Here is a 103314-nt window from a genome sequence, read left to right as displayed (position 1 = left end):
TACATTTTAGTTTTACTCCTAATAGACTATACACGCCTAGAATGATTGTATTCTTCAATGAATTTGCAATCTGCTTTCTTTTCTCATTTTCCTGCGGTGGTGTTTTGCGCCACCACCACCACCTCTGTATTTAATTTATATTAGGTGAATGCCCACTGGGGGCTAGTCAGGTGGTCTTTTTGCCTTACCAGTGTACTCATCTTTAGAGACACAGAATACAATACTATACATAAGAGCTTTACCTTTGTGCAAGCCCATACTGTTTTTTTTTTTTGTTATTTTTTCATCATTATTCTTACTTCATGTATCTTTTTATCCTTTCTTGCCATTATTTCTGTGATGTGTTGTTAACCAATCTGAGCTACATCCTGTGCACAAAAATGTGCTGTAAATACAACACACTAAGTCATGCATGGTTACATCTCTATCTAATTACCAAAGCCTGGCCTGGTAACTCAATTCCTTTAGTTGAGGTCTTGAGGGATGGTTTCACCTTCCTTCATAAAGGAAGAAGTGCGGTTCATGAAGGTGAACTGGGAGTAATTGAACTGCGTATTGCTATAAAACTCCAAGCCATCTGAGGTGTTCGTATTACCACAGAATCTGGCACAATGGCAGTTCATTCCTGTATTGCGGATAGGTGAGTGACATAAATATTTTCACAGATGTTCAATAAGAAATCAATCATCTTCTCTCTCTGCTAAATTAGAAAGTCAATTAATTGTGCCTTCCCACTCTGTATAGTTTAAACTTAAGTACTTTATATCTTTGTTTTATTATTGATGCAGTTGATTTCATGGTGTATGTTTTTTGACTTTTTGTTAATTGAATTTGTTATATCACTTTCAGTGTCAGACCCTTCGCACTCTTACCTTTAACATTAATATGAACTCCCTCAGTGAAGCTGTATTTGAACGGGGGACTATAATAATATTCTTCAATCTTGAAGTAATACACCCCCTGATTCTCAAGTCTGATCCTGTCCAGCTGTGTGGTGCAGTTCCTCAGTTGCAGGTCACCAATGATGGCGACCTTCAGGCCACTCCAGTTTTCTAGTGACTGGCTCTCCTTGAAGACATCCACCCCAAACCAGTAATGGTTCATTCTCCAGATGCCAACTAGATAAGAGTGTCTTTGAGGCGAGGTGAAGGTACAAGGGATCACCAGACAGGAGCCAGTCAGAGCTTGGATCTCTGAAGGCATTTTGGCATGGTACACCTGACCAAGTGAACCTGCATATCAAGAGAAACAAGCTGGAATTCAATGTTAGACTGAAAAAGGAGCTCTACCATTTTGTAACTGTCTTGATGGAACACTGAAGACAAAATCACTGAGAAGATGTGTCATGTAAAGAAACAAGAACATCTGTCCACTCAGAAGGTCCCGTTTTCTGCTTGGCTGGGCTTGGAAAGTGAAAGCAGGGGCATGTGAAACATGAAGTAGGATGAACTTGAACTTAAAGGCTTCTCATTAGTGAAATTATAACCAGGGAAAAAATCATATGCAGTGATCACACATAAGATTGTTAAACCAAAAGTCCTATGTCTGGCAGCATTGGGTGTAAGGATATGAAACAACCTTGGAAGGGGCGCCATTCCCACTCACGCACACACCCACATTCACTCAAGGGAAATTCAGAATTGTTCATCGTTAGGACATGAGAGGAAATCAAGAGCAGGCCTAAGAAATCTCACTACGGCGTCTTGTTCAACAATGGGGCAATCCTGCAGCGGAGCGTCCATGTTCATTTGACCTTGGCTTCAACTAGACAAAGAGCAGAGAGATGTACAGAGTGAGTTTAAATTACCCATGAACCATTGCAAGGGTCCAGGATAAAAATAATAATAACAAAAAAAACACTTTGTGATTCTCATTAGTTATTAAGGGAAAGGCTACTTAGATAGTAAGGAATCTTCAGCATTTGTTTGTGTTTGCTCTCTAATGCGCGGCCCTCTGCTCTACTGGTTTTGACTTCACTTGACTTTTGCAGTTTCTTTTATTTCCTTACCCATTTCATTCTTCATTTCATTCTAGTCCTTTGGGACGAGCAGATCCTGTGCTCATTACCGTCACTTACAGTCCTTTTAATGCAGCAGTCCAAGAGTGGTGTTTGGGGGTGGCAAGTGGGGCAACCACCCTACGCCCCGCGCCTAAATGTGTCCCATTTCAGCGGATTTGTCAAGTTATATTCTCCAGTTATATTTTAATAAAGTTTGCATGTTATCTTGCAAAAATTTAGCTGAATACTGTAATGAGAAAATCCGGTGTATGTTAACATCCATCCATCCATTTTCCAACGCGCTGAATCCGAACACAGGGTCACAGGGGTCTGCTGGAGCCAATCCCAGCCAACACAGGGCACAAGGCAGGAACCAATCCCGGGCAGGGTGCCAAACCACCACAACACACCCACACACCAAGCACACACTAGGACCAATTTAGAATCGCCAATCCACCTAACCTGCATGTCTTTGGACTGTGGGAGGAATCCGGAGCGCCCGGAGGAAACCCACGCAGACACGGGGAGAACATGCAAACTCCACGCAGGGAGGACCCGGGAAGCGAACCCAGACGGGTCTCCTTACTGCGAGGCTATGTCAACATTATTTGTATTAAATTCGCACGCAAGTTTATACAGTCCACACATACCGGTAACAGCGTTGGATGTAACCGGCCCTTCATGGGGTTGGTCAGCCCTAGCAGCAGGCCCCTACGGCCACCTCTGCAGCAGTCTATCAAACCAAACCAAGCCCTGCCCCTCGCAGTTTAGGCCTGAGGGGGTCCATGGCGTAATGTTTTAGGGCAGTTTATCGCATGTCATTTTATTCAGTGTATAGTGTTTTGTGATGAGATTTTCATTTCTGTGGTTTACAATTTATTTTGTCTTGAGCTGAAAAAGTTTAAATTGGTCACATGGTGCTGTTTGGAGTGTCGTATAAATAACAAAAAAATAGTCGTATCATTGACATCTTCAGATGCTATAAATATGGTGGCATTCATATTCTCCGTGACAAACCTCCAAAGACTTAGCCATAGCTATCTTTCAATTCGAGTAGGCCCTCGTCTTAGGTTTTATGAAATCCTTTTGTTCGTTCCTCATACTTTTTGATTTTACAGTTCTGACCTCTGGCCAGTTTTCAGCCTCAATTCTGGTGTGGGTTTGACGTCTCCTTATTTGTTTTCCTTCTCTCAAGAATTCCGACACACTGTCTTATAACACATTTGTGTTTGATCGCGTTGTTTGGCCTTAATTAAGCAAGTTGTTATTTTCCAGTTTTCTTGCTGTGGTGTCACTCCATGAATTTCTTTATAATGGTTACTAGCTGTGCTACCTGTCTAAGACGGTTTGAAATGTAATTAATGTTTGCAGGGCACCACGCAATCTATATGTCTGTGTTATGTGCCATTTTGTGTTAAAGTGTTAGTGTTTGTGACACACCATCTATTGGAATGACAAGCAAAGACTTCATTACTAAAACTTTTTGTGATGAGCCATAAGTTGCAGTGACAGAGACACAGTAACACACAGACTCTTTACTAAGATGGATAAGGAACATACAAGTAAGACTCTCACTGTGCTCTGTACTAGTACTGCTACAACAAAACTGAATTTGCTACACTATTATTTAGCGTTTTTCATTTTTATTTGTGAGATTTTAAGTCATCTTTGCTTTTCACCTGCTTTTCCCAGGTGTTCTGGTCATTTAAGTTGTTCTTAAATGGTGGCTCTGACCTTGGGTATTTGTGACTTTTCATCATTCAGTGTTATTTGCACTCACGTCTACTCTATTTGTTAACTGTCATTATTAGGATGGAATTAAACGGACAAACAGCATACAACAAAAGGACTAAAGAGAGTCAAGCATTGTAACCTGCAGAACAAATTCAAATACATCTAAATATCTTACGAATATAAATATCCCACCACTGTGGTTTACCCAATGCAAAATAAGAGAAGAGAAATAAAAAAGGAGATCAGTTAGAAAGAAAATGATTGTGAAAAACCGGCAGCCACAGGAGACCCCCGGACTGAACTTGAGAGACACCGAGCCGAGTGATGAGTGTCCATTTGTCTTACACTCACCGCTGTCTCTGAGATTTCTGTTAACACTAATATTTAACAGTACAGGATATTTATGTGCTTCTATGTGTAACTCCATTTCATTTGTTTCATTTTTAACACAAGCAGCCTTAAGCCAAATGTTTCTAAGGTCAGAGGGTGACTCTAAATTGGCCCAATATCAGGGAATACGGGTGTGCATGCACGTCCCATGCAATGTGGTGCTCTATGTTGCTACAATTTTCTCCAGGGAACCCTTAACTGGAATAAGCCAATCCAGAAAATGAACAGCCATGTTCATGCTTGTTGTGTCTTTGCTTGTCCATTCCTTCACACGAGAGTATTTCTGGGTCAGTAAGTCAATACTGCATGTCCGCTACCTCCGTCTCTGTCACTACATACATTCTGGGTGTGCATTATTCACATTGCCAAGGGCTAGCAGCACAGGTCCTCGTCCTTGCCCTACGTGGCTCTTTGGAATGAGTTGACACCTCCATAACACACAACTCAAGATTCAGCACACAACATGCATGCATTCCTTTGCAGGCCATCATCTCCATTCAGAAATGGCAGCTCTTCTACAGATTTTCATACATGCCACACTACGGTAACCAGGAACTTGAAATACCCACTTGCACAGATTTGGGAATTGAGGGCCACACTGGCAGCACTGGGCACATGGTGTAAAGCGCCCCTAGGTGGGTCACTAGCCAATCGTAGGGTCCACTCACACAGGAATGAGCCAAAGTTACACATGAATAGAAAGTGGGAAGACACCCAAGGCTTGCTATGAAAATAAAAATATAGTAAAAGGGAATAAAGAGCTGGTACTTACAGTAAAAAAGGCTGAACAGTAGGATTAGAAACCCAGTGAGCGACATGGGATCAGTTTACAGCCTGTAAAGTCAGAGCGAGCAGATTAATGAGAGCAGCAGAATACGTTGAATTATTTTGGTTAGTGAAGAGAATATCAGATTACCAAGAAAAATAAAATGCTATTAGGACTTCTGCTTTTTCTACCAATAATAAAAATACCACCGGGCTGAAGTAATCTGATAAAGCATTCATGTTAGAGTTTAATTTTCATCTCGTTATTTATACAAGAAATGTTTGCATTAAAATGAATGACTGCTCAACGTTTAACATCAGCATTAACTCCAGTTACATTCCTGATTGTTCAATAGCTAATTACAGTATGTAACGAAGATTAAAGTGTGAAGGGCAACACAAGAGAACACAACCGCGGTTCGACTTTCATACCTCGTCTGTCCGTCTCTGTCAGAAAGTCTTTAACGTGATGGTGGATCAGCCCCTCTAGTTTCAGTCAGGGATTTCTCCAAGTTTGTAGTTGCAGATTAACTGAAGATTTGTGAATTTCTTTTGCTAGATGAGTTTCAAAATTCCCAGAGGTTTGTGGATTTCTTCATCGAGTTTTGATCAAGAATCCAATGTTGGTTTGGGGGCTTTTCTTCCTCTAGTTTGTTTCCAGTATTGCTTGATTTGCGCCTTGTAATTTTGGTCCAGGATTTTCAGCAGTGTGTAGATTTCTCCCTGTTGTTTGGTTTCAATCATATAAGAAATGTTTAGATTTCTTCTTCATATTCTTTGATTGTAGAATTACCAGAAGTCAATCTATTGAAGTTTTACATTTCTCAGAGGTCTGTAGGTCCCTGCCTGTGGTCTAGTTTCAGATTTACTGGAGATGTGCAGATTTGTCCTTATCGTTTGAGTTTGTACTTCCCAGAGTTTTGTGAATTTCCCCTTCTGGTGTGATTTTGGAATTCCTGCAGATGTGTGTGTGTGTGTGTTGCTCCTTTTACTTTTGTTCCAGAATTTTTAGAGGATTGTGGAATTGCTCATCTAGCTTAGCCTCTGATTATGTGAGGTGTGTTGGTTTGTCCTTCTTCTTTGCTCCTGGTTTTCAGACAGAGACACATGAACATATCCTTCCAGCTTTCTTCTGGAGTTTTTGCAGAGGTGTCAATCTCTCCTTCTCGGTTATTTCCCAAATTCACACATGTATGTGGTTTTGTTCCTCTAGTCTGGTTCCAGCTTCACCGGAGATCTTCAGATGTCTCCCTGTGTGTTGTGTTATAAATGGACAAGAGGACAGAACTCCATTATGGCTCATGTACTTTGATGAAGTTCTCAGAATTCTCACCAACATTTGTGTGCTCTTCTCTTCATTGGTGTGTAGTTTTTGATGTATTCTTTCCTCTGTAAACTCCTGGTCGTCTGTCACACAAGGTAATATGCTGTGGCAGAAGACGGCTGTCACATTGAATGGCGTAATGCGACGACTGTCATTTAAATGGAAAGAAGGAGAGAGTGGAGGGCAGTGTGATGAGACAAAGGGCTGAGATGAGGAAGCAGATGCTCTGAGACTCCTTTAATCTGCAGATCGCACTTTCAGTTCTCTTTTTCGACACTTGCTAACAAAGTGTGAAGTGAGTTTCCCCCCAGACATTCTTTCCACATCATTTCTCTGTACACCTGTGCGTCTTTTTCTAGAGGTTGATCTTTTTTTAAGGTTCTTCATATTTCAGATGTCTTCACTTTCTTTAAAAATGAGACTTTAACTTTTTAGTTAATTTACACTTGAAAAAGAGCAAAGAAACACTATAAATGATAAATAACTAAGAACTTCATACGGAAACATGATTCTGTACTTCGTGTAATTAACAAATATTTTTGTAGACCTTTCATTCTGACAGATCCTTAGCTTTAATGTTTTCCACAGGCATTTACCAGAGTGAGCGTTTCTTCATTCTAGTCATTGATCGAGATACCTGAATCAGTATGGCTGTGTGTAATGTATGGTGAGATTTTGTAGGATGGCTGCTGGTTAAAGCTCCTGCCTCACAGCTCCAGGAGATTGCATTTTAATTCCATCTGTGCCAGTTCCAGTCCAACAAAACGAAACTCTCAGACTGAGGCCTAGAAGGTCAGTTTTGGTTTCATCAGATCATAGACTGTCATTCCACTTCCATTCCACAGTCTTATTATTTTCAGATTTTCTCCTCTGTATCAAACTTCACCCTGGATGTGTTCTTTTGTAAATCTATGGCTTTTGTTTTGCTACACACATATTTATAAAACCTCTGGTAATTGGCATATCCACAGTTTCAACTCCTTATGGACTTCCAAAGACATCTCAGTAGGCTTCCTGACTATTGTCCTTTGGCTCTTCTCAACTCATGGAATTCTCCAAGGTTACCCCTCCCCAATGTTTGCTCTTACATCTATGTACAGCACTTTTGAAAACCCCAAGAGAGAATCTTTGATCTGAAAGTCATGCAAGACTTGTGTCAAACCCCATGTTGATGTACGACACAAGTGAAACCCGCTCTCTTCACTTTGATCTGACATTTATGTACATCCATGTGATTATATGTATAGCAATGCCCTTCAAGACTACCTGGTTTGGGTAAGCATCATGCAAACAATTTGTGATGGCACTGAGGGTGTCACCCATACTGATCACTCACCTCTCAGGGCACACATAGTCAGTCATTCAGTGACTTGCGTTGGTGTTTGTGCCAGCCAATCCAGCACCATAAGCTTTCATGACAGTGTCCCCCTCAAATGTCATGAGTTACAATGGCTTCAAAGGCGTTGCTACCTTGTAAATTTTCATAACTGTTTTCTTTACAAAACCCTTTCAGCTTGATATCCCAGTGTTGGACAGCAGAGTCACGAGTGTATTCAATCAGAACATGAGGAAGCAACCATAACTGGACACAGTCAGCTCATTAGGGGACGTTTAAGATCAAAGAGTTACGCTCAAACTTATTAGTGAAGTGGTAGCCAGAGGAGAAAAATAACTTGACATGATACGACACTGTGGCTTATAAGCTTTTAATGCACAAGTGCTCATCTTACATAACGTACATAAATAAATACATTTTAGGAACTTAACATACAAAAGATGTAAGACACATTAATTAAAACTAAAGCCAGAAAAGTCTTTTCATGTTTTAAAAACATAAAATAATAATAAATTAAATATAACTAAGCAAAACTAGTGAGCTTTCAGATGAATGTCAATGGAAGGTGATGCTGACACACATACCCAGGGAACACTTCATGGTTTATGATCAAGTAAGAACCAAGTGAAGAGTGCGGGTGGAACACAATTCTTAACTTCCTCTCCATCTCTGCCTCTAGAATAATGAAGGACCACTGACATCACTTCCACCCCCCCTCCCAGAAGTCCATTCTCTTCTGGTCCTTCCACTGCATAATGAAGATGGACCCAAGAAGTCACTTTTGAACCAGCTTTAGGAAAGGATGGACTTCTGCTATAGCTGAGAAGTTTCTGGGCTCATTTCACCAAAGTCTCAGTCTTGAAAGGTTACTCGTCAGTTCTGTCTGCCTTCCATTAAACGGGATTTTCCAAAACAGGACCCCAATTCCCTTACCTAATCTTAATTGTTTTTCTTTTCTTTCTAACTTTCTCTTTATTACTGTAAAATCTCTCTATATATAAAATCCAACGTCTGTCTGTCTGTCTGCTTTTCACGAGAGAACTACTTAATGGATTTAGATCGGGGTTTTCTCTGTAATTTCCTTGAATATTCCGGCTGATTTTGCGACTTCTCTCATTGCGCTAAGTATCACAGTTCGATTGCGGTACCGATTTATTTCCGCAAATCCGAGAGAGACGCTGTGGGCCGAGAGCAGGGGACACAAGCCAGCCTTGGGGAGTCCCTTACCTCTGCTTAGCTAGCAAATGAGACCTACTTCACGAATTTAGATCAGATTTTTTTCTATCACTTGCTTGAACATTTCAGTTGATTTTGCAACTTCTTTCATCACTTTAAGAGTCCTAGCTCGCTTGCAGGAGTGATATAGTCGCACTAAATGGAGACAGAGGCTGAGGGCCGAGGAGAGGGGACTGCGTGACGTCAGGAGTGGGGAGCCAGGCGAGGCCCAACTCACTGTCCTGTTTCACTACTACACGGGCGGAGCCACGGTGGACAGCTATCCTCATATACCTGTATAATGCACACAACTTTTACTCATGTTAGTTCACTAAAAAAGGGAGTGTGCATTATAGACGAGACATAATTTTAAAGCAATAGTTTCTCACATGAATCAGTGCACTGTCGTTGTGTGTTAGCTGTCTCTGGCAGCGGTTGTGTGGTGAACGGGTGAAGGGCTATTTTCTGAAAAGTGCACAAAGCAATGGATTCACATATGAATCAACATAAAAGGTCTGTTGCTGGTTCTGTGGCCACTCTCATTGCGTGTTTGCCATATCTGGGTGGTGTCGGTGGATGGGCAGCAGCAGCTGAGGTTGAAGTGTGACACAATCTGGTTTGTACCTCTTGTCATTGTAAGTGGCAGTCCTCCCAGGCGAACTTGCCATAGGCGCATCACCTACCAATCAGCTGATGCTGCTATCGCACTTTTGTCTTTGATCTCAATCTCCGAATCACGCACACCAAAATCGGAGTCTGACATGTCAGTATCCAATTCAAAATAATAAAAAATATAAAAAACGTCATCCACGCAGTATGCTGCTTTGCACATTCGATTCTCTCTAGCCAGATGTCGATGACATTTTTGCCATCGTTTGCTCATCACTACTCACGCACACAGAGATTAGACGTCACAAGTCAACCAGTCTAACACTCCTCCAATCAAAGAGAGTCTACCTTTATTGTAACGGCGAGTTTTTTCAACTTTTGCAGCTGATTATCACCCCCATCCCTCCTGTCAACAAATGTCGACATCCACCCTAAAATCTTGAAAAATGAAGGCTGCGCGTTATATGTGAGATTTTGTTTTTCACCAGAAAATTTTGGGCTAAATCAGCATGTGCATTCTACACGTGTGTGCATTATATGTGAGATTTTACAGTACCTTGTAACGCACTTTGAGCTACATTGTTGTATGAAAATCCATCCATCCATCCATCCATCCAGCATTCAACTCGCTATATCCTAACTACAGGGTCACGGGGGTCTGCTGGAGCCAATCCCAGCCAACACAGGGCACAAGGCAGGAAACAAACCCTGGGCAGGGTGCCAGCCCACCGCAGTTGTATGGAAATGTGCGATGGAAATTGTTGTTGTTGTTTCTGACCATCCCTTTGCTTGTAATGGTCTACTTGTTAGTGTAAAATGCAACAAGGGTCAGCTTTAAGTGTATAACATAAGTGAAATAATCTAATGAATCAGAAAGTATGGACAAATAGAAGGCATTCCCTGACGTCCATCTCTTTGGAAGATCACTCCATCTCCCCTCAAGATGGACGTAAAATAGCTGAAGATCCCACTGAAGACCTTTAAGTCAAATGTACAAAGGTAAGTCAACGATTACGCACACTTTTGTGATAGGTTTGTTTTGGTTGGCTGTGTAGCTTTCCTGAGCAGATGTGGAAACACAGTGTGTCTGTGATCTTGATCAGTCAGTTTGTACAAAGGGTCACTCTGCTCTCTGTTTCCACCAAAGGCAGAGCAGTAAGCAGAAATCCTCCTTTTATGAACTTAAGGTATGCTTAAGTCTTCAATATGAAGACAGTGTTTTACCATGGTGGAGTGTTTGTGAATGGATTAAGAAGCTCAGAAATGGCCAGACAAACATTAAGCATGAAGAAAGAGCGGTACACTTGTTCACATCCACTACCAACGACAAGATTGAGCAAGTCCATACCGAGATTCTGATGAACCAACAAAGATAATTATTGACTTGACTTCATATTTTCCTATGGGCTTCCTTCAGCTGATCATGTGTGGATGAGAGTGATAGCTTCCTTTAAAGGCAGGTTTATAGTTTAAGTTTATTTAGTGCCATAATTTCTTGTCTTAATGCCTCAAATGTGATTACAGGGGAGAGTATACATCTACCGTAGTATGGCTGGAGGTCTACAAGAATACTCTCCATGGAGCCTGGGTGCCCTGCTGGACACAATGGACAATGGGAGGAGTACATAGGAGTTCAGACATTTTGTGTTTCAATTAAGAAGACTCTTGATGGCCAAATATGTGGGATGTTCAGCTTTAACATTTGTTGTTGGTTGCCATATTTGGTGTTAAGTAACTGATTTTAAAACATTATTCTAAACTTACACTGCAGAGCTTCTCCATTGTGTTTAACGTTTAACAGTAGCGTATATGATATCGTTGTTTGAACGGTTTGTGGATGTGTTACAATACACATCATCACTCTCTTGTTTCTGTTTCTTTTTCTTTTTAGTGAAGTTAATAGAAGTGTAAAGAACGCCATGTTCTTCAGGGCTGGCAAGTTCAATTTCAGTCCTTCCTGCTCCTCTTTGGTCAGTCTCTGTACAGGAATTCTGGAAATAAAAAGATGTTAGAGAAAAATTATACCAAAAATGGGATTTGTCAAAAAAAGTCAACTAAAATGTTCTCTGTCTAGCAGCTGGAAGAAGATAGCACAGCAATTGAGGTGTTTCACTGAATTTGGCATTTGATACGAAAACTGCTGATTGTTTATGAACATACTGTGCCAACATGGAGTGGAATATCCGTCACACGATCTACAGTCGCATTTCTTAAGGTTCAGTCTGTGATCCACAGAAAATGGACGGATGCAAACATTAAAACTTTACAACAATCTAAACGTGAACAGGCCATTCAGCCCAACAAAGCTCACCAGTCCTGTCCACTTAATTCTAAAATAACATCAAGTCGAGTTTTGAAGGTCCATAAAGTCCTGCAGTCTACCACACCACTTGGTCACTTACTCCATTGTGTCTATGTGAAGAAAAACTTAAACAATAAAACTAAACTTCAATGAATGCAAAGCAAATATTAAATGTCCTGGAAATGATACGTAGAAAAGTCCTGCTATGACAAAAGTAACTTTACAGAACTTCTATTTGGGCAGACCCAAAAAAGCCTGCAGTCGTGAAATTCCTAAAGCTGCAACAATTGCCTGATCTTCAAAACTCAGCCCAAAATTGATCATTTTTTAAATTAATTATTAATAATGAGTTTGTAATGATGGCTGTGAAAATCTCATGTTGTCATGAAGGTGAGAGATAAGAAAGTTTGTGATGTAATGGGCTTAAGTGGGGGCAAACAGTGAACAACAGCAAGAAATATTACAACGTTTGCCAAAACCGATCTTGTGTTGCTTACTCAGTTATCCAGTTGTACGCTCACAATGTTCAAAATGCGTGAATTTTTTGTTGAAATGTTATTAAATGAACACTTCCAGAAAATCAGAGTAGCACCTAAACGAGAAGTGCGCTCAGAAGCTCTTGAAATAAAGACCTTCCTCTCCCCCTCATTCATTGGTCAAATCAGAAACTCAGGCTCACTGGAACGTTCTTCACTTTTCTGCAGTTTTTATTTAACAACATTTTAGCAAAATCTGCAAGCACTTTGGATGTTGTTAGCAAAGAACTGAATAGCTGACAATGCTGTTGTGCCATCCATAAAGCAGGTTAATCGGAATTGTACGGCCCATTGGATGAACGAATCAAAAGCCATAGCTGGGAAAACAGTCCCAGTAACGTCTGTTAGTGGAATCTAAACCAGGACTTAAAATGAAAAGCAGACAAGGGGCCAGACACCAGTAGGCTCATGAGTATAAAGAATTTTATTTCGACATATGTCGGTGTGTGCAGAAGACGAAATGGACAAAAGTGCTTGTGAAGCCTCCAGAAATAAGTCAGGAAGCAGATCCGAGTCCCAATGGCCTCCCCAGAAGTGGTCCTACTCTGCTGGTTGGCTTCAGCGTACACCAAATGGGGCTTTGGCTTCAAAAGATCCAAAAACAGATGCATTTGTAGTAACACCCCACAAGGGAGAGGATTACCGCCTACCTTGACTTGTGAATTAAATGGCAAAAAAAAGAGGAATTGTCAAAAAAAATTATTAACAAAAGTGAAAGGAAAAATAAATAGATAGGGAAAGCACAACCATCTATTAATATCTCTTTTTGAGAAGTTACAAAGAAATGTTCACTTAATGGTGAATTCACAGTTTTTTCTCAGATAAAAACTACGCTGATTATATGATGAAAAACTGGAAAGGTTTGAATGAGTTGAATTTGCTATTTACATTTTAACTTAAGGGGCGGCACGGTGGCGCAGTGGTAGCGCTGCTGCCTTGCAGTAAGGAGACATGAGTTCGCTTCCCGGGTCCTCCCTGCGTGGAGTCCTCATGTTCTCCCCGTGTCTGCGTGGGTTTCCTCCCACAGTCCAAAGACATGCAGGTTAGGTGGATTGACGATTCTAAATTGGGCTTGGTGTGTTTGTGTGTGTCCTGCGGTGGGTTGGCACCCTGCCCAGGATTGGTTCCTGCCTTGTGCCCTGTGTTGACTGGGATTGGCTCCAGCAGACCCTGTGACCCTGTGTTTGGATTCAGCGGGTTGTAAAATGGATGGATGGATTTGAACTTAAATTATTAAGGGACACATATTGGTTATTTTGCACAACGCTGCCCTCTGGTGGTGCTGTGTCCCACCACCACACCTTTAATGCTGAGATGCCACTGCTTCTGATTTAAGGTCTTCAGGAGTTTATACTTCCAAATTATTGCAAACAAATATAAAAGCAGACATCTGTCTATATCATTAAACCATAACCCTAAAACGCAGGAGACCAGTTTGGCCTTCTTTATCCAGAATTTCTGAATATTGCAGAGGTTAGCAACACTTACTGAGTGTACCTGAAGAAGTTGAGCGTTTTCTGAAAGTGACCTTAAATAATGAAGGCTCACCAATGACCAAGCGCTGACTACAAAAGGGGGAGTGAAGACGTGAGTTGAAGTGACCCCCGTGGTGTTACGATATTAATGAAAATGAATCCCCTTAAACTGGGCAGCAGGTCTGCTGGTTCTGCTCTTCTTCATTTCACTGTCGCTCTTCCTAACTCCTTTAAACACTCAAATTTAAAGAATGTTATAAACAGACTGCTGAAGTGTGAAACTGACCAGTGCCAATATAATGACATGATTTATTATGATGACACAATTTATAGTAGGAAAACTACATTGATACTGGTGATATTCTTTTAATAAGAAAGATGAAAGATGAAAAAGGAGTGTTTGTTGTTATAACAGGAGTAGCAGTCAGAGTCGGGGTGTCCTGTGTAACGAGGGCAGCAAAATCGGGACTTGCAGCGCGGCCTGGCAGTTAAGGCTTTGGACTTCAAACCCTGAGGCTGTGGGTTTAAGGTCTGCTACTGACAGCACTGTGTGACTCTGAGGAAGTCACTTCAGCTACAATCGAGACGATTGTACCTCAAATGATGTAAGGTGCCGAATTAATAATAATAATATGCTGGACTACATAATAATTATAATAATAATAGTGATGCAGTACATCAGCAATCTTCAGTGCCATGAGAGACAAGAATGTATTACAATAGGCAGATACACTGATAAACAGATGTGAAAGGCACTCTATAATAAACAGACACAACCTCAGTTATATGACAGATGCAGAAAGAACTTCATCTGTACCCTGTAAATAAAAGCATAAGCCTATTGAGCGTCCCATTGCTTCTTTGCCAGTCATTCAAAAATGGCTGAACTGATTTTCATGAAATGTTGAATGTGTGTTGCCTTTGGTCCAACAAAAAATACTGTCTGTTTGTCAAAGGGTTATAATGGGGCAGGGGTGCAACCTGATGTGGGCACTACAATCCCCAGCAGGCAGAGCAGCAGGAGTGTGTGGGACTGATGGGAGGACGGCTTCAGGGCACGGAGCAAACGCATCCAAAAGCAAAAGTACGTACAGCACTTCATTCTGAACTAAACCGGCTAACAATTTCATGGTCTCGCGGGATTGCAGCTTCTGTCTGAGGGTACATCTCTTTGTGTCATCGTGGGTTATGTTTAGCCATGCTGAATTTCTAAAAAAATAGTTTTCTCTATTAATATATATCTGGGTAATGGCTATTAGTAATAGATAGATAGATAGATAGATAGATAGATAGATAGATAGATAGATAGATAGATAGATAGATAGATAGATAGATAGATAGATAGATAGATAGATAGATAGATAGATAGATAGATAGATAGATAGATAGATAGATAGATAGATAGATAGATAGATAGATAGATAGATAGATAGATAGATAGATGTGAAAAGCACTGTAAAGTGCTGGTGATCCCGAGGGTGAGCCACTCTACTTGATGCCCAGTATGCCCACTTAAGATACCATCAGTGATTTTTGAGTTTCTTCTCTTTGTTCTTTGTGTGGTGTGCTTTCCCTTGCATGTTTTATGTATAATATCCAATACAACTCGGAGTCCTGCCACGTGCAAAAGTTTGCTGACGACACTGCTATCGTGGGCTGCATCAGGAGTGGGCAGGAGGAGGAGTATAGAAACCTCATCAAGGACTTTGTTAAATGGTGCGACTTAAACCACCTACAACTGAACACCAGCAAAACCAAGGAACTGGTGGTGGATTTTAGGAGACCAGGCCTCTCATGGACCCTGTGATCATCAGAGGTGACTGTGTGCAGAGGGTGCAGACCTATAAATACCTGGGAGTGCAGCTGGACGATAAATTGGACTGGACTGCCAATACTGATTCTCTGTGCAAGAAAGGACAGAGCCGCCTGTACTTCCTTAGAAGACTGGCATCCTTCAACATCTGCAGTAAGATGCTGCAGATGTTCTATCAGACGGTTGTGGCGAGTGCCCTCTTCTACGCAGTGGTGTGCTGGGGAGGCAGCATTAAGAAGAAGGATGCCTCACGCCTGGACAAACTGGTGAGGAAGGCAGGCTCTATTGTTGGCATAGAGCTGGACGGTTTGACATCCGTAGCAGAGCAATGGGCACTCAGCAGGCTCCTGTCAATTATGGAGAATCCACTACATCCATTAAACAGTATCATCTCCAGACAGAGGAGCAGTTTCAGCGACAGACTGCTGTCACTGTCCTGCTCCACTGACAGACTGAGAAGATCATTCCTCCCCCAAACTATGCGACTCTTCAATTCCACCAGAGGGGGTAAACGTTGAACATTATTCAAGTTATTGTCTGTTTTTTACCTGCATTTTTTATTACTCTTTAATTTAATATTTTTTGCTGCTGGAGTATGTGAATTTCCCCCTGGGATTAATAAAGTATCTATCTATCTATCTATCTATCTATCTATCTATCTATCTATCTATCTATCTATCTATCTATCTATCTATCTATCTATCTATCTATCTATCTATCTATCTATCTATCTAATAAATAATTTGATGTTATTCAGGTCCTGCGGTGGGTTGGCACCCTGCCTAGGACTGGTTCCTGCCTTGTGCCCTGTGTTGGCTGGGATTGGCTCCAGCAGACCCCCGTGACCGTGTTTGGATTCAGTGGGTTGGAAAATGGATGGATGGATGGATGGATGTTATTAATTTGTTCTCCTTGTCACTCTTTGGGGTACAAAGAGCCTCCATGATGGTGTCTTCACATTTCACAAAGCAGTGTCTTTAGTTAACTTCAGAGTATTTAAACACAGCTAAGGCTCACATTGTCGTCTCTAATGGAGGCTGATTATTATGAAGCACTCATACCTGTTGGCTCCCATCTGGTTCTTCTTGTCCTTGTTTGGCTCTCTTGTTCATTTTTACTTTCCTATAAAATATAAAAAATTAAATAATTTAATTAATTAATTAATTAATTAATTAAAAATTAGAAAAAAGAAAAGAAAAAAGCCTTTAAATTTTGGCAAGAGTTATTAAACATGTCCAAGGAAAAAGGAAGAAAACACTAAAGTCATTGAATATCACATATGAATCATAACTTAATTAATTTGTATAAAATGCAGACCACCTCCTATAGCAGACTAACGCTTCCACCAAGTGCATGTTGGGATAGCTTGTGGCCAGTGTAAACGTTGATTTTTATAGTGCCTCTCCATACACAGCACATCACCCCCCCCCCCCTTTGGCTTTAGACCGCCCTGCTTTACAGTAAACGTCGACTGGAGGAAGTGGCTGTGAAACTGAAGGACACACTTGAGCCATCTCAGCAGATCTGTGATATTTTGAAGCACTTGTGACATGAGCTCAGTGTAACGCCATTTTCCAGGAACAGACATTTTAATAGTACAGTAGTCATCTTTTTTTAGGGTTGATGTTTTGCTGACAGCTTGTCAAAGTCCACGTCTGTGGTTTGGCTTATTAAAATGGACCTGAACAGAGAAGCTAAATTGCAGGTCACACTTACTTGTTAAAACACCAGACCAGGAGAAGAAGCAGCAGCAGAGCCGACCCGAGGCCGAGACTCACGAGATGAACAGTGGAGAAAGGTGCAGCTGAAGGGACGAACAAGAATCAAGCGTTAAACAAGGCATTCACTTTAAGACATGAAACACCAAACCTCTGGACTCCCACTATGTCTTTAAGGGGTCTTCTGAACTTTCAAAGTCAGCTTCTTCATTTGGGGCCTGATCAGACCAAAGCCTGTAGTTAGTGCTTGGAGAGGCAAACTAATGAGGTGCCAGCCTCTTCTGGGTGGGCCAGTGAAGGTCCTGGCCTGTGTCTGTGGGTCTTTTTGCCAGTTATAACATAACACACTTATCTTGACCCAATTAAGCTCAAGAATAACATAAACCTTTGGGATGCTGGTAGTTACACACTCGGCCTGAGCAGCACTTATCTATAGAATTTGAACATTCTCCTCACGTGTAAGTGGATGTTTCTTCAATTTCTTCTCCTAATTGGCTTTGTATGAGTTAGTGTGATGGATTAACGGCCCATCCAGGGTTACCTCCACTGTGCCCTCTACACTTCAGGATTCACAGCAAGTCCCTGTGGCCCTGACCTGAAGTGGTTGATTAGAAGATGGATTAGTGAGCTGCTGGGTACACAACAGGGTAGTGAATAACAGCCAACTCATTTATCTGTAAAAACAGTGGATTTTGCTGTTGGGGTTCATTGATCTTTCAATAATCCTCACTTATAATCCCACTGTTTCTATATAATTCAGTAGCAGGAGCCACATCAGCATTGTCTTCTCTTTTTATTGTTCATCCAAAGTGGAGGTAGGATCTGCACCTTTACGAGAGGAGATGTACTGTGGACTGGCCAATTGCAAGAGCAGGAAGTTGTGTTAAAGAAACAGAAAGTCCTGAGCAGAATAGGGGTCTTCAAACTCAGAGGACCTCAGCAGTTACAGGAAGAGAGAGACTTATTGGGCTGAAGGGTATACGACCCACCATCATGGAGGCCTGTCCAGCACCAGAGGGGGTCCACCAGCGCTGGACTGTTTACTTGTTGTGGTGAGACAAGCTAGGAAGGAGTAACCTGAACGAGTGGGCTGCTTGCAGGCTGTGGAAGAGTCAATAGGAGCCAACTGTGTGTTTTATTTTCTCCATCTTCTATGCTGTGTTTAACTGAACTTTCACATCATCAGTATGAATATTGGTCTGGACTGGTAACTGTCACTCGTGTTGTTCACGGTGTGTCATGATCGTCCTGTGTTTGTGGGCTGTACATGCGTGTGTTAATGTCATATTTTGTGTCTTTGTATATGTGGGGTCTTGTTATAATTTGGGAAGGGCAACCCAGGAGAGCAGTTAGTAAGACCCCCTTATCATAAGAAACAGTCAGCCGCAAGTACCTGCAGACCTGATCCGACCGATTTAACAGCGCAGTCAGATGCTGGCACACTGAAAACATCCATGGACAGAGGAGCCCCATACGCCAGCCATGCCAGGAGTAAATAACAAGTCATGTTGATGTCACAAGGTGCTCCAAAGTATGGGAAGAAGTTAGCTGAGCAGTGAAAGCACCGGCTCTTTCCAACTCTAAAGGCCCCATTCCCATATTGCCTGCATCTGTAATGGACTTTTAATTGAAATCTGTGGTTGCGCGAGGACATGAGGTGACGCTAACATCTCATTCTGCTTGTCAGTCTCTTCCTCACACTCCTGTGTCCTTTTCCACTCAACTTCTGTCCTATTGAGGTGATGGCGTAGAGGTGTAATGTCAGCAATTTGCAGGTGAAACTTCTGACACCACCAACCCCAGTGATATACTGTCATGATTCAATTCTTTGTTGTTAAATTACAATTTTTATTGCTTTGTTTCACAACGTCTTGTACTCCATGTTGGGTCCTCAAACACCATCATGTTGATAGGTCCACCTCTGGTGTGTTTCTAGGTCCGAGGCCCCTGAGGTCACGTCCTGTAATTACCGACACTACAGATAAACAGGACGACTTTGAGTTCATTTCCTTATTCGATCTGCAGATACCAAAACCTTATTTACTCTCATCTTGTGTGTTACTTTCAGTTTTGATTCTTTTTGTTCTTTCGACTTTGATTTCTTGTTCTCATTTTGAGGTTTGGTTTCATTTTATCGACTTTTTATTTGCTTTGTTGTGTTTTTTTTTACGCACATCTTCTGGTCGAGATGTAAAGCTGATGTGTCAGTGTGCTAGATGAACATCCTCTCGTATTTACTACGCTGGAAACTGTGACTCATGCTTTATGAAGCTCTGTTACATACACAGCTTTTTAAAAAGGTCATAATTACGAGAGTGGGGCTGTACCTACACTTTACTTCGATGGTCACTGCTGTCGAGTTCTCCGCTCCGTATTCGTTCTTCGCCTCACAGTAGTAAAACACACCATCACTGGGGGTCACATTTGCGATGGTCAGACTTTGCCCAGATCCTCTCCTGGTCACAGATGATTGGCTCACTTGATACCAGCTGTAGCTGCCGGGGGGGTTTGCATCAGAGCTGCAGCTCAGAGTCACAGCGCCCCCCTCTGGTATGTTGTCAACAGTATGACCTGTGATTGTCACATGTGTTGGAGGGTCTGAACAAAATAAATAACAACATTCAGAAAATTAACTGGCAAGTAGTGAAGACTATGCAGTATGAAGCCTTTGAAGTTTTGGTCTTCACTTTCTTAAAAATTAAAATAAGTCATTTACTGCTTTTTTTTAATGATTTTTGTGAAATTCATTTTAAAGATATTAAATCACACAGAAGCTGATGGAGTGAGTTTGTCTGAACTGTGAATTAAAGCACACTTACATTGCACATTGACAGTCACGGCAGTCGAGTTCTCCCCTCCATGTTGGTTCTTCGCCTCACAGTAGTAGAGCCCACCATCACCGAGGGTCACTTTTGTGATGGTCAGCTCCTGTCCAGAGCCTCTCCTGGTCACAGATGATCCCCTCTGATGATACCAGCTGTAGCTGCTGGGGGGGTTTGCATTGGAGGTGCAGCTCAGAGTCACAGCGCCCCCCTCTGGTATGTTGTGAACAGGATGACCAGATATGGAGGTGTTTCTTGGAGAATCTGAAGGACAAAAAGACAACCACATGGTAAGAATTTCCACTTCTACACACTAAGGACTGTGCAGCCTTTTAAATTTTGATCTCCGCACTGTTCAAAATGATAAGACGTCCACAAAATCATTTACTGTTTTTATTTCAGGTGATTTTTGAGCAAATCATTTAAAAAATATAAACATACACAGAAGCTGATGGAGTCCGTTTGTCTGAACTGTGAACTAAAACACACCTACATTGGACATTGAGGGTCACTGCTGTCGAGTTTTTCCCTCCATGTTGGTTCTTCATCTCACAGTAGTAGAGCCCACCATCACTGAGGGTCACTTTTCTGATGGTCAGCTCCTGTCCAGATGCTCTCCTGGTCATAGACGATCCTCTCTGATGATACCACCCGTAGCTGCTGGGGGGGTTTGCATTGGAGGTGCAGCTCAGAGTCACAGCGCCCCCCTCTGGTATGTTCTGGATAAGAAGGCCTGTAATTATGGTGTTTTTTGGAGAATCTGAAACAAAAAAATATTCTAATATCAGCCATCAACGTGAAGAGGATTTTCATTTGTAACCACTGAAAGGTTTTCTTCAGGTTGCTTTTTCAACATGTGCTCTACTTGTTGTTAAAGGTGACCATATAATTGTAGGTTATCATCAGGATCACAGACTATAGGAACGTCTGTGTGGACACAGTGGTACCCACAAAGATGGTGCATTGCTTTTCAAACATCAAACCCTAAATTACTAAGGAGCTAAACGTTCTCCTGAATAAGTAGAAGACAAACTGTGTGACAAAGAGGCTCTGAAGAACACCCAGCAATTACTGAAGAAAAAGCTGAGTGAAGGAAAGGAAGCTTACAATGAAAAATTAGGAACAAAATAACAGGAAGATGTCTGGAGTGGACCTGGCAGAATTATTGGACTCAGGTGCTAGAAGGGGATGTGGACAAAGCTAATACCCTGAGCCCATTTTCTTAAAAGATCTCACTGCCACTTTCTTCCAATGATCAGCTCCTTCCACAGCATCTCTACTACATCAGCAACTCCTACCATGTCAACTGGAATGGCCAGTGACAAGTCCACCTCTGACCATCAGCATGGGCTCTCCATAACTGAAGACCAAGTGAGGAGAACACTGAGGAGGCTTCAGAGATGGAGTCAATCCTCAGGTTTTTAAAGACTGTGCTGACCAACTTTGTGGTGTCCTCTGTCACCTGTCATAATCTGTCCTTGAGGCTTCAGAAAGTACCACTTCTATGGAAAACATCCTGCATTGCACTTATTGCCAGGAAGGCAGGCACCTCTTCACCTATTGACAAGTGGCACTTATATTTCACCTCATGAAGACTTTGAGAGTCTGGTCCTGGTAATATAGGAGTCCTCTTGTGGTAGATCACCTGGACCCACTGCAGTTTGTGTATTGAGCAAAGACTGGAGTGGAGGATGCAGTGATCTGTCTACTCCTAAAGGCGTATTCTCACCTGGACAAAGCCAGCAGCACTGTGAGGATTCTGTTTTTTGATGTCTCCAGTGGTTTCAACACCCCTATTAAGAGGTCATCCCTGAGATATGCAGGTGGATGAGCCCCTGGTGTCCTGAGGATGAACTATCTGTCGGGCAGACTTATAACAGCAGGCCGTGACATTTGCAGAAATTCTCAGATGATTCTGCACTAATGGGGGATATTGATAATTGGGGTGAGACAAAGAAGGTGAATCAGAGGAAGAACTTTGAGAATTGTCTGCAGCTTAACATCAGCAAAACCAAGGATGGTTGTGGTCTTCCACTGCACTAAACAGCCTTTATGCCCACTCACTATTCTAGGATTGAATGTAGAGGTGGTCCACTTCTACAAATAATTGGGGGTCTGCATCAATGACTGGTTGGATTGGTCTCAAAATACAGAGGAACTACAGAAGACAAAGCAGAGCAGGCTCTACTTCAAGAGCAGACTGCACTCCTTTAATGTGAGAAGTGACATCCTTTACAAATCCTACAACTCTGTAATGGCCAGTGTGACTTTCTACGCTGTGGCTTCATTGTCTGGTGACATCACTTCAGGAGAGGCCCACCGAATGAGCAGGCTCAGTAAAAGGGCAGACTCAGTTATTAGACACACTGTGGACCTGCTGGAGGTAGTGATGGTGACAATGAAGACAAACTGAGTGCCAAGATGAACATCACAACAACACTGAGCACCTTCAGCCAAACAATCATTCAGCAGAAGTGTGTCAGGAAGCACTGTGGGCTCATTATACCAGTGCCTGTATAGCGCCTTACTGGGCCGGGGACTGCAATGCCTGAGGTTTTCTTTTTTCAGTTTTCTTTCTTTTTAATTATTGTCATTTATATTTATTCATTTAGTGAGACTCTGTTAAAAGCTAAATAAAGTTCCCTTTATCCAGGTATTCATTTTCAAATGAAATTTCACAATGCAGTAACAGTATATGTTAGGAGATATTTTCTTGCTGTGAACTGTTCATATAAGAAGCAGTGAGATGTAAGTGAACTGTGGACTTTTATATACAAATTTGATTCGTTAGTCTCAGTGTGTGGAGTAGACCAACCAATAACTGTAATAATTATAATAATTACTAAGCACTGCTCGTCCTTAATAACACATAATTCAAAGGAGCTACACTAAAAGAAAAAGAAAATCAACTAGATAAATGTCCAATAAAAACAGAAAGAAAGACCTTAACATCCATGTTGCCCATTTAATTATCACCTATTTGGCCTCTTATCTGTATAAAGAAGGCCGCTGTGTATACTGAGTAGAGCACAGTGACAGATCATCTCATCCTGCAGGGGGCACCACTGAGTCACACCATTTATTTGCTCCCAATTGGGTGACACACATGTGACTTTACTGTCTCCGCTGCTGAGTCTGACTGAGACCAGAAGAACAAGAAGAGCCACACAGGAGGAGCCATCAGAGGTCAAACTTGAGGCCAAAGAGGAAAGGAGAGGAAACACACGCCACTGGGCCTCAGTCTGACCTGTGAGAGCACACACAGTAATGGAAGGATGATTTGATAAGAAAGAAAGAAAGAAAGAAAGAAAGAAAGAAAGAAAGAAAGAAAGAAAGAAAGAAAGAAAGATGTCTTACTAATTTGCACATCAGAACTGTTTCAGCCATTGGAGTTTGTGGTTTCAATTCTCATCATTGTTTCCATTTTCATCCTTTCTGATAAGCAGACACCGTTACATGAAAAGTGACTTACAAGTGACATTCAGAGTGACCGTGTTGGTCCAGCGTTGTCCTCGGCTGCTCGCTGTGCAGGTGACCGTCTTGCTGTGGTGGACGTGTGACGCAGTAAAACGCAGGACAGAAGTGACTTTGGCTCCCTTTTCCCCCTTGGACTCCTCAGTTTTTGCCCCATTCAGTGTGTCACTCCAGGTCAGAACTGGGGGGTCACTGGGACAAGAAGATGGGGCAGAGCAGGTCAGACTGGTGGCTGTGCCCTCCACTACTGGGACAACTGGAGTGATCAGTGGCTTATCTGAAAAATGGAGACAACCGTAAAATAAAAGAAGAAGAAAGAGTTGCTGGTCCTTTAGTGCCTTTAGTGAGTGTGTGTGAGCTGAGAAATGAATGACGAGGTGACATGTGACATAAGCAGACATGTTGGAGGAGATCAGACTGAGCTGTTAAGGTACTGTCATCATTAAGATTTAAAGGACATGAGTGACAAACCTCCCTCTTACCTGTGACTTTAATGCTAACAGCGTTTTTATTAAATGTTTTTTTTAACTTTCCTTCAGTCCTAAAGTAATACGTCCCTTCTTGCTGAGGTCCAACTCTGTCCAGCTGTGTGCTGCAGTTTCTCACATTCACATCACCGATTGTCACCCTGACATTTTTCCAGGTGTCACTTGAAGTGTCTTTTCTGAACACCTCATTTCCTTTCCATGGATCGTTACTTATCCACACTCCAATCTGATTTGTACAACATTGATGGTCTTCTTTAAATGAACACGGAATGAAGACACAGGAGCCATCCAGAGCTTCAATATCCCTGGGCAGTGAAATCGAGGGGTCTTCACAAAGTGCAGCTGAAAAATGAAAACACAAATTGATGGCAGATTAAAGAAATGCAACCCTAACCCTGACATCCACCATCAGGCCTTTCCACCCCAATCCACTCCTTCTGGTTCAGAATTAGAAACTCAGATTACTTAAAATTGTAAATCAGTAGAAAGAAATAAAAGAAATATTCAGAATCTGCATGTAAAATAAATGGACGTGCGTGTGATTCTCTACACGTCTCTGTGTCGTTTCTCGATGTTCGTTCACTTGACTTGTCGTTTCAGTGACGACACAAGTGGACCAAAGCGTCTGCAGGCACTCAGGAGTTCAGATCAGCTCAGCTGACTTCAACGTAAAACATTCTGATGGACCCCCAGAAATGAATCAGGATGAACTTGAGGGATTTACTTTTCTCTTCAAGTTCATCTTTTGTTTTTGTGAAGTTAATGGCAGACGCTTGGCCCATCCTGACTGTTTCGGTCCCCACAGCCAATCCCTAAGTGACTCTGAGTGGGCCTGTAGTTGTGGTGCCCATCAATGGACGTATCAGCTGGCAGTTCTTGCCTTTGCGCCAGCAGCTCTCAACCCCAGATGTTAAAGCAGCTGCTCTGCCAAGCGGGTAGAAGGTGAATGGCAGCAGAGTCCCCAGTGACACTCAGACTGACTGCCAGTAATGACACAGCAGTGCCCCCTAGTGGCCCCCACATTACACACACAAACACTGGCCACATGAATTAAGAACTGGTGGCCTTTCTATTTTATTGGCAGTTTCTCCTTAGATGTGACAAGTGACCCCAGTTGCAGTGTCACCTCAGTCACTTCCTTTATCAGTCAGGACGCCCATGTGACTTTATTCTACACCTTCAAGTGTAGTGTCTTGAATTGTGGAGTGTTGTCACAAGTTGAGTTCAAGGCTTGCAGCTCTAAATAAAATGAAATGAAGGTACGGCCAACTACCAGCTAAGGGAATGGTCACCAGTCCGGCTGGTCAGTGGCTTCACTGTCAAGAGTTTAAGTGACTGGGGTCTTCTTTAAAAACCTCTCAATTTAGATGTCAGTGAAGTCTGATAGTCTGACTGTGAAGAGCCGCTGACAGTCCTGATGGGGGTATAAAGGCCAGCAGAGTCAGTGTGGTCCACCTAATGACCATGACGACTGGGCCAAAGGCGGGCAGAGGTGTCATCAGCTCAGTCAGAGATGCAAAACTTTACAACAAAATGAATGACAAAGGTTAAAGGGGCTGAAGTATACAGAGAAGGGGAGAAGGCGCTATAAAAACAGACAAAGCTCTGTGGTGGGCAGCACGTGGACTCTGCACTGGTGTCACTTTCTGACCGCCATTCTGTTTCACTTCTCCTGACTTCCAGTCCTTTCTCCTGCTCCCCCTTTGCTCAGGTACATAAGATCTTTGCACCACAGTCCTGGGTTTCTATTTACTGCTGACTTTAAACTGGTCTGACTGTGCACTCTGATGGTCTGCCATCTTGACCAGGGCTGAAGTCACATGACCCTCTGACAGGTAAAAGCAGACAAAGCAATTGGATGGATGGAGGAATCTCATCTTTAGCAAAGTGTTTCATGATGAAGCCTTGCTTGATTATAATGTTTGAATCTGCAGATATTTTTTCTTTTCATTTCTTTTTTCTTATCCATAATCTTAACGATTGAAATAACAGTCACAGTGGTGTGGATGTTGAAGTTGAGGAAGATCAACAGGAGTGTGAGGGTTAAGTGAGGAGGTCTGACCTTGTAGAAGCCGTAACATCAGAAGTCCAACGACGACTACTCCGGCCATCTTGTCACTTTCTGAAGATGACCTTGTGCAGATAAGGGGGCTTCAGGACATCTGTGTCACCAGCTGCCCTATGGAAACAGAAAGTGGAGGAGAGACATGAGAGGAGACCTTCATTCCAATTTAACTTGACATTGTCCTCTGCAAATCCAAATTCATTAAAACTCTAATCCTGGCACTTTAACGTCACTTTAGTGAGTTGTGTGATTCCTCGCAGAGCCATTTCATGCTGTGAAGTGTTCTGTGAATATGAAGTTGGCTCTTGGGGCTTTGAGAAGTTTTTAATAAGCAGATACAGCAAAACTCTTTAATGTACAGTAAGATACCAGCAGACTAAGAAAAGCTGAACTTAGTCCATGTTGAAGTGTGCAGTGTGAGTCTTTTAAATCAGGAAGACACTACTTATACTTCATAAACCTTTTCTGTGTCTTCATGATCATTTATGGACCTGCTACTCATCGAAATAATTTTCAGATGTTTCTGGAATTTTCATGTATATGTTATTCTTTTGGGAAGCAAAAATGGTTTCCTGATATCATCACACTGAAGACCATCTTAGCACCTTTATTTTTAAGGGCCTCCTAGTGTTCAGGTCAACGCAGAAAGTGGACGGCAATGGAGTCCAAAATAACAGAAATGTGAGGTTTATTCTAAAACTACTTGGGAGAAAGAATACAAAATATCAAGTGAAGTGACACAGAGAGAGCACTGGAAGTTCTTTAGCCCCTCTAGAACTTGATAGGCAGCACATTGACCACCCTGTCGGATGAGGCAGCCCCCCTGTAGATTTACTTTGATCGACTTTTAGTTATATGTTTACAATACAAATTGGGCGAGAAAAATGAGAAAGACGCCATATAAGTAGAAAGATGGAGTCAAACAATTATCACAAACCTGAGCAGAGCACAAAGACAAACTGAAAGAGGCTATGAGTGAGATATTATACCGTGACTTTATCTTTTAGGTTTTATTTCATTTGTTATGTATGTTTGAGTTAAATGGTTTTCAAATATCTAATCTCCACAGACGTAAGGATGAAATAAAGCGGGCGTCACTGAGACACAGCGGCAGACACAATGAGCTGACGTGGAGCAGTAAATCTGGGCCAGGGCTGCAAACGACTCTTCAGATGACTCTTTACAAATCTTAGATTATCTAATATTTGAAATGACAATTTCATTGAGTCTCAGAAACACAAATATAAGACATGACTGCAGAAAACAATAAGGTGACAGCAGACACTAAGGAGCCACAATTAAATGCCTGAATTAATCATAAAGTAAGAAAAGTAAAAGATGAGGACGGCAAGCGTTTGACGTTACCTCAGTGCTGAGCACGCAGTTCACCACTCAGCTCTGTTCCTCAGCTTCTCATCTTAATGGTAGAAAAGAGAAGAGGTGGTGTTTTAATTTGAGCCCATGTCCTCTATGAGACCACCAGTGGCTTTGCTTCTCTTTTTGTGTGAAGCCAGAAAGTCATTTCCTGTATTAACTAAAATGGGTGTAGTTTGGTGTGAAGGACATTTGTGGCCCCTGACTTCCTAATTCAAGTAGCACAAGTGGGATAATTCAGTCTTTTGTGATGGTTAAAGCCAAAATGAACATTTATAAATGAAAAAGCCACAGTTTGTCGTGTCAGAGTCTGTAGGCGGCCATGAAGTTCAATCAACATTTAGTCCATCAGAGTGGTCTGCACATTCAACAGGCTTTACATTCACACACAGTCCAGCATTGTCATGTACCACAGACATATTTATTACTGATTCTTCTTTTTATTATTATTATTACTACATTGCTTTTCATTTTTATTGCTCATTCTTGCCTTTGTTTTCATCATTTTCTTCTATCAGTTTGTGTTTTTTGGGCTCTACCAGGAGCATTGATGATAAACTCCTTTGTTCTCTGATAGCCTTGAGCTCCTAGTTAAGCCCTGATTGCTTTATTATATTCATATTATTATTATAATCAATGTGGCTTAATGAAAACACTGGGCATGCAGGAGCAAAAAAGGAGAAGGACAAGAAAGAAAGAAAGAAAGAAAGAAAGAAAGAAAGAAAGAAAGAAAGAAAGAAAGAAAGAAAGAAAGAAAGAAAGCCTTCTTTTGTATCTCACCATTAGACACAAGTGGTCTGCTGTTTCCTTCCTCTTGTGGTTTAAATGTCAGTCTTCCCCTTTTTTGTGAGCTTACTGACAGTCTTCTACATTTCTGTTCGCTAATTTCTTTCATTTCTCAGCCCCTGTGTGCCCACTGAGGGTGAAGAGACGTTCTCAGCTCTTCACAGGGGGCTCTGATGGTCCATTCGTGTCTGATGAACATCGTGAAGTGGATCAGCACCAAGACCTTCACAACAAGGGCTGTCAGACCGCAGAGCAGCTGAAGAAGGACACTGAAGGCAGAAAGGAGGACAAAGGAGGACACGTTGACAGTTTCACTCATGGCGTCTCCTCACAGACTTTGGTGGCTTAGAGTAGAGTTATTCCCCCTTGGAGGGAGATGCCCATGTTGTATTGAAGAGCCTGGAATTTCACTCAGATTGAGATGCCCACCTTGTTTCAAAGACCAGCGGAGCCCCCCCTTGCAAGTTCATTTACCCAAAAATCCCCATATTGTATTGAAAAAAATCCCCCTTAGAGATTCAAGCACCAGGAAATTTTATTGCAGGTACTCAAGTCCATTTAATAAATCAGTGCAAAAGCTGCAATGCCTGCTGGGTAGAGGACATGAGGCCTCCTCCTCCCTTTGTCTGACGTCTTTAGGAATCTCATGTGAGTAACAAGATGGCTGACCACTCATTTTAGTGAACGTGTCCAGGCAAACCCCGTCATGCCCATATTCTCTTTTATTTTTTCATCCTTTCACAGGGTTTCAAAAGATCATTTTCAGATAAAAATTAAAGAAGCTTCACTTGGTTTTTTGTTTTACTTTTCTGGTCAGTACTGTTTGTGTTTTTCTGTCATTTTTCTGACGTTCGCTGACCAAGCCCTCCTCAGACTTTCGTTATCTCACAGTACTTTATCCTGTTTGATCTCAATAGGAAGTTAATATCCAGCTCTGTGTAGGGTGCAACATAATAATAAAGTTGTAATGAATAAACAAAGTGCTTCAAACACACAAATATAAAGATGGTGCAAAGTCAATAACTGAAGTAAAAAACAAACAGAGGTGACAAGTAAGATGGTCTTAGGGTCAGACACGGCCACACAGCCCTGGCACCTGCTGGCTTTCTGCCTTCCTTCTGCCATCCCAGTGGTGTCTCCTCAGCTTCTCTGCCCTCAGGTATCGGTGGCTCTGCCTGTTGTTCTGTCGCCCCCTAGTGGCTGGCCCAGCAATTCTTTACTTCAGTGTCTATCAGTGTAGTGGTCTCTCTAACCTGGGCGCTGCCCACTCATCTGGGCTCTAATTGTGGTGCCCCTTCACACTACTTTTCCAAAAGCTAAAAGCAGTGCAAGAGCAACCACAGGTCTACACTGAAAAAAAAGATTTGCATTACTTCATGTGATTTTTATAATTTTTTTGATACTGAATTAAGAAATGAAAAACATTTTTCTACTTCGCATAACATATTTTCAAAAGGCACATTTTTCTGCTGTCAGTTTTATATTTTTTAAAGTCTTCACTCTATAATTACATAAATATTAATATTTCATTTTATTGATAATTTGTTTGAATGTTATTATTTTCTAATATTCAAATCGATGTTTAAAGTAAAGACACTCCTTTTGATAATAAAGTCAGAATGTGAACACGGTGATCAATCCTCACAGCAGGTGGCAGCTTGTGAAGCCGTGAGATGCCAGGGGTCTTCTGTGTGGGGGACAGCAGAGCCAGGAGGTGACGTTCAGTTCAGAAGGAACAGCCAGCTGGAGGAAATCTCAGTAGATCAAGCATGATGGTATGGGAAAGGCACTATATCAATAAAATTTATTATTATTATTATTATCCAGATAGAGTAGCGAGCTTCTACCACAGCTTCATATTCAGCTTGGTTTAATGAAGTGGTTATTCAAAGCTGGAGTTTGATTTATGGATTTGTGCTGATAATTCCTGGGTTTGTCTGAAGTTAAATTGAAAGTGGACATTTCTGCTGGACTTCATGTTAAAAAACTGACTGATGTAGAATTTAAAGGTGCGATGACGGACCCGGAGTGAGAGGCGTGGAGGTCATTCAAAAAAGTAATTTCTGAGTTTTTAGGTAAAAAAAGATTCAAATTATAAAGAACTTGCGAAAAAAAATCTTAGGTTTAAGGAATTGGATGACAACATGAATCTCAAAGTTCAATTTTTGGATTTGCATTCAGAACTTGTACTCATGAAGTCCAGAACAATATTCTAGATAGCAAGAAAAAAACAAAAGGACCAAAAAGAGGAGAACAACATCTTATAAGAAAGACAGAAAAGAGACTTGACAAAAGCAAGAGGATTATCCATCCATCCATCCATCCATTTGCCAACCTGCTGAATCCGAACACAGGGTCACGGGGGTCTGCTGGAGCCAATCCCAGCCAACACAGGGCACAAGGCAGGAAACAATCCTGGGCAGGGTGCCAACCCACCGCAGGACACTCACCCACACACCACGCACACACTAGGGCCAATTTTAGAATCGCCAATCCACCTAACCTGCATGTCTTTGGACTGTGGGAGGAAACCGGAGCGCCCGGAGGAAACCCACGCAGACACGGGGAGAACATGCAAACTCCACGCAGGGAGGACCCGGGAATCGAACCCAGGTCCCCAGATCTCCCAACTGCGAGGCAGCAGCGCTACCCACTGCGCCACCGTGCCGCCCCAAGAGGATTATAACATTTACAAAGGAGAAAAGCAGAAGGGGAGAAAAATACGCAGAAAGTGTCCAACACTGGCACAACAGCAAGGTGATGGGAGAACCAAGGCTAATGGTGGTCCTGTCCCCATAAACATTCACATGTTGGCTTGAAGCGTTTATTCAAGATGATTCACAACATCTGAGGTACAACTGCTTACTTTCTTTGTGTTTTGCTTTGACCTTGTCATGGCCACATCATGGTGTCAGTGGTGGGATTTGAACTCACAACCTCAGACTTTGAAGTCCAAAATCTTAACTACACAACACACTGCCTGACCTCACTCAGCATTTGTGGGATTGAGGACAAATTAAAATATATATATATATATATATATATCTATATACAGTACATCCACTCCAAAACACGAAGCTGAGTCTCAGTACTTTAGCAACAGCAGCTTTATTCAGCTTGGCACAGGAACAGCGTGGTTATTTATTGCAGTGGGCTCTGCCACCCTCCTATACACAGACAGGCAGGTCATGGTCAGCTCAGTGCCCAAGTCATACTTTTCCCTGTATTTATTATGTTCCTTACATCACCCATTGAGGACAGACACTTACAGCGTCATCTCCATAGGCTCATTGTTGTTTCCGCTGCGCTATGCTGCTAAGGCTCCTCGGCAATGGACAAGCAGTCTTCTACAGATGCAGCAGTCGCACTTCAGTGTGTCATTCTGTTGGGGGCTCCTAAAAGAGTTCAGAAATTGGAACAAATCAAATTCTCACTTAGAATATCTGTTCAAAACATTTTTTTAAACCTGGCAGAACCTAATAAATTACATTTTAGAATAAGCTTTTATATTGGGGGATAAAGACTCCTTTCTCTCTTTACTACTGTTAACAGTTTTGCTCTGGTTGTTGGCCTTTCTCTCTTTCTCACAGGTGGGGATTGATTTGATATAACCTCACAATATACATACATATGTATATATATATATATATATATATATATATATATATATATATAGTGGACAACATTGAGAGGATGGAGGGCAAAAACTGGGTGAGCCACTGCTACCATCCTAAAGTGTGGGCACTGCAGTAGATGGGCACCCCAGCCAGGGTTGGTTTCCACCTTGAACACAATATGGTTGAAATACACTCTGGCTGACATTAATAAAATATATACCATAAATAAGAGTCTTTTGTAAACAGATGGGTGGATCTTCACAGTCACAAAGCAGACTTTGCAGACGTTGACTGAGAATGAAATATTTCCATAATGCTTCAGTATTCAAGTGCAGAACCCATAACTAAAGGCATAGCTACTGTTAAAAATAGCCATCACACCAAAGCCTAAATCACAGAGAACTACACAGAGGCGCTCACACAATGAGTGTTCATTACCATCGTCCATTTGTCATTGAGACATGTCAAATGTTTAACTGTAGTGACATAAACTGAAACTGATGAAGTCACAATAGTGGCAGGGCAGCATTAACAGGTAAAAAGAAGCAAATGGTGAAAATGGGGTCATCATGTAGAACATAATCAGTTGATTAAAATATCTGCTGAATTTAAAAGAAAATACTTAATCCATTTTAAGGAAGTTAAAACAATGAAAAATAATATACAATAAATAAATAAAGAGTCGTACAAATGTAAAAGGAGGCCAGCTCTTTCATATACAGTAGTTTAATTACAATAAAACGTTGTGACTAATTTGTTCTTCTCCCTGGCCGTAATGTGACAGATGAGACCTCTGGAGGGCACTGACCTCCCTCGACATGCACTTAACACTGCAGGGCGCTATATAACACAGCACCACGTTAGTCTTCTTAATCCTTTGGGTCTGTTGTTGGACAGTCCCACCTCAACTGCTAGCACACTAGTGACCACTAATCCTTATATTTATTGCACACATTCTAAAATAAGCCTTTCTCGTTTGAATAAATAGGTTCATTTTTGCCAACATAAATCTTTATTTTCATGATATCAGTCAATAAATTGTTAATGCTCAGTCATGGAATAAAAAATGAACCTCAGTTTCAAATCTGCAGTCACTCTTAAGATCTTTTGCTTTGGACTCCTTCAGGGTCCTTCTTGTTGATTGCTTCATACTCTGATGTCTCGTCTCTTTTGTTCAGTTTCTCATAAGTAGATTCTTGGAGCTAAAAAGAGCAAACACATGGAATCAGGTGGGCATATCACGAGTAGATTTTCTTCAGAGGTTGACTTTTTTCTCTTTTACGCAGTAATTATTTGAGATATCCAAGTGTTCTTGGTGACATGTCACAGGATTGTCACTACCAGCCTGGAGTGTGTGGCCCCGATGACGAGTTCTCGCCTTTGACCCAACTGCTGCCCAGTTAAATGACACATCACTGATCAGCTCAATGAGAAGATGGAAGTTAGAAAGTGTAGGCTTGGCATAACATGGAGGAGCGACTTACATCACTGAGAGTTTTTTATTTAGTTGTTTATTATTATTGACTTTATCAAAGAGTTTATTTTTGATTATTAAATGTTTTGTAACATGTTTAAAATATATTAGTGATAACAGTAAATGTAATCCCCTATATTATTAGAATATGTATTAAAGAGCCCTTTACAATGTGGCACTGAGCACTGCAACAGACGAGACGGGCACACATTCACACACGCAGAGACCACGCAGGCTGGACAGGCCCTCAGACAGCCCACCGCATTTGTTATTTAACATTCGACCAGTCAGCTTCTCCACACATTCAGAGTTCCCTGTTGTCAGGGGTCTTCACGCTCTTCATCCAGACTGGACGTGAGGGTTATGCTGTATCTGAGCAGGCGATGAGTACATGTCAAGGGCGGATAAGGCAGGTCCACAAAGATCAATGCCATACTGAATATGGGACGACCAACAGATGAAAGAGAAGTTCTCAGCATTATAGAGATGGTCCTTCCCATCCTGTCAGCACAAACATCACACCTGTATGACCTCCTACATAAAGAAGACAGATCTGTATGGAGAGCGAAACATGACCTCACAACAGGCAACACACAGCAACTGTGGCTGAAATATTGTTAAACTGATCCTTGTGTTCTTTAAAACTCAGTGCACATCATTAACACAAAACGCCGTTCACAAGGGTTTGAGGTTTTCAATTGAAGACAGGGCATGTTGACCAATGAATGAGATGGAGAGGCGGGTCTTCACTTCAAACATGAGCATAATGTGTTCTTTGTGTGTCTGCGAGTTCATCAAACACTTGCCTGTTACTTGGTGACTAATTGCAAATGTTAAACCTGACTCAACTTTTTCTCTTTCTCATGGTGAAATTAATTGTTTAAGACGCTTTCCATTTTATCCACATACTCTGAAAATCAATTCTCGTTTGTTGCTCACATCTGATGTTGACTTCCTTTTTCCTATCTCTAGTGGTTAAAAAATAACTCAGAGAATTCAGGCAGCCCTGGGTTATTCAACTCGTAGCTTTGAGTTTGTCGGGTGTCCATGCGGAAAATCATATTTTCCATCTCCCCCATAGCCCGTGAGCACAGCTTTCCTGTCAGAAGGGGCAGGGATAGCTGGACAAGTTAAGCATAATGGCAGCTCCTAAGCGAATGCTCTGTGGGGAGTCTGGTGTGCAGAAAAAACTTTTGTCAAAATCTGCGCCTCCATGACTGTAGAACACTGACCTGAGTGCATGGCCTCCTGTGAGCCTTGGGCAGGACCTCAGCTTTGGGAAAGTGCAGCAGACAGCAAGTGAGTGGAGTGAAGCTGAGCCGGCAGCCTGACAAGCATGTGAAGAACGTGCAGACTTTGGGCGAAGCAGTCAGTCACGTGTGAAGCTGCAGAACATCAGAGCGACACTGCGGAGCGACCAAAGAAGTAGACAGCGGCTTCAGCCGCAAAGGAACCAAAGGTCAGTTTAAGGGCCCACTGCCACCAACATCATCAAAGTTGGTTCCACCGAGGGGTCTTTACAATGTGCAGAATGTAGAAGATGAAGTGACCTCTCTCAAGCTAAATCTGAAACGATAAACTAATCGGTAATGGAAGTCGCTGAGAATGTTTGTCTGTTTTAGGATAAACGAGTTTGAAAAGTCACTGGTGCTTTCAGTGGAAGTTTTTCAAATTTCAGAAATGTAAATATTGTGCTCGACATATCCAAAGGAAAACATAAGTGAGCTTTTAAATGTCCTTGAAGAATAAGCACACCAAACTTCAACAAGGTCTTTCCACCGGAAGTTGAGGTGTTTCATGTGGACAGACAGACAGACAGACATGGCGGTAACAGTAGGTGCTTTTGCATTGTTTGTGAGCAGTACAAAAATAAACGTGTTACGGTAATAAATGTAATCATTCCGTGTTAAAACAGAGACGCTGCTCACCCATCGTAAGGCCCATTCACACTGGCCAGCTTAACGTCACCACCGATCCTGATCTCCATGTCTGCACGGTGTGAGGGAGAAAAGCAGAGTGCAGACATAAATGAGGTAAGAATCAGGGGGAGGACATGCAGACTTCATGCAGATGATGACTGCAGCCGCATATAAGCCCTGGGCCCTGAAACTCTGAGGTGGTGGTGCCAAACATCAAGCCTTCTGTATTTAATCAAATTAAAAAGAGACATTTGAATGTAATAAGTTAATCGCCTCACCTTCAGCGCGTCGTATTCTGAAGAGCGGCTCGTTTGGTCAAGTCTCAGGTAGACATCCTTGTCTTCAGCGTGTGACTCCATCTGTAAAACATGACCAGGGCCGAGTCATTCGTTATTATATTAATCAGTACAACCTAATAAATAATAAATGAAATCACTCAGGCGCTCACCTTTTTCATTCTGTGGACACAAACGACACAAAAGAAAAGGAGACAAAAGGTCAAATGTTAGGTCATGTGACACTGTGACAGTGCTAACACTACATACTGACGTGATTAGTGAACTCAATACTTTAAATGAAATCAAAGGGGACTTCCAGCTCCGTCACTAATCTCTCATTAACATTATACTTCATTAGGGCATATAGGAAAAATAACATGATTTGAAATGTAAGTGGCCATCTGCTGACCTCGAAAGCTAATGAAGGTGAACAAAGCAAAGTATAATTTAATTTAAAGAGGCCGTCAAGAAAGAGGCATGAGAATCTCCAATCGTCGAGGATCACATTTTATCATCAACTACTTCCAATTATTCAGCAAATTGTAACAACTGGAGCTAAAATGGGATTCATAATGTAAAGTGCTAAACAGAATTTGAATTAAAATTGATAAAAATGGGGGTGCATTTAATTAAAATAAATGAAAAATAATTAAATAATCCTAAACAAAATGTACAATTATAGTTGGTCTTGTCTTGTGTTCTTTTGCACATTAATATCCAGTAGGACTTGAATTATGAGACCCCTTTAGGTGTTCGATGGCAGACAAGTCTACAGTGAGGTGGACTTCTGGACTGATGGGAAGCTTCACACCTTGGATATTCTCGTTGACTGATATTCGATAAACAGGCTGAGCTGTAAGATGTTTTTTGTTTTCATTAAATGACATCAAATTCCAGGCTCCTGTCCATTTTACCTTTTTCTGTAGTAAAAGAGCAGAAGGAGGAGCAAAACCACGAGGATGAACGTGAAGACCAGACCACCAATAAGAGCAGAAACAAGAAGATGAGGGTATTGAGGTGCTGGAGATTGAGAAAAGGAAGTCAGAGTCAGATGTGAACAATAAACAGGAATTGATATTTCTGTAGATAAAATGGAATGCACCTAAAAAGATTAATTTCACCCTGAAAAAAGAAAAAGCCGTGTCAAGTTTAACATTTGTAATTAATCAACGAGTAACAGGCGTGTATTTGATGAACTCTCAGACACACAAAGAACACGTTATGCTCATGTTTGAAGTGAAGACCCACCTCTCCATCTCATTCATTGGTCAACAGCCCTGTCTTCAATTGAGAACCTCAAACCCGACTTTTCTTGTTAATGATGTGCACCGATGTTTAATGAACATAAGTATGAATTTCACAATATTTTAGTGACAAATGCATGTGTGTTGCCTGTTGTGAGCGAATGACTGGATAACAGACTTGTGGGTTAAGCAGCACGAGTTAGGGGAGATTTTAGGTTTTCTTCAACCCCACGGACCTTTTTCAGATTGTTTGCCATTGTACAGCATTGCTCACCATTAGCTTCAATTATATCAAGAAAGTTTTAATTTCTGCTCTCCATGAAAATATGAGATTAAAAATGTTCCTTTGGTCATCACAACCAAACACATGGAGTAAGTAACGACACCACCAACCCCAGTAATATACTGTCATGATTCGATTCTTTGTTGCTAAATTACAATTTTTATTGCTATGTTTCACAACGTCTTGTACTCCATGTTGGGTCCTCAAACACCATCATGTTGATAGGTCCACCTCTGGTGTGTTTCTAGGTCCGAGGCCCCTGAGGTCACGTCCTGTAATTACCGACACTACAGATAACAGGACGCCTTGGAGTTCATTTCCTTATTCGATCTGCAGATACCAAAACCTTATTTACTCTCATCTTGTGTGTTACTTTCAGTTTTGATTCTTTTTGTTCTTTCGACTTTGATTCCTTGTTCTCATTTTGAGGTTTGGTTTCATTTTGTTATCGTCTTTTTATTTGCTTTGTTGTGTTTTTTTTTACGCACATCTTCTGATCGAGATGTAAAGCTGATGTGTCAGTGTGCTGGATGAACATCCTCTCGTATTTACTACGCTGGAAACTGTGACTCGTGCTTTATGAAGCTCTGTTACATACATAGCTTTTTAAAAAGGTCATAATTACGAGAGTGGGGCTGTACCTACACTTTACTTCGATGGTCACTGCTGTCGAGTTCTCCGCTCCGTATTCGTTCTTCGCCTCACAGTAGTAAAACACACCATCACTGGGGGTCACATTTGCGATGGTCAGACTCTGCCCAGATCCTCTCCTGGTCACAGATGATTGGCTCACTTGATACCAGCTGTAGCTGCCGGGGGGGTTTGCATCAGAGTTGCAGCTCAGAGTCACAGCGCCCCCCTCTAGTATGTTGTCAACAGTATGACCTGTGATTGTCACATGTGTTGGAGGGTCTGAACAAAATAAATAACAACATTCAGAAAATTAACTGGCAAGTAGTGAAGACTATGCAGTATGAAGCCTTTGAAGTTTTGGTCTTCACTTTCTTAAAAATTAAAATAAGTCATTTACTGCTTTTTTTTAATGATTTTTGTGAAATTCATTTTAAAGATATTAAATCACACAGAAGCTGATGGAGTGAGTTTGTCTGAACTGTGAATTAAAACACACTTACATTGCACATTGACAGTCACAGCAGTCGAGTTCTCCCCTCCATGTTGGTTCTTCGCCTCACAGTAGTAGAGCCCACCATCACCGAGGGTCACTTTTGTGATGGTCAGCTCCTGTCCAGAGCCTCTCCTGGTCACAGACGATCCCCTCTGATGATACCAGCTGTAGCTGCTGGGCGGGTTTGCATTGGAGGTGCAGCTCAGAGTCACAGCGCCCCCCTCTGGTATGTTGTGAACAGGGTGACCAGTTATGGAGGTGTTTCTTGGAGAATCTGAAGGACAAAAAGACAACCACATGGTAAGAATTTCCACTTCTACACACTAAGGACTGTGCAGCCTTTTAAATTTTGATCTCCGCACTGTTCAAAATGATAAGACGTCCACAAAATCATTTACTGTTTTTATTTCAGGTGATTTTTGAGCAAATCATTTAAAAAAATATAAACATACACAGAAGCTGATGGAGTCCGTTTGTCTGAACTGTGAACTAAAACACACCTACATTCCACATTGAGGGTCATTGCTGTCGAGTTCTTCCCTCCATGTTGGTTCTTCGCCTCACAGTAGTAGAGCCCACCATCACTGAGGTTCACTGTTCTGATGGTCAGCTCCTGTCCAGATGCTCTCCTGGTCATAGACGATCCTCTCTGATGATACCAGCTGTAGCTGCTGGGGGGGTTTGCATTGGAGGTGCAGCTCAGAGTCACAGCGCCCCCCTCTGGTATGTTCTGGATAAGAAGGCCTGTAATTATGGTGTTTTTTGGAGAATCTGAAACAAAAAAATATTCTAATATCAGCCATCAACATGAAGAGGATTTTCATTTGTAACCACTGAAAGGTTTTCTTCAGGTTGCTTTTTCAACATGTGCTCTACTTGTTGTTAAAAGTGACAATATAATTGTAGGTTATCATCAGGATCACAGACTATAGGAACGTCTGTGTGGACACAGTGGTACTCACAAAGATGGCGCATTGCTTTCCAAACATCAAACCCTAAATTACTAAGGAGCTAAACGTTCTCCTGAATAAGTAGAAGACAAACTGTGTGACAAAGAGGCTCTGAAGAACACCCAGCAATTACTGAAGAAAAAGCTGAGTGAAGGAAAGGAAGCTTACAATGAAAAATTAGGAACAAAATAACAGGAAGATGTCTGGAGTGGACCTGGCAGAATTACTGGACTCAGGTGTTAGAAGGGGATGTGGACAAAGCTAAAACCCTGAGCCCATTTTCTTAAAAGATCTCACTGCCACCTTTTTCCAATGATCAGCTCCTTCCACAGCATCTCTACTACATCAGCAACTCCTACCATGTCAACTGGAATGACCAGTGACAAGTCCACCTCTGACCATCAGCATGGGCTCTCCAAAACTGAAGACCAAGTGAGGAGAACACTGAGGAGGCTTCAGAGATGGAGTCAATCCTCAGGTTTTTAAAGCCTGTGCTGACCAGCTTTGTGGTGTCCTCTGTCACCTGTCACAATCTGTCCTTGAGGCTTCAGAAAGTACCACTTCTATGGAAAACATCCTGCATTGCTCTTAGGCAGGCGCCACTTCACCTATTGACAAGTGGCACTTATATTTAACCTCATGAAGACTTTGAGAGTCTGGTCCTGGTAATATAGGAGTCCTCTTGTGGTAGATCACCTGGACCCACTGCAGTTTGTGTATTGAGCAAAGACTGGAGTGGAGGATGCAGTGATCTGTCCACTCCTAAAGGCGTATTCTCACCTGGACAAAGCCGGCAGCACTGTGAGGATTCTGTTTTTTGATGTCTCCAGTGGCTTCAACACCCCTATTAAGGGGTCATCCCTGAGATATGCAGGTGGATGAGCCCCTGGTGTCCTGAGGATGAACTATCTGTAGGGCAGACTTCAGTTGGTGAGACTCAAGGACTGTGTGAGCACCACCAGGAACAGGCCTGTCTGCTGCTCTCTTCACTCTGCACACCTCAGACCACAAATATAACAGCAGGCCGTGACATTTGCAGAAATTCTCAGATGATTCTGCACTAATGGGGGATATTGATAATTGGGGTGAGACAAAGAAGGTGAATCACAGGGAGAACTTTGAGAATTGTCTGCAACTTAACATCAGCAAAACCAAGGATGGTTGTGGTCTTTCGCTGCACTAACCAGCCTTTATGCCCACTCACTATTTTAGGATTGAATGTAGAGGTGGTCCACTTCTACAAATAATTGGGGGTCTGCATCAATGACTGGTTGGATTGGTCTCAAAATACAGAGGAACTACAGAAGACAAAGCAGAGCAGGCGCTACTTCAAGAGCAGACTGCACTCCTTTAATGTGAGAAGTGACATCCTTTACAAATCCTACAACTCTGTAATGGCCAGTGTGACTTTCTATGCTGTGGCTTCATTGTCTGGTGACATCACTTCAGGAGAGGCCCACCGAATGAGCAGGCTCAGTAAAAGGGCAGACTCAGTTATTAGATAGATAGATAGATAGATAGATAGATAGATAGATAGATAGATAGATAGATAGATAGATAGATAGATAGATAGATACTTTATTAATCCCAATGGGAAATTCACAATTAGACACACTGTGGACCTGCTGGAGGTAGTGACGGTGACAATGAAGACAAACTGAGTGCCAAGATGAACATCACAACAACACTGAGCGCCTTCAGCCAAACAATCATTCAGCAGAAGTGTGTCAGGAAACACTGTGGGCTCATTATACCACCACCTGTATAGCGCCTTACTGGGCCGGGGACTGCAATGCCTGAGGTTTTCTTTTTTCAGTTTTCTTTCTTTTTAATTATTGTCATTTATATTTATTCATTTAGTGAGACTCTGTTAAAAGCTAAATAAAGTTCCCTTTATCCAGGTATTCATTTTCAAATGAAATTTCACAATGCAGTAACAGTATATGTTAGGAGATATTTTCTTGCTGTGAACTGTTCATATAAGAAGCAGTGAGATGTAAGTGAACTGTGGACTTTTATATACAAATTTGATTCGTTAGTCTCAGTGTGTGGAGTAGACCAACCAATAACTGTAGTAATTATAATAATAATTACTGAGCACTGCTCGTCCTTAATAACACATAATTCAAAGGAGCTACACTAAAAGAAAAAGAAAATCAACTAGATAAATGTCCAATAAAAACAGAAAGAAAGACCTTAACATCCATGTTGCCCATTTAATTATCACCTATTTGGCCTCTTATCTGTATAAAGAAGGCTGGTGTGTATACTGAGTAGAGCACAGTGACAGATCATCTCATCCTGCAGGGGGCACCACTGAGTCACACCGTTTATTTGCTCCCAATTGTGTGACACACATGTGACTTTACTGTCTCCGCTGCTGAGTCTGACTGAGACCAGAAGAACAAGAAGAGCCACACAGGAGGAGCCATCAGAGGTCAAACTTGAGGCCAAAGAGGAAAGAAGAGGAAACACAAACCACTGGGCCTCAGTCTGACCTGTGAGAGCACACACAGTAATGGAAGGATGATTTGATAAGAAAGAAAGAAAGAAAGAAAGAAAGAAAGAAAGAAAGAAAGAAAGAAAGAAAGAAAGAAAGAAAGATGTCTTACTAATTTGCACATCAGAACTGTTTCAGCCATTGGAGTTTGTGGTTTCAATTCTCATCATTGTTTCCATTTTCATCCTTTCTGATAAGCAGACACCATTACATGAAAAGTGACTTACAAGTGACATTCAGAGTGACCGTGTTGGTCCAGTGTTGTCCTCGGCTGCTCGCTGTGCAGGTGACCATCTTGTTGTGGTGGACGTGTGACGCAGTAAAACGCAGGACAGAAGAGACTTTGGCTCCATTTTCCCACATGGACTCTTCAGTTTTTGCCCCATTCAGTGTGTCACTCCAAGTCAGAACGGGGGGGTCACTGGGACAAGAAGATGGGGCAGAGCAGGTCAGACTGGTGGCTGTGCCCTCCACTACTGGGACAACTGGAGTGATCAGTGGCTTATCTGAAAAATGGAGACAACTGTAAAATTAAAGAAGAAGAAAGAGTTGCTGGTCCTTTAGTGACTTTAGTGAGTGTGTGTGAGCTGAGAAATGAATGACGAGGTGACATGTGACATAAGTAGACATGTTGGAGGAGATCAGACTGAGCTGTTAAGGTACTGTCATCATTAAGATTTAAAGGACATGAGTGACAAACCTCCCTCTTACCTGTGACTTTAATGCTAACAGCGTTTTTATTAAATGTATTTTTTAACTTTCCTTCAGTCCTAAAGTAATACGTCCCTTCTTGCTGAGGTCCAACTCTGTCCAGCTGTGTGCTGCAGTTTCTCACATTCACATCACCGATTGTCACCCTGACATTTTTCCAGGTGTCACTTGAAGTGCCTTTTCTGAACACCTCTTTTCCTTTCCATGCATCGTCACTTATCCACACTCCAATCTGATTTGTACAACATTGATGGTCTCCTTTAAATGAACACGTAATGAAGACACAGGAGCCGTCCAGAGCTTCAATATCCCTGGGCAGTGAAATCGAGGGGTCTTCACAAAGTGCAGCTGAAAAATGAAAACACAAATTGATGGCAGATTAAAGAAATGCAACCCTAACCCTGACATCCACCATCAGGCCTTTCCACCCCAATCCGCTCCGTCTGGTTCAGAATTACAAACTCAGATTACTTAAAATTGTAAAACAGCAGGAAGAAAGAGAAAAAATATTCAGCATCTGTATATGAAATAAATGGTCGTGATAATTGAATGAAGTGTGTGATTCTCTACTCGTCTCTGTGTCGTTTCTCGATGTTCGTTCACTTGACTTGTCGTTTCAGTGACTGCACAAGTGGACCAAAGCGTCTGCAGGCACTCAGGAGTTCAGATCAGCTCAGCTGACTTCAACGTAAAACATTCTGATGGACCTCCAGAAATGAATCAGGATGAACTTGAAGGATTTACTTTTCTCTTCAAGTTCATCTTTTGTTTTTGTGAAGTTAATGGCAGACGCTTGGCCCATCCTGACTGTTTCAGTCCCCACAGCCAATCCCTAAGTGACTCTGAGTGGGCCTGTAGTTGTGGTGCCCATCAATGGACGTATCAGCTGGCAGTTCTTGCCTTTGCGCCAGCAGCTCTCAACCCCTGATGTTAAAGCAGGTGCTCTGCCAAGCGGGTGGAATGTGAATGGCAGCAGAGTCCCCAGTGACACTCAGACTGACTGCCAGTTACAACACAGCGGTGCCCCCTAGTGGCCCCCACATTACACACACAAATACTGGGCCACATGAATTAAGAACTGGTGGCCTTTCTATTTTATTGGCAGTTTCTCCTTAGATGTGACAAGTGACCCCAGTTGCAGTGTCACCTCAGTCACTTCCTTTATCAGTCAGGATGCCCATGTGACTTTATTCTACACCTTCAAGTGTAGTGTCTTGAATTGTGGAGTGTTGTCACAAGTTGAGTTCAAGGCTTGCAGCTCTAAATAAAATGAAATGAAGGTACGGCCAACTACCAGCTAAGGGAATGGTCACCAGTCCAGCTGGTCAGTGGCTTCACTATCAAGAGTTTAAGTGACTGGGGTCTTCTTTAAAAACCTCTCAATTTAGATGTCAGTGAAGTCTGATAGTCTGACTGTGAAGAGCCGCTGACAGTCCTGATGGGAGTATAAAGGCCAGCAGAGTCAGTGTGGTCCACCTAATGACCATGACAACTGGGCCAAAGGTGGGATGAGGTGTCATCAGCTCAGTCAGAGGTGCAAAACTTTACAACAAAATGAATGACAAAGGTTAAAGAGGCTGAAGTATACAGAGAAGGAGAGGAGGCGCTATAAAAACAGACAGAGCTCTGTGGTGGGCAGCATGTGGACTCTGCACTGGTGTCACTTTCTGACCGCCATTCTGTTTCACTTTTCCTGACTTCCAGTCCTTTCTCCTGCTCCCCCTGTGCTCAGGTACATAAGATCTTTGCACCACAGTCCTGCTTTTCTGTTTACTGCTGACTTTAAACTGGTCTGACTGTGCACTCTGATGGTCTGCCATCTTGACCAGGGCTGAAGTCACATGACCCTCTGACAGGTAAAAGCAGACAAAGCAATTGGATGGATGGAGGAATCTCATCTTTAGCAAAGTGTTTCATGATGAAGCCTTGCTTGATTATAATGTTTGAATCTGCAGATATTTTTTCTTTTCATTTCTTTTCTTATCCATAATCTTAACGACTGAAATAACAGTCACAGTGGTGTGGATGTTGAAGTTGAGGAAGATCAACAGGAGTGTGAGCTTTAAGTGAGGAGGTCTGACCTTGTAGAAGCCGTAACATCAGAAGTCCAGCGACGACTACTCCGGCCATCTTGTCACTTTCTGAAGATGACCTTGTGCAGATAAGGGGGCTTCAGGACATCTGTGTCACCAGCTGCCCTATGGAAACAGAAAGTGGAGGAGAAACATGAGAGGAGACCTTCATTCCAATTTAACTTGACATTGTCCTCTGCAAATCCAAATTCATCAAAACTCTAATCCTGGCACTTTAACGTCACTTTAGTGAGTTGTGTGATTCCTCGCAGAGCCATTTCATGCTGTGAAGTGTTCTGTGAATATGAAGTTGGCTCTTGGGGCTTTGAGAAGTTTTTAATAAGCAGATACAGCAAAACTCTTTAATGTACAGTAAGATACTAGCAGACCAAGAAAAGCTGAACTTAGTCCATGTTGAAGTGTGCAGTGTGAGTCTTTTAAATCAGGAAGACACTACTTATACTTCATAAACCTTTTCTGTGTCTTCATGATCATTTATGGACCTGCTACTCATTGAAATAATTTACAGATCTTTCTGGAATTTTCATGTGGATGTTATTCTTTTGGGAAGCAAAAATGGTTTCCTGATGGCATCACACTGAAGACCACCTTAGCACCTTTATTTTTAAGGGCCTCCTAGTGTTCAGGTCAACGCAGAAAGTGGACGGCAATGGAGTCCAAAATAACAGAAATGTGAGGTTTATTCTAAAACTACTTGGGAGAAAGAATACAAAATATCAAGTGAAGTGACACAGAGAGAGCACTGGAAGTTCTTTAGCTCCTCTAGAACTTGATAGGCAGCACATTGACCACCCTGTCGGATGAGGCAGCCCCCCTGTAGATTTACTTTGATCGACTTTTAGTTATATGTTTACAATACAAATTGGGCGAGAAAAATGAGAAAGACACCATATAAGTAGAAAGATGGAGTCAAACAATTATCACAAACCTGAGCAGAGCACAAAGACAAACTCAAAGAGGCTGTGAGTGAGATATTATACTGTGACTTTATCTTTTAGGTTTTATTTCATTTGTTATGTATGTTTGAGTTAAATGTGGTTTTCAAATATCTAATCTCCACAGACGTAAGGATGAAATAAAGCGGGCGTCACTGAGACACAGCGGCACAAACAATGAGCTGACGTGGAGCAGTAAATCTGGGCCAGGGCTGCAAACGACTCTTCAGATGACTCTTTACAAATCGGTGCTTTATCTAATATTTGAAATGATAATTTCATTGAGTCTCAGAAACACAAATATAAAACATGACTGCAGAAAACAATAAGGTGACAGCAGACACTAAGGAGCCACAATTAAAGGCCTGAATTAATCATAAAGTAAGAAAAGTGAAAGATGAGGACGGCGAGCGTTTGACGTTACCTCAGTGCTGAGCACGCAGTTCACCACTCAGCTCTGTTCCTCAGCTTCTCATTTTAATGGTAGAAAAGAGAAGAGGTGATGTTTTAATTTGAGCCCATGTCCTCTGTGAGACCACCAGTGGCTTTGCTTCTCTTTTTGTGTGAAGCCAGAAAGTCATTTCCTGTATTAACTAAAATGGGTGTAGTTTGGTGTGAAGGACGTTTGTGGCCTCTGACTTCCTAATTCAAGTAGCACAAGTGGGATAATTCACAATCTTTTGTGATGGTTAAAGCCAAAATGAACATTTATAAATGAAACAGCCACAGTTTGTCATGTCAGAGTCTGTAGGCGGCCATGAAGTTCAATCAACATTCAGTCCATCAGAGTGGTCTGCACATTCAACAGGCTTTACATTCACACACAGTCCAGCATTGTCATGTACCACAGACATATTTATTACTGATTATTATTATTATTATTATTATTATTATTATTACATTGCTTTTCATTTTTATTGCTCATTCTTGCCTTTGTTTTCATCATTTTCTTCTATCAGTTTGTGTTTTTTGGGCTCTACCAGGAGCATTGATGATAAACTCCTTTGTTCTCTGATAGCCTTGAGCGCCTAGTTAAGACCTGATTGCTTTATTATATTAATATTATTATTGTAATCAATGTGGCTTAATGAAAACACTGGGCATGCAGGAGCACAAAAGGAGAAGGACAAGAAAGAAAGAAAGAAAGAAAGAAAGAAAGAAAGAAAGAAAGAAAGAAAGAAAGAAAGAAAGAAGACTTTCTTTTTTATTTGTACCACTAGACACAAGTCACCTGCCATTTTCCTTATTCTTATGATTTTTTGACTGGTCCTTTGATCAGTTTGTAAAAGTTACTAATGAGAAAGTGCCATCTGCTTTCTGAGCCACACCAGCTGTGTGTCTGCATGTATCTGCAAAATACATAAAAAGAACAGAAGTTTATTCTCTGCTAAATATAAAAACCTCTTCCTACCCTTGGAGTCATTTTTAAATTCTAGGATTTCTCTTTACTAATTTCAGTCTTCCCCTTTTTCTGTTATCTTTCTGACAGTCTTCTACATTTCTCTTTGCTGATTCTTCTTGTTTCTCTGCCCCTGTGTGCCCGCTGAGGGTGAACAGACATTGTCAGTTGCTCACAGGTGGCTCTGATGGTCCATTCGTGTCTGATGAACATCACGAAGAAGATCAGCACCAAGGCCTTCACGACTAGGGCTGCCAGACAGCAGAGTAGCTGAAGGAGGACACTGAAGACAGGAAAGGAGGACAAAGGAGGACGCGTTGACAGTTTCACTCATGGGGTCCCCTAACAGACTTTGGTGGTTTAGGGTAGAGTTATTCCCCCTTGGAGGGATATGCCCATATTGTATTGAAGAGCTTGGAATATCACTCAGACTGAGATGCCCACCTTGTTTTGAAGCCAGGGGAGCCCCCCCTTGCAAGTTCAATAGTGCAGAAATCCCCATATTGTATTGAAAAGATCCCCCTTAGAGATTTGAGCACCAGGAAATTTTATTGTACTCAAGCCCATTTAACAAATCAGTGGACAAGGTGCAATGGCTGCCAGACTGAGGACACGGGGCCTCCTCCCTATGCCTGACATCTGGCGGCCATCTTTAGGACTCTCATGTGAGCAACAAAATGGCTGACCAGTCATTTTAGTGAATGTGTCCAGGCAAACCCCGTCATGCCTGTATTCTCTTTTATTTTTCTGTCCTTTCATAGGGTTTCATAGGTTAATTTTCAGACAAAAATAAAAGGAGCTACACCATTTTTTTTGTTTTACTTTTCTGGTCAGTACTATTTGTGTTTTCTTTCATTTTCCAGATGTTTGCTGACTAAGCCCTCTTCGGACTCTTGTTATCTGACAGTACTTTATCTTCTTCAGTTAACTTTGTGAGCTGGAATGTTAAAGGTCTCAATCATGAATTAAAGAGAAAGAAAGTATTCTCTCACCTGACAGGTCTAAACACTAAAATAGTATTTTTACAGGAGACTCGCTTATTAAGCAAGGATCAGTTTTGGCTGCACAGAGACTGGACTGGCCAAATATTCCATTCCAGCTTTACAAAGAAAACTAGAGGTAGTAGGAATTCTTATACATACAGCAGTCTCATTTGTAGCATCAGATGTAGTATATGATAATGAAGGGACATATGTGATCGTCATGGGTAATTTATTTAACTGTAAAGTGATTTTGATAAATATCTATGCACCCAATGTGGATAACAGAGACTTCATCCAAAACATATTTGCATCCATTCCCAAATGTGAACACTCATAAAATTATAATGGCTGGGGACTTTAATTGTGTTTTAAATCCAGAACTAGATAGGTCTCCTGCCACAGGGGCGATGACGTTTAATACTGTAAAGACAATTACTCAGTTTGTAACTGATCATAACTTATCAGACCCTTTTGAGATTTCTAAACCCAAACTCAAGAGCATATTCCTTCTACTCACCAGTTCATCACTGCTACTCAAGAATTGATTATTTCTTTATAGATAACAATTTCTTGTCTATGATTAAATCTTGTAAGTACAATGCTATTGTTATCTCTCACCACGCCCCTTTGATCATGGTGGTCAAATCACTGTGCCCCACATACTCCTCTCACAGCTGGCATCTTAATTCACTTCTATTAACAGATGTGAACTGTACAGAATTTCAATCCAAGCAAATTGATTTTTTTAGACAAATACATCCTTAGAGGTCTCTGCAGGAATACTCTGGAAAACTGTGAAGGCTTCCTTAAGAGGACAGATTATTTCATATCATTACCACAAAAATAAATCGGAAACCAAGAAGACCTCAGAGCTAATCAGTGAAATTACCAGAATAGATCAAGAACATGCCAGGTTTCGAAATGAGGTACTTCATAGGAAAAGGCAGAACTCAACCTCTTAACAACTAAAGAAACAGAACAACTCATTTTAAAATCAAGACATCATTACTGTGAACACAGAGAGAAAGCTAATAAGATTTTAGCTGAACAAATCCACAAGCAGGAAGTTCACAATGCAATCCCACCAATCGCCAACACAGACGGAGACAAAATCATTGACCATAAAAATATAATACACACATTTAGAGATTACTACAAGTCCTTATACTCTACTCAGTTTAAAGAAGACCAGACACAATCTAATGTGTTTTTGGATACATTACAGATGCCACAAATAGATACTTTCAGTGGAGAGGAATTGTATAAACCTCTGGCACTATCAGAATTACTAGATGCTATAAACTCAATTCAAACTGGGAAAGCAGCAGGCCCTGATAGCTACCCTGCCGAATTTTATACAAATTCTCAACTCAGCTAGCTCCCCTTTTATTAGCATCATTTACAGAAGCTACAGACAATAAAATTCTACCTCAAACTTTGCACCAAGCATTAATTACTGTCTTTCCTAAGTAAAATAAAGACTTATTACAACGTGCATCATACAGACCAATCTCACTTCTGAATAATGATGTTAAAACACTCTCCAAAGTCCTAGCTAGAAAGTTATTGAGAAAGTGCTTCCTTCGGTAATATCACAAGACCAAACTGGATTTATTAAAGGCAGACACTTAGCTTCCGATCTTTGACACCTGTTTAATGTAATATATTCACCCGCAGTCTAACACCCCGGAGATATTATCGTTGGATGCAGAAAAAGCATTCGATATGGTTGAATGGAACTACCTTTTCACTACATTGGAGAAATTTGGGTTTGGCCCAAACATTTGTGAGTGGCACAAACTACTGTATACCAGACCAGAGGCTCCAGTTTATATTAACAAAATTAATTCAGACTACTTTAAACTAGAACATTGTAACAGACAAGGATTGAGCCACTGTCAGTTCATTGTCAAAATGCTTAAGAGATAAAGGGGATTATCAGAGAAGGACTGGAACAGAATCTTTCTCTCTATATGCAGATGACATGGTACTGTATATATCTGATCCACAAAATTCTGTGCCTGCAGTCCTAACAGCACTAACAGAATTTCAAAAGATTTCTGGTCTCAGAATTAATTTGAATAAAAGTGTGCTATTTCCAGTGAACTCTCAAGCACACAATATTAGATAAGACACCTTCCCTTTTATCATCGCAGATCAGTTTAAATACCTAGGGGTAAACATCACAAGTAAACATAAAGATCTTTAACAACAACATTTTGCTGTCTGCATGGAAAAACATTGTCAAGATGAATATCCTTCCTAAGCTTCTTGTTGTATTTCAAAGCATTCCAATACACATCAATAAGAATTTAAGAAGTTAGACTCAACCATAACCTCATTTATTTGGAATACAAACATCCACATACCCAAAGGGCGACCCTACAAAGACCTAAGGCAGAAGGTGGCATGGCTCTACCTAACTTTCAATTTTATTACTGGGGGGCAAACATACAAGATATAAAATCCTGGACATGGACACAAAAGGATGAACACAGACACAAGCTTGGTCCACAATGGAAATAAAATCCTGCAGTACTTCTTTATATTCCTTGCTTTGTACCCCAGTAAGTACAAGTCATCATCAATATACTAACAAACCAATGGTGCTTCACTCACTGATAATATGGAATCAATGTAAGAAGCACTCCAAGACAGAGAAGCTTTTATCTGTGGCTCCTCTACATGACAACCACCTTTTTCCACACTCTCACACATACGCAGTTTTTAATGACTGGAAAACATCTGGGATTAAATCACTTAGAGATCTGTGTATTTACAACATTTTTGCATCCTATGAACAATTACACTCCAAATCTAACTTTTCAGCAACACATTTCCTTCACTACCTTCAAATCAGAAACTTTGCTAAACAAAACCTGTCCAATTTCCTTCACTTCCCTCTTACCTCTATGCCAGAAAAAATACTGATCAGTCTTGAGGACTCAAGCAGCACTTCTATAATATATAAAACATTTAAAAGTCCCTCCCTTTCAAAGATCCCAGAGTACAGTGGGAAAAGGAACTTCACTCAACATCTCAGAAAAGGAGTGGAAGACAGCAATGCACAGAATTTACTCGAGCTCCATATGCGCAAAGCATACAATGATTCAACGCAAAATTATATATTGAGCACATCTGTCTCGTTTAAAATGGTCCAAAATGTTTCCAGGCCGAGATCCAACCTGTGAACGTTGCAATCGAGCTCCAGCCTCACTGGGCCACATGTGTTGGGCCTGCACCAAATAAACATTATTCTGGAGCAAAATCTTTAAATGCCAGCCTTGGTGTCCCAATCCTTCCTAAACCATTAACAGCTGTGTCTGGTGGGCTCACAGAGGGGCTTAAAGTAGAGAAGGACAAACAAACTGTCATGGCCTTCACTTCACTATTAGCACACAGACTTGTCTCACTCAACTAGAAGAATCCTAACTCAGCTCTGTTAAGTCAGCGGGTAATTGATGTCATATACTGTTAGAAATTGGAAAAAATCAAGTTTTCACTTAGAGGATCTGTGCAAAACCTTTTTACAACCTGGCAGGATCTGATCAATAACATTTTAGACTAAGCCTTTAAATTGAGGAAGCGAATTCTCTACCCTTTTTTATTTTATTTTATTTATTTATTTATTATTAAAGTCTTACTCTGTTGGCCTAGCTCTATTTCTCATCGGTGGGGGCTGATTTGATTCAAACCTAGCTTTGTAAAATTTGACTTGCTTGTATGGAATGTTATTTGATTTTAGTAAACTGAATAAAATGATAAAAAAAAAAAAAAAAATCCGTGCAATGGCTGCTGGGTAGAGGACATGAGGCCTCCTCCTCCCATTGCCTGGAATCTTTAGGACTCTCATATGAGTTATAAGATGGCTGACCAGTCATTTTAGTGAACGTGTCCTGTCATGAGCGTATTCTCTTTTATTTTTTCTTCCTTTCACAGAGTTTCAACATTACTTTTAAATGAAAATAAAAGGAGCTACCTTGTTGTTTTACTTTTTTGTTCAGTACTATTTGTGTTTTTCTGTCATTTTTCTGATGTTTGCTGACCAAGCCCACCTCGGACTCCCATTATCTGACTGTACTTTATCCTGTTTGATAGCAGCAGGAACTTAATAGCCAGCTCTGTGTAGGGTGCAACATAATAATAAGTTGTAAAGAACAAACAAAGTGCTTCAAACACACAAATATAAAGATGGTGCAAAGTCAATAACTGAAATAAAAAACAAACAGAGGTGACAAGTAAGATGATCTTCTGCCATCCCAGTGGTGTCTCCTCAGCTTCTCTGCCCTCAGGTATCGGTGGCTCTGCCTGTTGCTCTGTCGCCCCCTAGTGGCTGGCCTAGCAATTCTTTACTTCAGTATCGGTCAGTGTAGTGGTCTCTCTAACCTGGGCGCTGCCCACTCAATGGGTTCTGATTGTGGTGCCCCTTCACACTACTTTTCGAAAAGCTAAACGTAGTTTGAGAGCAATCACAGTGGATTACTTCATGTGACTGTCATAAATTGTTTGGCACTGAATTAAGAAATGAAAAACATTTTCCTCCTTCCCATAACATATTTTCATAAGACACATTTTAACTGTCAATTTTACACTATACTTCACACTATAATTACATAAATATCAATATTTTATTTTAATGATCATTTGTTTGAATGTATTGTTTTCTAATATGCAAATCGATGTTTAAAATAAAGACACTCCTTTTGATAATAAAGTCAGAATGTGGTTGGAACTGAACACGGTGATGAGTCCTCACAGCAGGTGGCAGCTTGTGAAGCCGTGAGACGCCAGGGGTCTTCTGTGTGGGGGACAGCAGAACCAGGAAGTGACGTTCAGTTCAGAGGTAATGGCCAGCTAGAAGAAAACTCAACAGATCAAGCATGATGGCGTGGGAAAGGTGCTATATCAATAAAATGCATTATTATTATTATTATTATTATTATTATTATTATTATTATTATTATTATTATTATACAGATAGAGTAGTGATCTTCTACCACAGCTTCATATTCAGCTTGGTTTAATGAAGTGGTTATTTAAAGCTGGAGTCTATTTTATGGATTTGTGCTGATAATTCCTGGGTTTGTCTGAAGCTAAATTGAAAGTGGACATTTCTGCTGGACTTGATGTTAGAAAACTGATATCTGATGTAGAATTTGTGTGATGACGGACCCGGAATGAGAGGCTTGGAAGTCATTCAGAAAAGTAATTTCTGAGTTTTTAGGTAACAAAAAAGATTCAAATTATAAAGAAACTGTGACAAAAAATATCAGGTTAAAGGAATTGGATGACAACATGAGTCTCAAAGTTCAATTTTTGGATTTGCATTTAGAACTTGTAGTCGTGAAGTCCACAATAATATTCTGAACATACAAGTTTTTTCATATTATAATAAGCACTGCCACATAGTGGTCACTTCAACCTTGAAGAGATGTCACTTGAGCCCAAAATGATACAAATGCAAAGTTTAGTTAAAAATGATACTCAACTGAATCAGGAGCAATGTGAGTTTTCTGTGCATTAAGTGAACTGACACCAACAGAATTAACCCTTCTCCCTCATGGACCTTCTCCTTCTCTGTCAGATGGTCTGGCGTTTCTGCTCTTACACTTTCCATATTGTTTGACGGCCTTCTCACTTTCCTCCTGTCCTCTTTTTCACTGCCCAGGCCTCTGGTTTCACTTTAGCTCTTCCATTTAGTCGTTGCTGAAGGTGTTTATTCTTCACTTACCGATGTCCTGCCCTTTAATCCTTCATCTCTGGCTCACATATGTTGAGGCCTGATGCTCAGCTTTTCAGTTCCTGTCTCACTGCCTCAGGTGGCCTCCAGGACCACTTTACCTTTCAGTCCTCATCACTCTTTAAAGAACCAGGGTTTCCATTTCCCATTTCTGGAGAGCTTTGTTGGGCTGAACAGCCTGTTCTCGTCTAGATTGTTCTAATGTTTCAGTGTCATGTGCTGTCCTCTTTCCTACAGTATTATGGTCCCAACTGTCACACAGAGAGCAGCCAGGCTGTCTCTACCTTGGCTGGAGGATTTTTGCTTCTGCTCCTGCTAGCCTTCAAGGTCCTCACTTTGAGAAAAGTCTGCATTTTGCTTTCTCTCTTTTCAAATATGTGACCTCGTGCTCATGTCCATCTTTCACAAAATGTTTTAACCTCCTGCCATTCCTTTATGGCTTCACCTTCCATCTTCAGAAGAGTCACTTGACTACACCAAGTGCTGCAGTGTTGATGTCTCATTTTGCACGTTTCCTACCAGGTTGCAATTCTCTCCCTTATGAGTCCCTGCCTGTATAAATTGAAAATCATTATAAAGTAAGCAGATATATATCAGGAAGACACCATTTAATACAGGCAGACAGACTGATGGATAGATAGATAGGAAAGGCACTATAGAATAAATAGATAAATAGATATGAAAGGCAATATATAATAGATAGATAGATAAGTGTGAAAGGAGCTATATAATAGATAGATAGATAGAAAGATAATAAAGGCACTATATACTAGATAGATAGATAGATAGATAGATAGATAGATAGATAGATAGATAGATAGATAGATAGATAGATAGATAGATAGATGAAAGATAGATAGATAGATAACAGACAGACAGACACTATATACTAGATAGATAGATAGATAGATAGATAGATAGATAGATAGATAGATAGATAGATAGATAGATAGATAGATAGATAGATAGACACACACACACACACTATGGTCTGAACACACACCAGAATGACTAAACAGGAAGAAAATTAAAAAGAAAAGTCCTGGCTTTGCAGTCCCAGTAAGGCGCTATACAGGTGTACTGCTGTTAGTAAACAGGACCCCCCAGTTGCTCTTTATTATCGTGTTTTCGTGTTTTTTTGCCGCACTAGTTGTGTGCTCCTTATATTTTTGCCGCTTTGCGTTGAGCCCAAGGGGGTGGGGCCTCCTGGTGTTGTAGCTGTGACTCCGCCCCCAGGGCCTTAGAAGCCCACAGAAGCCAAAGGGTGACGGTTGTTATTTTATTAGTTAGTATTTCTGTTTTTCAACTTTCTCTTGTTATTGGCTGTGGCCTGTGTAAGTGACGATTTGTGATTGTTGTGTTTGTTTGGAATATCGATTTGTTCCTTCGTTGTAGACTGTTTTCAGCATAGCTTATCTTGCACTTTTCTTTGTTAAAAATACACACACTGGCTTGTATTCTTTGTTTCCTAAATCTTCACTTGACAGTGCAGAATCTGAGTCACCAACGATAAGCCAGGACAATTTCTTTTGATGACAGCAACAGTCGGTATTTGATGGCTTGGAGTCCAAAAGCAGTTCCACATATGCCCACTAGAGGGAAACATCACTGTCAAACCCCGGCTAGTAATTAAGGCAAACTCAGAATCTGCATAAAATAAAAGATTTATTTTCCACGAAAAATGCTCTGTAATACACGATGCTTCAAAGAACACAAAAGGCATAATGGAGTTTCATGAAACTCACAGCATAGCAAGCAAGCAGAGTGACAATATAAAATCCAATGACGTAATCAAAAGGAGCAAAGCAGAAGGTTAAAAATATCCAGAATTATTCAAAAGCACAAGAACAGAAAAAACACAAAGAAACTCATTGACTTCATAACACATTCAAAGTGAACAGCCAAGAACTGTGGGAAACCCAGCGGATTTATGGCAGTCCCTCCCAGTGACTGGCAGGTGACCCCAGTTGTTGGGGAACCACCCACAAAACAGATGGAACATAAACAAGACAAAGAAAATACAGCAGATAATAAACAAAAGAAGCATTAACATAAGTAATTGGTTCAAAACTTAACATTAAAGGGCATCAAACAAGGATTTGAATTTGAAAATGCTGCGCTGCGAACGGAACGACCTCAGTAGATATTGCAGTCTTTGCTGCCATCTAGTGGATCAAATCAAACAAGACACTTTTAGGTGAGTTTTGTCCACATTTCAGCCTTCAAACTCTTATATTTAGACTTTTTGTCAACTCCCACTGTTACCTGACAGACTGTTGCACTTTATCTTATAGTGGAGGAGAATAAATGATAATATATCACTGTTTCATAATGGCAACAAGCACACTGATCAGCTGACCTTGTCATCCCCATCTTCTTTCCTCGCTAAAAGTACTCCTCTGAATTTCCAGTTCAGTCACAGACTTGCTGTTTTACCTTGAAAGTGTTCACAAATGGGACTATAGTGGTAGACAAGTTAGTCCTGGGAACGTCTCCATTATCAGCTGTGGTTTACCTGGACGCGCCACAGTACTGACCTATGTGCCATTCCCTCATCACACGTGTCCTTATCAAGGGCTGGCTACCTTAACCTTCACTCTGCAATACACTAATCATGGCCGCGGCTGCTGACCTCAGTTACCTTCACTGTAAGGACTGAACCTTGGAGAGCCTTAGCCGGGCCAGGAGGCTTTACCAGAGCTCGGCTCCTGCTGCTAACATAAAAATATGCAAATTAAACATTTCCAGTCATATTGGAGGAGCTGTGAACCGCACAAATTTTTATATCCCCATTACGCCATTGTTAACAGACTGGGGAACCTCATCTACTTGGTGTTGATGGTGTAGAAGAGAAGGCTTGAAAAATGCTGTTCAATAAAACCAAACCCTAGCGCAAAAATGCTTATTTCTGATTCTAACTTTATCATTTTAATTAATAAATGGCCTTAGAAAGTGTGGCATTAAGTCAGAATGAATTTCATTATTTCATATACTGTTATTCACAAAAATGTCAAGCATATTGTTGAAAATTATTGAATTAAAAACCAAAAATAAATGAAACGGAGGCACTTTAGTGAAACAAACACAAGAAGTTTGACAAGCAAGAGGTGGCCGCTCAGCTTATGTGCCGTCTGCTTCGTTGGCTAACTCGCCCAAAGTCTCATCCTGGTGGTCTTTATTAAAAGTCATCAGGGTTTTCAGTTGAGTTCCTTGACTCACTCGGTGGTTTGTTTCGACTCTTTATGTGAAGCAGAGCCCCCCAAGGTCCATCTTGAGTGCTTATTGCTTTATTTTCCACCAAAGTCACATTTTCTCAGTCCATCTTCCTGCGATTATGGTGGGCTAATCTCCAGCCTGGCATCTCTGAAATGGCTTCAGCCTCAAGTGCGATGTCCTGGCCTGGTGTTATGTATGGAAGAGAGAAGAGGAGCAAAGGAGACTCAGTGGGGGCCAAACGTGTCTTTCATGACAGACAGGCGTAGTGTGGCGGTCCATTCTCTTGTCTACGGCAGCGTTTCATAGATTGAAGATAACTTTGTTCCATTTAAGTCTTCATAATTATTTTCATCTTGAAATATCTGTTTAAAAAGAATAAGAGCAATAATGCACTTGTTCACTGTAACACGCCCCACATCAAGCTGCCACCATTATAAGTCACCTCTGCTACGTCCCACAGAGACCAAAACTGAACACAGCACTCCGGGTGAGGCCTCACTACTGTGTTATGAAGCTTCAGCACAACTGACCTCTGACTCGGAATATTATCATTTACACGTCTTTTTATAATTAATAAACTCAAACCTAAATGTACCGTATATACTCACATTTAAGTTCTCCCACAGATACAGTAAGTCGGGCCTTGATTTTATCGTATAGTTTCAGGTATTTTATAATGTCGGTCGTATAAGTCGAATGCAGAAGACTCCCGCTATTGGTCCAAGAGACTACGATATGCTAATGCCTGCCCACCTGAGAGAGTAACCACGGGGCACACGGCCTTTGTTTTCTACGTATTGTGCCTAAGTCACCACACGGTGATGACCACACGGTGATACCCGCACTATTCTGAAGCGACGTTCGCACTGTTTTGTGTGTTTTTTGTATCTCACACCCTCATACTCTTTTATCGTAAGAGAGATGGAGCATTCGATCAGAAAAAAATATGAAGCTGGTTTTAAATTAAACGTTGTTGAAGTGGTGAAAGAAATTGGAAACTACGCTGCTGCAACAAAATTCAATGTGACTGAGAAAACTGGTGAGAGATTGGAGGAGACAAGAAGATGAAAAACAAAATAATAAGTGTTATATTGTTGAACGGGCACATAAGTCGGGGTCTGATTTTATGATCAATTTACTTATAAACGAGTGTATACGGTAAATGAAACCTTGAAGATTTACAGGACCATAAGCCATGCAGCACCAAATCTTGTCATCCACATGAAGCCCACCTGCGGGTTTGTGGCCACCGCACGGCGTTGTCTGCTGCAGACCTTGTTGTTGGTGTAGACGGGCTGAGGGGTCCTCTCTTCTTGTTTCTTCGGCTGCTTTTTCTGGAAAATAAAACAGGCTGCTTTTCATGTCCTGTTTCCTTTCTATGATTTAGAAGACATAAATGCATCGCGACTTACCTTGTATTGCCTTGAGGACACCAACAGCATGAAGAGGAAGAAAGACAAAGAAAAAAAAAAAAAAAGAAGTTAGAGACAGCGATGGGCTGGGAATTCAAAAAGCTGATGTTCACTGAGCATGAAGGCTCGCCAGGGCCATCACGACTAAAGCTCTCTCACTCTCTTTATTTCAAATGAATTTCTTATCCCTTGATTACACTGAAAATAATCTGAGAACGAGAGAGTGTGCTTTTTGGGAAACGCGTCTCTTCTATTGTGTTCCGCTCAGCCAGTTGTTCCTCTTCAGGTCAGGTCCTTTCATTCTTACGCTGTGCACTTCCCATTCCAAGTACAACACAAAAGCACACACGCGCATTTACAGGAACAAATACCCACCTTCACGTTTCATCTGATGAAGTCCTTGGGGTTGTCAACATGAAAATAAATGAATAATACGCAAAGTGAATGGGGATAAGGAATTGCTTTACACAATGCTGGCACACTTAATGCCAAATAATGAATTTAGTGAGTATTTTAGATGGTTGAGTGGCGTTTACTTTACTCATAGATCAAGCTCTTCTATTGATTTACATGGACAGGAGGGAGACAGACAGACAGACAGACAGACAGACAGACAGACAGACAGACAGACAGGGAGGGAGGGAGCCACCTTCCTGGCTTTTGAGGTAAGCAGTTCCACTTTGGGACGAGAGGGGGCGCTGATGCTAAAGGCATTCATGAATCACTGAAGAGAGACACTTAGCCCCGCCCTCTGTCCACAAAAAGACTCCGCCCCAATCTGGCTGGCACCAGTGCTATAAATGCCAGGCGACCAGAGAGCCAGGTGTCAGACCTTGACCAGCGAAAGAGCAGGACTGTGTATCTGAAACCTAAGCCATGCAAACTGCAGACTGAACGGGGCTAACCAGGGACAGTTAATTTTGAATTGTTCTGCTGCCCGTTAAGATTACATGGGGTGACCAGGCTGGCGCCACAACTTTTAGCCTGCCTACGACACTTTGTACCATAGAGAAGACAGCATATGACAGATAGATATAAAAGGCAGTACATGTTGGACAGATGAGTAGATAGTAAAGGCGCTATATCATAGATATTTTCAACTCCCACCTTGTCAACGTATAGACGAGGATACTTGTGAGCGCTGCTATCAGGATGGCTTCAATTCCAATGATGATGTATGGAGCTGGCGCTGCAGACACACAGGACGGAGCAGAGGTTAGGAGTCCGCGCTGACACAGCACATTGCTGCACCCCCCACACGACGAACCCCATGCGTCTAATCTTAAAATGTCTCTGCTATTGGAAATGACGAGACACGATTATATTATTATGTCTTAAAAGACTTACTGTCGTTAATGGGGAGACAATCCACCTCCAGAGTGACAGCTGAGGAGTTCTCTTTGCCCAAATAATTGCTCCCCTGGCAGAAGAAGACCCCTCGGGCCTGCAGAGTCACCGCTGGCAAGGTCAGATTCTGCTCAGAGCCTAACGTGGAGACGGTGGTCCCGTTCACTTTATACCAGGTGTAGTTGCTGGCCGGGTTTGCCCTGGAGGTGCAGGTCAGTGTCACAGACATGGCCAGCAGTATTTTACCAGAAGGATTAATTGAAGCCGTGGTGCCCCTTGGATGATCTAAAAGGAACAAAAAGTTCACGTTTTTACACTTAAAGACATTCTAAAAGCATGAACGTATTTTATGTCTTTATTTTTCTTGGCTATATTTAAAGCGATATTTGTTGACTTTTTACATTTTTTTTTAAATATTATGTTCTCAATGAGAAGGTTTTGGAGCCCACCCAGCGAAGGCAGAAAACAACGCTGGGCAGGCATCAGTAGGCTTGGCCTCCAGTTCTTGCACCAGTCAGTGAGGGTTTTCCTTCCTTTTGGGGGCACCTTATAAATTTTGACCTGCTGAGCACAAAACTCTCCTCTGCATTGACATTTCCTTATCACATACCATTTTATTGCAATTGCCGATTCTTGTGATTTCCTCTCATATTATAAATATACACATATGATAACGACAATTGGAGCGTCTGTGGTGATATAAAGCAGGGGTCCCCAGCTCCGGTTCTGGACGACCACCACGACTGCAGGTTTTCATTCTCACCCTTTTCATAACGAGTGACCTTTTTTTACTGCTAATGAACTTCTTTTGAATTCATTTTAACTGACTGGAAATTGAAGACTCAGACCCCTTAGTTGTTTCTTTTTCCTTAATTAGCAGCCAAACAATAATGAAATACAAAATGAGCCAACACAATATGGTGTCCATTGTACAATATCTGATGTCACACACATGCGACTAGGAGAGAGCTGAATGGACCAAGTGGAGGTGATTACCCGCCTGGCCAGGGGGTGGCAGGGTGCTCTAAACTTGTTTCTGTTAATTCTGAGATCAAATATGGGAAAACCTGCCTGAGTTGACGTCACTTCCGGTTCCGGGTCCCAGACTGAAGTTACTTCCGGGTTACAAACTATAAATTCTCCATATTGCCAAACCAAGTCAGTTCATGTCGGGAACTCAAACAAGCAACATCAGTTGTGAACTTATAATCCTTTTGCAGCTAGGAACAATATACGGGTGGCTGCCCCAAACCTTCTTTAGTGTGTTGAGACTCATTATTTCACACTGAACATAAAGAAAGATGGGCAGCACGGTGGCGCAGTGGATAGCGCTGCTGCCTCGCAGTTAGGAGACCTGGGGACCTGGGTTCGCTTCCCGGGTCCTCCCTGCATGGAGTTAGCATGTTCTCCCCGTGTCTGCGTGGGTTTCCTCCGGGCGCTCCGGTTTCCTCCCACAGTCCAAAGACATGCAGGTTAGGTGGACTGGCGATTCTAAATTGGCCCTAGTGTGTGCTTGGTGTGTTGGTTCCTGCCTTGTGCCCTGTGTTGGCTGGGATTGGCTCCAGCAGACCCCCGTGACCCTGTGTTCGGATTCAGCGGGTTGGAAAATGGATGAATGGATAAGGAAAGATGAAGGTCTCAGGAATGCTGATCTGCTCAGGTCCACAAAACATTTTAACGGAGCTCTTAGAAAAGAGAAAATCCACAATTTTGGAAATGTCTGCCATTCCACAACAAGAGCAGCAAACAAGCCACGGAATTAAAGATTAACAACAAGAATCAGAGCTTAGTTAAGCAACTGGGTGGAGGAAAATTGGTTGGAGTTTGAGGCCCTGACTCAGTTGGTCTTCTGTCGGCTCCCTCACCTCACATTTCATTTCTTTTTGGGTGCCATTTAAAGAACGAAATGAATACATTCAAGGGGACAAATCTTATAAAAGCAATTCAATTCAAATGAATTCACAAGAAGTTAATTAGCAGCCCAAACAGGGCACTCATTAAAAAAAGGGTTAGAATGAAAACCTGCAGCCACGGTGGTCCTCCAGGACTGGAGTAGGCTACCTCTGATCTAATGATCCTGGCCTTGCAGCTCGGATATTCATCATTACATTAAAAAGAACTGGCCACTTCATGAGCAGTAAAGAGCCACTTATTGGCTCGGAGATTTTCGCCTCCTCCTCGTATGAAACTTAAAAACTGAGGAACAATTTAGTGAAAGTGATTACCAAGGAAGGTGAAAGATTTCAATATCTGAGACAGCTTTTTCCATGAAGAACTCATGCCAATAATAAGGACGTCCACAAATCAGACACGTCATCAGTGACAAGCGGTTTGAAGATCTGCTAGTGGGGCGAGATGAAATTTAATGAAGGGCATTCAAGGATGTTGTAGGGAATTTTCATGGCAACTAGAGAGCACCAAAGCTGTCTAACAACATGCTTCAAACTTATAAAGCCACGAAGTGCAGCACGTCGCACTTCCGCATTCACACTTGGACTTCCTCTCTGCTAATCTTAGTGCAGTCAGATTTCAGCAGGACATTACAATGATGGAAAAGCGGGATCAGGGCAAGTGGGTCCATCAATACTGAGCAACTATTGTAGGACACTGAAACGAGAGTACAAATACAAATGAAAAACAGCAGCAAATCGTTTTATGTCAGTAGAACAAATGCAGTGTGTCGGCACCATTAAGTGATTAAACAAACTAAATTCAAGCAAAGTTCATTTCATATTTCTCCGAGTTCCCGCGTGATATAGATAATCTAAAAACTATATTTGCATTCAGCCTTAAGCTGTCTAGCGTAGTCACCAAAAGTTTTTGAGGAAGGAAAACTGACTACTGATATAAATTAAGCCCCTCTATGAGACTCCATGGTCACTCCAGGAGCTCTTGCTGGGCTGATATCCACATGAACGTTTGTCCAAAAGGTCACATCAAGTTATCTTTAAGTGTCCGCTCTAAAGTCTCTCATTCACATCTTTTAGTTAAGGTAGTGCTATGCCGGCTGATCAGAATTACATCTATTAATAATGACATTTGGTTAATCGTAAAACACAAAGCTCTTACAGTGGACGCTAAGTGTCAGGCTCTGCCCAGCGCTTCGGTTATCAGCTCCCACCAAGTACTGCAGCGTGCAGGTGACGTTCATCTCGTCGTACACATACAGAGCCGTGAAAGACAGGTTTGAAATGACTGATTTCGTTCCAGGTTCCACGTATTGATGTAACGTCCCGTTCAGTGTGTTGCTCCACATCAGAGTTGGAGGCTGATAGCTACACATCAATGGAGCCTTGCAGGTCAGAATGCCCGTTGAGTTCTCCCTTATTGTATTCCATTGGGTCAGCGTCGGTCTGTCTGGGAAATCTACAAAAGCAAAATGTTTTAATAATTGCACATTTTCTTTTATCAGACCTAAAAATAAGCAGGCTTTGATGGAGTGGCAATATCAGTGACAATAATTAAAGCATTGGTTCCTGGGACCATCACATAGGTCCTTATGGTAAAGTGTTATCTTAGATATGCTGGAAGGAAGGAATTTGATTGGTTGATTGATTTGATTGTACGTATTTATTATTTAAACAAAGAATGCTGTAAAGTATTGTCTTTTTTATGTAAAATATTAAAATGGAGGATATGGGTGTTAAAAGATGGTGTCTTCAGGGATTATTGTGAATAAACAGCATGACCAGGAAATTAACAAAGTAAGACTAAAATCATAATGGAGGTCAGAAAAAGGTCAAAACATGAAAATGAAGAATGTATCTGAGCCAACAAAGTGCACAGGCAACCAAAACTTGAAGTCAAAGGCAAAAACACGTCAGCACTAAAATGAAACTCAACACTTGGCCTACTTGGTCACAGCTGACTACCCATCAAGGTCTTCCATTTATCCAACCAGGGGATAATTCCAAATGAAATGGCTGTCACATTTACTGTATACTGGAAGTCCAGTGACATCACAAACGTGACAAGTGTGGTCACATGATGTGTAAACAAAGAACTGCATGAAATGATTTTTAAACCTTCACAATAAACTCCCAAACTGTTAGAAAGCTCCAAGAAAGAAGTTCTAAATAAGGAATAACTTTAAAAGATTAAAAAAAAAATGATGTGTATTATAATGTTGGGGAGGATGGCAGCCCATCTGGGTTGTTCAGTGCTGCCTTTCCTGGGGAGGAAGCTGAAAAAATAGAAGGAGAAGAAAGACTGGGGGTGATGATCATGTGTGCCTCTGGGCCAAAGGGTGCCAGCGCCTTTCTCCAGCTGCCATGAGCAGGACTCCTACTTGGTTGCCTGATAAGTGTATTTTGGGCAAACAACCTTGATGGGGATGTCCAGGAGGAGCTCCACCAATGTGGTCTTACTGTCGGAGACTCTGTCTGCTACTTGTCTAAGCTCATGGTGTGCTGGGAGTGCAACAAGGTTGGTCCTTGGCTTGTCTCCATGGTGTGTCAAGTTCAGATTCTGGAGAGTAGTGTTGGTGGGAGCTCACCTGGCATAAGGCTGAGGAGGAGGAGGAGGAGGAGGAGGAGGAGGAGGTAAAGATTGAGGTTTTAAAGGAAGGACATGGTCTGTAAGGGGCTAATAAAGGTGTTACTATTGAAATTGTGTAGTGGTGTTCTAAGTCAGGGTGTGCAATACCATCCCGACTTATCACAGTATTTACTTTGTGTTTAATCAACTAGATTACTGTAATGTACTCCTCTCAGGACCACCCAAAAAAGACATCAATCGATTGCAATGAGTGCAGAATGAAGCTGCCAGAATCTTAACTAGGAAAAGAAAATCCAAGCAAATCACCCCAGTCTTAGCGTCGTTACACTGGTTACCTGTGCCATTTAGAAGTGACTTGAAAATCCTGTTGATGGTTTACAAAGCCTTCAATAATCTGCTCCATCCTGTATCTCAGAAGGCCTCTCACCTTACACTCCAAATCGTAACCTTAGATCTTCAGATGAGGGTCTGCTTAGCATTCCAAGAGCAAAACTTAAAAGAAGTGGTGAGGCGGCCTTCTGCTGTTATGCGCCTCAGATATGGAATATGAGTTTACCGATAGAAATTTGCCAGGGTGATACGGTGGAGCACTTTAAAAAACGGCTAAAAACTCATTATTGTAACATGGCTTTCTCAGAGCTTCATTTTAGTGTAACCCTGCAATTCTGCGTATGTATTGAATTATCATTTTTATCACGGCTCCACAATCCGTACTCACCCCTACGTTCTCTGCTGTTCTTTTTCTGGTTTTCTGTGGTGGCGATCTGCACCCCCCACCACCTGATCAGGGCACCATGCAGTCCCTATGTTGAAGGCCAGATGTGCACATCATCAACAAATCATTTGACGTGAAACCTGAAAGCCATGAGGACTGACTGAGATCAAATATATGTGAGGTAGAATGCCTAGAGGGGGCTGGGTGGTCTCGTGGCCTGGAACCCCTGCAGATATTTTTTTTTTCTCCAGCCATCTGGAGTTATTTTTTGTTTTTTCGGACCTTACCTTTATCCATCCATCCATCCATTTTCCAACCCGCTGAATCCGAACACAGTGTCACGGGGGTCTGCTGGAGCCAATCCCAGCCAACACAGGGCACAAGGCAGGGAACCAATCCCGGGCAGGGTGCCAACCCACCGCAGGACACACACAAACACACCCACACACCAAGCACACACTAGGGCCAATTTAGACTCGCCAATCCACCTAACCTGCATGTCTTTGGACTGTGGGAGGAAACCCACTGTGGCACGAGGCTGGGGGTGGTGCCCAGCCGGGACGCCCAGGAGGACAGGAGGAGGGCTCATTCCTCCTCCGGACCACGAGGGGGCGGCCGCCCTGGTTCCTTTGAGGGCCACGGGTGCAGGGCTTGGAAGCCCAACCCTGTAGGGGCCCGTGGTCTCCGCCAGGGGGCGCCCCCATGCCTGAAGGACCCGGAACCCCAACACTTCTGCCACACCAGGAAGTACTGGGGGGAAGAAGTTTGGGAACACCTGGAGGGCTTCCGGGAATACAGCCGGCACTTCCGCCACACAAGGGAGTGTCTAGGGAGTGTCGGGGATCACCTGGAGCCCATCCGGGCACTTATAAAAGGGGCCGCCTCCCTGCAGAGAAGGACTGGAGTCGGGTGAGGAGTGGACAAGGTTTTGGAGGCAGGAGAGGAGGCGGCCTGACGAGCAGGCAGAGACTGAGTGAGAGCCTGGACTTTGGGGAGATTGGTGCTTTGGCACTGGGTTTGTGCACTTTATTGTACTGTGTATAATATACAATAAACGTGTGGTGGACTTGAATATGGTGTCCGTCTGTCTGTGTCCGGGCAGCTTATCACACCACGCAGACACGGGGAGAACATGCAAACTCCACGCAGGCAGGACCCGGGAAGCGAACCCAGGTTCCCAGGTCTCCCAACTGCGAGGCAGCAGTGCTACCCACTGCTCCACCGTGCCGCCCACCTTACTTTTATTCTATGTTAATTAGTGTTCCCTAATTTTAATTCTTATTTATTTTGTCTTTTTTCTCTTTCTTCATCATGTAAAGCACTTTGAGCTCCAGCATTTGTATGAAAATGTGCGATGAAATCCATGTTGCTGTTGCTATTGTAAAATGTCCAGTGGGGGCTCGGCAGCCTCGTGGCATTGAGACCCCTGCAGATTTTGTTTGATTTTTTTTCTCCAGCCCATCTGGAGTTTTCTTTTTTTGTTTGTTGTTTCTGTCCTCCAGGTCATTGGATCCTACTTTATTCTTTGTTATTTAGTATTGCCTTATCTTATTTTTATTTCTTTCTTCATCTTGTAAAGCCCTTTGTGCTACATCATTTGTATGAAAACGTGCTGTAGAAATAAATGTTGTTGTGTGGATGCCAGGTCAGTGCAGCAGTGGGATGCACACCAGTAAGTGTCCTAGTCAGACTGGCGTGCACTGGCCCGCTGCATACAGAAAGTCAATAGAACTGGTGATGTGCTAAAGATGAAATTTGAGTGTAGCGGAGAAATAGTAGTCAAAAATACACAAGTAATCCTAAAACAGAACTGGACATGAGCATCTGTGTACACGTGAAATCCAAAGTCCACCCTAAGTCTTGTTTGTGACCTCCTGCTGTGTCCTGGTAGGTCACACTTGGAGTTTAGCAGCACTGCATTTGGAAGATGCTTTGGGTTTCATCATTGCTGGCCTTATAAATCAATCACACTCTGTAGTTGTTTTGGACTCGTTTTAGGTTTTCTACTGATGTCTTTTTGAAATGTAACTTCATTGATGAGATGGGGCGTCACAATTGTGTTAACCTCCTGGAGTTGTAGCCCACACATAACCAACATCCCATCAGCCATTTTTAATCGCTTCTTTACACCATCTGAACATTGGCAGAGGCAAATTTATAGCATAGGCAGTTTTGGCCTTAACTTCACATGAGAGCCAAAGTCTAGAGAAGAGCAACCAGGCTGATTCAGATTGTCAAAGTGGAGGAATGAATGCATCAAACCAAAGAAGAGACGTGACACCAGGAAAGTGGGTTTAAACCCAAAGGCCTGTTTTCAGTTCCTGTGTCGATCACTTGGCTGTGTGGTGCGTGAATAGCAGGGCTGGAAAAAGTCCAGAGAAGAGCAACTCGGCTGAATGCAAAGGTTGAGTTAAAAGGAAAGATTAAAAGAGCTGAGCCTTTACAGTTTAATTAGATGAGGAGGAGACCTGATTGAAGTGTTTAAAATTATAAAGGGAATTAGTGCAGCGGATCAAGATGGTGACTTTAATGTGAGCTCAGCAAGAACACGGGGACTCTTGTTAAAGGTAAATGTTACGTAAACATTAGGAAGTTTTTCTTCACACAGAAAGCCACAGACATAAGAGACCAAGTAGTGTGGCAGGCAGGAGGACTTTAGGGACCATCAAACTCCACTTCATGTTATTTTGGAGCGATTACGTGGTAGGACTGACCAGCTTTGTTGTGCTGAATGGCCTGTTCTCATCAAAATGTTTGCAATGCTTTGATTCTCCCTGAGTTGGGGACTCCAGTGTGATTTCGACATTTCAAAGATGTTCAGGGTTGGTGCATCGTAGTCTTTAAACTGACCAGTCATGACTAAGTATGGATGTGTGGCCGATGATGAGCTAGGGCTCCACATGAAGAAGCCAGTGTTAAGAGTACATTAGGAAACGGAGAGTGCCCCGAATAAAATAGATTAGGAAAAACCAAGAGATGAAGTACTGAGAAGGGAACGGCAGAGATCTGACAATAGGCATGAATCAAAGTAGAAGAGAGCAAAGAGAATCCGAATGTGAAAGTTCAAGCAGAAAACTGAATTGAAGTCAAAAAAGCAGGCAGGAGCCCTGAGTCTAAAGTCTTCATTGTTAACCCTTTTAGTGTTCACTACGCTACCAAGAGAAAGTGAGAGAAAAATAGAATAAAATGGAAAGTAATGAGAGAAATTATAATGAATCACTCATTCAAAATGGGCAGGAAAGTAGGCCGGAGGGGGGGGGGGGGGGGCACACAAAAGACAGCAAGAGAATCAGTGAGAGGGGCTCTGCTTGTAAATCAAAGTTCTAAACCAAAAAATAAATGAGCAACTGGTGATGGGATGCCTGTAAACCCTTAGCTAGGAGACAAAAAGGTCAAATGAAGAATCTTTACGAATAAAATTTTCACCTCTAAGTTTCTCTGTGTAACAAAAGAAAACTAAAAGAGCAGAAAGGCACACAAAAGAGTTACCTAAAAAGGCAATTCAGGATCAAGCAAAGGCCCAATATGCACAATCTAAAAAGCGCGGTCAGAAATCCAATCATAACACAAAACCAAGAGAACTCACCAACGGCCAGCGCATACAGTGCACCCCACCTACAGTGTAGTGTATAGGACCAGGGGGCAGTGGGGGGTCCCTAGAGGGAGGTAGACAGATGGACTCACCCCTTGGGGTGCCACACACAAAATACAAGGCACTTGGTAGAACAAATTCTCACACCTAGAATCTAAATAATTAACAAAACTGACAACAATACACAGTTAAATAAAGAATAAAAATAAAAACAACATCAAAATAAACAATAGTAAATAAATAAATAAATAAATAAATAAATAAAGAGTTAAAAATGAATGAAGGAATCTGAACATAAGTCAGGGAGGGAACCCAGCCTTAAACGTAACAACAAATAATGAACTAAAAAATGCCAAAACTTACACAATAGGCTCTTATTTTTCCCCTGTGGCCAACGTTGACTTTGGGTCCTCATGACAATGTTCTAGCAGTTTGATTGGCTAATTCAGGTTTGTCCTTTTTAAATAATGAAGGCCCTGGGGTCACAGGTGGAAGTTTCACACTAATGGTAGGAAGTGCTGCTTCATACAAATGGCACACCAAGGAGAAGTTTACTAAAGTAGGGCGGTGAACACCTTGGGTTCCTTCATAATTTAACTTCTCATTTTAGAAACCTGTCAAGCTGTTTGGCTTAATGGCCAGTTCTTGTCCAGCCTGTTCTTATGTTCTTCATGCACTCTGTCTTAATAGACCTAAAATATTTACTGTGTCTCTTGTACACCCCTCATTATTGCAGAAGTGTTTTCCTCTTACCTGTTACAGAAATTCTAACTGGATTAGTGGCGTTGTATCTCTGGTGATTTCCATTGTCTTCAATGCTCAAATAAAACAATCCTTGGTGCTGAAATGTGATATTTGCCATGAACATCGTGCAGTTCCTCTGTGTCAGGACTCCAATAACACTGATGCTAAGGTTTCTCCAGTTAGCTAATGGTTGGCTCCCATTAAAGACTTCCACACCAGATGATTCATTTATTCTCCAGACAACAACGGGCTGTGAGATCAACACAGTGGAATTGAAGGTACAAGGAATCAACAGGCAGGAGCCATTTAGAGCTTTCACCTCTGAGGGCAGGTTGGCAGAAAATAGACAAAGTGACCCTAGAAAGGAGAAGCACTGTGGTTATTACATTATACATTTATATTTATTAACACAGCAAATACTTTTATCCAAAATGACTTACAAAAGAGGTCCACATAACAGAGTGAACATCAGTGTGGGGGGAACACGGGTGACAGGACAAGTTAGTACCTAAATGTCATAACAACAGAAATGGCGAGCTCATCCTAGCCAGGCATCTGCACTTGTTACAGCGCAGTGGTGTGGAGTTGGCACCATCATGAAGAGTTATGTGGACAGCCATTAGTGGACTGCACTCAGTCCAAACCCCTAAGACCGTCGCTAAACTGTGTAGCAATTTTAGGAGCCCCTGTCCTCGTTTAGCCCTCTTTTCTTTGTGGATCAGGGGGCCTTCCACCATTTCAGGTCTACAAGTAGTTGCTTAGCTTGCTAAAGACAGGAAACAATTGTATATTTTATTATGATTAGATGAGGCCTACAAATAAGCAGGTTCTGTGAAAGAAACACGACAAGCTGCTTTGACTCACAGAGTACCACGAGAGAAGGAAGTCGGAGAGTCCGCATGTGGTGAGAACCTCGGTGAGGCTGCCATGCTTAGCATTAGGAGACGATTCACTCACTTTATGGTTGTTGTTATTGCTTGATCTTTGCACCATCATGAAACAATAATAATAATAATACATTTGATTTATACAAAGGCTCCTTTCTAAGCATCTCAAGGACACTGAACAAACAATAAATAAAACGCACATTATAAACAGAACTAAAAGTACCAAAAAATGCAGAAAATATAAAAAGTTAAAACCAAACAAAGCCACTGTAATCACAGAGGAAAATCCATTTTGAAGTGATGGGTTTAAGTTTCCATTTGAACGCTGAGAATGATTCAGTATCTCTAAGCTCAGTAGGTAGTGAGTTCCAGAAGTAGCTGAAAGCTCTGCTCTCCATGGTGGTTGGACAGGCGAGAGGGACGGTCAGGTGAATGGAGAAAGAGAATCTAAGATTACAGGAGGGAATGGCAACATGAAGAAGGTTGGACAGATATGGAGGGGCGAGGTTATGAATGGCTTTAAATGTTAACAGCAGAATTTTAAAATCACTTTGAAATTTAATTGGGAGCCAATGAAGCTGCTGCATTACCGGAGTAATATGGTGAATAGACGGGGGTCCGAGTGATGATGAGGGCAGAAGAATTCTGGACCAGCTGAAGCTTATGGAGTAGATTTATTAGAGAGACCAAAGAGGCATCCAGTCGAGAAGTAACAAGACTGTGAATAAGAATGACGGTGGTATGGTGGGTGAGGAAGGGCGGATGTGATTTAATATTACGTAGGTGGAATTAAGCAGACCGGGTGAGGTTATTAATGTCAGATTGGAAAGATCGAGTACTGTCCAGGATGACACCCAGACTCTTGACCCGAGGTGAAGGGGAAACAAAGGAATTATCAATAACAAGTGAAAGATTATCAGCTTTGGACAATGTTGAATTTGTACCAATGAGGAGAACCTCAGTTTTGTCCTTGTTAAATTTAAGAAAATTAGAAGAAAACCAGGATTTAATTTCAGCAATGGAGTCAATATGTGAAGATGGTGGAAAAGAAGAGGTGGGTTTACTAGCAAGGAAGAGCTGGGTGTCATCAGCATAACAGTGGAAATGAATGTCATATTTACAAAAGATATTACCAAGGGGAAGAAGGGGAATAATAAAAAGAAGACGGCACAGGACAGAGCCCACCTGAAGTAACAGCCGTCGGTTGGGATGTAAAAGTTTTAAGCTGAATGAACTGAGTGAATGCCTGAGAAAAGTATAAATCACTAATTGTTACCACATTGTGCTGTTTTCTGTTGTTAGCAAGGACGAGATGAGTGGAAGTCTCTTCATTAAGCAGTGGAAATGTTGGGGAGCATAAAGAAGAACACATGACACTTATGAACAGCACAATTGGAAAAAAGGGCTAAAAACACCAAGATATGCAACTAACAAGACGCCTTCAGCCTACCACCCTGGACCACAATCCTAAACCTCAAGGGGTCTTCCTTCAAAGCAGTGGGCACTGTGGCGTTGAAGAGTTGAGTTCTTTCTGTCATCAGTGTCCAGTGTGGAAGCAGAGGAGCAGGGCCATCACTACACTGCAGGATATTTCTGACAGGCACCATTTTCAAGGTGGCACTCATTAAAAGTGCTTGAAAACAGGCAGTCGTGGCATGGTGGCACCCTGGTTAGGCCATCTCCAGAATCCTAGTTTCTAATTCTCACTTTGTTTCTGCCTGTTTTTCACACATCAGTGTTTTTTTTTTCACAGTTTGTATTGTCATGGGCTTGTTTGTTGTGTTAATTAACATCTCTAAGTTTGGCGTGCCCTGTGATGAGCTGGCGCAGAGTCTAAGGCTATTCTGTGTCGAATTGCTGACCTGCTCAACCCTGAATTTGATCTTGAAAATATTTGAATTTAATAATGACAGATGAAGTGGGTTACCAGACACATCCATTTAATTGGCAACCTCTTGGTCTGATGTCCAGTGACACGTATAACACACCATGCCACCTGCTTTTAAGCTCAGGTATACCAAGGCAAGTTCTAATCAAACTCAAATTACCAGCTTAAGGGCTTTGGTGATGCTCATTACCCTCCAGACCAGGAGGTGGTGCTGTGTGCTAATTCTGGCTTGACTCCTCCCTCTGCAGAATGGAAGATTGACAGCTACTCCTTTGATGACATCACTTCCATGTCTATCCCCCCCCTGGATCCGCCCCTTCCTGCCACTTGAACTCAAACACTGAAATCAGCCATCTTGTTTCAGTTCAGACATGGAACTTCAGACTAGTCTGTATTTCTTGTGTGTTTTCTTTATTTTTGTTCATTCAGTTAGTTATACGCGGTCATCAAGGTGGTGCCCCAACTATTCTTCATTGTCTGTCTTATCTTTTACACCAAATTAACCCTCATCATGACACTTCTCCACTGGCCTCAGCACAAACGGCATTTTCTCATTTCAGATGCCTTCTCCTGCCTACTCCTTTCTTATAATCCTGCAGCATCCACAGACAACATCACAGGAAAAAAGGAAAAGAAAATGCTAAGGTGGTGAACAGTTTTATGTGAAAAAGGCTAAGATGTGGTCAGAAACTGAGGAGAAAATAAAGCTGATCGTCGTAGGCAAATTAACTGGAATGTTTTACTCTCATTAAATTAAGAACATTGAAGCTTTGCAAAATTAATTTTCTGCATTAAAACCAGGAGAGAGCCTAATGTGCCACCATATTGTGTATGAAGTTGTGATGTCAGACATGGATGACATGGATCACTTCACGTTAGCCAAGCTCAGGAACAATGTTGACCACACCAGTGTGACATGACGACCATACGGACAATACTAACATTTAAAAATCAGAAGAAAAATAAGTTTAATAATGAAAGTAGTGAGAAGTCAAGCAAAATGACCCCTTTTATTGGCTAACTAGAAAGATTACAACCTGCAACCTTTTGAGGCAACTCACATCTCGCCTGAACAAGGGGCCTGAGTTGACTTGAAAGGTTTCATATTGTAATCTTTCTAGTTAGCCAATAAAAGGGGTCATTTTGCTTGAATTCACACTAAATCCTCTATCCAGCAGGGGGCGCCAGCTCCCTTGTTGGAATAAGTTCTTTTGTAATTGCGGCATGTTACATAACCCAAACTATATAGATCTAATATAAAAAGGCGATACCCCTCCCTTAGTGATACAGCGGTAAGAAATCACATAGGAGAAATAACTTCGCTTTCTTTAATGATGGCTTATGCTGCATAACAGACGAGGAAGTCATGACAAGACCATTACCGAAGTGGGAGCTCGATGTATACAGTCTGCCATTTTCAACACTATGCTGGAAGGATTTACCGGATCGGATGACGTTATCTCCCATCTGTCTGTCGGCTTCAAAGGTGTGCCGGGCAATGTGCCAAGGCTTTATACTCTTTCTCCATGTGCAGGCCCCCACTTAGGTGAATAATACAATTCCAAGAAAGGCAAAGAGAGGATACAGTTTCATGCTGAGTTTGACACACAGAAACAGTACACGTTGCCCATTTCGCAGTTGTCCTTAACGTGTCTTGTCTTAAAATGCTTGCCTATCAGTTCTAATATGGTGAACTCCTGTGTGCTAAATCTGGCTTTGTGTTAGCTGTACATGTGAGTGGATTTATATAAAAGTGACATAATAAATATTCTGATTACACATCCATAACTGGATAACACGGTACGACACTCTAGTACTACTTTAATAATGAAATAAAGGCATTAGACTGAGCCAGGAGGGTTTCGAGTGGACTGTCACATCCTTGTGTGTGTGTCCCTTCACTTAAAAGAGGGTCTTAAAAGTCTGGAAGGCTGAGCAGGTCTGATTATCAATCGAATTTTGAATTCATCACTTGATGTTGTGTGTGCTCATCACACATTTGCTTCTGTTAATTTAAATTTTACAGGTGAAGTTTAGTCTCTGATCATCATTTTAGCAGAATGATGAACTACAGCCCGCCACTGATCTAAAGGAGTTTGGTCACCCCCATGCTAAACTATTTATTATTACAAAGATGTTTCAAAATGGTGATTTGAACTTTGAAAAAATCATCAGAGAAAATGTCAAAAATGATGTAGGAGTTCTTATCATACAGGATGGATGGAGGCGTTAAAGAGGAGGAATAAAATAAAAGTCTTTTGGATGGACACTTCATTAATAATGAAAGTGATACTCACCACTGAAAGAGCTCAGAATCAGCAGTAGACATCCCAGCATCAACATCCTTCACATAGCAGACGGGCTGACCAAGTAAGAAACAACAGCAGGCGCAGTAAATCCACTAACGCAGAATCTTACATTGAGCCGTGCAACGTGAGGACTCTTGTGGGTTGTTGTACTTACTTAATTTAGGTAGGTAGGTGGACTTTATGGTCCCTGAAGACAGAAAAACATAAGACATTGTAACACAGATACAAGGAATACAAGCAGACATGACAACTGATAATAAACTTGTCACTGGTAAACACGCTCAGAAATAGCACAAAGAAGAGTAATTACCTTAAACTGTACACAAAATAATGACGAAGAATTCAGCAGCATCCTTACAGGTAACAGAATTCAAAAGTCTTAATGCTCTGGGAATAAAAGAGCTCTGAAATCTGGGGCTCATTACCCTCAGAAACCGAAATCTGCACCCTGATGGCAACAGCTGGAATTGAGGAGACTGGCATCGGCCTCCTTTCTCATCGGTTTGTGATAACTGAGGGCTGCTGCAAACCAAACATTTTACTGCTGATTTTTAGAACGTTGTTAAGATGGTTTATGTTCTTAATGCTGAGGTTGCTGTACAGCTTCTAAAATCACTGGGGCTGACCTTCCACAGCTTCATACTATTCACTCAACCAGATGTCTGAGTAGAGCTGAATCCACCATCCTGCTCAGGCCCTGTTTTCAATTCTGCCTTCTTGTAAATGTTACCAGGAGCCTCAGCACCCGCATCATCTGCTTCACTGACAGCTTCACCCCCAGGCCATAAGGTCCATGAACTCCCGGTAACCTGATCCTGTCTGCCCTGTGTTGTACCCACCTGCTGGTTTACGGGTAATTCTATTATGAGTTATATCTGGACTGCCATCTACATTGCTGTTTTACTATTCTTATGTATCTTCTGCCACTCTTATTTATTGAGACATCATCATTTTATTGTCTTATTGTATATTATTGCCTGTACATACTTCCTTGCACCCATCCCTTCTCATTGCAACTGTGGCACAAGGACTTCACTCTACTCTCACAGTGTATGCGAGAATAAAGATCTCTCATCTCCAATCTCTAAACATATAAACAACACATCCAATAAAAATATATTTTAAAAAGTGTCATAATGGTTTTGTCCACTGTAAAACAATTAAGTTTCCTAAGTCAGTCAAGCCGTGTCTGCCCTTCCAACAAATTTGTTCTGTGCTAAGATAAACATTTAGCATGTTATCGGTGATTGTCCCGAGATATTCGTAGTGCTCTAGCGTCTCCACCATCTCCCCTTTAATTAAAGTTGGAAGGATGGCAGCACCTGAGATCTACAACCTGATCCATCGTCTCAGAGATATTTAGCTGTAAAAAGGAACAATCGCGCCATCGAGCAAACTCGTCAAGAAGAGGCCCATGGCTGTCTCCTTTGTCTTGTAAAAGGCTCACAGTTGGTGTGTTTGCATGCGCAGACATAACCAGGAGCGGGTTTAGTAAGCCAGTTAAGGTTTGTAAAAACCTGCAGTGTAATCTTCTGGAGTTGGCCAAACACTCCAACGTCATTAAACGGCACAAAAAGAGTTAAACATCATCATTGACCGCCGTGAATCTGAAAACACGCATAAAGCCTGCGATCATTTTCTTGTGTTTTATAAATACATATAACCCTTCATGTGCTGACAAGTAAATCACGTTCTTCCCATTTTACATCTCTAACCTGAGCCCCGCCATGAACTTTGGCCTTTGCCTCTTCAGTTTTATCAGATCTACAGTATATAGCTGAATAAAATAATATTTATAGAGTAGGTTTCTGGTACCGAACTGCACACATCTCACTCTCATCTGCTCAGCTGTGCAACTGAGCCCTGCAAAGGAGCAGCAAACCAGTGCGGTGTGTCCTGCCTCTCACCCAGTGCTGCTGGGACAGTAACACTAGCATTTTTACTTCAATAAAATACGTATTGGGTTAAAAAGTCATCAGACGATGTAGCGCACATTGGTTTTTGTTACCCTCCTGCTCCCTAAATTGTGCTACTAAACTTAACTCCGTACGTTCACTTTATCACCATGTGATGTACATTTGTTTTATTTACTAAATTGGAATTATGCAATAAATAATTGATCCCAAAAAACAATACATTTAACGATTTCTCAAATACTCAGATAAATTATTTCAACTAGAAGAAGGAATAATGCGATCATCCCAGCATGTGCCTCAAAATGATCTGGTGGACGCTTCTACCTGTGGCTCAACGTCAAGAATTGAGAAATGAGCTGGGGGTCAAACTGGTGGTCTTTAAGGGACTGAGTGTAACCCCAAGTGAACTGGTCATCTTTTGGCTCACTTTGAATATCACAAATAGATTAAAAGGGCCATAAAAAGCAAGACAAGTAGAATGGAGGCAAATAAAATATAAATAAAATGTATTGTTATTATTATTATTATTATTCAGTTTATGTCAGCGGAGGAGGAGGATGAGAGCATGTGGGCTGATAGCCCACCACACAACAAACCCGCAGCAGGTGGCACCTCAGCACTACACAGGAACAGAGTGAGGTTTTTTGCAGTGGCTAGATGTTAATATTAAAGCAAAGTCAGAACTGGAGTTTGACGTGTCTGGTGTCCACTCACACACTCCTACATCGTCTAACAGAGTAATAACCAAGCATACAGGTTGATCATTTTTGATTATTAATATCTAACAATATCTCATTTTAAAATGCAATGAGGCCTGGTAAGCCAGTTGCTGCTCTGACACATTTATGAGCCGACCACATCTGATAAGAATTTCCGTCAAGCGCTCTGACCTTCTAAAACTTGGGGTCTGCCGAGTGTGGGCTTGAGGCTCCACAGACGTGTCAGAGGGATGGTTTTACTAGATTTATGGCCGGGACTTGGTGGCAGGTGTGAAAAGGCAGTTTGCGGCCTAATTACCTGTGTATCCTTAATTTATTTATTATTTGTCTGAAACTCCACTTGTGCCTCCTTTGAAACTGGAGAAGTGCTGACAGCAAAAAAGCTGGACTGGGCTGGAATGGGGGCCTGAATCTGCCTGATCTGAGTCGTGGGGAGCTACGCACACTCATTAATGAAGATGAGGGTCAAGGACCCCCAAGGAACTGGCTGAGTGATGTCTGCCAATGCCTGCTTTCTTCCTCTACCATTTTCAGCCATCCTGTGCAGACAGTGTACTGAATCAGGGGCCATGCTGGACCACATTAGACCAGAGACCGTTCAGCGTATCAAGACAAGAGGCCACCTGGCAATCCAAGAACATTGGGTGCTTAACATGAACTGAGTCTTCTTCTTCTTATTATTATTCTTTTGCCAGCACTTGTACTCTGCTTGTTTATATTTTGTGTCCTGTTATGTCTAATATGTACATGGATGACTGCCTGCTTCACTGCTCTGCCTTGTTCCCTCAGGTCATGCAGTTAGGATTCAAGAGGCTGCTCATGGGGCAGACGTAAGCACAACTCTCTGCACCACACGACCCCCTAGGGTCGGCCCACTGGCTCCAAATGCCCCACCAAAGATGCCATAGCATCTGCCTTCACCTGTCGATGCCTCACCTGGACAAGACAAGCATCGACGTCAGAGTGCTGCTAATCAGTTCATTACTCACTACCGCCATCCCTCAGAACCTGGTGGGAAAGCTACGACTGCTGGGCTTCGCTTCTTTGCTCTTTTAATGGATTTTAGGCTTTCTGTTAGAGAGTCTTCATCGGCGATAACATCTCCAGCACTTTAACTCTGAGCACTGGAGCCCCCCAGGGATGCTTGCTCAGCCCACTTCTGCTCCCCTTGCTAACTCATGTGACGTTTGCTGATGACAGGACAGTAGTGAGTCTCGTCAACAGTGATAATGTGACAAAGTACAGAATGGAAGTGGAGCAGCTGGTAGACCAGTGCAAGGGCAACAACCTGCTCTCAAAATTGAAGATTGTGGGCTTCAGGAAGACCCACCCTGCCCACACTCCACTTCACATCAAGAGGTCTATGGCAGAGAGAATGAAAAGCACCAGATTCCTTGGTATGAACCTGGCAGGGGACCTGACGGTGGTCAATCAATACTAAAACAGCAGTAGCAGCTCCACTTTCTACAGTGGCGTGAAGAGTGCAAGTCCTCCATGCCATTAAAGATGTCCTGACCAATCACTTCAATCTCTGCTATGGGAATGCATCTGCATCTGACAACAAGTCCACACAATGGATGGTGTGCACCGTGGAGACCATCACCGGGATTTCTCTCCCCTTCATCGTGGACATGTTCACAAAGTGCTGCATCCATTAGCCCCCAGTATCTCACCACAATCACCTTTTCCTACTCTCATCTAGTAGAAGGCATCAGAGTCGGTGGACCACCACTGCCAGACTGAACAACAGCTTCTCCTTCAGGGCAGTCAGGCTACTGATCACAATGTCATCCCCTGTCCCTGTCCCTGTCCCTGCGTGTGGCCCCTTATCATAGGCTCATATCTGTTTTCTCTGCTATCCTTGTCCCTTGTACATCTCCTGTCAGCTCTCCTTGCTGATTGTCTCTGTGATGTTGTTCTTGTTCTACATTCCCAAATGTAAAATGGCCCACCTTCTCTACTGTCATATTCTCAGGTTTATTGCCTGATTGTGGTACTGTGGCCCCCGTGAAATGTAATGTCACAGCAGTGTATAAAGTGCCAGGATGTGTGTACAGAAGGTGTGACAATAACGCCCAACTCGACTTGACTTGATTTGGGGCAGCCTGTTCTGGTCTACATGATGTAGAGCATAAAGGGGGAGAAGCGGCCACCCTACTGCCACTAAACAGTGCGGATGGGTTTTTTTTTAATGTTTTTAAAATGTCACATAATGTATTTAAAAGTCGTTACCAACACCGGCCAGCGCAACTTGATCAACAGATTTAAAATTTTTTGGAAAGAAAGAAAGAAAGAAAGAAAGAAAGAAAGAAAGACGTCTTCAGGCTGCTGCTTTGAGCTTTTCAAGTTCAACATTTTCAGATGCAGGAGTCACAACAGTAAACTCGTCTTCTAAATTTTCTAAAGTTCAAAAAACTTTTCTGACAAATTCCCATACGTTTTGTTGGTATTGTGTCCTGCACATATTTTAGCAGATGCACATTTTATGCTTCACTCGTTTTATAAAGATGGAGAATGTCATGTGCCGGACACACACAGTCCTTAAATGTCGGTGTTCGTGTGCCTTTGTCTACTTTACGGTTTATTTTTATAATATGAAGGAGCCCGTGTTATGAGCAGAAAAGCTGATAATAAAAATACAGCAGAAATAATTCTGAAAAGCATCTCAGTGTATGTTGAAGTTAGCTTACTTCAATATAAAACTGAAGATTAGAACATGCCTATGACCCGTGTGTGAAGTGACCGCTTGACTCTTTAAACTGTTAATGGCCAGTTAGACTCCCATAGCCGATGGCCACACACTTCATTTTCACTCCATTTTGTTCCTCCTCACTGCTCTCCTCACTTTCACGTCACTGAACTTCACACGCAGAACGACTGAAAATCCAAATAATGAAGACGACACAGACACAGGTAATGGATAAATGGAGATGTGCACTATGAGATTTGCTACCATTTTGTAAATTTTGTGCAAGAATATAGAAGACAAACTCCACAAAGAGCAGCTGGCAGAATTCAACATAAATCAGTGCTGTTTTATCATGTATCCCGTTTATTGAACCTCTGAACCAAAAGAAAAATGAGTGGCTGCAAGAGACGAAGTGACTCTAATGATACATGAATACAGATCAGAATAAAAAAAGTAGAAGACGGGGACGGCGTACGACTGAACTTACCTTGGTACTGAGTGGGCAGAGTCGGCTACCACTGCACTCTAGTCTGTCAGCTTCTCATTTTAAAGGTGGAAAAGTCATCAAGTCATCTTTTCATTTTGTGTGAGATCACTGATGGCTCTGCTTCTCTATTTCTGCAACACCTAAAAGTCACTTCCTGAACTGACTGAAATTGACATTGTGTGGTGTAGGATGGATGATCTTCTCTTGGTATTAATAAATATTACTAGTGGTGCTGGGGTGAGGCAGAGAGCCGAAGAGAACATCCAGTTTGACTTGTAAGAGCTGACGTAATACAGAAGATGAGGCAGATAGACCAGAGGAAAGAAAGAAAGAAAGAAAGAAAGAAAGAAAGAAAGAAAGAAAGAAAGAAAGAAAGAAAGAAAGAAAGAAAGAAAGAAAGAAAGAAAGAAAGAAAGAAAGAAAGAAAGAAAGAAAGAAAGAAAGAAAGAAAGAAAGAAAGAAAGATCCTATATTAAAATACATAGAGATCAAGTGTGTCCATTTTCCTGTTGTGGTTAAAAGACTTGTGCTTTTATTAATCGTTACTGTCAACCTTGGAGAAGGTGTGACTTGACTTAGTGAAGGCCAGTGTTGGTGTGATAGATAGATAGATAGATAGATAGATAGATAGATAGATAGATAGATAGATAGATAGATAGATAGATAGATAGATAGATAGATAGATATTATAATATACATCACACAATCTCCCGTTAGTGTTATTGATTCTTTCAATCACCACTGTACCACTAGGGCATGACATGTACAGTATATATATTTACAGTATATATATTTACAGTATATATATTTACAGTATATATATATATATATATATATATATATATATATATATATATATATATATACTGTAAAATCTTTTAAATCTAAAATCTTTTTGTGTGTGTTTAATATCATCGGCATTGCATTTGTCTGTAATTCTTGTCAGCAGTACTTTGTTAATGGCGCTACACTAGCATTCAATGAAAGAGCAGTCCGTGTGCAACTTTGAGCGCCGCAATTCAATTTCTGTCGATTGAAGAGCCTCTTAGAGTGCTGCGGGTAGAGCATGCCAGTGAGTACAGCTGCAGGTACTCCAGGTAGTAATTCAAGCACTTCAGGAGCCGAGTCTTGTTCTTGAGCAGTGTGTGTGTGTGTGTGTGTGTGTGTGTGTGTGTGTGTGTGTGTGTGTGCAACTCGTCTTTGTCGGAGTGGAAAGTTTGGGACAAAACGTTTAAAGGTGTTGGCTAACAAGTTCATCTGGTATACTCTTTGTCTGGTGGTGCCCATGCATTGGATTCTCATTACAAATGTCAAGCGGTCAGATTTCCCATCAACACCAGGGAGGGCTTTACCAGGCGTCTTGGAGTTTCCACTTCTGTATAAGGTTCTTATTGGACCAGAGCTCTGTTACATTTTATATTACAAAGCTTTCCATTCTTTAAATGTGGTATCATTCAAATTTCTTCAACTCAAAACATAAATTATTTTCATTGATACAACAGCGCCACCTTTTGGTTTTGTTCTGTAAAAGTTCACCAACACATTAAACAGCAGTCGGCACTTGTCAGGCCTCCTAAATCAGGTCCACATGCCCACTGGTGTCACTTTCTAGGGTCACTGTCGGGGTCACAGGTTTAGGGTGGCAGTTTTCTGTTTCTTGTTTGGGTATAAGGAGACTCTTGAGCTGGAGTTTCCATCCTTGACAATCACTATTATCATTACAATTATTATTTAGCAGGTGTGTTTATCCAAAATATCAATTTACATAAAGTAGTTTGGAGTGATTAGGAAGAAGGTACAAAATTACCAAGCAATAAGAAGAAATCAGACAGAAATGCGCAGAACTACAGCAAGACAAAAGATTCACTGAAAACAGAAGCACAGCTGGTTATTGTGGAGCTGAAAGCTGAGGAAGCCGTCAGGTGGATAGTGAAGTCGCGTGTCTTCAATGGAGTACATTCTGGATGAGATATTGAGAGAGCTTAGCTACTAGAGCTTGATGGTGTCCTCTCATTTGTCAACTTTCGTACATTTTAGCATCCTTATGTTTAGCCTCGAGATCAGGAGGCTGCATGGGGACCTCATTCCAGTCTTCAGAATTCTCAAAGGCTTTGATAAAGCAGAATTAACAATGAGTGACACACTCGTGGACTCCTGTGGAAATTACACAAAGAGCTATGGGAATCTGAGACAAACATCTGAGACATGGAGCTGAAGCAGAAACCTCGAGGACCCGTCTGCTGTGAAATGTGACGAATAAACAATAAGAAAATGTGTGAGGGCATAAATAATTAAATGTGTCACTTATTATATCGCATGTATCCTGTTGCTTACCGCGTTATGCATTTGTTGAATATTTCATTTTCATGTATTTATCCCTAACACAGCACACAACATGAAATACTCCTTGAAATGAAGAATGTCATTTTCACTCTTCAAAGCTCACAGGGTGGGCTCTCATGAGCCCTCCGACTCCACACATGGAGGTGAGGTATGTGAGGTGACACCTTTTATAATGCGGTTCAAGCAGGGAGAGATTCTTTTGGCGGTTCCCTCAAGTGGCTCCCAGGGACATGACAGGGTTACTGTTCGAGGTGTGGCCACCAGGGGGTGCTCCAGCTCTCTAAACTCCCGACACACACACACAGAGGCTTGAACACAAGGCTTGATAAACTAGAGATTAGATTTATTCATGAGAAACTCTTCCTCTGAATCGCTTCCCACACCACAACCACAGCCACAATAGGCAGCACACAGCAATGGCCTTGTTGCTCCACAAGTCTTTCATCCTCTCTGTCCCTCTCTGCCTCCTCAGCTCCTCCAGCAAGCTTCGTCCTTCTCCTCCCAACTCTGGCTCTTGGAGTTGTGGTAGGCAGCTCCTTTTATGTTACACCTCAAAGTACTTCCGGTTTTTGGAAGCTGTGGTTCAGAAGCTTTTCTGGGTGAGGTGAAAGCTCAACAAAGTAGGGCTTTGCAGTGCCCACAGCACCCCCTGGCAGCCCCAACAGAACCCAACAGGGCTGTGTCAAAGAACTCCACTTAACAAAAAGTTCTGTGGGAATCTGTAGCGCTGTCGCAACCCAAAGGGGCTGCCATCTAGTGGTCCGGGGGAGAGGATGCCAAGTGCAAGCTGTCTCCCCATGTCCTTCCTTATTGAGGGAGTCCTGGTTGGGTAAGGCTCCCAGCCATCCCTCACAAAGGCTACAGGTCCCATGATACCCTGCAGGTATCCAAATTGGGAGCTGACTGGAGAAGCACTGCCACCTCCCATGTTGAGGGGTAAACTGTCCCAGTCCATCTACTACACTACACCCCAACTGCCCTGACTAGGATAGGAATGATTAGCCATCCCGGCCGAGTTACTTCTTCAATCACACTGTTTATGCTTTAGAAAAGGTGGCACCCTCCAACCCAGCTGGGACACTGGTCTTTCCATGTCACCATTCACAACACCCAAAGGCGATCATCCACACTGCACTTCTTCCTAAACAACGCACTCTAGCGCCTAGAATTCAAGATTTTTGTGGATTTTGAACTCATGATCACCATCACCATCTGAACACACAGTTTAGTGACTACGGGTCTTCTTGCTTAGACTGCCCAATGGAGGAAGCCCCCTTCTTCACAGATTCTCCTTCTCTATAATGGACTTTTCAGGGCTTTGATGGTATTGTGGTGCCTTGTAAATTCAATGTGCATTTCCATGACTGTTTATTTTCAAAGGTCGAGTGGTGGATGATCCACCATGGGACACCTGATGCATGATGGACTTAATCTGAACGTAAGGGAGCAACCATAATTGGACACATTGAGCTAAGTAGGTGGTGACAGAGGTCAGGTGGTGACTTTCATGCCTATCAGGATATGTTCTAGCCAATCAGGTGGACACTTATTAAGTCAGACCCACCTAATGATGTCCAGGTCTGGGTGATACACAACTCTGGTCAGCTCTTTCTTGTGTGGGTGGTTGCCACCGTCGTGGTCCATTCATTATGTGTTTTTCAAACTGTGTTCTTATGAAGATGAACTGCAATGCTGAGCTTCTTCAGTTTCGTTAGTGTTTAATACTCGCGTATACCACAACTTCATCTGTCCAGTTTCTCAGGACATTAGAATTCACATAATCCTCCTCTGTTTTCTTGTTGGATTTCCTTTTAGAAAAATCAATGGCAGCGTAACAAGCATCTTCACCTCCAGGGCTGGCACACTGGGCTTCAGGCCTTTCCCCTCTTTTGTTCTTTTCTTGTTCTGTCTGAAAATAAAGAAGATCTTAGTGAAGCGTTACAGAAAAATTGAGAATTTAAGAAAATAAAACATCCTTGTGTCTCAATCTCAATTTATAACTCATACCCCAAAATCGGCCCAGTTGTTCTCCTCTGGACCCTCTCTGGCACTCCTTAACTTTATTGCTGTTGTGACTAGGAGTAAATGCCCACTAGAGGGGGAAATCCCGTCAAAAACCCTGGCTAATACAAAAAGGACCCCATAGAACCTTTATAAAATAAAAGATTTATTATCACAAAAATGCCCTGTAAATACACGTAGAGCACACAATGTGAAAAGGAATTGCCTGTAAAGACCATCTGAAAGGGGAAAGTCCTGATGCACAATCCAAAGGCAAAGTCAAAAAGCAGAGAAAAATGGTCTACAATATCCAATAGCATCAAAAAACAGAGGCAGAGCTAAACAGAAATAAAGTCCTTAGTGATTATGAAATGAACCACCAGGAACTGTGGGAGACCCCCTGATATGCAGGATGGAGGGCAGTTCCTGGCTGGGATTGGCAGGTGGCCCCCACTTCTTGAGGGTCCACCCACAGAACACAAGGCTCATAACAGGTAGCTTATACACAAATAAAATACATACGTGGTGTCAAATCTCTGAGTTCATTCACAGTATTAACATAAAGAATCACACTGAACAAAGAAGACGTTAAACAAGGGAGGACCCCCAGCTGAAATACAGCAATATGGAGGCTAAAACGACACACAGTACCCCTCAAGAGGGTGTTATATCACTGACGCAGGACCTCCTTGACTTGTCCCCTACACATCAGGGCGCTATATCATCTAACATGTCTTATCAGACTTCTTCATGGCTTCTGTCCTCCATCTTGATATTGTCTGTGACTCGCTCACTCTGATAGTGTTTTTCAACCAGTGAGTCGAGACACAAAGGTGGGTCACTGGTTTGCCACTGCTGAGTCTTGAGTTGGATTTGTTTATAATGGCAGTGGGTGGTGGTGGGCCGATGATCACACTTCAATCACTTTGGGGGGGGGGGGGGGTGGTCTGATGGTCACACTTGAATCACTAAGGGGGAGCCTAGTGGGTCACAAAAATATTAGCATGGGAATAAAGTGGGTCACAACACCCGAAAGGTTCAGAAAAACTCCACTTGACTCCTTCATCCTTCTGTTTAGGGGGACTTTTAAACTTCAGACCTCCCTTTGGGTGTTTTCATTTGTGTCAGTTTACATTAACGTTCATTAAGTTTCATCGTCTGACCCCCTCGCCTGCATGCTGACCGGGTCACTTTGTAATTAATTCTCAATTATCAGCCATTCCTCCTCTACAAACTGAGCAGCTCATCGATTTTGTTCTTGTCCAAATCATTTATGAGTATTAAACAAGGCAGCGGCTCAACACTGACCCCTGCTGGACGGCACGTTTAACATCCCCTCATTCATTGAAAGCTCCCCTCAGCATTGCCCTTTGACCTCTGAGGTCCCACCTCTTTTTCTTTGATCCCAGGCCTCAAGTTCAGTCCCATCATCTGGCCCTCTTCTTCATTCAGCTCCACCATGTTAGTGAGACGTGTCGTCCTCCTCACCTACACCCATGCTGACGTCTCACTAATACGCCCGTTCTTGTCATCTTTAATTCTTAATTATTTCTCCCATTAATGCCTAATCCCGTCCCATGATGCTTGTTAAGCTCACTGGATTTCTTGGATTGCAAGCCCAGTAAAGCCCACATTGCTCTTGTAGTCATTGTCTCTAATGACGGACAGACGGTTCTTATAAAGCGTCCATACCTGATGTCTTCTGTTAGGCCTGCCCGCTGCGTGGTGGGCTCTCTTGTTTAGCTTTATGTTCCTATTTAAGAGAATTAAAAGATAAAGACAAAAAAATGTTTTCAAGTCTCTGTTACATTTATTAAACATACCCAAGAAATGAACATGAAGAATATCTGTAAAGTCACTGTGAAGCTGAACATGAATCATGAAGCACTTATTTCACGTAAAAGTGACAGGACGCTCACAAATGCCACAGATGTCACGTCTGTCCTGGGTGGCAAAGTTACCTCACATTTGTTGGGACAGACTGTGACGTGACTTATATAGCGCCTTGCCACAGAGAGCACCCCGTGTTTGTACGGCCTATGGAGTGTCAGGAGTGCACTGACGCTGAACGTGTCAGGCTGGAGGCCACCCTTACTTTAAAAAGCCACTCCAGGTAGTGGATAGGAAACCAAAATGACCCGGGAGCTGAGCTGCTGGCAGGAGGTCAGAGTGAAGCTGTGCTCCAGGATTTGAGAATGAAGGTGCACATCTTAAAAGTAATTAACGTTATTTAGGGCTGGCAGCGGTGTACCAGTGACACATTTTCATGATACGATTAGTAGGAAGACGAAAGCAGGACAAACTTACCTGATGGAGCACCAAAGCAGGAGAAGGAGGAGCAGCAGACAAAGAACGGACACCAGGCCGAGGGTCAGAGGATGAACCTGGGAGAGCGGAGCCGCTGGAGAGGTCGACACAAGAAAGAAGGATCAGGCAAGGCGCTATATGAGTGTATTCACTTTAGCATTCTCAATCACTTAAACAACACACATCTACAGCTCAACACAACCCAATAAATAAGAAACCCAGAGCTAAGGAGACGAGTCTTTGACAATAATGTCCTCTAATGGTGTAGCTGCTAATCTTACAACAAAACCAGCGGCCATCCAAGAATCTGAACTAACAGCCGATTCCTGCCTTCAGCTGATGGTCTGAAAAATCTTGGAAACGCATCAGCAGCTTTGTCTGCCTATTTATCCATTCACAAAATCTGAAAAATAAAAAATGGAGTGGAACGCCTCTTCAGACCTCTTAATGATGCGTTTACATAGATTGTTGTAGACACGAAACTCACATGAAATGCATGTAGTCCCCTCTAAAACTCCAGCACTTCACTCCAAGATAAACACTGAGCACTGAGAACCTTCTTTGCAAATTGAACTGCGGCGTTGGGCGATGGGAGGGATGGGATAGCAGGCTGCTTGCTGCTTGTGCTGGTCGACATATTTACAAGACAAAAGACACGGATGGAGAGGTGTGAAGGAGTTTAAGGTGGGTCGGGATTATGGGTTTTTTCGTAGGCTTTGGTCATTCTAGTGTTAAAGCGGAGCTCTCCACACTCGGTGTTGGTAATGTGGTAATTTCCTTTAAATGATCCGTGTCAATTTGGATTTCCACAGTACAACAAACAAATCTGCAGTTGTCCTGTCAAATCAGCCAAATGTTCCGAATTGAATACTCAAATTTAAAATTAGCCGAAGTACCCAGCATTGAGCAGGTATATCTGTAGAATGAGATCAGGGAAGAAAGCAAAGGTGACCCTGTTGTTGTTGCTGGTGGTCCCATCCATAGCCCACACTGCCTCTCTATTGACGTGTCTCCGCTCTCATAAGTCGAGAATTTGTTCTCTTTGACTCAACTGGATTCCAGATTGCAGTAGCTCCCCTTTGGGGTTGTAACCATGAATGTCTGACTCATCCCCTTACTTCAAGATGGACAGGTCTTAGTACTCCAATTAGGAAGAAAGGTTGACAAAGCAGGAGATAAACAACCACCCATTGATCCTCCATTGGGTTGTGCTTCACTTCCACTCTCGACGAGCCTCACTCAGCACCCCCTTCAGAAGCCCACAATTCTCCATTTTATACCACAGTAGGCCGCAGCAGCACACCAAGATCCAGGACGTACTTCAAAGCACAAAGAGTCGGGCCAATCTGAACAAACTACCCAATCATGGAGCTGAAGCAGAAACCTCGAGAACTTTTAAGAAGGATCTGGGACAGCTGAGCTATTAGCTAAACAAACGAGCAGCACGTGGGCCGAATGTCACGTCACGCCACGTCATGTCACGTCATGTCACATCATGTCACTTCATGTCACATCATGTCATTTTCTAACCCACTTAATTCAGACAGGGTCACTTGGAGCCCATCCCAGCCTGCACAGGGTGCAAGGCAGGAACAAACCATGGACGGGACACCAGTCCATAACAGGGCATGGCCTGAATGGTCTCCTCTCATTTGTCCAATTTCTTACTTTCCTGTGTTCTTATGAGATCAGAGCTCCAAAGTAGAAGACAACGATGTCTCAGCAGAGTTTTAAAGAGCAAAACTGGCAACATTATTTCTAAAGGGGTCTGTCTGATTTGGAGAGAGAGAGAGAGAGGTTAGGAGCGGGCGCTGATACAGAGCATCACCGCACCCACCACATGACAAACCACCTCAGGATCCCAGATTAGGACCCGAATGCAGCCATGTGATGGGTGACACCTCAGCACCACACGAGTTCAGATGGAATGGAACACTGGGAGGTTTTTTATGGTGGCTGGAGGGCCAATTCTGCCACCAATCCCCAGGTGTTTCCCAGAAGGTTTGAGGGTCTACATGCAGGGCTGGATGCAGATTAGCGTCACAGCCATGTCTGATTTAGAGCTGTAACAAAATTGAAATTGATCAAATTCACTTCATTTTTCTACCCTATCATGGAGTTGGTCTGAGCTGTGAACTCAAACCTGCAGCACATCCGACTGCCGTCGCTACTTCTTGGATATCTTAGAATATAATTCCGAACGCTGAGCTGTTATCGATGTTCAGTTGGTCAGCGGTACTCACGCTGCACATCGATGGTCACCGCGGTCGAGTTCTCCCCTCCGTGTTTGTTCCTCGCCTCACAGTAGTAGAGCCCACCATCGCTGAGGGTGACATTGTGGAGGGGCAGACTCTGCCCAGATCCTCTTTGGGTGACAGATGACCCGGTCACATGATACCAGGTGTAGCTGCTGGGGGGGTTTGCACTGGAGGTGCAGCTCAGTGTCACGGCGCCCCCTTCTGTGACGTTGTGAATACGATGGCCAGATATCGATGTGCGTCTTGGAGAATCTGAAAGATAAATCAAATTGTTCAATGAGGTAATAAAGTGAAGAACATTTTATTTTGTCAGAACAGAACACTTTCTAATATGTTATTTGTGTTAAAGATTTGCTGAACAAATTGTTAAAAGTGACCTTACAATTAAAATAAATGACAGATTGATTTTTCAAATGTAATTATACTGTAATTGTAATAAATGAAACACATTTGGACGTAGAACTCTGACTGCTCGTCATTTGGTGTTTAAATAAAGATCTCCAGTGAAAAACGAACAAGATGAAAATACAAACCAGCGGACTTGTCTTCATCAGCTGGGGCTGTTCTGGTAGCATGGCACCCACTTTGCCAAGAAGAAGTGTCCTCCACTATCATCATGTCTGACAACAAGAGAGTTTCACAATGAAGAGTGACTTACAAGTGATGTTCAGAGTGACGGTGTTGATCCAGCGTTGTCCTCGACTGCTTGCCATGCAGGTGACCGTCTTGTTGTGGTGGACGTGGGAAGCAGTGAAACGCAGGACCACTTGGATTCTGTTTACCTCCTGGGGCGTCTCAGTTTTTGCCCCTTTCAGTGTGTCACTCCACGTCAGGACTGGGGGGTCACTGGGACAAGAAGAAGGAGCAGAGCAGGACAGATTGGTGACTGCGCCCTCCTTTACTGGGACAAATGGAGTGATCAGTGGCTTATCTGAAAGAAATGGAGGAAACCGTAAATTAATGAAGACGAGTGTGGAGAGCTGATGGCCATTTAGTACAAGTGAGTGTGTGTGAGCTGAGAAATGAGTGACATGTGACATTAGTAGACATGTCAGTGAGCACTTCAGGTGCTGTCATCATTAGGACTGAAAGGGCAGGTAATGACAAACCTCAGTCTTACCTTGAACTGTCATTTTAAGACTGTTGTGTCCAAATGTATAATCATATTTTCCTTCAGTCCTAAAGTAATACGTCCCTCCTTGTTGAGGTCCGACTCTGTCCAGTCGTGTGCTGCAGTTTCCCGCTCTTACATGACCGATTGTCACTCTGACATTTGTCCAGACGCCATATGTTGTGTCTTTTCTGAACACCTTGTTTCCCTTCCATGGATCATTGCTTATCCACACTCCAATCTGATCTCTCCCAAGTGCTTCGATAGGTTTAAATGTGCAGGGAATGACCACACAGGAGCCATCCAGAGCTTCAATATTCTGGGGCAGTGACATCAAGGGGTCTTTACAAAGTGCACCTGAAAAATGGGAACACAAGTTGACAGCAGATTACTAAAATAAAGCCCAAAGCTTGACATCCACCATCAGGCCTGTCCACCCCAAGCCAAACTCAAGAAAGACAAAAAATATCCAGAAAAGTCAGACAGGCTTAAGAATTCAAGGAGGGTGCGCTTCTTCACTCCTCTGGTTTCTCTTTCACTTCACTTGTGGTTTCAGTGAAGATCAGGAAGGCACAAGCGGACTGAAGACACTTGGGAGATCAGATCAGCTCAGCCGACTTCAGCCTGGAACATTTTAGAGGAACTCATGAAATGAACTTTAAGATTTCATAAGCAGCTTCATTCTTGCTGGGTACCCTAATTGCAATTTGAGTGCAGTTGATGGCTCCAATTATGTTAGGAGAACCAGGCGTGGCTGCAGATTACGTCTTTATGTTGGCAAAAACCTCTTATGCTTTATGAATCTTCACCCACACCTTACGAAAAACTGAATGTAGCACCTTGCCCATCAGTTAACAGCTTCCTGCACAGCTGGCATGACGGAGTGAAGCTTGGCTGAGATATTCCAGACCTGTTGGCCAGTTCAATGAGAAGTGACAACAGGCAGCCGATATAAACTGATGAAAAAATGACAGAGCAGAGCAAATACGCAGCATTGGCCCTCTGAAAAGGGAACTAAAATGCAGTCTGTGCACCACAGTCCTCACTTTTGAGGTGCCATATGTTTGTCATGTCACTGCACCTTCTAATAACAACTTGGATATTCACATTATTATACGCACGAGTCACCATGCCTGTATTTGAGCAACAGTGTTGTCGTCTCCCACTTTCTCCAAAATGTTGCATATGCGTGGGTCGGAGTTTCTGTCAATAGATGGAAGCTTCACATCACGTCAAGTTTTCTTTTATAAATCTGAAATTTTCCTGCAGAGTTCCGTATGAACATTTTGAGGCTCTTTTTGTGCACACGCACGCTTTATAAATGAGGCCCCAGGTGACTCTGCACTGGCCTCCTGCCACTTTGTCCTTCAATGTTCATGTCTGTCTGCCCCCATGTCTGCCGATAACCACCCTGACCTGAAAGTAACAGCTCTGTCAAATGGATGGAAGGTCAGTGACACCCGAAACCCCAATGCTACTCAGACTGACCATCTGTAATGCCACAGGGGTGGACACAAGTCGTTGTACTGAATGGGGAGCTTACTGCCCCCTAGTGGCCCACACCCTCACACACACACTGGAACAAATGAATCGATAGCCGGTGGCCTTTATTTTTTAACTACAGTTTTTCATCAGAAGTGACAAGTGGCCCCAGCTATGGTGTCACCTTCATTTATAAATCAGAAGGCCAAGGCGAGTTTATTCGACACCTTCAAGCGTCCAGTCTGGTCTTATGCAATGTGGTCATATGCTGAGTTTGAGGCCTGCAGCTCACAATAAAATAAAATGAAAGTGCAGCCAACTGCTGCTCATTAGCTTGACTGTCAAGAATTCAAGTGACAGGGGGCTTTTGATGAGCCCCTCGGTTTAGACATCAATGGAGGGTGGCTGTCAGTGTGACTGCGAAGAGCTGCTGTCATTGTTGATGGCGATTCATTCTGAGTGCAGGTCACCACTGGTGTGATCACATCTAGTGGACATAAAGAGGACAGAAATGACTTTGTGCGTTAAATCAAAGGTTCACACAATCAGTGACGTCACTAATTAGAGTCATCAGCTCTATTTTTTTTTAATTAGATAGATAGATAGATAATTAGAAAATTAAAGGGATTCAAGCGTACACAGTGAGGCAGACGTCAGGTTGTGACCTGAAATCAGACACACGGGACCATAAAAATAAACGGCTCTGCACTTGTGTGCTTTATCTTACTCCCTTTTGTTCCCTCTTGTCTTGTCTTCCATTCACTTTTCTTGCTCTCCCTGTGCTTCTCTATTCAAAGTCCTACTTCTCTATCAACTGCTGACTCTAAACTGGCCTGATGTGACTAACAGAGTGTGCATGTGTGTGTGAGGGTGCCCTGTGAGGACTGGCATCTTGTCCAGGGTGCCTCCCTACCAGGTAAAAGCAGCTGTAGAAACTGAACGGAAGTCTCACTTCCCAGTAAATCATTCCATGATGGAGCCCCGTTCCATGTCACAGGGTCCATCTCCTTCTACATTTCTTGAACTTTTCATTCATAACATTATCAGCTGAAATACCAGTTGATGTAGATGTCAAAGTTTAAAAAGGTGATGAAAGTGCAATAAAGAAGGTCTGACCTTGAAGAAGCCATAAAATGAGAGGTCCCACTCTTGCTAGTTCAGGCATTTTTCCCTTGTGCAGATAGGGGGCGCTTCAGAGCTTCTGTGTTGTCAAAGCCTCATGGGAACAGGAAGAGGAGACAAATGAGCTTTGTTGTATTTTCAGTGGATATCATTTATAGTCAGCCTAAAAATGTTTTAACACAATAAAATGGAGCACATCCTGTTGGCCACTTAATCCTGAAGAAAAGTGAAAAGAGATACAAGTAATAAAATGGCAGGTTCATTAGAATTAAAAGAAAAAATATACAAAATGTGTGGATGAACAATGGAGGCGTTAGAAAATATCAAACAAAACTGACAAACACAAACTATGTCCTGCTCTTCCAGCTGGCCCACTGATTTTGCCCTCTCTGTCAGACGGTGCAGCAGTTTTCCAATTTTCATATCCACCAAGACCTCCCCATAACTGCTCAGACCTCCGCCATGTCCCCCCGTCTGCTACTGAGTCATTGCTAAAGCCTTCAGTTCTTGACTTTATGACATCGCAGCGGGAGGCGGCCTGTAAACTCCACATGAGGCTCACAGCCTGCAGTCCTCTGTGGAGTATCCATCTTCTCCGTAAAGGTCCTCAGTTCACAGTCCCCACTCCCAGCCTAGACGGTCATCTTAACCCTGAGCCTTCTTTAAATAGCCAGGACTCCATGTCAGCTTTTGGCCTGCCATTTGATTGTGGAGATGCTCATCTACAGAAGGTCCTGGTAGGCTGGTGAAGGGAAAGCAGGTGCAGCAAAATTCAAGGAAATCATGGAGGAAAACCTGATGAGACCACCAAGAAACCAACAAGCCCAAGCAGAAGGCTTCTTAATGAGGGCCTTGGAGAGTCCTTTTGATCTTGGCACAATGACACCACAGATCCCTTTAGCAAAGAGAACACCAGACCCTTGATATCTGTGCTTCAGACAAGACAGTTGGGCCCATCTCATCTGGAACACCTGATTCTAATTGTATAGATGGGAAGTGCTCACACGTCGAGTGGTGGACTTATGTTTTCCAGTCTGCATTTTTGTTCATTTAGATTATGAAGATGAATACAAATAGAGCGGGAGATCGATAGGCGGATCGGTGCGGCATCAGCAGTGATGCAGGGTTTGCATCGGTCTGTCGTGGTGAAAAAGGAGCTGAGCTGCAAGGCAAAACTCTCGATTTACCGGTCGATCTATGTTCCTACCCTCACCTATGGTCATGAGCTATGGGTAGTGACCGAAAGAACGAGATTGCGAATACAAGTGGCTGAAATGAGTTTCCTCCGCAGGGTGTCTGGGCTCTCCCTTAAAGATAGGGTGAGGAGCTCAGTCATCCGGGAGGGGCTCAGAGTAGAGCCGCTGCTCCTCCGCATCGAGAGGAGTCAGATGAGGTGGCTCGGGCATCTGATCAGGATTCCTCCTGGACGCCTCCCTGGTGAGGTGTTCTGGGCATGTTTAACCGGGAGAAGGCCCAGGGGAAGACCCAGGACACGCTGGAGGGACTATGTCTCTTGGCTGGCCTGGGAACACCTTGGGATTCTCCTGGAAGAGCTAGAAGAAGTGGCTGGAGAGAGGGAAGTCTGGGCATCTCTGCTCAAGCTGCTGCCCCCGTGATCTGACCTCGGATAAGCGGAAGAGGATGGATGGATGGATGGATGGATGGATGGATGGATGGATGGATGGATGGATGGATGGATGGATGGAACATGAATACAGCAAGTCAATCTGTCACCATGGCCAGGTAGATCATCTGGGTCTGTAGGCACTGTTTGCCGCATGTCTCTTCAAATGTCTTGAGCTGCTTGACCATTTCCATGGGGTGCACTTACTTTTTCACATTCCTCTGGCTAGCTAGCCATCTATTTTTAGTTTTACATTTGTAAGATGGATAGCTGAGTCTTTTCTGGGCTACACAGATAATTAAGATGCCGTGTGAAAAGCTGATGACAAAGAAACAATGAAGAAATTGTCACAAATTTAAATCAGAGGACAAAGGCCAGCTGGCTGCTCCCCAGAGGTTACGACTAAGATGTTCTAAGTCATGGGTGTCCAACTCTGGTCCTGGAGGGCCGCAGTGGCTGCCGGTTTTCATTCCAACCGTGACCAGTTTTGGCTGCTAATTAACGTCTTTTGCTTTAGTTTTAATTAACTTGACTCAGGCTCCGCCCCCCCAGTTGTTTCTTTTCCCTTAATTAGCACCCAAACGCTAACGAGACACAAAGCGAGACGCCACATGACCAGCTCACCTGTGTCTGTCACACAGTAGCTGAAAATAAAGGAATGTGAAGGTCTCAGTTAGGTTGATCTCCGAGGTCACCATAATATTTTTTCAGCCTTCTTACAAAAGTCAGAAAGTCAGCCGTTCTGGAAATGTCTGCTGTGGCAGAATGAGAGCAGCAGCATGCCATGGAATTAAATAACGGGCTTAATTAACAGCAAGAATCGGTTCGTCATTAAGAAACTGGTTGGAGTGAAATTGGCAGGAGTTTGGAGCCCCAATTTAGCTGGTGGCCTGTCAGCTCATTCCATGTCTCAGTTCCATTTAAAGAATCAACTGAGAGGACTGAATCCTTAAAAACAGGGCAGTGGAACCCAGTCACTGATTAGGAAAAGGGTCCGAATGAAAACCTTCAGCCACTGAGGCCCACCAGGACCGGAGCTGAACACCCCTAATCTAAAGTCTCTTTTTCTATTCATTTTCATCTCTGCCTTTATGTACAGCAAGTTGAAGTTTATTTATTTTAATCATAAAAAATCCTCATTAAACTTCTTCTTTCTTTAGTTAAGCTGAAATAACCCCTGACCACAGAAACTCGTGATTTGGACTTCCTGTCCATTTGGTTTCCTGTGCCAAGGCTCCTGTGCGTTGAGCTCCACAGAGGTACGACAGAAACAGAGACCACCGAGACACCACAGCCCACACACAACAAGCTGACTTTGTAAATTCAAGGGGAAGACCCTTTGAAGGACAGCTCAGGTAGATCTTCTTCATCTCACATCTCTTGGTAATTTGTGTTGAACCTCAGAACGGCAGGACAAGCGAGCAGCCGCGTCCAGCAGGAAACATGAGCGGGACGACGGCCAGTAAAGAGGCAGCGTGCTCACCGATCAGAATTCATCGTAGACTAAGAGAGACAGAAGAGGAGGACGGCGTCCATTGGACTTTACCTTGATGCTGAGCGGGCGGTCCGCTGTTCCTCAGCTTCTCATTTTAAGGGTAGAAAAGTGAAGGAGTCGTCACAGTTTAATGTTAGCCAACTGACGCCTTTGCTTGTCTGTTTGTGTGAAACCAGACAAGTCACTTCCTGAGCGCTCTGAATGGCTGTTGTGTGCTGACAGAGACGGCTGTGGCTTCTAACCAGTTCTGTTTTATCTCTCTCTGTGATTCCTTTAGTGATGGAAATAAAGTGTAAAAATACGACGAGACAAGGGGTGGATTTCATCAGATTTCAAGAGGCAGCGTCTTTATGTGCTGATTAAAGGAAAAGTGGGCATCTATAACTGAGGAGGACACCGTTTGTCACGTCAGAGTCGACTTAACACCAAAGATATGGTGGGATGCTGACTCTGAGACTGAGGATCTGCGCTGCTATCTGGCGGGGCTGCTGGTTCAAATCCCATTACTGATAGGAGGGATCCGACTCCGGTGGGCTCTTGAGCAAGGCCTGTAACCTGAAAGTTGCAATGGCTGACCCTGTGCTCTGACCCCCAGAGGTCATGCGAAAAGAAAGGGCTTAATAAAGTGTAGGAAATCAAAAGATGAGGGAGACGAGAATGATGGAGGAGCAGAGGCTGAGAAGAAAGAAAGAAAGAAAGAAAGAAAGAAAGAAAGAAAGAAAGAAAGAAAGAAAGAAAGAAAGAAAGAAAGAAAGAAAGAAAGAAAGAAAGAAAGAAAGAAAGAAAGAAAGAAAGAAAGAAAGAAAGAAAGAAAGAAAGAAAGAAAGAAAGAAAGAGTCATGAAGAAGAGAGAGCAGATCAAACGCTGCGCCTTTTCCTCTTGTGGTTACCAGACGGCTGCTCTGGTCGCCATTTGCAGGCGGGTGTGAAGTTTTCAGCAGATTGTCCCGTTGGCTGATTGATTCAAATCAAAAACCTTCAGTGGATGTCTGAGGGAGTCGCAGGAGTCCTCGGCCCTTTCACTTCTTTCTCTAATGTTAAAACAATGTTCATGCCAATCTCCTCTTGTTTTGTTCTTGAGGTTTAGGACACATTCTCACATTTCTGATTTCTTCTTGGCCTCCATTTGCTTGTTGGTGTTGAAAAGTCTCTTTTTTTTTTTACTATTATTTTGTCCTTTCCTGAGGTTTTTAAATCAAATATAAACAGACAGAGTCATCTTCACAAACCTTCTTCCTTTGAATTTAGTGATATTTTTCTGGCCTTAAGAATTGTTTTTAATTGGTACGTTTATGGATTTTGGATCGCTGATTTGGGTTGTTGCTGCTTTTCTTACTTTGTGGATTCTGCTTTTCTTATTCATTTCAGACCTTTGGTCCATTTAACATTTGGAATTCTTGTTCTTTCTGCCTCCTTTTTGATTATTTAATAAAACTAGGGGGCTCTTCCCGCCTGCTCGCTTCAATCGCCAACCCCCGGGACGGTTTAGTTAACTGGATATACAATTTAAAGAGAGTGTTTGTTTCATGTCATTCATTTTCATCCATTTTTTATTTCTTGATATTTGTCAGTAATAAAGCTGTAGTGAATGAGTTATGTCCTATTAGCCAGCTGCAGGTCACCATTGGTGTGGTCACACCTAGTGGACATAAAGAGGACAGAAATGACTTTGTGCGTTGAATCAAAGGTTCACACAATCAGTGACGTCACTAATTAGAGTCATCAGCTCTATTTTTGTTTTTAATTAGACAATTAAAGGGATTCAAGCGTACACAGCGAGGCAGACGTCATGTTGTGACCTGAAATCAGACACACGGGACCATAAAAATAAACGGCTCTGCACTTGTGTGCTTTATCTTATTCCCTTTTGTTCCCTCTTGTCTTGTCTTCCATTCACTTTTCTTGCTCTCCCTGTGCTTCTCTATTCAAAGTCCTACTTCTCTATCAACTGCTGACTCTAAACTGGCCTGATGTGACTAACAGAGTGTGCATGTGTGTGTGAGGGTGCCCTGTGAGGACTGGCATCTTGTCCAGGGTGCCTCCCTACCAGGTAAAAGCAGCTGTAGAAACTGAACGGAAGTCTCACTTCCCAGTAAATCATTCCATGATGGAGCCCCGTTCCATGCTGCTGCTTGTGCCATTCTGCGCGACGATCATTTAAAAGCCTGTACAGCAGCTGTCCTTTTATCTCACTTCTGTGTCTCACAGGACGTTAAAGTGTCTCCGAGGATAGGGTGTGACGTGCAAGTAGTCTCGTGGGACTTCAAAGTGTCTGTCCGAGAAGATTGCGTCTCGACCCAAGTGTTTTTTATTATAATAGAGAGATGTACCTTTTTTATTTTGGTGCGACTCACTCTTAAACTGTCAAAGCGTATTTTTATTTTTTTCACTGGCACCTGGTGGACATCTCTACAGCACCTGTGAGGCATCACTTTGGTTTCCTTCTGGTCTATTGGGGTGCTGAATGACTTCTTGTTCTTTGTCCTCATCCCCAGGAGCGGACGGACAGACAGACAGACAGTCTTGTAGATGTGAGAGGCACTCTGGGAAGAAACACTTCACTTGGCGAGTCTCTGAACAGTTTTGCTGTCATGCAGGGTTCACAGTCACAGGAGTGTGAAGGATGAAAGCAGACGCCTATCTTGTTTTAAATGTTTCAATTTGAATGTACCAGGATCATCTGGAGCTTCGTTTTTATGCTGAGTCCGTATGGACCAGCGCTGGTGTCTGTCAGAGGAGGATGTGATGGCAGTTTGTGTGTCTCAGCTTGAGCTGGCATTGATATCAGACACGTCACCGCCTTGTCCCAGTAGAGACTGAACGGCCTGCCCTGGGTGTGTGTGTGTGTTACACCGTGGTGGGCCATGTGCACCCAGTCCTTAGTTTAATAATCTCATATGGCATACAGCTGTAAATGGGACACCAGTGTAAAGGCTCGTTTATACTTCACGCTCAGAACGCGTACGCACACACATCATGGCTGCCACGCGTTCCCAACATTCATTTGACGCGTCCTCTGAGCAGGTCCTCAGAAATTAACGCAGCGCATGCACGAGTTGCACTACCAGCAAAAAGTCAGGGGGTGCAGTGTGATAAAAGTCGAAACGTGACGTCAGAGTCTCTGTTTACTATCTACATGTGACAGAAAGCCTCTTTGCGGATCTTACGAGATCGATGTGCGCGCTTTGATGTCTGATGAATGGTTCGATGTGGTGAAGCAAAATGCCGACATACAGGTGCATTGGTGGTGCTTTTATATTCAAGCGTCACATATTCCCAATCGTAATGACACGACACATTTTAAAAGTCTCACATACCGTCTTCTGTGCCATCTTTTTTTTCTGGGACTTCCTCCTGACCTGATAGCAGTGAATCACCACAAAGAACACATGACCGTTATGATATTCCAACTCTCCGCACATTTAGAATCCTTACATTTATACTTCATACCACTTTCAAGATGAAATGCATTGAAGTATGTATGTTACATTTTACAGATAAATCGGTAATTTCATTTTAAATAATGAATATTGTTAATAATTACACATATGGGCTGACACGGTGGCAGAGCGGTAGTACTGCTGTCTCACAGGGAGTCACGTCGCTGGTATTCCCTGGCTGGAGTTTTCATGTTTTCCTGCTGGATTTCCACAGTGGGCTCCGGTTTCCTTCCAAAGATACGCAGACTTGGTGACACTAAAATGACGCCAGTGTGTGTGACTTCTTGTATTCACCTTGTGATGATCTGATTCCCCATCCAGAGATTGTTTCTGCCTTGTGCCCAGTGCTTGCTGGAATGGACACATCCCTGGATTGATGGATTTAATCATTAAACATCCTTTTCAGGGATATTGTGGTAAGGTGTCCTTGGAATTTAATGGCTGTTCCAGACAATTCACAACACAGCGAAGCCGAACCTGTTCTCACCGTGATATCATCTCGCACTGCCACCTGGTGGATTCCTCCAGATTTAGGTAAAGTACGTGCGCGAGTATAAATAGTAAAACGCTTGTGTAGCAGGAGCGTCCGCTGGAGCACACGTCACGTCTCGTGAATTATAAACCCAGCCTAAGAGGGGGTAGGACATGTCTGGTGGGAGGGGGTCACAGGTATTTAAAGGCCGCTGAATCTCCTGGAGGACGGAGATGAACAGACAGCACTCTGGGTCTCTCTTTGAACATTCTGAAGCACAAGAAAGTGTCAATGGTGTTTTTTGACTCTGTTAAGAATTCACTGGTGCTTCCTCCAAATAGTAGATGTGCTGGTCCTGCTAGTTCGACGTGAAGGAACGGGGACATTAAACACTACTGATAGATAGAATTCATTGTCTCACAGAGCCGCTGATCCCAGAAGCCATCGTTTAACTTTACATTTCACCCCACTCTGTTTTTCTCGTCCTCCTCCTGTGATGGCAGTTGCACTTACATTAACGCTCACAAACGCAGACTGGACAAGTAAACTGAGGAGTGGCCTTTGACATTTTGTTGCACTATAGTTATGAATGACCTGCGTAACTCTAATAAAAGTCTATAAAACACCAACTGAGATTACAAAACCTTTTTCAGTATTTCTTTAACTTCAGGCTCACAGGAAATATGGGTGTGTGGCGGCGTGTGGCAGGAAACGGGGTGAGCAGCGAGGCACCGTGATAGCTGATCTGAAGTCGTGTCATCGCAGTTACCTCGGAGATCATCTGACTTTACTGTGTGGCTATGCTGCCAGTCCTGGACTGAACTCTTTTCCTCAGTTTTCCATCCATTATCCAAGCCGCTACATCCTAACTACAGGGTCACGGGGGGTCTGTTAGAGCCAATTCCAGACAACACAGGGCGCAAGGCAGGAAACAAACCCCGGGCAGGGCGCCAGCCCACCACAGTTCCTCAGTTTTCTTTTTTTTTATTAATTATATTACACAGCCAGCCCTTCTAATATTCTGGGGTTTTTCTCACTGGACCCCCGTGAATACGTTTAAAAGCGTAGGCTAACCGAGAGAGAGCCAATACAATACACGCTGAGCACAACTCCAGTGTGACATGGCGGCCCTCTATAATAGATTGAAATCTATATAATCAATACAGACCTCAGCGTTAATGTTTGCAGTGCACCTGCAATCCCTAAGTCTGTTATATGCCATTTAGTATGGGATTCATAAAAGCCGCATTAATGCCAGTGATGCTCCATCTGTTGGAACGACAAATGTAATGCATTTTATTACTAAAAATGTTTGTGAAGCACCAGCTGGTGGAATGACAGAGACAAGGCATCCAGATGGACACACTGACAGACACACAGACACTTATTGTTTTTCTAAAGTAGACCAGCACAGTGAAACAGCCATTTAATTAAACAAATTGAACAATACAACGGTAAGTCCGTCTGCTTCATTTGTGTCGTGGATTTACAAACCTTTGTTCTGTAGATATGCCCCACATCCACCTTTCGTCATCAGACATTCCAGCCCTGTTGTGGACACCTGACAATGTGATGCCTGTGTGTACGCCGTGCGCTTCACTGTCTTACACCGGCTACTCTTGTGGATGCCGGATGACATTACGCTCAGGCACAACGCCAAACACATAGATGTTTTATTGCTTTATAGATACTATATTATATTATATTATATTATATTATATTATATTATATTATATTATATTATATTATATTATATTATCTGCGGTGGGCTGGTGCCCTGCCCAGGGTTTGTTTCCTGCCTTGCACCCTGTGTTGTCTGGGATTGGCTCCAGCAGACCCCCATGACCCATATAGCAGGTTGGATGATGGATGGATAGAATTATATTACATTATACAATACAAGGGAGAGGTAGTAATTATCTGCACTTTGTAATTATTTATTTATTTTTTGTGTTAATTGTATATCTTTCCCTGTGCACATGTGGACCCGCGGTGTGTCTGTGGTCACAGTGGTCAAGTTTCCACCTCCATCAGTCAGCTTGTTGTTTTCCAGGAGTACACGTGGCCACCTCACCTCACTCTCCAGTTACACCAAACAAGAGCAGCGAGTAGTGACCTGCTTTAGATGGGCTGATGACATCCCAGGAGCTGCCGTCCATAGAAGGCCTTCTGCACAATATGGAGATGGTGTTTAACCATGGCAGAGTATTTATGAAAGGATTGAGAAAGGTCAGAAATGTCCTGGCGACTGTTAAGTCAGAAGAAGGAGCGGGGCGCCCGTCCACATCCACTCCTGACAATGACATTGAGCAGGTCCATACGGGATTTTGGCCCCCTGGTTTCTCAGCACCACTGCAGTCTCTTCAGTATCATAAGATCTGCAGGTGAGTTTCAGTACGGCGGGAGGAGACAACTGAAGTGACAGCTCAGAGACGTATTTGCTGTTGGTTGTGCCAGGATGAACTTCTTCAGTGGTAACTAGTAACTATTTACTTGGCATACCTGATTTGTGTAAAAGTTCATACTAAGTTTTAATACTTATAAAAGTTCATATGAAGTTTACATCTACTTGTGCCCATACATAACTTTTTATGTGTTCTGTGCTTCCACATTTTAATCAATTTATGGGTTCAGAAGTGTCAACTTTAAACATCAGGGTGACATTTCATTTCATTCTTTACTTGCATCGTTTAAAATCGCAAAGTCCTGTCTGTGGAAAGACGTGACGTGGCAGAGCTCCAGAGATTTGCAGTCCAGTGGATCCCACTTCATTTTAGACATTACTCGTCCAAATCAGGTGAACTCCCCTTCCAGGACAACGTCTGATAAATGGAGAAGGGACATTCAACATTTTTAGCCGGCAGGACATAAACGAGGGAGACGAGGGCAGGCGTCACTAATAAGAATTCCCTGCTCCATGACATGATTGTCTAAGTCAGTAAAGTCTAAGAAATCTACGACTGCACTGCATGAATGTGCTGTGGTGGACCATCAGGGCCCTTACCAAGCCAGGAAAGACTGGGGCAGAGAGCACGCACAGGGCACTGCCACCCCCAGCTCGCTAGATGGCAGCCCCCTGGGTTGCAGCAGTGCCTCCTGCAGGGCAGCATGGGACACACAGTTCTGTAACTCAGCCCTGTTGGACTCCGTGGGTGTGGGGCAGGGTCCTTGTTCATCAGGCTCTGCTTACAGGACACCAGGAGTACTCCTGGGCATTACATAAAAGGAGCCAGAGTCGTGGGGAAGAAGAGGAGACAGAAAGAGAGAGAAAAGCAGGAAAAGAAGACAAAGACAAAGGGTGGCACAGTGTGCTGCTTTGTGACTGTGCTTTGTTGTTGTGCTGTGCTTTGGCCTGTGGGAAACACTTAAGGGAAGAGCTTCCCACAACAGAATAAGAGCCTGAGTTGTGCTGGACTTGTGTCTGCGTCTGCTGGTGTCGGGTTTGGGCAGCTGGAGCTCCCCCTGCAGGCCACGGTGCTCACAAACCTACCAGCTTCCTCGTCTGCCTTTGGTGAGCCGGACACTTCGGGTGAGATTTGTATTCCATTTTGCCAAGTCAGAGATTGGAAATCCCTTTAACATGAAGAGACTCTGTGCCTTTACGTTTCTCAGAGAATCGACAGTAGAATGAAAACAAGATAAGGAAACTCAGACCTGCCACAGCGTCTAATCACAGACACACACACACACACACATGAGACAGAGCAGACAAAGACCAAGCGAGCTCTGTTCATATTGTGGTTAACACTCTTTGTGCCTTCGCT

The 103314-nt window shown here is 42.5% G+C and overlaps 3 protein-coding genes and 3 long non-coding RNA genes across 7 annotated transcripts in view; all 6 read right to left on the bottom strand.

Moving 5' to 3' along the window:
• Positions 1-258, bottom strand: part of LOC114668087 (B-cell receptor CD22-like) — an 11363-nt gene extending 11105 nt beyond the window's left edge. Inside the window, exon 1 of the mRNA XM_051920771.1 lies at positions 243-258. Within this exon, the coding sequence (XP_051776731.1) occupies positions 243-258 (16 nt within the window). The remainder of the gene's footprint in view (positions 1-242) is intronic.
• Positions 259-930: 672 nt separating this feature from the next.
• On the bottom strand, positions 931-6415 carry LOC127526104 (uncharacterized). Its single transcript, XR_007933721.1, has 3 exons — positions 5321-6415; positions 4896-4957; positions 931-1232 (listed from the first exon to the last, which is right to left on the bottom strand). It is a non-coding gene; the product is annotated as an uncharacterized LOC127526104 (long non-coding RNA).
• A 3746-nt stretch (positions 6416-10161) lies between these two features.
• On the bottom strand, positions 10162-74269 carry LOC114668086 (sialic acid-binding Ig-like lectin 5). The gene is made up of 15 exons (XM_051920770.1): positions 74073-74269; positions 69010-69357; positions 62522-62809; positions 59453-59737; positions 59213-59294; positions 45780-45794; positions 44466-44525; positions 26063-26118; positions 23995-24342; positions 23511-23789; positions 20532-20798; positions 20036-20302; positions 17215-17302; positions 16560-16620; positions 10162-11363 (listed from the first exon to the last, which is right to left on the bottom strand). Exons 1-15 carry the CDS (start codon positions 74116-74118, stop codon positions 11160-11162), a joined length of 2694 nt encoding a protein of 897 aa, XP_051776730.1. The 5' UTR covers positions 74119-74269; the 3' UTR covers positions 10162-11159.
• Positions 55124-58609, bottom strand: LOC114667634 (uncharacterized). 2 transcript variants are annotated; one of them, XR_003718765.2, is made up of 3 exons: positions 58106-58609; positions 57926-58027; positions 55124-57055 (listed from the first exon to the last, which is right to left on the bottom strand). It is a non-coding gene; the product is annotated as an uncharacterized LOC114667634 (long non-coding RNA). The 2 variants fall into 2 exon arrangements; XR_007933722.1 differs by lacking the exon at positions 58106-58609 and having other exon boundaries at positions 57926-58098.
• Positions 74270-83104: 8835 nt separating the features above from the next.
• Positions 83105-86880, bottom strand: LOC127526105 (uncharacterized). The gene is made up of 3 exons (XR_007933723.1): positions 86547-86880; positions 85932-85992; positions 83105-84147 (listed from the first exon to the last, which is right to left on the bottom strand). It is a non-coding gene; the product is annotated as an uncharacterized LOC127526105 (long non-coding RNA).
• A 1493-nt stretch (positions 86881-88373) lies between these two features.
• Positions 88374-92859, bottom strand: LOC127526103 (myelin-associated glycoprotein-like). Its single transcript, XM_051920269.1, has 4 exons — positions 92514-92859; positions 89925-90272; positions 89463-89735; positions 88374-89056 (listed from the first exon to the last, which is right to left on the bottom strand). The coding sequence occupies exons 1-4, from the start codon at positions 92560-92562 to the stop codon at positions 88776-88778; spliced, it is 951 nt and encodes a 316-aa protein (XP_051776229.1). The 5' UTR covers positions 92563-92859; the 3' UTR covers positions 88374-88775.
• Positions 92860-103314: the final 10455 nt, after the last annotated feature.

This window comes from Erpetoichthys calabaricus, chromosome 17 (genome assembly GCF_900747795.2).
Source record: "Erpetoichthys calabaricus chromosome 17, fErpCal1.3, whole genome shotgun sequence".
Taxonomy (NCBI): Eukaryota; Metazoa; Chordata; class Cladistia; order Polypteriformes; family Polypteridae; genus Erpetoichthys; species Erpetoichthys calabaricus.
This window is presented reverse-complemented; position numbering and strand designations above follow the sequence as displayed.

Bases quoted from the DNA above. Each gene is read 5' to 3' on its own strand.
- LOC127526103 (XM_051920269.1), bottom strand. From the start codon at position 92,562: ATGCCTGAACTAGCAAGAGTGGGACCTCTCATTTTATGGCTTCTTCAA. The intron at 90,273-92,513 runs GTCAGACCTTCT...CCCATTTTTCAG, and splicing joins CATTTTATGGCTTCTTCAAG to GTGCACTTTGTAAAGACCCC. The intron at 89,057-89,462 runs GTAAGTCACTCT...TTTATCTTTCAG, and splicing joins CGTCACTCTGAACATCACTT to ATTCTCCAAGACGCACATCG.
- LOC114668086 (XM_051920770.1), bottom strand. From the start codon at position 74,118: ATGTTGATGCTGGGATGTCTACTGCTGATTCTGAGCTCTTTCAGTG. The intron at 59,738-62,521 runs GTAAGAGCTTTG...TGTTCCTTTTAG, and splicing joins CCTGACACTTAGCGTCCACT to ATCATCCAAGGGGCACCACG. The intron at 23,790-23,994 runs GTAAGAGGGAGG...TCCATTTTTCAG, and splicing joins TGTTAGCATTAAAGTCACAG to ATAAGCCACTGATCACTCCA.